The 144,179-nt window shown below is 40.7% G+C and overlaps 1 protein-coding gene across 1 annotated transcript; it reads right to left on the minus strand.

Annotated features, from left to right (window-relative positions):
- Positions 1-4,534: 4,534 nt before the first annotated feature.
- Positions 4,535-86,492, minus strand: ADRA1A (adrenoceptor alpha 1A; the record flags this gene model as incomplete). Its single annotated transcript, XM_082842716.1, has 2 exons — positions 4,535-5,052; positions 85,610-86,492. The coding sequence occupies 2 exons, from the start codon at positions 86,490-86,492 to the stop codon at positions 4,535-4,537; spliced, it is 1,401 nt and encodes a 466-aa protein (XP_082698842.1).
- Positions 86,493-144,179: the final 57,687 nt, after the last annotated feature.

Genomic DNA, 144,179 nt, shown 5'->3' on the forward strand with positions numbered 1-144,179 from the left:
TCTGCTCAAATCCCAGCTGGCTTTCGCCAGCCCAAACCCACAACACTCATCTTGCAGGAACTTCGGAGGACCAGAGGCCATTGCTGCCATTGCGTTTTGAAGACGGCGGACCCCACAGCAGCCTGGGCTCAGCCCTGCTCCACAGCAGTTTGTAGACAAGGAGCATGGGGCCAACAGTGTTCCAACCGGGCTCGACCGGAGCTGTGTGCAGGTAGTTTCATGGTTAAAAGTCCTAGTAGTGTAAAAAGAAATCAGAGTAACAAGTGAGCATACCTCGGATGCCTCCATATTTACCACCGCTGTCTTCTTTTTAGTCTCCCTGGTTTTGCTTGAAGAATTTACTTTCCATGTGCTTGGGCTCCCTTCTCCCTTTGCTGACAAGCAGAGCTCTTAATTAAGTCAACAAGTACTCAGACACAGAGGCAGCGTCTCTTTTGGCAAGAGGATCTGAGCAGAAGCAGCCCCAGAAGCAAGTGAGAATGTTTGTCAAGCTGTGATTAAGCAGCTTTGATTAAAGAGAGAATAATTCCCTGCCCAAGCAGATAGTTCCTAACAAGTTATCACTCCCAGGCCATAACTGTGAAACTTATTGGGCCAGAAGGTCTGTGTGATGGTTCACTTTGAGGGATGGGAGTAGCTGAGACATTCAGGACTTAAAGCTTTCCTTTGTGAAATCCAGGAACAAGAGGATGTCATCTAAGAAGCAGACATAGCTGCCAACTGATTCTTCATTTTCAAAGATTGCCAAGGTCTCTGGCTACTTGAAGACCAGCATTCTGAACCATTTCCTCATGGTGACAGATACGAAATTCACATATTTGACACATTCTCTGGGCTTTGTGTAATTCCTGGTGAAATAGCTATAATTCCTTCTCTCTCTCCAACTCAGAAATACCCTTTTTTTTGGAGTACAGGTGAATGTAAGTGATACTGCATTTGCTTTTTATTTATTTTAAATAGGGATATGCTTCCTGAAAGTGTGCTGATGAACGGTGGCTGCGCGCCAATAACTTCAACACGCTGCACAATGCGTTTTGCATCCACGACTGTGTTGGCTGTTCTACGCCAAGCCAGCCTCTTCTGCATTCTCTTACATGTCCATCTTCACCCAGTTTGATATCATTTGTCCTTCATGCAAAGCCTGAAGAACATTCCAGGCCATTCTCCCCTCATGCAGGCTCTAGGGTTTGGAAGACCTCGGGTCGAATCATGGTTCCTCCTTGGCCTTGGGTGAGTCCTTAGTCACATTTAACTATCGCATTTTTTATCTGTCAAAGAAGAAGAATGGAATTGCTATGACATTTAGAGGCAGTGGGTGCCAAGGGCTCTGCCAATGCCTGGCATACAGTAGCACCTAACCAGAAAGCCTTAAGAAAATATTTATTTACCCAAACATCACTGTCTACTACGGATGGACCAATCCAAGTAGGTGGCTTAGAGCGTTAGGAACGTTAATATCTTGGGGAGTGTTAGCAGATCCCAAGTGATAACAGGCAGAAGCGGTCTTTAAATGAGACAAAAGGGAGGTAAAAGGAAGAAAACCTGACGCGTAAAGTGCTTTTCTGAAATCCCTGCAAAGGTCTGGGGAGATTCTTGAGTAGAGAGATTCAAGGTCTCTCTTAAGGCGTGCAATTTGAATTGCAGGAGAAACTCAAATTTCACCTATCCCACAATGTCAAGTTGATTTTTGGTGATGTTTAGACAATCCCAAAGCAACTGCTTTTTATAACACATTAGAGAAGATATTTTGACCACTGTTACTCTGGGTATGTTCTTCAAACTCCAAATAGAAGCAGTAAACATGTGAGTATAAATATGACGATCATTTATTTAACTGTGACAATTTTAGAGAGCTTTTGGCATGCTCAAAGGTACAGAGATTTTTGTGGATGAGTAAAAATATAACTCATACATTGTTTATCCCGCTTTGGACTAAGTCTTGGGTGACATTATCAATTTCTTGTAAAATTGGCATGTTTATACCTAATATCATGTCATGGGAAAGGAAAAAAATGTTAAAGTTTGCCTCCCTGGAGGGAGTGGGTATAGAGAAGGGTGTAGCAGACAATTATTTATGGATAGTTTTACGTGAATACAATTGTCATGGCTTTTATCTGATGACCGAAAGATTTTCGAGTTGTTTATTTTTTTTGTTTTGTTTTGCGGTACGCAGGCCTCTCACTGTTGTGGCCTCTCCCGTTGCGGAGCACAGGCTCCGGACGCGCAGGCTCAGCGGCCATGGCTCACGGGCGCAGCCGCTCCGCGGCATGTGGGATCTTCCCTCACCGGGGCACGAACCCGCGTCCCCTGCATCGGCAGGCGGACTCTCAACCACTGCGCCACCAGGGAAGGCCTCGAGTTGTTTATTTTGATTAGAAGTGGCATTAAAGCTAGCTTTCCGGCGATCCTAAGCTTTCTAGTATCTAAAATTTAAATTTGTCTGTAGACGTGTTTAAAGAACATCTCAAATATGGGGCCATGTTCTGCTGAAGAAAAGCTATTACGCTTCTTTTCATGGGGACACACTTCCTGTAAGGGGGAGCCTGGTAAGATTTAAAAATTCAGATCCTAAAAGAAGTTCTTCTCAACACTGAAACTGAAGTGAGGCTTGCACAGTCAAGTCCTTCCCTGATGCCTACAGGCATAATAGGACACCTACATCTGGAAGAGCTGTCAGGAGACATACAAACAGACCAGAAGAGTCTAAAAATCCAGCCAACATCTACTGCCAGAATCCAAGTTACGAGCACAAGGCACAGTGTCTATCTGGTCAACCATGAGACACTTTCCAGAAAGGGCTGAGAAAGCAGTAACATTCTAGGTCAATACACGACCAACAACCAAACTCAAATCCACACGCGAGCATACCTTCCAGGGCACTATGCAGAGAAATTAGCCTTTTAGAGAGATTTCAGGAAATTATCATTTTGCTGCAAGAAAAGAAGGAAAGGATGATGGGGACACTACCTTTGCTGTGAAGGTTAAATAATGGCTACAATCTGCCTTGAAATTCTTAGAGGGAATTACCCCCAATAGGGGAAGAAGGCCACAGAAATGGTCAGGAGTTAAAGACCAGTGATTCTAGTCAAGAATTATTTCAAAAACATAAATCTTCTTTTAAATTCTTATTGTGGAATGTGAAAATATTTTAATTTTTACATATAGTCACCATCTGTATCTTTGTAATATACAGAATTATTAAGGTTGACCGAAATTTGGTATACATAAAGCAAAAAACAGTGTGTTCCCCAAGTTCTTGTAAAGAGTAGGGATAGATTAAATAAACGGACGATTGGATCTTTTATCAGCATAAACAGGCTTCTGTCCAAAACCGTTTGCAAACTTCTGTTTCTGATGGGTTTTTGGTGACCAGAAAGCATCCTCCCAAGCTAAGCGTGTGTATCTTTCAAAGTTCTGGATCATCAGACTCATTCCAACATGTCCCATGTGCCCCGGGGACTGTGGACTTCACTCATTATGCAGTAGTGAAGCAGCTGAGAAAAAATGGGAGTCGTGATGTGCCTTTCAAAGTATTAGAAGCTCTGGTTTTTCATAACGGAGTTCTGGAAAAGGTAAGTGATTTGCCAAGAAAAGCCTTTCCCTAGGCCACGTTGAAAAGGCTGTGGAGTAATTTTGCAGCCTCTATCTTAGCATGAAATTAGCATACCCCAACCCAACCTCTTGATCTTTAAATACGTTACACAAGAAGCCTTCTTCCACCCGATCTTTGAGCCACTTAATGGAATTCTGTCCCTAGAAGTTAAGTTGAAACATTGACCCTCATCTTTACTGTGTTCCATTAGGAAAAGCCATCTTTCCCTGACTCTTTCTAGACCCAAGTGGAGATGATATACCTCCATTATATCAGAGACATAATGAGTGCCCCTCACTCTCATCCTTAGGGAATCAGAAGCAGTCACATTGTAGCCAAAGGTAACTCTCACTGTCAAGTTTCACCCAAGCCGAGAAGCTGGATGTGTCAGGAATGGTGGAGTTTAAAACTTGCTCTAAAAATAACGTGTCTGGATACCGGCCACCATCTTAAGTCTCTTCCTCTCCAGGCCCTCTCCCCGTAAAAACCCAAAGTGGTTCTCAGTAAGTTTAGCCTGGAAATAAAATCCCCTCACTCCATCAAGAAATAGCTCCAAACTTAGAGTGCATGCTCAAAATATTCATGATGAAATCATAATCCTATATTTATAGTCTTTTGGATTGTGTATGAAATTCTGTTTCCCATGGTGTTTTTCGTTGAAAGGGCCAGACATGGAAAGCGGGCTCAGAGGATGACCCAGAGAGCATCAGCCTCAAGGAGATGCTGTTTATCATCATTGTGAACGGGATGGTTGTGTGACACCCTCCCTCTTCCCTAAGCCCTACCCACTGCCCAAGAGTCGGGTCTCCTCCCCAGCCCACTCCCAGATGGTCCCTGGTTTAATGGTCCTGTCTCATCACCCACAAAATGTGAACTGGCCTTCCCAGTAGGAAGTGGAGTGGGTGCCTAAGATCATGCCCCTGTCCTGATCCTTCCTGTCCTCTAGACTTCCTCCCCATTTTCACTGAGGGAGATGGTATGGATCTTAATGGTTGGAATTTGATGATTCTCTCCATGGCTGGGTGTCGAGAGCCCCATGCAGCAGCAGACCTGCAAAAAGCTTTTACTTCTCACCCGGGCAGTGGTGCAGGCTGATTGGTCTTTGGGCACTGTAATCCTGGCAGATCCACGGGGCAGGGAAGAGAAAAATTTCCATTCACAGACCCCATCCGTCTTGGAGATCTTATAGAACGTCTCTCCGGATCCCACTGGAATGCGCACCAGGTCCTTGTGCTGCCCCTCCAGGGCGTGGCTGGGTGCGTGCAGAGTATAGCCCAGGGCATGTTTGGAAGACTGCCTTCGGTGCAGACACTGGATTCTCAAGACATTCTGAAAGGCCTTTTTAAACTCTTGACTGGAGCATGGGTATATAATGGGGTTGATGCAGCTGTTTAGGTATCCGAGCCAAAATGCTATTTTAAAAACTGTTTCTGAGGGCCTGAAATCAGGAAAGAAAGACCCTGGAAGAAAACACACAGATTCATACATGTTATTTGCAAGCCAATGGGCCAACTGGCTAGGAAAGTAAAGCAAACCAACAAATAAACACCTTATTATATCTTTAAAAAGTTTCAAATGATTCCCAATGCATTTGAGTTTTCACGTTTGACTGACTGTCCCCTAGGAACCCCTTGGTAATATCCTCAAAGGCCATTCTCACTTGGTCCACATGTGCAATATTATTTAAGGGAAAAGACCCAAAGGGTTAGGGCTGTGCTGGTTCTTAGTGATAAAACATTACTTGGTGTCCACTATAAAGCTTTAAAAAATGAAAACGTGAAATTTAGGCTGAGTCTACATAAGCAAATTATTTTTCCTGAATTTAAAAATACGTTGAAATCCATTCAAAAATTCATAATAAAATAGGGTTACCTGAATGTTCCCTTTGTTCTTTGATGCAGTATCATACAGGCACAGCCTAAATAATTATGAATTCTTTCTCTCCTGAATATTGGAGTCGTATATTTTAATGAGAATCCCAAATTTATAAAATACTGACTTGGCCAACTTTGGCCAGTGATTTTTGATTATTTTCCTTTGATGATGCCTTGGAACAATTTTCCTTTGATGATGCCTTTTGACATTACAGTATACCTGTCTGCTCAAAATACTCCAGTAGCAACAAAATGCTTGTCAATAGCTTGACATGCAGGCTCCTCCACAGTGCTAAACCTACTCTAGATTTCTAACATTAATACTTCCACTCTAAGAAGACTCACTACAACGTTTTCCCCAGATCATTGCTCATTTTTTTTGTTCTCTTAAGTTGGGTCCAGATGTCTAAAATGCTCTTTCCTGTCCTCTTCCCCTATTTTAGGTGATTTAGGTGAAATCTGCTAATTTACGCGGCAGGGATCAAGTTTCAGGCGTCTTTACATCTTATGTGGTCACCATCTCATAGCTCTTGGAAGCAGAATGGCAAAAGCATGGAACCCTAAAGCAGGAACTGTCTTAGAGGTTATTTTATTCAATTATTCAATTTCCAAGTTAAAAAAATGATGATTAAAGGGGCTGTCACAAACTTAATAGCTACAGTACTAACATAGTGATGGATAAAGAGATATAGAACTCCAAACCCAGTGTTCTGTATTCTCTGCACAACTTTTTTCTTTTGCTTCAGCCGAATAAAGGTCTTGATTTTATGTCTTTCTTTTTGTCTCTGCTCTAGAGACCCATCAGAGTCATGAAAAACTGATGGGTAGGCTTAAAAATCTACTCTGGCAAGCAATGCCCTGAAATTTTGCAGAGACTCTCATAAATATAAACAAAGAGTAAAGTTAAATATTGCAGAGCCAGAGAAGGCAAAATGGTACAGTGATTAATGAGAGCATTTTTTTTCTCTCTGAAACACACTCCCTGATAAATTCAGTGTGTCTCAAAGAAATTAAAACACACACACACACACGCAGATGATGATGATGTTAAGTGAGAAAGTATTATTCTTTAGCTCCAAAGCTTTTAACATTTTCCTATAATTATAAGTTACTCATATGGAATGTCTGGTTTGGAACAGGCTAAATACTTTACATACAATTTGATCATCATTAGTAACATCAAGAGGTACATGATTCCTACTGTATAGCACAGGGAACTCTACTCAATACTCTGTAATGACCTATATGGGAAGAGAATCTAAAAAAAAGAGTGGATAGATGTATATGTATAACGGATGCACTTTGCTGTACAGCAGAAACGAACAACACTGTAAATCAACGAGACTCCAATAAAATTTTTTAAAAGTTATATGATTCGTATCAACATCCCCATTTTACAGATGAAGAAACTGGTTTAATGAGATTGAATAATTCAACCAAAGTCACTCAGCAGATGGTAACTGGGAGGGCTGGGATTTGTAATTGGGAAGTCTGACTTTGGGGCCTTTGTTCCTTTATCGAGTCTCAAAATACATTAGAATAATACATCTCTAGGGAATGAGGATGGTGTGTAGAGAATGAGGAGGTGTACAGGTGGGGGTGTTAAATTGGAAAGATGGTTTTTCAAACTCAAGCAGAGAGGTGAAGAAAGCAACCAATACCAACATGAATGGTGGTTTTGTGTGAATGTCGTCAGTTCCAGAAAAAGTTCATCTTCATTCTGATGCCTGTATGTTGTCCAGTATTTCTTCCTGATAGGAACAGTGACAGGATTAAGGGAACCTGCTTCACAAGGCAGACCTGGCTCAGGCTTAACAAAAATATATGAGCAGGGCATGCCCCAAGTTACCTTGTCTTGGAATTTCTCTATTCTGTAAATCAGCTAGAGAGGGAAGTGTATTTCCCTTACTTGAAGAGCTTAAATTAAAAGAAAAAGAAAAAAAAACCACATGAATTCTGAATGTGAATGCTAGTGAGGTGATTAGGGATCCTTGGAATTTCCCATAATTCCTTCAGGGACACTCTCTGTGCTCACAGAGCCCCGTTCTGCATTCAGACATCTCAACATTTCCTTTCAGTCCCTTTCCTCCCATTTCTCTTCTCTGCTTCGAGGCCCCCTTAATGCCAGGTCTGGCCGACGCAGCGCCAGGTCACTCTGGCCTTCCTGTTGTTGTGCCCTGCTCAAGACACCCATTTCCTCACTGCAGCTGAGGTAGAGGGTGAGAAAGGAGATGGTTAAAATGAATTTACACTAAGATTTGAAAGTCAGATAGTCCAGCTTTAACCCTGCAGGAGTACTGTGTTGCTAATGCAAGCAAATCTCTAGATTTTTGCCTTTTCAGATAGTGAATGGGAGAGTCTTCTGGCCAGAGGCTTTCCCATAAATGAAACCACTTGGTTTATCCCACCAGGTGTGTGACAGCACCTAGACGTGTTTAAACCTAGCATGATCTGCCCACTCCCAATCTGATGAGGCCACAGGGGCGGATCATGGGACCTATTTCTCCTGCCCACTGTGTCCATCCTCCCTTGGGGGTGATTCTCTCTTGGCAGCTCCCAGCTGGGGTTAAGAGAGAGACTCATAACTGTGCTTCTTCCAGAGGCTTTCCAAAAGTTAAGAAAAGACAGCACAAGGCTGTTTCCATCCTTATTTATATTATTCACATCTTTAAATATCTTCCTTCCCTTCATTTTTCCTCTCCTAGGAAGAGAAGATTGAGCTGGGATCAGGCTTGGAAAAGAGTTGTTGCTTCCTGGTCTCGATCAGGGTGTGCTCATCTCGGTATCCACTTCCCTGCCCAAATCTTTCCACTCAGGCACCATCTTCTCTGAACTCCTCACAACTTCTATTCCCAACCTCACTTTCTTCTCAGATCCCTCTCTTCTTGATGACGATGGTGTTTTTTAGACTAGGAAAGCAGCCGGACCATGCTTCTCTCTGTCGTCCACCCATCGTGGCGTGGAGCGCCAGGGTTGAACCTGCCTGGCTTAGGGATGGGCACCTCAGACCCAGTCACTAGGTTGTAAACTCCCTCTGAGCCGGTACCATGTCAGTTTTGCTTGCTCATGGAGCTCCAGGACCCAGCACACTGCTGGCATCTCAAAGGCATCCTTCTAATTTTTGCTGAATGAATAGCCAATTCTTTGAATGACCTACCGAATGAATGAATGGTCCTCCGCACGACTCTGCTTCACAGTGTGGCCTGGTTTCTGCTCTGCCTGGGTCATAGCTCTTATTTCTCTTCCTGCCCCTGCCTTCCTCCTGTTGTCTTTCTTTTTTCTTCGGCCCAGTTTCTGCTCAAACCGCTGCTTTTCTCTGGGCTGTTATTACACTATTTTATTTTTCCGTACTGCATCACCTGGTGTCTAACACTCTAGTTTTTCTCCCCATGCTTCACAGGAAGAGCCAGACTTTTGAATTATCCACAGAAGCATAAGGTCTCCTATTGTTCTTGTCACCGTAGGTATGTTGTGCTCTTCAACAACTTCTGTCCAGACTCTGCTTCAAGAGGAGCAAATAGCTTCTGGCTTAATTCCCGGGAACCCCTCGCCCTGCAGGCCCGGTCATCCTTTGCATATGAAATTTGCCTCATTTAATTCTTGAGCTTTGGAAAATCCCCAAGGCCCTGGGGACTCTTCCCTTCACTGAGTTTTCCTCCACGATTTGATCCTGCTGCAGAATTTCTGACTCTTCTTTTCAGGACCCTCCAAACTCCCTGATCGACTAAAACTTGGCCAGACTGAGATGGGCAGAGCATGAATGTATCCATGAACACCATCAACATCTTCACCCTTGGAGAGTCAAAATCTTGGCTTCCGTTGTCAGGGTCCCTAGATTCCAATGAGAAATTGAAACTGATGTGTTTGAGGGATGCCACTTAAGTCTCATCACTTGATGTCCCCTCCATTGGAAGCATTTGACTTTTTGTTTCTGATCTAGGGCTTATCTGTAGGCTTATGATGGTGGACACTGGGGACCATCTTAGTGAAGGCTGTGCCACTAGAGTCACATTTTAGCTACAAAGTTATAGCAAAATTTGCTCTCAACGCCCCCAATACAAAGAAAACCATTTTCCGGCCAATGTTGGTCTCCTAAGTGAGTTTTCTCCACCAGTGTTCCAGTTCACTCTAAGACACAGTGAGAATAAAAATGGAGTTGTCAAATTCCAACCCAGCACTGGTAATAGAAGGTTCCTCTTCAGTTCAGCTCTTGCAGAATCGGGGACTCAGTATAGAAGCAGAGTCAGTCTTCTGGGTTCTAACCTCCCAGCTTCTAAGCTTCGTTTCACCTACCTGAAAACTTGACATCTTAATGACAACCTTGAGAGACATTGGGTTATGACAAACCCTAATTAGCTGGAGTCACAGAATGCTAGGGTGTGAAGAGTGGCAGAAACCTAGCAGGCACTGTCAACCTGTCCTATGCAGATGAAGGTAGTACAGATGGGAAGGGAAAGTGGTTCCCACAAAATCATCTGCTCATCTGTGGTCCAGTCAGAATGAGACCCAGACTCTGCTCTGCTTCCCCCATTTCTGCTCCTGACCTTGTGCACCATGTGGCAACCCCAGAATGGCTGGGAAGTGTTAATGGCAATATGTCTAGCTGTTGTCACAGGATGACAACAGGTTCTGCAGAGATGATGAGAAAGAAGGGGGAGGAGAGTAGTATCATCAATAACTACATCATTTTAAAAAGTTGTACTGTTCAAACACTGGGGAAAAAGAGCAGTGGGTGATGATCCTGGAAGGGCTTATCTGAAGGGTATCACATTCTGAAGACTGGAGTTTAAATGACTACAATTTAAAAAAAAATACGGACTCCAAAGCAGAAGCTAATGCTATGTGACCATAGGAGACAATAACCCTTAATCGTTTCTCTTTGTCCAACCAGTAGTCTCTTCACATGTCTGGTACCAGTCCAATGTGGCCGGTATACCTCTAATGAACAGGGGAGACACACAAGCTGTTACACAAATAGGTGGCCAGTTCCCCAGGCCAAGGAGCTCCAGTGCCAAGCAGTATTCAGGCCAGATCAGTTGGCATCTTCTGGCCAGGAAAAAAGTTCTGTCCCATTGATGTAATTCCAGAGAAAAGCTGTTGGAATCAGAGTACGAGCACAGACAGACCCAAGTTTATTGTCATCCTGGAGTCTACCAGACGCCTCCATGTTTCGCTGCTGGTATTCCTGTGTCACAGTGACTTGCCTGAGCCCTCCTGAGGTTTATCCAGGGGCCACCCTTGGGCAATTTTCAGCCAGACAAGAATATTTAGGTTAGCTCCCTGGAATGGTGGTCAGAAATCTCTAAGAATGCTGACCGGATTAACTGCAGACTAGAACCCTAGGCTCTCAACCCAAGATTCATGGATAGACTTCCCATGAAATGAAATACAGTCTGTGTATAAACAGAGATTTTCCTGGGAACAGGAATTCAGCTTTTGTCAGCTGCACACAGTGGTCTTGGAGACGCAAAAGATGGCGGAGCCTGCCTCCCAGCTACTGAGCAAAAGCTGAACCTCTGGCTGGGGCACGTCACTTAGCCCATATGTCCTGATAAGAGCATCCAGCTTACGAACATGGTAAGAGGATGCCAGTTTACACCTCTTTAGAAGGACCTGCTCTTTTCTTCTCCTAGTTAACTGGGACTTGAAATAGCACAGCTCTCATCTTGTGCCTCTGAGGGCAGTCATCTGATTGCTCCCTGGAGAGAGTTAATATGTTGGGTCTTTTCTGAACTTTCTGGAGGGAAACTTGAATAGTAATCAAGGTGAGGAAGGATGGTGTGGGAGGGTGTAGTGAGCAGGGGAAGAGAGGCACATTGTTTGCTGGGTATATAGCATTGAACAGAACAAATCTGGAGCACTGTGGGGCCCCAGTGGAGGATGGGAGCACTGCCCCTTTTCTCTTTTTCTGGGGACTGAGGTATATCAGCCTATGGTTACTGTTGTCAAAAACCACTGCTTCTTCCAACCATGGTGGGGAAAAAGGTTGGTTGGGGAGACATTTTCTCATACCTCATACTTCTGCAAGTGGGAGACATTCTTCATGGGACCTTTCTGGCTGGTCAAGTGTCATTCTGCAGAATCAGGGATTTTATCCTGGAGGAGTCCAAGCTGCTCGAAGTAAAGCTCTTCAAAGAGTTCCTCTCTCCAGTTACCGAAGCCCCAAACAGTATTTCTCCTTTTAGCAAAGAGGACTGTGTCTCCCAGAACGTGCATGTGAGGCCCCCAAACCCACGATGACTCGGGAAAGAATGACTCTGACCCAGGTGCACTCGACCCACCATGTACATTTCCCTAGAAGAGCTCTTTGTGTTGCCTGTTTCCTTTTGAAATGAATACATAATTCAAACGATTTCAACAGATTGCAAGATTTTTTTCTCCTTTACTTAACAGAATATATTTTGATTCAGGAAAACGATAGTAATTAAGTCACGTGTTCTTTTGTAGGTTGTTTCCTCAAAAGCAATCTCCTTTCATAAACCAACTTATTTTCCCAACTTTGCCTTTTTTCATTAAGGTCACCATTGTTTCATGAGTCTCACATTAGAAGCATCTTCTTATCATCTCTACAAAAGCTTTCTCCTACCACCCAGTGTAAAGAAGAGCTATCCTCAAGCCTACACCTGTGAGTGTACGATTTCTTTCAAAAAATTTTTCTTTTTCCTTTTTCTTGTGATGAGGATGTTTAAGATCTACCCTCTTAGCAAATTGCAAATATGCTACTGTATTATTAACTATAGTTACCATGCTGCACGTTCTATTCCCAGGACTGATTTGTTTTATAACTGGAAGTTTGTTATCTTTTGATCCATTCACCCATTTCATACCCTGTAAGTCGTCTTGTTTACTTGTTTTCTTTGACAGTCTCATTCTCCAGAGTGTCTAATAAGCACTCCAATGGTTTTCTTTTGGAAAACCAAAACTGTCAAAAACGATACCCAAGTCTGTGCCAGGAGGGATGATTAAAGAAACTTGTGGGGAGATGGCCAGAAGGGAAGAGGGCAGATTGAAAGGGGGGAACCCGAGGTCCTAGGTTAGGTTTTAGGGAAAACATCCTGATATCCATCCTGGAGATCTGTGTCTTCTGGAGGGAAAGAAGGGCTGGGAGGAGAAATCCCAGGGCTGTTGTCATGAGACACACCTGTGTAGAGGCATGTGTGACACTCTGAGGCCCAATGACAGTGAGTCACACCGAGTGGGAATGGCATTTGCTCTTCTGTGGTCCAGGCTGCTGGTGGCTCCAGGGTACCCATGCTCCTTGGCAACGTGGGGGCTTCACACACACACATCTAGGGCCTAAGGTGCTATGGAAGACGTCATCTGGTCACATCCAAGGGGATGGGACAGAAAGCAGTGGAAGCCATGAGGGAAAATTCCCAGAAACAACCAAAGGCAGGGGAGGTTTTTCAAGGGGATGAGGGAACCTCGTAATAGTGAGATCGGCCAAGATATGTGTTGTACATGATCTTTTTGTTGCTGATAAGATCAAGTTCAAGCTCATCACCTTGTCATTCAAGGCCCTTCATCATTTGGTTTCACCAGCCTTAACACGACATTCTCTCCCGTTATTCATTCACTTAACAAGTAATTTGCTTAATGCCTTCTACGAGACAGGCACTGTTGTAGACATTGGAGATAGAATGATCAGGAAAATGCGCAAGGTTCCTGCCCCTGGAGTTTACATTTTATAAGTATTTCCAATAAATACCTGTTGAACTGAATTGTGAATTTCCAACAGCAAGGCTATCTTCTTGCCATGGTTGACTTTTCACTGTAACTCTGTTAATCCACCAAGGTGACTATGGCCTCTGCTCACACGGTTGTCACCTTCATCCTCCTGCTCCTCTCTCAGTGACCTGTCCCTCTCCCCTAGTCAAACTTGGATTCCTTCAAAATCTCTCTGTCTTCAAAATTGTGCTTAAAATCCAGCTCATCCGTGAACCTTTCCTTCTTGATAGTGTAACTTGTTTTCTCACCTCCCCTGAGCATTCGACCTTAATTCCTTTTCTCTATATAGCACTCATCACCATCTTCTATGCTTATTTCTTCTTTGACCCTTTCCTTGAATACGAACTCCTTGAAGACAGAGGGTTTTGTCTTTTCATTTCACTGCTATGTCCGCAATGCCAACAACAGTTTATAACATAGAGTAGGCTCACAACAAATACTGTTGAACAAATACCACAATCCTTACTTGTAATGTCTCTCTAAAGACACATACGACTCCTTATCCTTCCTTTAAATTTCCTTCAGTGACGAACAAAATTCTCAATAAATGTGTATCAGATCAATGGATGACATTTGTTGATGGAAGAAAAGGACATTTTGTATAAAACTCCTGCTTCAACCACTTAAAGGTGGAAATACACTCTTAAATGGAGGAGAGCCTGTCTTAACTCCCATTCCAACACTTTATCTTCCCGATCTTCAAGACACTCATATTTACACAAAAATAAAACCATTCTACAAATAATTTTATACAGCTAAGTTGTAGACACTTCATCAAATGACTACTTCCAGTACTTATAAAGACATTTTATAGGGCCCTGTAGGAAGGGTCAGAGCCTGTCATTAAGATGCGATAGTCATCAACAGTCTCGCATATTTGTGGGATGTGAATCCAAGGCCAAACACCACAAATCCGAAACAGTGACAGAAACAACCAAAATCGGTCGCCCAGGGAGGAAGCATGGGAGTTCCTCACGATGGTGTGCCTTCATGTTCAGCTTAAAGGCTACTACTGCAGGCTCTGTTCCAGAGTCTGGCCACCAGGGACATGGGGGAGTTGGCCATGTAAGAGGTGAGAGGTCAGAGGTGACCAGGGGAGCCAGCAGGGACTGTTGACTCTGGACTGATGATAAAGATATGGAATCTGAGTTCTCTGGACAAGTCCCTACTTGGAAATGCCATCCCAGGTCCTCTCACTAGCCACTGGGTCACCCAGAGGCATGTCCCCTGATGCTGTAGGCATCCTCCAGGGATATCATCTAGTTCAGTTCAAGGTAGAATACGAAAAACACTTTGCTCTCCACCGGGAGCTCCTGCACAACCCCTTCCCCTGCCTGGGTTACACCAGGGATGGAGATTGCCTTTGGCCCCTGCTACTTCTCCCCAGCCCTAGACTCAAGCTGGACCAGACCAGCAGAATGCCTGACCTCCATCAAAAGCAGATGGTATTCAAACTGACATAACACACATGCATAGGCATTTTACTAGCTTATTTTTCAAAATAAAAGGTGCTTTTGGGGAAGCTGTAATCTGACTTCTAAATATAGCTGGGCAAACTAATTTTAAAATGCAGAAAAGGGTTGGGAAAATTTACTTTTTAATTTTAAAAGTCAATAGAGTATGGCCCTGTTTTGATTATAGACACCTTTGAAAAAAAGAAATGACTATGCCTCCATCTTTCATAATAAATGCAATGCCGAGACATCTCAGTTTTGCTTGCAGGAGACATTCTCATTCTTTTCCAACTTAACCAAGCCTTTTGCAGTCTCAACTGAGAACTGTCTGACATTCTAAGGGGGGAGATGGAGGTCAGGGAAGCTCATCCATTGCCATGGTTTTGATTTCTTTTTTTGCCTTGATGAATTCTCCAATCTCTATCCTGAGGCCCTAAGCTGGCTCCTAAGCTCCGGTTCTGTACACACAGCTATTACCAGACATTTTTCCTGGTGTTCCCGAACCATCTCATCCTTTAACGTAACCAAACTGAGTTCACTGTGTCTCACAAAACCTACTCTTCCTTCTCTTCCAGTAGATGGTACCCCTTCCCTAAGTTGTCCCAGCCAGAAACCCACTGTCATCCTCAACCCTTCACTCTCCCAACTCTTCCACTCCATCCAGCCCCCCAGTGCAGACCACAGAACCTTCATTCTTCTTGTCACCGTCCATCCTAGTTCCGGCCGCCATCATTTCTAGCTAGGATCCCGCATCAGCTTACCAACTAAGCTTCCTGAGTCTCATCTCACTGCCTTCCAACCTACTTTCACATTGTAGCCGGAGAGAGTCTGAGAAAACAAGGCTGATTTTATCTTCCTTGATTAACTCATTTCAGTGACTCCTCACTGAATTCAAGATCTGCACAAATCCTGTACTAGGACTTATTAGGTTCATGGGTCTGGGAGAGTGAAAATCCACTTCGCTAGATAAGTAGTTAGTAGACTACGGTGATCCCAGTGCCATTCAAAGACTCTAGTTAGTATTATAGAAAAGTAGAAAATTATAACCAACAGGAATAACGGTGTGTGACTGTTACCTCAAGTGAGTGATAGAGCATTTTTGTTCGCTAGGATAGGGTTTGGGGTTACAGAGGTATCATTAAGGAGTCCTTAATCCTAAGGAACAAATATTTGGCTTCCAGGCAGAATCATGCCCACTAAAAAGTCTTCTCAAGGTCAAGGAATAGAAAGCACTTATGAATTTCCAGCCGTTCCAGTGGTAGTGATGACAATGGTTCAGAGAGTTTTGCGACATCTGGAAGGTCTGAGTTGGGAATAAAGATGCCTGGAGGATAAACATGGAAAATGGTGAAGAAAAAGCAAAGGCACAGACAAATGCCTTCGAGGCTTCCTGAAAAGAACTAATCCCTGCTGCATGGTGTGATTTTCTGTTACCAAAAACAGTCATGTTTCTAAGGAAAGCTTGTTCCCCACTGTGGTGGTTCCCCTCTGAAATGCCCACCCAATATCTGCTCGTCAGGTGATTAATTCAGAACTCACTAGATAATCACAAACAATAGTTTTTGGATGCACTGTTAGAAAAAGTAGTTTCCCTCAGCAACTCCAACCCAGCTGGGTTCAGTCCCCAGGCAAGTGTGGAAGCAGCAGAACTTTTACCTGGACTAGATGTCAACTTGTCTCTCTCATTCACAGAAAAATTTCCATGGGAAGAGAAGAAAGCTACAGTGTGTCAACATGAAAATAATGATACTTATTGTTGTCTCTTATCCCAATTGGATTCTGGTGAGTTAGAAGTTAGCTCCACTGTACGTCTCGAGATGGTATCAGTGTTAGCAAGTGGCTGGCTTAGGAACATGCTAGAACCTGGGGCTCTGGCAGGTTTCCATTTTCCTAGTAGTTTGGTTTTTTTCAGAAAGCTTACATATCTAAGAATAACTAAAGAGGGATGCTATTAGCAGCAGGGAGACCAACTAGGAGACTAGTACATTAATCTGTCTTAGATTTCTGACCAATGGCTAAAAGCTGTAGGAAATCAGCTTTTTGGGCTGCCCTGAAAATAAGTCTTAGCATCAGTGAAAGTATCCTAAGATAGGATGTATAACCACTCACTGAAGCATCATACTGGGGACCCAAGCATCATAAAGCATCCTATTAAAACACTCTTAAGGGACCCTTCTAACCCGGAAGTTTTAGAACTCCCTAGGAAAGCAAACAGTAGTACTGGGGGACAAAGCATTGGTTGTTGTGAATGTCTTGCTTCCTTTTTAATACTGCAATAAAGAAATTGTGCATTGGAAGGATTTTAAGAGGCACATACACATAAGAATATGGACATGTTATTGGATCTGACAATTTACTCAGCTGATTTAACTTTTTCTGGGAATGGCATGTATTTCAATAATCTGTAAATTTTCTTCGTAGTCTATTTGGGATCCAGCATACATATTTTGATCTAACTTGTTGTTGAAATTATTTATAACCACTTCCCATAAACTCTTGAGGCACCTAGAGCCAAGCGGACATCTGGGCTACAAATAGAGAAGGATGTGAATATGCAGAAAGAGTAAGGCACGTGCTCAGGGTTACACAGCTGGTGAGCAGAAGGGCTATAGATTAAAAATTCCTGTCTTCAGACTCCCGGTTCATAAACCTTTCTATTCATTAATACACTGAATTTTTCAATTGCAAGAGTAGAAATATCTCTGATTATTTGGGAGTGCTCAGAGAATCTGCTCTAAGAAATATGGATGCCATCAAGATTATTATCTGTAGCTAGCATTTAGATATTAAGTATATAGCTTGAGCCCTTGCTTATTTTTTGAGGTCGTGACCCATACATGCATCTCCACTTAGATGTCTCACAGGAACCTCAATATTAAACTGTCCAAAATGACACCCTAATCTGTTTGCCTTCCAGTATTCCCCATCTCTATAAATGATATTTAACATTCACTCATTTGTTTGTGACAAAAGCATGGCAGTCAATCCTGATACCTTCTTGATATCTCCAGTAGACTGTACCTCCTAACAATGCCCAAGTCTTTGCACATCCCTCTGTCTCACTGTCATGGCCCAATCCAAGCCACCACCATCTATCATCTGCAAGAGAGTCTTCTCATTGGTCTCCTGCATGCATGTGTCATCCTCCTTTTTCTCTAGGATGATCTTTATGAAATGCAACTAACTCCAATTCCGTGACATCTCTGCCTATATGTCTCAAGCGCTTTCCAGTGCTCTCAGATGAAATCCACAATCACTAACACGGCTCATCAGGCCATACGATCTGGTCTTGCCTCTCTCTCCTAATCTGCCTTGCATACCTTCCATGACGCCTCCAATCATCCTCACCTTCTCTCAATTCTCTGCCCCAGGACCTTCAAACCTGCTGTTCCCTTTACATGTAATGTTCTCTCCATCTCCATCCCCTTTGTGGTGCTTACTCTTCCTCATCCTTTAGGTCTAAGATTAAATTCCAGCTCTTCAGGAAAACTATCTCTGATCTCTCTCTACCCACCTACACACTCCGGATTCCACCTAGGAATTCTCTTGTTAAATGCAACCAAAACATCCTATACTCTTCATTCCTAACACTTGTCACAATTGTTCTTATATGATGACGTGTATGATGATTTGCTTAATGTCTTTCCCTATATAAATTTCATCAAGATAGGAATTGTGCCTGGCACAGCATAGGCATTTAGTAAATATTCATGAAAAATACTCACATTCACTGAGCACTCATATGCCAGACATCGTGCAATATATTTTGCAAACATTATCCCATTTAACTCCTCCCTACAGCCCTATGTGGATATATTCTCACTCCCATTTTACAGATGAAGAAACTGAGGCTTAAGGAGTTTAATTCACAACTAAAGAAACAGCTGAGCTCAGCTTCAAACCCAGTCCTGTTTGACACCAAAGCTTATGCTTTTAACCTCCAGATTACGCTAAGAGTAGGTCTCTGCTTTGGGGGCTTTCTAATGAAAATAGTGTTCACTGTTACAATGCTCAAAGTTCAAAACAAAAACAATCATCCGAGTGGCCAAGAAAATTAATCACACATCTTATGTACTGTTTTTCAGAAAGCAGAGAAATGTATAATTCAAATCATTGAAACAACAATAAATTCCTCCAAGTTAATAATTTTGTTTGTTCGGGTTAGACATGATTGGCCACGTGAAAAACTGTGAACATTATATTCTGTCAGAAAACCTTTGACAAAACTCTATTAATAAAGTAGGCTTAGAAAACAATCAGGTTAGACTAGGTCAGAAGGTATGATTTGTCATTTATTAAAAAAAATTAGAGTTCAGGCCTAAAAGGAGAACTGAAATCTGCAGTTCTTGAACATGGAGAGTAGGAAAAAGTGAAGGAGAGCAAAATGAAAATAGTTACCATCTATTGTGGTGCATAAAAATACCAATTCCTGGGCTTCCCTGGTGGCGCAGTGGTTGAGAGTCCGCCTGCCGATGCAGGGGACACGGGTTCGTGCCCCGGTCCGGGAAGATCCCACATGCCGCAGAGCGGCTGGGCCCGTGAGCCATGGCCGCTGAGCCTGCGCGTCCGGAGCCTGTGCTCCGCAATGGGAGGGGCCACAACAGTGAAAGGCCCACGTACCGCAAGGGAAAAAAAAACAAAAAACAATTCCTGCTACAGACTCTTTAGAGCTGCTCCTTGTTCCTGGGAAGGAAATCCTGATTGCTCACTTACTGGTCTACTGTTAAGGGCAGGTTTCCTACCTTCTCTGTGCCTCAGTTTCCTCCTACAGGTAAGCACAGTGCCTGGCTGTAAGCACACATTACATCTGAGCGATTTCTTCTTGCATATATATGTCAGTTCTGCGTCTAGTTTCAGGGTATCTCCCTCATTCATTAGTGCTGATCTTGTCTATTTTTAACCTTCAGGGATACTTTCCAAGGTCAGAAACCAGATCTGGTTATCCATGAGTATATCTTCCTATCGAGATGCATCTGGGATTCTTGTTCTGACAGTAGGGCTCTGGTCTCCTGTGAGCCCTCCCTGACAACATTTCTACTTGATTATCTCCTTAAACAGTGATCAGCCAGGTACCTCACCTGTCATTTTCTCAAAGCAGCTGCTCTGAGAATTCCCAGGTATTTGGAGAGAACTTTGACTCTTATTCACTGTATTGGGGGGAAAGTTCATTCACACTGACGTGGGTTCCCATTTCTTGGATAGCCTGCTGCCTGATAAAACCTAACTTTGGCAACAAAAAGGAAAGGTATAATGTTGTCCGTTTGAGAATTTTCTTGGACTGGGTTGAGTCTAGTTACGTAAATAGTAGGTGCTTTTCCAAGTTGTGCTATGTCCAGACTAGGGCTAGAGCCACACGCTCATTCCATTGCATGTCTCTCTTGAATCCCCTCCTCACGAAGGGGCACCTGGCCTTTCTACCACCTGGCACTTTGTTTCTTATTTTTGTCTGTTTTAGATGAAAAGGCTCTTAGGAGTGAGGCATAGTTTTCTTGGTTTTGTCTTCAAAGTTTTTAAAGTTTCACGGTCCCATAAAACCTGCAAGAATTCTTCAGAGACCATGGGAGTGACAATGGCGGTTCTCGTAATAATAACAATAAAAATAGATGTTAATTATTGAGCACTTTCAAGTGTCCAGTATTGTGTTAAGTGCTTTTCATGAATCACCTCATTAACTCATCACAACCCTATAAGGTTATACTGTTTATCCCCATTTTGCAGATGAGGAAAATGGGACTTGGGGAGTTCAATAACTTGCCACAGAACAATCAGCTAGTAAGAGTGAAGCTGTGTTCAGATCCACCTCTGTTTGACTCCAGATCCTGCACTGCACCCCGTAACACTGAACTTGTCAAACAAACCAATCAAAAAATGAGAAAACCTAAATAGACGTTTCTCCAAAGAAGACATACAGGTGGCCAACAGGCATATGAAAAGATGCTCAACATCGCTAATTATTAGAGAAATGCAAATCAAAACTACAATGAGGTATCACCTTACGCCGGTCAGAATGGCCAACGTCAAAAAGTCTACAAATAATAAATGCTGGAGGGGATGTGGAGAAAAGGGAACCCTCTTGCACTGTTGGTGGGAATGTAAACTAGTAGAGCCACTATGGAGAACAGTATGGAGATTCCTTAAGAAACTAAAAATAGAGTCATAATATGATCCAGCAATCTCATTCTTGGGCATGGGTCCCCAAAAGATGAAAACTGTAATTTGAAAAGATACATGCACTCCAATATTCATAACAGCACTATTTACAAGGGCCAAGACATGGAAACAACCCACGTGCCCATCAACAGGTGATTTATTTAAGAAGATGTGGTATAATATATTAAACACACACAATGCAATATTACTCAGCCATTAAAAAACTAATGAAATATTGCCATTTGCAGCAACATGGATGGACCTAGAGAGTATCATACTAAGTGAAGTAAGTCACATAGAGGAAGACATATAACATAAGGAATTAACAGATGCAAACTACTTTACATAAAGTAGATAAGCAATAAGGATTTACTGCACAGCACAGGGAACTATATTCAATATCTTGAATAACTATATTCAATATCTTGTTTATATATATATATATATATATATATATATATATATATAACTGAATCACTTTGCTGTACACTTGAAACTAACACAGGGTTGTAAATCAACTACATTTCAATAATAAAACAAAAACAATGACTACACACCTATTAGAATGGCCAAAATCTAAAACACTGACAACACCAAATGCTAGTGAGGAGGTGGAGCAACAGGAATTCTCATTCATTACTAGTGGGAATGTGAAAATAGTACACCACTTTGGAAAATAGTTTGGTGGTTTGTTTTTTTTACAAAACTAAACATACTCTTACCATGCAATCCAGTAACTTACGCTTCTTGATATTTACCCAAAGGAGTTGAAAACTTATCTCCACAGAAAAACCTGCACATGGATGTTTAGAGCAGCTTGATTCATAATTGCCAAAACTTGGAAGCAACCAAGGTGTCTTTCAGTAGGTGAATGGATAAATAAACTGTGATACATCCGGACAATGGAATGTTATTCAGTGATAAAAAAGAAATGAGCTATCAAGTTGTGAAACGACACGGAGGAACCTGAAATGCATATTACTAAGTGAAAGAAGCCAATGTGAAAAGGTAAATACTGTATGATTCCAACTATATATGATATTCTGGAAAAGACAAAACTATGCACATAGTAAAAAGATCCATGGTTGCCAGAGGTTAGAGGGGAGGGAGGGAGGGATGAATAGGTGGAGCATGGAGAATTTTTAAGGCAGTGAAACATTTGTATGTTACTATAATGGTGGATACATGTCATTGTACGTTTGTTCAAACCCATGGAATGTACAACGCTAAGAGTGAACCCTAAAGTAAACTATGGACTGTGGGTGATTATGACATGTCAATGTAGGTTCATCAATTGTAATGAATGTAGGATGCTGGTCGGGGATGTTGATAATGAGGGAGGCTGTGTGTGGGGGGGGAGTATATGGGGAATCTCTGTACTTTCCTCTCAATTTTGCTGTAAATCAAAAACTGTTTAAAACTGTTATATGAAAAAGACAAAGCCTTTCAGAGTTAAAAAAATTAAATATGTACTGTTCGTGAAAGAACCAAAATAAAAAACAAAATATCATTATATGGCTAAAAGAAAAATGTAGTTTGGAATTACACACACACACACACACACAAACCAACATGGGGTAGCACTATTAGTATCAAACAAAACAGAATTCAAAGTGCAAGGCATTTCATGGTAAAGATGCTTATTTTATGTTGATAAAAGGCATACTTCCCAATAGAGCTATATTTGTTAAATTTTATGTATCAAATGATATCAAATATATATGTATGTGTGTATATGTATAGATATTAAAATGCTCTTAGAAAAAAATTGATAAAGCTGTACTCATAGCAGAATGACTAAAATATAAACTCAGCAAAATATCTATTGATAACTTTTCAGTTGAAGAGTAAATCAAAACTGCAATGACAGACAACTTAGAAAATACTGAAATCTGAATTTCATATAATTTTTATGTGTTATAAAATATATTCTTCTTTTGATTTTTTTCAATCATTTAAAAAATGTAAAAATCATTCTTAATTCACAGGCCTTCAAAAAAAGGAAGCAGCTTGTATTTGGCCCATGGGCCACAGCTTGCTAATACCTAAAGAAGGATTTATCCCTCACTTTAAGGGGAATTTGTTTGAGAGTAGAAATATTTTTTTCTGTTCTTTCCTTGATTATTAAAAATGTTTTTTATGAACAAAGGTGTCTAAAATTATAATTAATGAACAATGTTCTAGAAGGCACAGTCAATGCAATGGCAGAAGAAAAGAAACAGGGGATATAATGGAAAAGACAACTTATTATTATTTGTATACTGCATACTAATGATTTGTTGCCTGGAAAACAAATGGTGTATTTTATCCTAAAAAATCATATTTCTTAGCTTTGACTACTAAAAAGACCTAGAAGCAATGAACAATGCAGTGTAATAAGTCTCCTACTAGACTGTGACCTCAAATACTGTTTCCCACTAAAAAGAACCAAGGATTCTTGGAGAAATCGGGTCTGGGCAGGAAACAGACAAAAACAGACACGAATATGGTAGTCATGAGAAACCATGGGATCATGTCAAAAGGACTCAGGAACTAACCTGAAGAAGTTGCCACTGGCCAAAGCTGGCACAGTTTGAGGCTTGATAAGGATTTTTAAAAAGTATTAATCATCACAGTAAGGATTAATAATGTGTTTCAATCTACAAATTTGAATCAAGCATTTATCCTGCCTCTCTTGTAAAATCTATACCTCAACTACTCAAATAGTTGATGAGTGGAAGTTGCTCCTTTTAGATGTTTTCCAGCTAATAATAAATGAAGGTAGAATGACAGAGAATAGATAGAATGTAACCATTTTGTGATCCTAATAAGTAAAGCAAATTGATGAATCGAGGCAGAGGTCATCATTATCGATAGAGAGAACCAATAAACATTATGTACCTCCTGATGGAAGTACACCATCAGGGCATTAATTTTTAAATGAAATCAAACATCTGATAAAGGCTTTTGGTTCTAATGACCAATTTCCAGGAAATACAAGGAGAAAAGGAACATGACAACACACGGATGAAGTCAGCGGAATCTAGACTATGGAAAACTGTGCATTCAAATAAAATAAAAATAAAATTTTTAAGGAAAAGGAAAAAAAAGAGATGAAGGGGGAACTTGTAGGGTGAAAAAGACTTGAGACACATAAAACCAACCATAATATATGAACCTTATTTGGATCTCAATTTAAACAAAAAGATTATAATAGTATTATAAAAAAATTGGAGAAATGTAAACACTGACTGGATATTTCATAATAAGTAATAATTGTTGACTTTCCTCTTAGAAATGATAATGATATTATGGTTATGCTTTTCAAAAATGAGTATTGTATAGAGGTACATAGTGAAAAATTTGCAGATGAATCAATGTGCTGTCTAGAATTTGCTTCGAAAGCATCTGCATGGAGTAGGGAATTTGAATAAAACGAACGGTCTACATCTCTATTTATAATTGTTAAAACTGGGTGATAGGGCAGCCTCATTACCCTGTTCTCTCTACTTTTGTATTTGTATTTGATAATTTGATAATAAAAATTTAAAAAATTAAAAAAGAATGAAAGCATATAACTATCAAAACAGTTCACTTCTTACCTGATTAACTTCTAATATGGTAACATCAACAGATGTAATCCACATAAACAAAAGCTCTTTGAGGGTCTCAATAATTTTTAAAATTGTAAAGGAGGCCTGAGACCAAAAGTCTGAGAACTGCTGTACTCAAGTGTTTATTAAGGATACAGAGAAAAAAAAGGAAAAATGTCAAGGGAAAAGTGGTCAAGATGTAGTAATTACTTCAGTAAATAATCATTAAACACTATGTCCAAAGTACTGAAATGAAGCTGGAGGGATAAAAGTTATCCTCAGGCTGTCAAGCTGGCTGTCTGATTCCAAGTCAGACACCAATCGTTATCTGCATTGACAAGGAAGTTAGCTTTCAATAATTCCTAGTGATGATCCAAATTATCTGCTCTTTTAGCTGAGTGGATGGGCAAAGCTTTGAACATCTCTCACTAAGAAAAGCGTAGCTTTACTAACCCATGGAGAAAGAACGTGTTCTAAAAAGGACTCCTAATATATTCAGCAGATCCAAATACACTTATCCCTTTGCTTATACAAGTCATCAACACTAACAGTTCTCACCTACCTCCTGCTTATTCTCATTTACTTTTGTTCCAAGGACATTTTTCAGAGATACTAGTTCATTTTTCTTGACATATCATTTAATGCATGGGTAGGGAAAGCCAACTTCTTTGATTATCTGGAGTCTAATGAAAAATAGGGCTAGAAAGGTATATGCCTGCAAAAAAGACACAAAACTGTAAAATATTCTAAACTTTACAAGAAGAGTATATTTTAGGAATTACGTAGGTTACCATTCTTCAAAACCCAAATGGAGGGTTACTTCTTTAAGAAACTTTTCCAAAACACTTCTCACCCACCACCAACCCCATGTCAAAATTAAATACTCCCTTGTGCTCCTCTGAGCACTTTGATTTTCATCTTATGTCCTTTATTAATTTCTTGTATATGACAATTTATTACACTACTTTCTTCTTTGCTTCCCTGCCTAGGGAGGTCTTTTTGAGCAGGTACTTTGCCTTATTCATATTTGATTCTCAACAATGTGGTACATGGTGCCAATTTTCAGTAATGGACGTTAAATTTAATTCGCTAAAAAATCCTAAGAGTTACTTACCTATGTTGCATTTGTTTATTTAATGTGTGTAGTTCTGAATGTTACCAACTGCCTTGATCTATTGTCATTTACATAAAACATTACTTTCAAGGAGCGTGGGGTACATATTCTTTTTCAGTTCACATAGTACACTCACCAAGATAGACCATAAGCTGCTTCATGAAACAAGTCTCATTTCATTTAAAAGTACTGAAATCATACAAAGTCTGACCACATAAGAAATTAATAATGATAACATATGTAAGAAAACCCACACTATCTTATAATTATGCAATATATTTCTAAATAATTCATGAATTAAAGATGAAATCAGGAGGGATGTTAGAAAGTATTTTGAACCAATAGGTAACGAAAATAAAACACACTAAAATGAATGGGATGCCGCTAAGGCACGCAAAGACACAGCTAAAGCTTAGAGGGAAACTTAGAGCTTTAAATGATTACATTAGAAAAGAAGAAAGATCTAAAATCGGTGACCTAAGCTTAGACCGTTAGTAACTAAGGAAAACTAAAACCAGAATAGTAAATTAAAAATAAGTAGAAGGAAAAAATAATAAAAAGGAGAAATCAATGGAATAGAAAACTGACATATGGTAGAGAAAATTAACAAGTCAAAAGCAGGTTCTTTGAAAAGATCAATAAAGTGGACAAATCTCTAGCTAGACTGATTCTCCTCCTCCTCTGCCAAAAAAAAAAAAAAAAAAGAGAGAGAGAGAAAATAGGAGTCACCAATGCCATGAATAAGAATGATGCTACCACTACATATTATATAGACATTAAATGGATAATAAGAGAATATTAAGAGCCACTCTGTGTCAACCAATTTGACAACTTAGATGAACTGGACAAATTTCCAACAATATATGAAAAGGATATGACCTTTCATGTTATGACCTATTATGACCAATTATAGATTATTCCAGTAATACAAGCCTGATTTAACCTTCAAAAAATCAAATGATAGGGCTTCCCTGGTGGTGCAGTGGTTGGGAGTCCGCCTGCCAATGCAGGGGACACGGGTTCGTGCCCCGGTCCAGGAAGATCCCACATGCCGTGGAGCAGCTAGGCCCGTGAGCCATGGCCGCTGAGCCTGCGTGTCCGGAGCCTGTGCTCCGCAACGGTAGAGGCCACAACGGTGAGAGGCCTACGTACCGCAAAAAAAAAAAAATTTAAAAAATCAAATGATAAACTTCACCATATTAACAGAATTAAAGAGAAAAACTAAATGATCCTTTCAATAGATACAGAAAAATCATCTGATGAAAGTAAATAATCATGATAAAAACTCTCAGTAAACTCAGAATGGTAACTGATAAATGACACCTATGAAAAACCTACAGCTAATGGTGAAATATTGAATTGTTTTCCCCTGATATCTGCTCAGGACATTAGGAACTAAAAGGCATAGAAGTGGAAAAGGTGAAGGAAAACTATCCTTATTTGCAGATGATAAGATTATGTATATAGAAAATCACAAAGGCTGAGTCTACAAAATAACTACAGAAACTAGGAAATGCATTTAGCAAACTCATAGAATACATGGTTAATATGTAAAAATCAACTGTATTCTTATATGCTAGCAGGAAACGTTTGTAACATATAAAGGTAATCCCATTTATACTAGCACCTAAAACATAAAATACTTAGGAGTACATCTAAAACTTTGTCAAAGACTTCTATACAGTTTTGTGTGTGATAACTGTACTTGAAATCACTCTCTTAGCAAATTTCCAGTGTTTAACACAGTATTATTAAGTATAGTAATCATGTCTATACATTCGATCTCTAGACTTATTCACCCTACATAATTGCAGCTTGGTATCCGTTAACCAGCATCTCCTCACCCTCTCCCGCCCCATCCTTGCCCAGCCCCTGGACCACTCTTTTACCCTCTGCTTCTATGAATTGTTTTTTTTTTTTTTTTTTTTTTTGTAGATTTCACATATAAGTGAGATCACACTGTATTTATCTCTCTCTGTCTGGCTTGTTTTACTTAGCATAATGTTCTCCAGGTTCATCCATGCAGTCACAACAGGCAGGATTTCCTTCTTTCTCATGAAAGAATAATATTCCATGGTGTATATATACCACATCTTTATCCACTCATCTGTTAATGGACTTGGGTTTGCTTCTGTAACTTGGCTACTGTGAATCATGCTGAGATGAACATGGGCGTGTAGTTATCTCTTCATGATCTTGCTCTTATTTCCTTTGGTTAGATACCAAGTGAGATTACTGGGTCATACAGTAGTTCTATTTTTAATTTTTTGAGGAATCTCCATACTGTTTTCCATAGTAGCTGTATCAATTTACATTCCAACCCATAGTGCACAAGGGTTCCCTTTTCTCTACATCTTTGCCAACACTGATCTTTTTTCTTTTTGATAATAGCCCGTTCTAACAGATGATATCTTATTATGGTTTTGATTGGTATTCCCTCATGATTAATGATATTGAGCACCCTTCCATATATCTGTTGGCCATTTGTATGTCTTCTTTTGAAAAATGACTATTCACATCCTTTACCCATTTTAAAATCAGGTTATTTGTTTTCTTGCTATTGAGTTGAGTTTCTTACATATTTTGGATATTACCTGCTTATCATAAATGGTTTGCAAATATTTTCTCCCATTCTGTAGGTTATCACTTCACTCTCTTGATTGTTTCCTTTGCCATGCATAAACTTCTTAGCTTGATACAATTCCATTTGTCTATTTTTGCTTTTGTTGCCTGTGCTTTTGGGGTCATATCCAAAAAATCGTCGCCTAGATCAATGTCAAGACACTTTTCCTGTTTTCTTCTAATAGTTTTATGGTTTCAGGTCTTACATTTAAGTCCTTAATCTATTTTAGTTGATTTTTCTATATGGAGTGAGATAAGGGACAAGATTCATTCTTCTGCATGAGGAAAACCAGTTTTACCAACACCACTTATTGAGGAGACTATCCTTTCCTCTCTGTGTATTCTTGGTACTTTTGTCAAAGATCAATTGACTATAAATACTTGGATTTATGTCTGGGGTCTCTATTCCATTCCATTAGTTTATATGTATATTTTTATGCCAGTACCATGTTGTTTTAATTACCATAGTTTTGTAATATATTTTGAAATCAGGTAGTGTGTTTCCTCCAACTTATTTTTTTTCTATTTCTGTGAAAAATGTCATTGAAATTTTGATATGTGTTGCACTGAATCTGTAGATTGTAGTATGAACATTTAAAAATATTAATTCTTCCAATCCAGAAACACAGGATATCTTTCCATTTACTTGTGTCCACTTCAATTTCTTTAATCAATGTTTTACAGTTTTCCATGTACAGGTATTTCATGTCATTAGTTAAATTTATTCTCAAGTATTTTATTGTTTTTGATGCTACTGTAAAGGGGATTGTTTTCTTAATTCCTTTTTTGGATAATTTGCTGTTAGTGTATAGAAATACCATTGATTTTTGTATGCTGATTTTGTGTCCTGTTACTCTAGTGAACTCATTTATTAGTTCTAGCAGGTTTTTGTTAAGTCTTTAGGGTTTTCTACATATAAAATCATGTCATCAGCAAACAGAAAATTTTACTTCTTCCTTTCCAATCTGGGTGCCTTTCTTTCTTTCTTGTTTCTTTCTTTTCTTTTCTTTTCTTTTCTTTCTTTCTTTCTTTCTTCCTCTCTTCTTCCTTCCTTCCTTCCTTCTTTTCTTTTCTGTCCTTCTTTTTTTTTCTTCCTAATTGTTCTGGCTTAGACTTTCAGTACTATATTGAATAGAAGTGGTGAGAATGGGCATCCTTGTTTTGCTCCTGTTCTTAGAAAAAAAGCTTTTCACCATTGACTGTGATGTTAGCTGTGTGCTTGTTATAAATAGCCTTTATTGTGTTGAGGTACATTCCTTCCATATCTAATTTGTAAAGAGATTTTATCATGAAAGGGTGCTGAATTTTGTCAAATGCTTTTCTACATCTATTGAGATGATCATACAATTTTTATCCTTCATTCTGTTAACGTGGAGCATCACAATTATTGATTTACATATGTTGAACAATTATTGTATCCAAGGATAAATCTCACTTGATCATGGTGTAGGATCCTTTTAACATGCTTTTGAATTCAGTTTTCTAGTATTCTGTTGAGGATTTTTGCATCTATGTTCACCAAGGATATTGGTCCCTAATTTTTTTTCTTGTAGTATACTTGTCTGACTATGAGAATAATTTGTTATGAGAATAATTTTGGCCTTGAGATGAATGGATAAGTTCCTAGAAACATGCAACCTACCAAGAGTGAATCATGAAGAAATAGAAAATCTGAACAAATAATGAGTAAGGAGATTGAATCAGGAATCAAAAATCTCCCAAAATATAAAAGCCAGGAACTGATGGCTTCACTGGTGAATTCTACCACACATTTAAAGAAGCATAAATACCAATCTTTCTTAATTTTTTCAAAATATTGAAGAAGAATAAACATTTCCAAACTCATGCTAAAAGGCTTTTTTGTTTGTTGAAATTAACAAGTGAACCTGTAAAATTTATATGGAAATGCAAAACATCTAGAATAAACAGAGCAATTTTTAAAAGAGCAAAGTTTGAAAACTCATATTACCTGATTTCAACACTGTAGAAAGCTAGAGAACTAAGACAGTTTGGTATTTGCAAGACATTAGGTATGTAGATCAACTACACATTATAGTCCGAACAAGAGCCTACATAAATATTGTCATTTGATTTTTGACAAGGATGCCAGGGTAACATGTAGTAGGCAGAATAACAACCCTCTACAGATTTCCATGTCCTACTCCCAGGAATCTGTGGAATATGTTACTTCACATGGCAAAAGAAACTTTCCAGACATGATTAAGTTAAGGATGTTGAGATGGGAAGATTATCCTGAATTATCTAGGTGGACGCAATGTAATCATGAAGATCCTTGTAAGCAAAAGTGGAGGCAGGAGGGCTGGAGTTAGAGTGGAAGTAGAGGTCAGAGTGATGTGAGTGCTGACTTTGTAGATGGAGAGGGCCATGAGGCAAGGCACACAGTCTATCGAATTCTCCAAAAGGTAAGGAACAGTTTCACCTTTAGAACCTTAAGGAACACAGTCTTGCTGACTTTGATTTGATTTTTGTGCTGTAAGATCTGTTTCTGACCTCAAGAACTGTAAGACCACAAATCTGTATTGTTTCAAGCCACTAAGTTTGCAGTAATTTGTTACAGCAGCAATAGTAAACTAATACATATCTAATGGTTAAAAAAAAGTGTTTTTCAACAATGTTTCTGAATCATCTAGTTATCCATATGGAAAAAAAAAAGAACACTAACCCTTATTTCATACCATACATAAAAATTAATTCAAAATGGATCATAGGCCTAAGTGTAAAACCTACACCTAGGAAATTTCTAGAAGAAAACATAGGAGAACAGCTTTGTGACCTTGGAGTAGGCAAAGGTTATTCAGATAGAATACCAGAAGTATGAAGTATAATGAAAAATATTGATAAATTGGACCTTATCAAATTTTTGTTTTTGGAAGACACTATTAAAAAAACAAAAAGACAGGAAGAAACTAATCTGCAACATATATATCAGATAAAGGATATGTGTCCAGAATATACAAAGAACTCTTACAACTCAATAATAAGACAATATATGTCACATAACAACAAAAAATGTGTAAAAGATTTGAAGATATCCTTCACCAAAAAAGAAACAAATGGCCAGTAATCACATGAAAAGATAATACACGTTGTTAGTCATCAGTAAAATACAAAGTAAAGTCACCATGAGATACCACTGTATACCCATTACAATAGACAAGAAAACCTGACAATAGCACATGCTGGTGAAAAGCAATTGGAAACTTCATACACTGTTGGCGGGAATGTAAAATAGTCGAATCGTTTTGCAAAAGATTTTGGGAGTTAAAAAGTTAAAACACACACTGAGCACATGACCCAGTCATTTCTATTTACTCAGGAGAAATGAAAACATATATCCACACAAAGGCTTAGATAGAAATGTTCAAAGCAGCTTTGTTTGTAATAGCCCCAAACTTCAAAGAGTCCAAATGTTCAGCAATAGTTGAAAGTATACTCAGCAACAAAAAGGAACTAACTTGATACAACATAGACACATCTCAAAATCATGGTGAATTAAAGAGGCAAAAAAAGAGTACATACTACATGATTCCATTCACACAAGAGTCTAGAAATTCCAAGCTAATATATAGTGACAGAAAACAGATTAGTGTTTGCCTGGGGGCACAAGTCCATGACTCCAGAGTTGTGTTCTGAATTACTCAAACATATGTCACTGTTTGTTTAATGAACAAATGCTCATATAAAGTGGAGAATCTCTAAACTAAAAGTTTGGGGGCTAATTCCAGAATGACCACTGACAAGTCAGGTAACCTCTGTGCAACCCATCGGAAGAATATCTAACACCTTAGAGGTTGGTTGTATTAGAGATCAGATGAGATGACTTATGAAAAATAATAGCAATGATAAGGTCTGACAGAAATTTAATTTATTCTTATTGTTTTGTTATTAACAGCTAGAGAGAAGTCATGAAATTGGGATTTCATAGCTCATCAGTGAGCGTCAACTATGGGTGTATATTAAAATCAACTTTGGAGTCATAGACACACACACTTGGATTCCACAGATGTTGATTCTGGGGATCTGGGGCATAGCTCTGAATTTTTTTCTAATGCCACCGGTGATTTGGATGTTCATTTTAGGCTAGGATTCAAATCCTAAAAGATCAGTTAGATGGAGCTTCATTGTGACCACTGAAATTGGGGTCACATATGTCTACCTATCTCTTTTACTTAAAGTCACCTTCCGAGTTTGCCCAGGGCAGAAGCAGTTCATGCCAGTTGTCTTGGCATAATTATTCCTAGCCTCTCTTTCATTCTCTAAAGTGTCACGGGCTGGACAGCAGATTAACATGAATTGGTATTTGCTGGTTAGGATCAACAAGGTGGATATATCATTTCCACCTTAAAGATGAGGCAAATGATTTGCTGTAATGAAGGGAGCCCAAGACCAGGTCAACCAAGACCCAACATTTATTTCATGTTCACTATGTGCCCAGAACTTTATAAATGTGTTCCATATATTATCTCACTTAATTTTCCAAAAATGCTATGAAGTAAAGTATTATTACAGACGAGGAAACAGGCATGAGAGGCTAAGGAACCTGCCTGACACCACTCAAGAAGGAAATAGAGGAAGAGGATTTGAACTCACGCAACCCAGTGATCTGGAACCTATGCTCTCAGCCTGTACCCCTTGGCCTTACCACATGCAACCACATTCTTTTTGTTTGAAGAATGAGCTGGCATGTTGATCGAACAGTTTTCTTCCTCGGAAGGAAGAAGGAAAACCTCTATCTGTCAGGCCGTCACTTCTGCCCCACCTCTGCTCTCCCCCCAACCCCAGCATGACCCACTGTGGGGAATTATTACTGTTCTATTTTTAACTGGCTGCAATTCATTCAGCCTCATAACTGTGTTTGTATCAAAATAATTTCCACCACAGCTTTCCTTTGGATACGGTGAAACCAGCCCCAGAAGTTGAGTGTTTACGCATAAGAGTTTATTTTTTAAATTGAAACCAGGCTTCTGTTTTGCTCATCCTTTGAAGGATAATAGCGAAGAGGGTGTAAAAAGCTCTTTATCAGTTAATACAGTGGCCCTAGGTGGAAAAAAGCAGCACTATTCAAGTTTTCTGCGGCTTCTGACTCAGTTTTAACGGAATGTAAGTACAATGCCAGAGCCTGATAAAAATAGAAATTCTCTGGTGTCCAGGCTCTTCTCCAGATGGTGCATGGGAATCCAGATAGTAACTCATCACTGAGAGGGTCACTATTAATTAGTGGGAAGATGTCAAGCTTTACACAGGGCAGTAAGTGAAAATAGCTTAGAGTTTAGAGTAGAGCTGTTGCTATTGCCAGAGAATCGGGGGTGCTCCCTAAGCGTCTTTGGGAGCAAGTCTCTGGATTAACTGAGAGCTCAGTCACTATATAAAGCAGCCACATGCCTTGAAGGATGCAACAGGAAGAGACAGTGTGGTTGGCCCTGGTTAGATATGGCCTGAGGGCAAGTCCTAGAAAAGGAGAAAGAACCCGCCAGGTATCCACAGAACGGAAAGTGACGTTCTAGACCCCACTTAAAAGAAGTGAAAGGAGAACAGGGCAGAGCCTTCCGCTTCAGGTCACCAGAGTGGATGGGAGTAGGGGAAGCAGACCTTGCGAGCACTGAGAGAGGATGGGTCAGTGGGAGGAGAGCCGGGGCTCGGATACGTATGGACCATCTCCTTCTCTACTGAGGGCCTGCAGAGCTTGACTTTGGCCTTGTTCATAATGTGAAACTTATGTAGGGGAAACACTACAAAAGAAAATGTGTTCAATGAATGAGCTTAAAATTCCCAAAACCCGTGGCTCAACAACGTCCTATAACCAGGTGCAATCGATATAAGAAGAGAGAGCCTTATAATAGTTTTCACAACAATAATTATTTTCCTTCCTAAAGATTACAAGCTTACCTGCCTCCCATTAAGCACAGCCTCCTAAGAGGAATTAGCTTCCAGCCTTGGGCAAGCCACTTACCTCTGCAAGTCTTCCTTCTTTATCTATCTAATGAGGATGATCATAGCTATTTTCACAGGATTTCTTTTAGCAATGAAATAACAGTGTACGTGCAAGAATCAGGGAGGGTGATTAAAATATTAATTTAAGTCATGAAAGAAATACAAATGATTGGTACCATTAAGTTAGAATCAGAGCGAAACGACTCTTTCTTTCTGATTTGACTGCAGAGTATCTCTCCCCTAGTCAATTCTTACTAATTTTCACTATCAAGAGTAAGTGTCATTTACAAGCAGCTCATGCAGCTCAATATCAAAAGAACAAACAACCCAATCCAAAAATGGGCGGAAGACCTAAATAGACATTTCTCCAAAGAAGATATACAAACTGCCAACACACACATGAAAGGATGCTCAACATCACTAATCATTAGAGAAATGCAAATCAAAACTACAATGAGATGTCACCTCACACCGGTCAGAATGGCCATCATCAAAAAATCTACAAACAATAAATGCTGGAGAGGGTGTGGAGAAAAGGGAACCCTCTTGCACTGCTGGTGGGAATGTAAATTGATACAGCCACTGTGGAGAACAGTATGGAGGTTCCTTAAAAAAACTACAAATAGAACTACCATATGACCCAGCAATCCCACTACTGGGCATATACCCTGAGCAAACCATAATTCAAAGAGTCATGTACCACAATGTTCATTGTAGCACTATTTACAGTAGCCAGGACATGGAAGCAACCTAAGCGACCATCAATAGATGAACTGATAAAGAAGATGTGGTACATATATACAATGGAATATTACTCAGCCATAAAAAGAAATGAAATTGAGTTATCTGTAGTGAGGTGGATAGACCTAGAGTCTGTCATACAGAGTGAAATAAGTCAAAAAGAGAAAAACAAATACCACATGCTAACACATATATATGGAATCTAAAAAAAAAAAAGTGGTTCTGAAGAACTTAGGGGCAGGACAGGAATAAAGACGCAGACGTAGAGAATGGACTTGAGGACACGGGGAGTGGGAAGGGTAAACTGGGACGAAGTGAGAGAGTGGCATGGACTTATAATACTACCAAATGTAAAATCGATAGCTAGTGGGAAGCAGCCGCATAGCACAGGGAGATCAGCTCGGTGCTTTGTGACCACCTAGAGGGGTGGGATAGGGAGGGTGGGAGGGAGATGCAAGAGGGAGGGGATATGGGGATATATGTATAGCTGATTCACTTTGTTATAAAGCAGAAACTAACACACCATTGTAAAGCAATTATACTCCAATAAAGATGTTAGGAAAAAAAAAGAGTCAATGTCCCGTATCTGAGAAGCTGCTCTGGAATGCTATGCTACAGCATTAATCTCAGTGTCTGTTCTTCTTAATAGGCAGTGAATCCCTTCAAGAGAGGGACTGTGCCTCATTCAGGTGTGTGGTCTGCCAGCATGCCTAGTGAATGGAGGTGCTTGGATATTCACTGAATAAAGGAATGAATGAAAATTAGTGTTGGTGAGAAACATTGGGAAGAGTACTCCCTTTGGTGGGAATGTGGCATGAACAAAAGAAGGAGCATACTTACAACATTCAGGAAGAGGTAGGGGACGGTGGCCTGGCTGGAGGACAGGGGTTGGGGATACTGAGAAATAGATCCGCCAGAGATGCCAGGACCCACCTGCTTTTGCTCCTGGAAATTCTGTTCCCTTCTTCCTTTTCACTGCCTCACAAGATGGCTAATTCTCTCCATCATCACACCTCCTTCTCCTCTCTGGACACAGACCCAGTTCCCAAGCCCCTTATGCTATGTCCTCTGCAATTCCTTATTTTTTTAAGTTCACAGTTGAATGGCTAATACATTTACTTGGTTCAAAAATTAGAACAATATAACGAGGTATGCACAGAGATGTCATACCCCTAGGCAATTCTGATCAGCCCGGTTTGGAAACCATTGCTGGAGAACTTGGTAAAGATGCAGAGCTCCAGTCCTTTCGTATGGAAATGATCCTGGCTTTTGGAGGCTCCAGTAGCTCTCCAGCTGATTCTGACACACAACAGACTTTGAAAACCACTGTTCTAAGACAGATGTGAGGCCAAATATGGGAGCCTTCCGTGGTTGTTTGTTTTTAATGCCAACTGTTAATTTTTTTTTTTTTTTTTTTTTTTTTTTTTTTTTTTTTTGCGGTACGCGGGCCTCTCACTGCTGTGGCCTCTCCCGTTGCAGAGCACAGGCTCCGGACGCGCAGGCTCAGCGGTCGTGGCTCACGGGTCCAGCAGCTCCGCAGCATGTGGGATCTTCCTGGGTGAGGACACGAACCCGTGTCCCCTGCATCGGCAGGCGGACTCTCAACCACTGCGCCACCAGGGAAGCCCCAATTGTTAAAATTTTGCACAATCTTTTGAGACCTTAAAGTTCTCTTCTGTATTAGCCTTTTCAGGTAGAGTTCTTATTACAATGATTCTGAAAATAATAGCAGAGTAACAAGTTCTCTGTAAAAATTGGTTTTTATTCACTGGTTTGAACCCCTGTAAAATCGCAAATCCCACAAAAATGGAAAATAAGTTACCAAAAAAAAGACAAGACTCCATCTATGCTAGTCCCCCTCAGCCCTACAGGAAACCGTTTTTATTACTTTCTTGTTTACTATTCCAAAGCTTTATTTTCTGCAAACATAAGAAAGTGTGTCTATATAGCCTTATTTGCTTACATTTCCTCCACAAAATGTAGCATACTATATATACTTTTACTCCTTTCTTTTTCTCACTTAATGCATCTTGGTACTCATTTCTTTATCAACGTGTAAAGATCTTTTCATCCTTTGTCCTAGCTGGATAGTATTCCACTGTGTGTATTTAGCATAGCTTATTAACCCAGTCCCCTATTGCTGAATTCATGGCTTGACCCCTCCCTATTTTTCTTACTATACACACTGTGGAAATGGATGACCTAGTAATTTTGAAGAGTTTTTGAATTTGGTCTTTTACTTGTTATTGCCTTTGTCCCTTGGTGATCTCAGCCATTCTTAGAACTCCACAGGTGACTTCCACACTGGTGACAAAGCCCTTTTGCGCATGTATGCCCTCTCCCCGGTTCGAGCTGCTTGCAGAATATTACAAGGTTGTTATCTCAGAAATATCTCAACTGCAACTCTAAAACTGCCCTCATTTCTCCTCCGCCCTCCTCTGCTTAGCAGGTTTTCCTACTAAAAAGGTATATTCACTGAGATGTCATGCTCGCTCTGCTACTCACTAAGATTTAAAACTTCTGTTGCCTGGTACTTCTTCCCTCCCTTTACCGCTACATCCAGTGGGGCAAAGAAACCTCATTTTTTTCCCCCCTTGTACAACATGTTGGACATACGTCCTTTCTTTTGGTTCTGATCGCTGCTGTCTCGTTCGGGTTCTTGTTAACTCATACCTGGAGACATTTTAAAAACCAATATATAATTAGTTTTTCCACCATAACCATGCAGAAGGCTTTGTGGGGGGCAGATCACCACAACTTTGATGGGATTACTTCCTGTCATCACGCATATCCCCCTGCTGGTGAAGAAAGTTTATATCGCTGCTTGTAATCACACTTAGATGTGAGCTCTGTAAGAGTGGGAACCTGTCTGCCTGTTTACCATCCTACCCCTCTCATGTCTCATGAGGCAGGGCATATGGAATGTGCTAAGCATACAACTGTTGAATTTGTCTTTACAAAATAATTTCAGTGGGAGTTTCCAATCTTACCTCCCACTAATCCTCTGACTGAACTTTAAACCAAAGCCACCTTGAACACTGTGAAAGATGCCTTTTGGCCTTCCATGTCTTGGGCTATGCCATTCTCTCTGCCTGGAACAGTCTTCGCTCTTCCTCATACGCCCCTCTGGCCACATACTGAAAACCCATTATCCCCCAAGGTCCAGCCTCTCTGAGAAGTACTTTCTGATTATCCTAAAAATATTGAGGCCCCAAAGGAAGCATGCTATTTAGTAGAGAAAACCGAACCATAATTCTGGTATCTCAGCTTCCATGAGCCAAGAAACAGTAAGAGACTCTGCTGTTGGAAGCTACTCATTTCTATTTCAGTGTCATCTGGTCCTAGACCGATACTTGCCTTACAATTTTTATTGAAAAATAGGGAGAATCTCATTAAATAATAGATAGTAACCATTTGTAAAAACACAAAATCTGGGCTTCCCTGGTGGCGCAGTGGTTGAGAGTCCACCTGCCGATGCAGGGGACTTGGGTTCGTGCCCTGGTCCGGGAAGATCCCACACGCCGCGGAGCGGCTGGGCCCGTGAGCCATGGCCGCTGAGCCTGTGCATCTGGAGCCTGTGCTCCGCAACAGGAGAGGCCACAGCATTGAGAGGCCCGTGTACCGCAAAAAAAAAAAAAAAACCCCCACAAAATCTTATCTACTTTAGTGATGCACAAAGGACACTTAAACTCAAATAAGTAAACAAACGTATTCAACTTTTACCTCTACTATATGCTGGGCACTGTGCTATACATGGAATGCAGGGATGACCTGTTCCCTCAGAGAGCTGAGGGACAGTCATGGCCACTGAGTTAGCCTCATAAAATGCAAAGTGATGTCACCTACTCAAAGGAAGATGAAAGAGTGACAATCCTGAACATGGCTTATCTCTGTAAAAGACTTGCTGTATAATTTTGGCAAAGTCTCTCCAGCAATTTGGTCCTCAGATTTCCTAGATGGTTAATAGAATTTCTTCCTTAGATTATTAAACTCTTTCCTGTGTCTCAGCTTGCAAATTTTATCACAGCCGTCGAACTCTCCAAGAAGGAGACCTTCCCTTGGAAACTGGCCGCCCTTCTCTTAACTATGCTCCATTGGCTTGTACACGTCTTTTTTTGTTAACCATTAACGCTTTAAACTGAGAGGTCAAGTCAATAAAAGCCAACATCTTGTAATGTGTCTGTCTCAACTACCAAAGTAACTTTTTTTTTTTCAAACAAAAGAGCAGTCATGTAGTTCTAGTAATTCAGGTAATTTGCACTGTGGGTTAATTTCACATTGAATTTCTGAATTCCCTCTGTAGTTTCTACTGAATGTAATTGTGATTGCAGATTTTTCTGCTTGCTCCATCCTAGGAGCTGGTGACAGGCAACAAGCTTAAACCAGCTGCTCCATTTCAACAGGGAGAGAGGCTGCACATGTACTCTGAATGAAACCATATGTTAGAATCTTCTAACAGTGTGTTAAGGAAGGAAATGGTGGAGAATATTCAAGAAGCTCAGTTAAAGGTAACTGAGTATTTATGGGATGATCTGAAGCAACTTAAATAAGAAGGCAAGCCCTTATTAACATCTCACTCCTAAGTCACCCTGGCAAGGCAGACCTGGCATATTCCAGCCTAAAGGATGCCCAGTGATTTTTCCTTGCAGAAAACCAACTAGTTCATGAGAGAGACAGCATGGAGACTTTAGCAGAGACCAGAACTTATATTTCATTTCTACCTTCCAAATCCCACATACCCACTCCTGTGAATCATATATGGACAACACATCTTTGTTCCTTGGATGGCAGGTTTTGCAATTGTTTTTAATACGTGTGCTTCCTACTTGACTGACCCCAAAGAGTTTGAAAGTGAAAAAAAAAAACAACAGAAAAAAAGAGAGTTGCGTTAATTTAAACTATGATTAACCAATTATTTGACAAGTTCCCTGAAAATTAAAAAAATCAAGATTCACCTGGCATGGCATTTTATTCTTTCACGATTTCCTCCAAATGTGTTTCTGTGCTCAGTTAGGTTTTGGAGTTAACGTGAGTTAACGTGAGCTAACTCCAGTGCATAAGAGTATATAAGTGGGGCTCTAACTTCAAATTTCTTGCATTAGAAAAACATTGAGATTTAACTTAAAATTTGTAAAGTGCCCAGATCTTCAGTATCCAGCTCAATGGTCTTATATGGATGTGAACACACAGGAAATTGCTAACCAGACCCAAATACAGAACATCTCCATCACCTCAGAAGGCCCCCTCATGCCTGCTTCCAGTCAACGCTCCCCATAAAGGTAGTGCCTCTTCAAACCTCTAACACTATAGCTTATGTTACCTGTTTCTGAACTTCATATAAACATGCAGTTTGTTCTCTTTTATGTCTGACTTTGTGCACTCAACGTTCTCTGTGTGATTCACTTATACTGTTATATATATATCAGTAGTTTGGGTTTTTAATTGCTGTATAGTATTCCACTATATGAATACAACACAATGCATTTTCCTATTTAATAGGTGATGGGTACTTGTGTTGTTTCTTGTTGTTGGGCTACTCCAAATAAAACAGCTATGAACATACTTATAAATGTATTTGGGAGACAAAAGCCCTTTTAAAAAAAATGTCTGATTTGATAAATTAGATATATTTAATGTACTTTCTCTTGGAAGAAAAAGGCAACGTGACCTGCTGCAATAGGAAGCTGAGAAAACAGGACTCTGATCAGATGAATCCAGAGGTAACCTCTGCAAAATTGTGTCTTTTCTGCCTTAGATATGCCTACTCCTGCCTCTTCCTCCCCTTCTGCATCCACTCCTAAGGATGGCAACTCTTACTCACCCATTCTTGTTCTGGGGCATTCTCCATACCTTCTCCACATGCCTTCAACTTACATCTACTCAGAAAAAAATATAATCAAGTGACTAATACTTAGGCTTAAATAATCATGACACCACTGTCCTGATGCTACATGCATATTAACAGGAAACATAGTGTAACTACAATTTTTAAGCATTAATTACAACCATATACTTCTAGAAATTGTGAGCCGAAGGACAGGTAATGAAAGATTATACTCGCTTTAATAGTTAAACATAGTAGAGGAAGGTTTTTCAGTGAAAGCTGTTCAGTTGCTCTGAAAAAGCAGAAACTGATAAATATTGGCTTCCTCCTATTATATCCACGGCAGGCAACCTACTCCAAGCCACCAAAAGATCAGGTAAAATGATTTTCAGTAACATACCTAGTGCGAAGCTTTTAAAGGCAAGATTAGAAAGAAGGCATAATAAATATTTGGCACTTTTTTGTCTTGCCCTTCTCAGCCCTACCCCTCCCAAACGTTCTGCCCCACGGATTAACGAAGACTTAGTGAATGAATGAAGACTCTCCCTGTAAGGGAACGTGTGGCTGAAAGGGATCTTAACTACCCTTGAATCCATCCATCTATCTGTGCATGCATGCAGTCATCCACCCATCTATCCATCTGATGCTTAGATCCCAGACCAGTACTCCACAATGTGGACCTTCGGTCTGTGTTTCATCCTTTCCGGTGATATAGGACGCACACAAACCAAGCAGCCAGCGTATTCCTGACAAAGTAACAAGGTCAACAAGTAGCTCTGGTAAGTTAGCATTCTTGTGTTCTGTTTATTTTATTGTCCATGGCTATAACCATCGTTTCGGCCACCGTGCCATAGGACATTAAAAACAAAAGGCAATTTCGTATGTAAAGGTCTTTGAAGACTGGGATCTAAAACCTAGACAAAATGAAGGGCAAGTCTTAGAGCTAAAGTTTTTCTATAAGCTTTGGAGCAGGAGAACGATTTCTCTACAAGTGACAAGGTCCTGATTCTCAGCTTTGCCGTGTGGGGCTCACACATTGGCTTTGTTTTGGCCAGCACCATATTTCTAAAATAATGAATACATTGTTAAATTTTAACATTAGACTATTTCACATAAAAAACTTGAGTCTGGCTTATCCTAACAGAAAGAGGACGCTTCATGATTTTCATGATCCTTTTTCATAACTTGAAAAGAATATCTTTAGTGATTACTATCTGATATAGTGAAGAAACACTCCCTGGAATGAAATGGTTCCTTTAATTTGGCTTTAATGTATTTTCTTCCTGCCAAATAAATTTAATTTAATACCTTAAAATTTAAAAAGCATATATGTCACCATTTTATGTTTCTTTCCATCCATCTATCCAACCATCCATCCATCCAACAATTTTTCCATTTTCAGACTGTGTTGGCCAAGTGATAATGGCTGTTATTTATGGATGGTAGAATTTTAGGTGGCCTTTAACTTTCTTTTTGTATTTTTCTGAGTTGCTGTCATTTTTAGTATTCAACACATATTTTTATATAATAATAGTCTTGTCACTTAACACATTTCTTTAAAATTCAAATATATTTCTTTTCTTTTATCTCTTGAACTGAACTTTTAATGGATATGATTAGTGAAATCTAAATTAATAATAAACATCATTTTTCAGATTATAAGAAAAACTTAAAACCCAGAGCTTCTCTATTGGGTAGCTATTACCTCTAATACCAACCCTTATTATTTAACTCATTTTAATAATTTAGAAAAACATGTATTTTATTCCTTTTATTGGTCAATATCATTTAGACATATGGGCCAAAATGTCAAAAATTTTCACTACCAAATTCTCATCAAGACATACTGGATTAACTTCTATGATACAAGATGGTAAAATAAGACTCTTAAAGAGACTTAAAGATAACATGTAGACTTCCATTTCTGGAAATAGGATAGATGAGATATATTGAAAACTTCCTGTAACAGAATACCTAGACATAATGGGTAAAATTTAATAAGACCCCCTGTACGTACATAGCTAAGTTATAAGATAACAAAAAGTTCTCCAAGGCCCAACAACAAGAGGTTGTTGAAAACAGAGTATCAACATAACACTGACCTAATGTTGCCTTATGGGCACTTACTGTTCTTGATTATCAAGAGATGTGAGTTTCAGGAACCACATGGGGACAGAACATGAAGCTCTGGGTCTGCATAAGAGTGGGGGGAATATAAACTAAGATCCTTGCATGAAACCTGGAATCCTCAAAGGGCTAGGCCTTCAATGAAAAGGTAGATGACTAGGAACCTTACCAGTCTCAGCCTGGATCCTGATTGTGGGAGAGAAAAGTCTTTGTTGAGAACTGAACCATAACAAAAATTAAATATATCCAAACTTGGAGAAATAGTCAAACTTTTTCAGTGTGTGCATCATTTTACATTGCCACCGGCAATTTATGACTGATCCAACTCATCTGCATCATTGTCAGCACTTGATGTTGTCACTATTTTTTATTTTAGCCATCCTGATAGTTGTGTAATGATATCTAACTATTGTTTTCATTTGCATTTCCCTAATGGCTAGTGATGCTTCTCATTATCATTCAAAAGTACATCTTTTCGTGTACTTATTGAGATGTCTGTTCATGTCTTTTGCCCATGTTCTACTTGGATTGGCTTTATTACTTTTGTTTTGAGAGTTCCTCAGATATTCTAGACAGCAGTCTTAGGATTGCTGAATACAGGATTTGAAAATATTTCCTCCCAGTATGTAACTCATCTTTTCATCTGCTCAACAGGGTCTTTTGCAGAGCGAAATTTTAAAATTTTTATAAAGTCCAGTGTATTAATTTTTCCTTTTATGAATAATGCTTTTAGTGCCAAGTCTTGTCTAAACCTAGATGTCAACGATTTTCTCCTTTGTTTTTCTAAAAGTTTTATAGCTTTGTGTTTTTTACACTTACATCCATGATACATTTTGAGTTAATTTTTGTTTAGTGTGTAAGGTTTAGGTTGAGGTTCAATTTTTGCCTCTGGGTGTCCGGTTGCTCTAGCGTTATCTGTTGAACAAGCTATCTTTGCTCCATTGAATTGTTTTTGCATCTTTGTCAGGAATCAATTGGGCATATTTGTGTGGGTCTATGTTTGGGTTTTCCATTTTGTTCCATTGATCTGCGTGTCTGTCCCTCTGCTTGGTTACTGTCACTATATAATCAATTTTGAAATCTGATAGAGTGATTCCTCTCACTTTAAATTTGTTTCCAAGTGGTTTTAGCTATTCTAGTTCCTTTGCCTTTCACATAAATTTTAGAAGAGTCTTATGTATAACTATTGATACAAAAAAAATCTTGCTAGAATTTTGATAGTGATTGTGTTAAACCTCTGTATTAATTTGGGGAGAATTGATATATTTGCTATATTGAGTCCATGAACACAATATGTCTCTCCATTTATTTACATCTTCTTTGATTTCTTTCATCAGCATTTTATTGTTTTCAGCATGCAGATACTGTATAATGCACTATTAGATTTAAACCTAAGTCTTTGTATAGTATTGATATATTTAATTTTGATATCCATGTGCTCATTACCGGTACATAAATATATATATATGTTTTGTTTTGTTTAACTTGTATTCTGAGACCTTGCTGAACTCTCTTGCTAGTTCTAGAAGGTTTTTAAAAAAATAGATTCCTTTGAATTTTCAATGTATATATCATATCATCTACAAATAACGACAGTTTCATGTCTTTTCTTTCCTTTTCTTGCCTTACTGAATGGACTAGAACTTTCAGCAATATGCTGAATAAGAGTAGTGAGAGTGAAGGGCTTCCCTGGTGGCGCAGTGGTTGAGAGTCCGCCTGCCCATGCAGGGGACACAGGTTCGTGCCCCAGTCCAGGAAGATCCCACATGCCGCGGAGCGGCTGGGCCCGTGAGCCGTGGGCGCTGAGCCTGCACGTCCGGAGCCTGTGCTCTGCAACGGGAGAGGCCACAACAGTGAGAGGCCCGCATACCGCAAAAAAAAAAAAAAAAAAAAGAGTAGTGAGAGTGAAGATCACTGCCTTGTTCCTGATTTAAGGGGGAAAGCATTTACTCTTTTACGATTACGTTGAATGTAATCTGTAGGTTTGTTGTAGATAATCTTTATCAAGGTGAGAAAGTTTCACCATCTACTCCTAGTTTTCTGAGGGTTTTCATAATATCTGCATATTAGCTTTTGTCAAATGCTTTTTCTACATCAATTGATATGATTATGTGACTTTAGTGTGTTAATATGATAAATTACACTGACTGATTTTTCAAATATTAAATTAGCCTTGCATCCTTGGAATAAATTCCACTTGGCAATGATATACAATTATTTTTATATATTGCTAAATTCTATTTGTTATTATTTTGTTAAGAATTTCTGCATACATTCATGAAAGATACTAGACTGTAGTTTTCTTTTTCTCCTTTTCCCCTTCCTTCCTCCCTCTCTCCCTCTCTTTCTCTCTCTCCCTTCTTTCTTCCTTTCTCCCTTTCTTTCTTTCTTTTTCTTTTTTTTCCTTCCTTCCTTCCTTCTATCTTCCTTTCTTTCCCTCCCTCCCTCCCTCTTTTCCTTCCTTTCTTCCTTCCTTTCTGGTACTAGCTCCAAAATGAGTTGCTAAGTATTCCATCCCCTTCTATTTTCTTTGGATATTATTCTTCATGGAAACCATCTGGGTCTGGAGATTTCTTTTCTGACAGTTTTTTGTTTGTTTGTTTTTTGTTTGTTTGTTTTTTTTGCGGTACGCGGGCCTCTGTTGTGGCCTCTCCCGTTGCGGAGCACAGGCTCCGGACGTGCAGGCTCAGCGGCCATGGCTCACGGGCCCCGCCGCTCCGCGGCATGTGGGATCCTCCCGGACCGGGGCACGAACCCGTGTCCCCTGCATCGGCAGGCAGACTCTCAACCACTGCGCCACCAGGGAAGCCCTTTTCTGACAGTTTTAAGGTAACAAATTCAATTTCCTTAATAGTTATAGGGTTATTTAAATTATCTATTTATATTGTGTGAGTTGTGATAGTTTCACTTTTCATGAAATTAGTCCATTTCATCTGAGCTGTCATATTGATGTGTGTAGAGTTGTTTGTAGTACTACCTCATCCTTCTGATGTCTGCAGGATCTGCAGTGATATCCTGCTTCACTCCTGATATTGGCAATTTATGTCTTCTCTCTTTTTCTCCTGGTCAGTCTTACTAAATGTCTGTCAATTTAATTGATTTTTTTCAAAGAACTAGCTCTTTGTGTTACTGATTTTCCCTATTGTTTTTCTGTTTTCAATTTCATTGATTTTTTACTCTTATCTTTTTATTTCCTTTCTTCTTCTTGCTTTGGGTTTATTCTGATTTCCTTTTTCTAGTTTCTTGAAATAGAAATTTAGATTATTTGAGACTTTTCATTAGGATGTAAGTATTTCCATCTAGCACTATGTTAGCTGTGTCCCACACATTTTGATATGTTTGCTTTTCATTTTCACTCAGCTCAATGTATTTCTGTTGAGACTTCCTCTTTGGCCCATGGATTATTTAGAAGTATGTTTTTTAGTTTCCAAGTGTCTGGGTTTTTCCCCGTTGTCTTTCTGTTATTGACTCCGTGTTTGATTCCACTGTGGTCAGAGATCACCTGTACACGTATGCTTTTAATTTTACATTTGTTGAAGTGAGTTTTCTGGTTTAGAAAATGATAAATAGTCTAGGAGTCCTTGAAAAGTGTGTTTTCTGCTGTTGTTGGGTGACATCTTCTATAAATGTCAATTAGACACTCTTGATTGATAGTGTGTTGAGTTCTAAATGCTTGCTGATTTTCTGTCTGGTTGTTTCATCAATTGTTGAGAGAGGGGTGTTGAAATCTCCACGTATACTGTGGATTTCTCTGTTTCTCCTTTCAGTTCTCTCAGTTGCTCCACATCTTTTGCAGCTATGTTGTTTGGTGCATACACATTTAGGATTGCTAAATGTCCTCTTGGTGGGCTGACCTATTTATCAGTAATTTGCATGCTCTGAAGACTACGTTATCTGATATTAATATAGACATTCTTGCTTTCTTTTGGTTAATGTTTGCATAGTCTGTTTTTTCCATTGTTTCACTTTCAAACTCATATATATCACTATATTTGAAGTGAGTTACTTGTAGACAGCATATAGATGGGTCATGTTTTTAAAATCTACTCTGCCAAGTCTGTGATTTATGAGGCAAAAAACGACAACACAGGAAACTTATCACTGTGTTGTTCCTCAGGTCTGAAGGTCTCTAGCTGGTCTACCTTTTCTCCATCTTTCAGAATCTTCTTATGTTTACTTTATACATAACGTCCAGGATTTTTAGCTGAAATTAGTGGAAGGGATAGGCAAAAGTACATATACTCCATCTTTCTGGAAGAAGTCACTAGTCACATTTTGTAAGAATTTTTTGTTGCTATTTATCCATCAGAAATAAAATACACTGTGGTGGGTTAGAGAGGAGATTTTGGAGTCAGACTAGCCAATATGCACCATGCTTCCACCATATATGACCTTGGCAAGTGAACAAATATCTCCAAGACTTACATTCTTCATCTGTAAGATTGTACTTACCTCATACATTGTTTTAAGGGGAGATTACACATACAAGTTATTAGCATGTGGCTACTGAGAACTTGAAATATGGCTAGTATGATTGAGGAAGTGAAACTTTTCATTTCAAGTCATTTAAATAGCCACATGTGGCTAGTAGCTACAATATTAGACAACACAGACTTAACTGTTATAAATGAGGATAACAATAATCCTCACAGCATTAAGGTAGAGTAAATAGAAATACAGAAAATAAAACTGCTTTGAAGACATTCTAGTATGTAACCTAAAATGATATTTGTAGTCAATATAATAAGTCAAGGACTTTTTGGGTACAGAATGAGAAAGTTTTTTCTGCCTTCCAACTGAGAACTGACTTGTTGTATTATAGGCATGAATAGAAAAATAAATACTTGGACCTAGAGATTATCATACTAAGCGAAGTAAGTCAGAAAGAGAAGGACAAATACCATATGATATCACTTACATGTGGAATCTAAAATACGACACAAATGAACATATATACGAAACAGAAACAGACATAGAGAACAGACTTGTGGTTGCCAAGGGGTGGAGAGGGATAGATTGGAATTTGGGATTAGCAGATGCAAACTAGTATATATAGGATGGATAAACAACAAGATCCTACTGTATATAGCACAGGGAACTGTATTCAATATCCTATGATAAACCTTAATGGAAAAGAATATGAAAAAGAATAGATGTATGTATAACTATCATTCTGCTGTACAGCAGAAATTAACACAACACTGTAAATCAACTATACTTCAATAAAATTTAAAAAAAGAAAAATAAATACCAGCAAGAAATGGACAAAGTGAAGGAGGATGGCGACAGGAAGCAAAATGTGTGGCTAGTCTTCTCCAAAGTGTGTCCCTCTCTGTGACACACTCAGACACCTGCACAGCACGGCAGCTTCCTTCCACAATGTCACCTGATGAGCTCCACCCTACATGGTGGCTCTCTGCTGGGGGCTGGGCACGGGTAGCAATTTTCTTCTGCTTCCTCACAAAGCATCATCTCACAGAATTCATTATGGAGATAGGTCCCCCACAGGGATGTGCTCTGGCATGAAAAACTTGTCCCTGATTAGCCCCAGCTCTGATTCCCCCCTCTCAAAAATGTGTACAAGGAAAGTAGATGAGGTTCATTGACAGATAGTTCATTATTTCCCTGTGACAGGTATAAATTCCTGAAGAAAAAGAACTTTTCTTCCATCTTGGAAATGAGGACAAGTGGGCTGGCTCCAGAAGCACTGGGAATGCTGTGAGGCTGCCCGGGTTCTCGACATATTTGTGCCACCAACTATGTATGTGGCACCAGGAAATTCAGCTCCTTTTCTTCCTGTGTAAAATGAAGGATCAGAACTCAATAGCTCAAGATCCCCACCAGGACCACAATTCCATTATTTACACCTGACGTGTACATTTTTGTGACTACAAGGAAAACGAAACATCACTCCCTGATGTATATCACAATTACAGCTGTATAGATGAGGAACCAGAGGTACAGTAGGACCACGGTTTGGTCAAAGCCTCACAAGAAGGTGGCAAAACTGGAAACGAAAACCTCAAACTCCAAGCCCTCGGGTCTTTGCCATATACTATGGTGCTCTGAGCTCATTTACTAGTTTTTTTTTTTTTTTTTTTTTTGGCCTCACTGTGTTTCACATGTGATCTTAGGTCCCCGACCAGGGATCGAACCTGTGCCCCTTGCAGTGGAAGCACAGAGTCTTAACCACTGGACCGCCAGGGAAGTCCGCTGAGCTCAGTTAGAAGACAGTACTGTTCAGGGCTGGAAAACGGAATGCCTAGTGAATATACCTGCTTCTCTCTCCTTCCCCTGCCTTCGTAGCTCAACCCCTACTTCTGTTAACACCAGCCCTGGTTCAGATATGTAGAAAGGAGGATAAAAGCAGAACAAAAGAAATAGGGAGCCAAAAAAAGTACAAAAAGGTGCTGAATAGTTTCCATTGGTTCAGAAAGAAAGGCACTTAGAGTTTCCATGAGAGCCAGCATCTTCATAGAATCATGAACAGTTAAAAGGGAAGACAGGAAGGTGGAGTGACTTGTTTCAGGCGACAGAGGTTTATTTAGTAAGTGGACACTAATAATGGACAGCAGAGCCTGGGAATTAAGGCCAATTCTAGTTCCAGTCTCAGCTCTGCCACACTCCAGCTGGGAAACCTCGGTCAGGGCAGCTTCTCTGAAATTTTATTTTTCTCATCTCTGTAAAGGGGGTTGTGAAACCGCTTCATAAGTTTATTGTGATGATTAAACGAGATAATGTATGTAACACAGCTGTCCAAGATAAGAACATAATAGAAGAGAAGATTTATTGGTTTGGACTAGAGCCCAGATATTGTTTCAATCAAGTGATCTTCCTATTATAATATGCTGCCCCCCTTCTTCCCTCCCTCCTACCCCAATGCCAGCTCATTCCCTTAAGCCATCTAATTAGCTAAATAAAGAGTGCAGACAGGGTCTATGTAAAAATGCTCTAGGAGCCAAGTGAAATCCCCAGGGATGCGAAGAAACCTACATGGCCAATTACCGCAGCATCATTTCATTTCCTGGGAGTGACTAATACCCAGAGATGGTCACTTAAACACTAATTGCAGAACAACAGGTAGAAATCCTGTTAAATGAGCCCAACACTATTTCTGGGGAAAAAGACAGCAAGCCTCTCTGATCCACGAGTATACTTGCTTCTTAATCTACAGAAAGACGGCGGCTTCCGTTTCCAACTGGACATAAGATTTCGATTGCATTGGTAATTGTTCTTAAGCTAGTGGGCAGATTTACAGCGTGGAACTGAATTATCATCACAAAAATGTGCCCGCTCCATTCTGTGAGCATTTGATTTTTCTGAATTCAAGCAGTGCATGAAACAACGATGCTTCAGAGAAGCCATCCACACCCACACCTCTTACCCTGAGGCCCTTCCAGGGCCTTGTTGCCCACTTCTGTGCTGAGAGCAGGGGAGGAGAGAGCCTCTTCTTTTTTTTTTTTTTTTTTAACATCTTTATTGGGGTATAATTGCTTTACAATGGTGTGTTAGTTTCTGCTTTATAACAAAGTGAATCAGTCATACATAAACATATGTTCCCATATGTCTTCCCTGTTGCGTCTCCCTCCCTCCCACCCTCCCTATCCCACCCCTCAAGAAGAGGGTTTTAGGGCAACTGTGAATCATCCCTCCCCAACCCCTAGCTGGCTTTCCACCTTCCAACAGTACCTTTGTTTCCTTTCTTCTCTCTTCCTGCTTTTAACCCTATATCCATCCAACACCAAAGACAGACAGTTGGGCTGCATTACAAAAGGCGTCAGGCAAGCAAGGAGGAGGATGGATTTCCTTCACTTCCTAAGTCAGCCCCACTTCCTTACCTGCAAGGAGATCGAAAGCCCTTCTCACTGGTCAGCCTTGGGTCTCTCATCCCCCAAAGGCTGTGTTTACCCCACCTGCAAGCTGTCAACCATTCTTGTCAAAATGTCCTAATCCCTCCTACTTCAGTCTTATTTATTCTCTAAGTCCAGGTCAAGTACCACCTCCTTAAAATTTCTTCCTTAGCTGCTTCAGCCCGCATACAACTCCTGTTGCTTCTTTAGAAAAACACAAAGCATACTTCATAATTATATACAAATTGTATTGTTGTGTAACGTAGACTCCTTGTCCTGATTTAATGATCCTGAAGGAAGGAGACCAAATCTCGCATCACTCTTGTATCCCACATGGGTGTCCTGGCTCAATGCTAGGCACAGACCTGGTTGCCTATTTGATACCTGCTTAAAACAGAAAACCCACTTCCAACTTCCACACGCTGGTGTTTGCATGAGGGCACGAACTTGGTAAGCCACAGAGACAGCTTTCCACGGAGCTAGGGTTCAATTCAACACAGAACATATTTTTTTGAATTCCCCCAGTGTTCCAGGTACTGAGCTGGCCACTGGTCGTATCAGAAACACACTCTGTGCAATGCAGTCTTCACCACTTCTTTCTCAGGAGATGGCCAACCCTACAAACTGACCTTATTCTCATCACGAAGATAATGGAAACAGGATGCCTTACAGCTGAGCCAATACTTCATGTCTGTCAAGGCTCAGCTCAAGCTGGACTTCCTTCTGTGACTTTCCTCAGACTGCATAACTGTAAGTACCTTCACTTTCCCCAAGGAAATGAAATGAGGAATGTTAGAATAATTGACTAAGACGATTGTCTCACGAGATGATTTTTTTTTTTTTTTTTATGCGGTACGCAGGCCTCTCACTGTTGTGGCCTCTCCCGTCGCGGAGCACAGACTCCGGACGTGCAGCCTCAGCGGCCATGGCTCATGGGCCCAGCCGCTCCGCGGCATGTGGGATCTTCCCAGACCGGGGCACGAACCCGTGGCCCCTGCATCGGCAGGCGGACTCTGAACCACTGTGCCACCAGGGAAGCCCCACGAGATGATCTTTTGAATCTATTTCCAATTGGTGGCTGGGTGTTCTGACTGGCAGGCAGCTCTTCAGTAGACTCCTTCCACCTGTGCTCTGCCACCCCCAAAGGCCATGGTGTCACCTGCGATCAGGAGGCGGCAGTAGGGCTACATTACAACTTTCATGGCTCTTCTTCCATACAAAATATTAAAAATTATATTTTATGACTTGGTATAAAGATGAATATATTATGTATGAATACCTTTTCTTTGACCTAAAAGTTTATTTTTTGATTCTGATCTTAAAGAAATTAAAGCCTTCCATGAGGCCTTAAGAGCATCCTGGTTCCTAGGTACTGTTCTTATCCAGTCTGTGGTCATCTCTCCCTGGTCTGAAGCTCCATGGTGCTGGTCTGCCCATGCCCTTGGCAACCAGCTCGTGGGGACTTGCTCTGCCCACGTGATATGGACACATCGGACAGACAGTAGGGTCTTAGGCCTCTTGCTAGCTCTCCAGCATATTGCACAGTGCTTGGTCCAGAGCTAGGGCTCTGTGTGTTATTGATGACACAGCTGTGCACGACTGGACAATTTCCTGGACTCAGTAAACTTCTGTTTCCTCATCTGTAAAATGGAGCTCAAGATCTGAATCTTTCTCATGGTATTGCTGTGAGGATGAAATGAGACGGTTCGTGCTTAACACAGAATCTGGGACATGGTAAGCACTGCATAAATGTTAACTTCGTTATCAGTATGATTTAATACGACGATAACTCGTAGTATAGAATGCTAGGGTTTTCAAAGAACTACCACAGGATGATACTGTGTGGCCACAGTTTTCATGTCTCACTGCAGCCAAAGCTGGTTTATGGAAAATGTTGAGATTTAACCAAAAGGTTTTAGAATAAGACAGATGTAGATGTGAATTCCACTCTGCCACGCACCAGCTGGGTGACACGTGACATATTTAATCTCTCCGAGACTTCATTTTCTCATCTATAAAATCAAATCATAATACCAGTTGCTTTGCAAGTACTAAAAAAAAACCGTCCCAGAGTTTGGGATTGACGTGTACACACTGCTGTATTTAAAATGGACAACCAGCAAGGACCTACTGTATAGCACAGGGAACTCTGCTCAATATTATGTAACAACCTAAACGGGGAAAAAATTTGAAAAAGAATAGATACATGTATACGTATAACTGAATCACTTTGCTGTACACCTGAAACGAACACAACGTTGTTAATCAACTATACTCCAGTATAAAATAAAAATTAAAAAAATAAACCCACTTAGTTCATTTTGCTGTTCAGTTTAAAAAACAAAAACAAAACAAAACCATCCGGGGTCTCCCTGCCACCAGGTTGCCTTACTTTTTTGTTGAGGAAGAAGATTAGTCTAACAAAAGCCCTCCTACTTGCCTGTGGTTACGGAAGCCTCTAAGTCCTCATGGGACACCAGGAGATTTGGTACAAAGGTCAAGAATACTAGGTCCTCTTCCCTGTCCCATCCCTGTTAAAATAAAAACACTGTACTCCTGGAAGGGGTGAACACCCAAGTTCTTCATCGCTTGTTAACACCTTAACATAAACGTGCTTCTCGTCTCCAGAGAGCAGCTCCAGCAGCTGGTGGAGGGAGGGAGGATTTCAGAACGCAGGGCTGGGGGCTAAAGCCTGAGATGCTGAGGACTGACTGTGTTCCTTTCTTTAGGCATCTGTTGTTTCTGGGATAATGGCATGACCACAATATGATGAAATCCTCTTGGTTTTAGAGTGACTATTCTCCCTGTAGACCTCTTCTCTAATAAATGAAGTCGTGGGGTGTACATTTCAATTCTTTCAAGTCTTTGTGGTCAGTGGCCAAGAGTCAGTTGACCTAAACATTGGAAACGCCTGTAGCCTAGTGAGCATTAATATTTGCTAGGGACACATCATAACGACACGCAGGGTATCCTTGGTTAGAACCCAGGGCCTGATGCCAGTCCTGCCTTTGCCACATACAAGCCACATCACTGAATCATGGGATCCCTCCATTTCTGTTTCTTCCTTTAAATTTGAATCATAGCAGTACCTGCAGGGCTGTACACATGAGGTAGTTCAGGTCAAGCTTACGGTGTCTGGCACATAATTTTGCCAGAAGCATTGTATCTCAGTACAGCAGAGCCACGGTACACAAACAATTGCTGGAAGCTGGGAAACACACCAGGAACCATGGTGCCTTCCAGCTTCCACCTGAGCCGGGGATCAAACCATCACTCACCCCTACCTGTAGAGCCGCAGGTAACCTGCCTGCCTCACTTGCTGGCAAAGCCAGGGTCTGGATGAACCCTGCTACATTCAAGACCAGGTGACAAGAGCGGAAATATAGGGCTGACAAGAAAATGACCACAAAACAAGGCAAATTCTAATGGCTACCAGTAGTATCCATTAAAAGGAAGCAACAGAAAAAAAAAAAAAAAGGAAGGAACAGGAAGACAAGACAGTTCCAGAACATTCCAAAAAATTGAGAAAATGAAGAGCTATGCATGTCTCTTAAAGCAAAGAGCAATATTGCAAAGATTCCAATTCACCCCTTATTTTTTTTTTTTTTTGGCGGTACGCGGGCCTCTCACTGTTGTGGCGTCTCCCGCTGCGGAGCACAGGCTCCGTACGCGCAGGCTCAGCAGCCATGGCTCACAGGCCCAGCCGCTCCGCGGCATGTGGGATCTTCCCGGAACGGGGCACGAACCCACGTCCCCTGCATTGGCAGGCGGACTCTCAACCACTGCGCCACCAGGGAAGCCCCACCCCTTATTTTTAATAAATTTACTTTTAATGGAATTTTCATCGGCACTTAAAATTATGTTATAAATTTCACCCATAAGAAAATATGGCAAGGAAAAGATGACAATTCAATAAATGGAGAAAGAAAACAACAACAGAAGAACACTAGGCAAAAGGATAAAAGGCTCAATCACATAGCAAAGAAATGCAGCTACGTAATCTTTGATCCCACTTCTGAACGTACAGAGCCTGCATTTGGAGTTTATTGTGAACGTGGGCAAACAGCTCATGTCGGGGCTCAGAAGACTACCTTACAGAACATGGAAACCTAGAAAACGATAAGTAATTCCATAACACGTACTCCTGGTAAGGGTCTTCAGAGGAGATACTGAAAACCCTCACCTAAGATGCAGGCAAGCTGAGTTGAGGCAGATTCAGTAGGGAAATAGTGGCTGTACATTCCAAAATGCAGACGAAGGTGGACTGGGTATCACAGGGAGAAGAAATGTCAAAAGCTTGAGGAGAACATGGTGTGTGGGAACAAACGTCTAATAGACTCAATTCAACTATTTGTGTCAGAACCGCGAGGACCCGGCCCAGCCCTCGTGAGGCACAGTATCTGGGAGTGGGGCTGGGAATCCGTACATTTACTAAGCTTTCTAGGTCATGCTTATGCTCACCAAAGCTTGAGAACAACCACTTTAGCACCTGCTACCCAGACACCAACGGCTGCTTTTGGGCAGGGCCCAGTGGTCCCATGGAGTGGGGAGCAGAGGCTGGGTCAAAGCCCAAGACCACTGTTAGCAGAAGATGCTTCATGGCCTGTTCCATCTGCACCTGCACTTGATCCTTGGGGGCAGCCATGGAGACCCTGCCTTTTTTTTTTTTTTTTTTTTTTGCGGTACGCGGGCCTCTCACTGTTGTGGCCTCTCCCACTGCGGAGCACAGGCTCCGGACGCGCAGGCTCAGCAGCCATGGCTCACGGGCCCAGCCGCTCCGCGGCATGTGGGATCTTCCCGGACCGGGGCACGAACCTGCATACCCTGCATCGGCAGGCGGACTCTCAACCACTGCGCCACCAGGGAAGCCCGATACCCTGCATTTAAAGAAGGGGGAGGACCTGCAGGAACATGGCTATGAAATGAGGATGCCCTTTACGATCTGACTATTGTCGACCCGGTTCCAAGCCCTGCTTGCTTTTGCTGTCTCCAGAACCTCCAACTTAGTTATCGGGACCCACATCTGGACCACAGGGAAATGGCCATGAAAGGATGAAGCTCTGGACGGTATTCTTTCAACTCAAAAAGGGGAAGAGTTAACAGAAGGTAAAAACCAAAGATGGTTTGGCTGGAGGGACAGCGGAGTCGGACCTTCCTCAGAGTGGCTACAGCGAGAGTTGGCAGAGACGATGCTTTACTTAAGGAATTAACTGAGAAATAGCTGTTCTGCCCAAGGTCATCTCAGCTGCCAAAACCTCAATTATTTTCCTACCCTGAAATGATCTTAGGAAAAGAATCGCTCAAGCTCTGCCACAGTGTCAGCTACTCCCTCTGGACTCCGTGTTAACCCTTTCAGAAGATTAAAATGTGATTCTGCATAATGAGACTAAAAGGACCTTGACTGCATGGGACAAGCTCACAGATGTCTAAAATACCACGCCTTGTGTGATTCCATTTATATGAAGGCCAAAGGCTGGCAAAACGAATCTATGGGTTAGAAGTTGAGAGAGCAGTTACTTGGGCTGAGAGGAAGGGGGCCACTGGGGCCTCTGGGTTCTGGTGATGTTGGTTCTTAAGCTGGGTGCTGGATACCCAGGTGTGCTCACTTTGTAAAGATTTATCAAGCTGGACACTTAGGTGCACTTTTCTATGGGTATATTGTGCTTCTATAAAGTTTTTTAAGTTAAATATATATATATATATACACACACACACACACACACATATGTGTATATATATATATTTTTTTGATTCTGCAGCTGCGTAGCCTCCCAGATGGAGCTGGTTGGGGTCTTTCCCTCTCTCTCTCTCTCTCTCTCTCTCTCACACACACACACATACACACACACACACACACTTTTTCCTCTTTACTTATTTTCACAGGATTAAATTATTTGAATGAAGCCCAAGATATTGGTCTTCATAAGGTCTTTGTTCTCACTGATGCATCCTTACTTCCCAGACTTCGGGAGACGGAGGTCTTTTATAAAGAAATATGCTGGGAAGATCAATCGTAGGCCAGGAGGCGGGCGGGCGGGGTCGCTGGAGCTGTAACCTAATCATGTATCCTTGGCAGCTAAGGCAAGATCCCCTGCTGACTTGTCAAACTCTCACATGGACGTTAAGAAGATTAAGATAACAGCATGCCTAACATAGCTAATAAAAGAGACTTAAAACAATTGGCAAAAATAGACTGAGTTATGAAATGCTTATTAGGGGTAATGATCCTGTGTTACAATAATTGCATATAGGGTCAGCTCAGTTTCACACACCAGAAAGAGGAGAGGAGGTGCCAAAGAACAGCCAGGGGATATGCTTTGTGCCCAGTGCCCGACCAGGTAGAGACACACCCACCTGGCAACAAGCCCCCCACCACACTCCATCACTGATCATGGCCAGTTTGGAAAGGGTGTAGAGGTCATGGAGGCGCCAGGTCACATCCAGCATCTTAGACATGGGAGGAGGTGCATCTGTGCCCAAATATCCTAAATGGATTTTTCTCAGTTTAAGAATACTCAGTCTTCCCCTGTCCAGCCTGGGTACATCAGCGACACGCCAGCTTTTTTCCTGTTTGTTTTTAGGGACAAGAAGAACATAATTCCACTCACAGGTACTAGCTAAGGACCCTTTTGGGCCCACTGTGTCTTCCATCCATTTAGAGGAAGGAGTCACCTGGAGGCCTCGGGACTCTCTCAAGCCCGTCAGCCTTGTCTCTCCCTCACCAAACTCTCCTTCTTTCCAACAGGGAAGAGACAAGGTTGGGTCTGCAGTGAGAAATGACAAAGGCCTGAACAAAGCCCTGATGGAAGATGAGCCCTTTGATCTTCAGGGGGGAGCAGAAGCAGCTGGGAAGTCTCCTCCGTTGCTGGTGAAATGATGTTCCCGAGTCTTAAGAAGGTTATCCAGCAACGTCTTTTAAAATTGAAAGCACACATACCCTTTAAACCAGCAATCCTCCCCTTAGGGATCTATCTCCTAGAAGCCAAAGCACCTGTGTACATAAGGGAGGAGTTGGCCAAAAAAAAAAAAAAGAGCAAAAGAATGACACTAAAAATTCAAGCAGATTGTGTAGGTCAGGGAAATGGACTGAGGTATAGACTCTGGGCAGTAGACTCCAGTCCTCGGGAAGCTGACTCTGAGATGGAGGTTTGCATACAGGAGGTTTATGGGATGTGCCCTCGGGGTCACACCTGTAGGGCAGTGAAGCCGATCCCAAAGGAGCTGGGAGAGCTCTGGACAGTTGCCCTGAATTAGGACGAAGACTGTCATTGGACGTGGGCTGCTCCCACCAGCAGAGGTGAGACTGAACTGTGAACTGTGGGCCATCAGCACTTCCAGCACCGAGAGGATGACTGCGTCGGTCCCGGAGGCAAGGGACCCGATGGCCCAGGACAGCATCCACTGCATGGGATATGATCACGTGTATGTGTATTTGAGAAACTACAGATATAGTGTCTATGCAGATATATAAAGGAAAAGCGTAAGCAGAAGGAAAGAGCAGCCTCTTTGACTTTCAGATTTATCTTGTACTTCGAACGTTGACAATTCTGAAGCCTAACCAGACTCCGTATCGAGGGGAAACAGAGGAGATGCCCAGCCTGGGCAGTTCTAGTGATCTCCTCTGACCTTGTCAGAGTGGAAACCAGGCACCCAGTCTCCCAGCTGAACCAACTTCCACTCCTGAGAACTCTGCCTGCCTTCTATTTTTGAATGGGTTGGAAATAGAACCAAGGGATAAATTTTATCTTCCTTTTGCTTGTCAGGGGTGGGTACCTTGCATAAGGGTTTGAATTGAAGTCAAGTAGGAAATGCAAAGTAAAGACCTCAGAAGGACCCCCACTGTCTCCCTAAAGGGCAGAGCTATATAGGGTGCTGTCAAGTGGAGCAATTGCTCTGACCCAGCCCGCGCCAGGGAGCCCCACGGTGACTCAGGTAAGCATCCTCTTGAGACTAATTAAGATGCTCTAAAATGTAGGAACCTCATAATTAAACTAGAATCAGTCCTTCAATCCCACCTTCTCCTTCTTGCCCCGTTATTATTAAGGCAAAGCCAAGAGAAACACTCAACTTGCATAGTTCTTGCAAGACTGCCTTTCACAGTCATCTGAATGAGATTCTACTTCTGTCAGCCAAGTGTTTGAGAAACAATGGAGAGGAAGAGGAGGCTGACACAGAGCTTTGAAGTTCCATGTTTCTGCTGGTAAGAAAGAAAGCCTATCGTCCCAACAGGATATCTTCATTTATTTAACGTTGTTCTAGAAATAACAGCTAATGCAATTAGCCAAGAAAAGGGTGAATTATGTATATTGGAAAAGAGGACCACAGTTAGTAAGTGCAAATGATTTTTGTATACCTGGATAGCCCCAAAGAATTAGCTAAAAAATTACTAGAACCGTAATAAGAGAGCAGGAAGGTGACTGGTTAAACCTAAAGAATATTAAAATCTATAGCTTTCTTATCTACCAGCGATCATTAGAATTAGAATGCAATGAGGTCAAGATTCCATTCACAGTAACCATAAAAATCTCAAATACCTAGGGATGTATTTAACAGGAAATGTATAGAATAAACAAAGGGAAAGCTACAAAAATTAACTGACTTGAATGAAATGATACATGCTTGGATGGGGAGTCTTTATATTGTGAAAATGTCACTTTCACATATTTTAATATACAAGTGAACAGAATTCCAAATTAGAGTTTATTTAGAACTAGGCAATTCTAAATTTCATCTAGCAGAATAAATACGGATGAAAAGCCAAAATCAGATGAGGACTGTCCCATTGGATATTAAAATATATTTCAAAGTTACAGTTGACTGTCAAACAACATGGAGGTTAGGGGCGTCAGTGCCCACGCAGTGGAAAAATCCGTGAATAACTCTGCAGTTGGCTCTCTGCACGCGGTTGGCATCTGCAGATTTAATCAGCTTCTGATTGTGTAGTACGTAGGAGGTACTTATTTTAAAAAAAATCTGCATATAAGTGGACCTGTGCAGCTCAGACCCCTGTTGTTCAAGGGTCAACTGTGTATCATTTTATAAATATCAATACCAGAATGGAAAGCAGGCTGTCTGCTGATCATTTAGCCACTTCTGATGGTCCGGATACGGAAATTAGCATCCTCTCCTTCCTCAGCTGACCGTGGCCTCCTGTGGATGGGATTTCTTCTCCTGGCCACCTCCACCCACGTCCCATTGGCCCTGTGGTCCTCAACACCACCTTAGGAAAAGCGCCTGTAGCCCTACACTCTGGGCCTTTATTCCTTTTGACGATACTGGGTCAGACTCCGAGGCTGGGACATTAGGGCATGTCCTCTGGTTGTGTTTACAAGACACCAGCCATCTTCGAGAGAAGTGACCCATCCAGCTGGAACAAACTCTTACATTTTCCACTTCCTGTCAGCCTCTTAAGGGATAGGTAAAACATGCAACCCTTCTCTTAATTTTTCACTTGTTTTCTGGATTTTTGACGCCCCACATACTACAGTTTCTCAAATCTGTGTGAAGGGCCAGTTTTTTCCAAACACAACATGTACCAGTCCTTTTTTTAAATGTAAGAAAAATAAATTTTAAAAAGGGAGAAAAATACCTTAAAGACTGAGCAAAAAAAAAAAAAAAAAAAGACTGAGCAAATACAAGCTCCTATTTTTATGATATTCAACAGACATAAAATTTCTGTCATCTTGCTATAAATGTCTCTAAATACTCTCTTCACAGACCAGTGACAACTGTCCCTGGCCAGGCACCCGGTCCACAGACTGCACGTTCTAAACCTCGTCACCACCAAACTGGCTACCACTTTAGACAAGGATTATTCACGCCCTGCGGTCTATGTAACAAGACAGTCTTACATTTGTATAACACAACTTTTTATAGCACTCAAATCTTCTCCCTCAGATGACTCTCCAGAAATATTATTCTGAGGTAATTGAGGCAGCTTTTAAACAAACCCCATTTGTCAGGCGAGAAATTCAGATCCTGGCAGAGATATTTAGTGACGCGGCCAAAGTGGTTAGTGAGGAAGCTATATTCACTCACCTGAAGTGTTCTGATTCATGATCCCAAGATCTTCCCACGCCCTACAGGAGCCAGACACGTGGCAGTGACCTGGTTACTGGTCTACGCAACGAGTCTAATCTCATGGCCCTGGTCCACAGAGCATGTTTATACTCACACTACAGAAGTCCCTCTCTACCTTTCTTGACCCCATATCCTCGAAGAGAAAGCCCACCAAATTGTCCAGAGCCCTAGGGCTAATGATACTGTTCTTATACTGCAACACTGTGTTAGGAAACAAATTTCAAACATCCATAGTTCTCAAAAACAATAGCAAAATCAAACTGCAGTAATGGCACTAACAACTCTCATTAAACTCTTTGAGAAGCACAGCAAATTATTTAGGCTCCGTGGCCATAACTAAGGTGGCTATGCTCACCTGCTAGTTGTTTTTCCTACCTGCAGGGACTTTATGTAACAGCAAGGTAAGTAGCCTCTTGTATGCCAAATTTGCAAATTAAACTACAAAGAAATATCAGAAATTTCAAACAAAATCTCTGCTCATTATTCAAAAGGGGATGCCTTTCTCTGTCTTCTGCGGGAGGTGCTAGCAATGGTGTTTGGTGTGGGTGATAGCAAAGGTGAATGCTCACGTCACCTCAGCCTTCGGGGCGGTTAAACGCAGCCCAAAAGAGCTGCAGGGAAGCACATGACCAGCTCTGGAAGGCAGTGCAGTGCAGGGGCAAGGCCTTGGTTCCAGAGTCAGAGGGTCCTGGTTTGAATCCCAACCCTGCCACTCCTTATTGGGTAATGGGCCTAATAGAACAACAATTATTAAACAAAGGTACATGGAAATGGCTTAGCACATAAGTGCTGGAAGATACTTGTCTTTGTAAATAGAAAGAAAAAAGCAGGTAGAGTTCACTTCCTCTACCAGGCGTCTGCCTGCATCTTTTCCAAAAGACCCTTCTGAAAGATTTTTGACTTATTTTGGTCCCACACAGATTCTATAGTATTAAAATAGCTTCAGGTGGAGTGTGGAATCTACAGGAAACTACACAGTCAAAAGGAGAAGCAGTAAGGGTTGCATCGAAGGCTGCACTAGCCATTGGTACTCAAATGGATAGCTGGAGGGCTGATCAAAGTCCACAGTGGGGATGCTGTATTTGCAGTGGCTATTCTGACACCCACCCCAAGGATCTAACACACAAGGAGAAGATATATCATCTATGGCTCAGTGTTTCCACCTTTTCTGGCTTTGATTCCTGTCCTAACACTTTGTTCTCGAACAAGGCAACTCAGGACAGGGAAATAGAATTGTCTTTCAATTACTGGAAGCGCTACAACAGACAATTAGGAAAATGCCGATTTTTTCTTCTTTTTTTTGCTTCAGTTTTTCCAGTTGGCTGTAGACACTGATCACAAGACTCCTGTTTCTCAGGGCCATGTAGCTAAGCCAAGTAACCGAGTACGAACCAGAACAGGCCTCGGATCGTACAGATGTTTCACACCGTTTACTTTTTTTTTAACTGGTGTTTTACTTTTCTGGCACCAAAAGAAAACTTAGAGACTTTCTTAGTTTACAAGATCACATATAAGTGTTTTGGATAATTGAATTTTTTTTTCTTTTAAATTTAAATATTTAACAACACGAGGCTCGGGCCAGTCTTTGCCTGAATCTACATCTGAAGATTAAAGTTGGACCAGGTCATCACCAAGTCTCTGTGACAGGGAGAAAACCCAAACTCTTGGTTCTGTTTATATACAATATGCCCCAGGATCTCTGAACTCTACATTAAGACCTGTTTTATCATCTCATGTAGAACTGACTTTGAGTCTCTTTAATTTAATTCAACAAATATTTATTCAGTACTTACTACTGTGCGTTGGACATGAGGAGTCAAAGCTGATTAAGACAGATTTAGGTGAGACCTGTAGAATATAATACAGAGCTTAAGAGACATCACCTAAACCAGGCCCATCATTCTTTTGGTGAAGAATTGAGGTCTACAGACATAGAAGACAAACTTATGGTTACCAGAGGGGAAAGGCAGGTAGGGAGGGATAAATTAGGAGTTTGGGATTAACAGATACACACTACCATATATAAAATAGATAACCAACAAGGACCTACTGTATAGCACAGGGAAATGCACTGGGTATTTTGTAATAACCTATAAGGGAAAAGAATCTGAAAAAAAAAAGATATATATGTATGTATAACTGAATCACTTTGCTGTACATCTGAAACTAATGCAACATTGTAAATCAACTATACTTCAATAAAAATAAATTAATTAATTTTAAAAAATGATGGGCTTCCCTGGTTGTCCAGCACAGGTTAAGACTCTGTGCTCCCAATGCAGGGGGCATGGGTTCGATCCCTGGTCGGGGAGCTAAGATCCCGCAGGCTACACAGTGCGGCTAAAACATAAAAAAAAATAAATAACTATATTAAAAAAAAAAATAAGAATTGAGGCCAGGGGAGAAGGAACCTTCCCAGAGCCACATAGTAGCGAGTGTGAACCTTTAAAAGTCATGCTTCTGAACCAAGGTAATTCAAAAGTTCAAAATCATGGTTAAAATGTAGGTGCCATTACTTTTAAAGAAATGGTAGAAAATAAAAAGAAGCAGTAGAAAATAAGAGTAGTGTATGCATGTCCCGTATTCTGTAGATCTTGGGGCTTAGTTGTCAATCCATTTCCCAGCTGGATGCTACACACGCAGCTGTCCAGCCGGCCACCCCTTCACATAAACTGCCCGCAGATTCTCCAATCCGTCCCCTCAGTTCTGAAGGCAGAGTCAAGGCCACAATGACTCTCACTACGTCCTCAGCTCTATTCTAGGTACGTCAGTTATTTAACCCATAGTAATAAAAACCAGGTTTTCATGCTGAAGATTTTTGTCATCTAAGGAGATATCGAGACAGACTTGCATGAAGATGTGTGTATTTAAAATCTACATTTTAATTATGAAATGTGCATGCTAATTACATTAAAAAGATCCTACTCATCAAGTCACTTGTCTTAGGAAGCCTTTTTGACACGCTGCCCCCAAATTGGAAAAGGAACCTCTTCCAACGGTACCTGTGTAATAATCACAGCCCTTTATTGGGCTCAGTGACTTAGGTCTCCACCTTGAAGTCAGGGTCTGCTTGCATCTGCCACCCAGGAGGCTCTCAATACGTTTCTTGCATAAAGTAAATAAAAGATATTTTGAGACCCTAGTCCACTCTGGGGTGGCTTCCCAGAAGAGGAATGCTGGGATTTATTTTAAGAAATGGAAAAGGTTTGGTGGAAGGAGGCACATTTCTTTGTTGGTTCCTTCGCTCTGCCTAGAAAATAGGAGCAGGGCGTGGGATGAGGGTGGTGAGAAGGGCGTGAGGAAGAGGAAAGGCATTCGCTGTTCCTATGATTCTCCCACGATTGGAGGGGAGTTCTCAGAGGCAGGCTCTTCTGCCAGGTTCAAGGGTGGGAACAGGAAAGGCATTCCTGACTCTCTGTACAATTTCTTTTGCACTGTCATGCCATATGTTCTCCATACGAGACACCTTTGTACCGAGCTTTGTAGTGACCTTGGGAAATCACTTCCCTCTGGAAGCTGGGGTGAGTCACAGGAGGGCAGGATGCAATTTCTCCAGTTTGCAATTGGCCTGGACTATCGAATCCACGTTCTAACCCTTATGAGACACGATTGCCCGAGAGTACTGACAGATGCAACATTGGTAAATCTAAGCGTGTGGCTCTAACTCCCATCCAATGAACACAGTTAGATAGAGAGAGAAGTCACAGTTGGACGCAGCTGACCGTTTGACTTTGAGAGGACGGCTGACCCTGGGGAGCTCTGGGCACTTGGTCAGCACAGCAGCAAGGTACAAGGGTGTGGGGAGGCAGCGGTTGGGTGGAGAAGGTGTGCGTGCAATATTCTTCTCGCTGGTGTTTGTCCCAGGAGACCTGTCTGATATTGACACCTGAACCTTGTGACAGCTGGGTTCTGCTCCACTGACGTCTATACAAAAAACATGATGCAAACCAGCTGGGGTAAAAGCAGTTCCCATGGAAACCCCCGACTTTACTTCGGAAGGTAAAAGTGATATTTAGGATGACCACAGCTATGGTTTGTATCAGCGCACTTCCTGGGAAGTTTCTTTTTATCCTGAACTTAAGCCTTCCTTTTCTTCCCCTTGCCCTGCGGAATTTGGCAACAGAAAAATTTTAAATCGTATTGAAAATATTACCTTCCCAGTTAAATAGCTAAAACAGGAGGTCTTATTTATTCAAACCATACTTGTTAAAACAAATTTAACTCTAAATGGAGAAACTGTGTAAAGGTCAAGTTTTGTCTTGGATACTTGGAAAAGAGTTGCTAAGCATTTTGTCCCCCATGGAGGCTGGGTTGACACCAGGAGGTGTTATTTGTGTTATTTCCCCATAGCCATTTTTCCACCTCTCAGTAACAAGAGGAGAATTACGGCTCTAGAGAGCAGACACATCCTTATGTGGGCATGATCACAGCTGTGGTCAACATGGTCATGATAGCAGGAATAGACTGGTCGCTTTAGCACACTAGCCTGAGAACACAGAGGACATTAAGGGCACGAGGGTTGGGCGCCAGAGAGAATCATGTTCCAATACCTACTCTGCCACGTGCCCTTGCTGCATGAACCTGGGAAAGTTACTTAACCAGCCTCTGCCACAACTTCCTCATCTCTGAAATGAGAATCAGAGTATCTGTTACTCCAAACGTTTGCAAGGATTCAATGAAATAATGCACACAAAGCATTTACTGTCGGCCCACAATAAACTAAAATCCAAAATTAAATCAGTCTCTAACAACTGTTCACCCTAATGGCAATGAGGATAAATGATCTTTGTCTGGCCAATAGAGTTGCCAACACATATGTGCACACGCATGCACATGTATTCAACTGTATACGTCTATTTTTTTTTAATGTTGAGCCTTCTTTTAATTAATTTATTTTTTTAGTTTTGGCTGTGTTGGGTCTTCGTTTCTGTGCGAGGACTTTCTCTAGTTGTGGCAAGCGGGGGCCACTCTTCATTGCGGTGCGCGGGCCTCTCACTGTCACGGCCTCTTTCGTTGCAGAGCACAGGCTCCAGACGTGCAGGCTCAGTAGTTGTGGCTCACGGGCCTAGTTGCTCCGCGGCATGTGGGATCTTCCCAGACCAGGGCTCGAACCCGTGTCCCCTGCATCGGCAGGCGGAGTCTCAACCACTGCGCCACCAGGGAAGCCCCTGTATACATCTATTTTTAAAAGCAGCTCTTCAAACACAAGTGTAATTACTGATTTTTATAATTAAATAGTATTGAATTAATTGCCCCTATGTTCATAGTAGTGTGATGAGCCCTGTGCAGCTCAAGTTAAACTGAGCCCATCCTTGTCATTACAATCTAAAACAGATGACACGGGCTGCCCTGGTGGCGCAGTGGTTTAGAATCCGCCTGCCAGTGCAGGGGACACGGGTTCAAACACTGATCTAGGAAGATCCCACATGCCGCGAAGCGACTAAGCCCGTGCACCACAACTACTGAGCCTGTGCTCTAGAGCCCACGAGCCACAACTACTGAGCCCGTGCCTAGAGCCTGTGCTCCGCAAAAAGAGAAGCCACCGCAATGAGAAGCCCGCGCACCGCAACGAAGAGTAGCCCCTGCTTGCCGCAACTAGAGAAAGCCTGCACGCAGCAACAAAGACCCAACTCAGCCAAAAATAAATAAATAAATAAAGTTTATAAAACAGATGACACTGACGTGGACAAATAATAAGTGTACATGTAGAATTGCAAGCGTTTTAGAGAAATCTAGAAAGCTAGGGAGTAATACTATGCATAAATGTTAAGGTCTAATGCATTAGGAAAAAAAGTCAGAATTAAATCGATATGAAGGAAGAATCCAGTGGAAGGGAAGTGGGGAAGACAGGAGAGCGAGACCAAACTGAGCAATTCCCCGGCTTCATGCAACTCTTCTGATCTCAGAGGACAACGGCCACAAGCCCACCCACGGCTCCCCTGCTCCCCCATCCCCTGGGCCCCCCAAAGTCTAAACCCTCTCCTCATGCCCCTTTCTCATTCCATCCCAACAGTAAAGGTGTCTCGTTTTCACAGGTACCTTCTTCTTCTAATCCTCTCAACCAATCCCTGAAGAGTCTCTCTTTTGTATCCATCTTCCTTTTCTTGGGGAAAGAAAGAATACTTGACTGTGACGCCCTTGGTGGTGACAGTTCCATCTGCTTCCTTCCTTTCCCTTCTCCCGGCTGCTGGCTCTGCACCCCACATTTATTTTCTTCCTCCATCTCCTCCTTACCAAGCCCTGGTCCCACCACTCTCCTGAAACTGTTCCTAGTTCCCGAAATCCTACCCCGGTCTCAGAGAGAGAGGGTAACCTTCCTATTTAATCACATCTCTCACTCCCTCCGCCATCGAGTGTGATAGGTCACCAACGACCTCAGATTACTAAACACGATTTCTTTTCTGGTTCTCTCTCTCCGTGACGTCTCTGCAGCATTTGACATTGGTACCACTCCCTCCTAACTGACGTTTTCTCCTTGTTTTGCTGCCAGGAGGTTATGCTATGCTGAGTCTCCCACTTTCCTAAAACTTAGGGCAATTTTCGTTTGTTCTTCTTATGCCTCATTCTCTCAACTTCATGTATGTCCTAAGATTCATCCCTAGGCCCTCCTCCTTGAGAGATGACCCATTGAATTAGCGTCACCATTTACCCTTCCCATCCCAGGAGCTACCCCATCACCAAAATGCCGATATTTGCTACTGATGTCTAGATCAGTCCAGTTAACTGAACATCCCGAGATGACAGAAATTGTTCTATACCTGCAACTGTCCAATATGGTAGCCATTAGCCATATGTCACTAATGAGCCTTTGAAATGTGTGAGCCTGAATGAGGAACTAAGTTTTTATTTTTATTTTATTTTTATGGAACTGTGTTTGCAGCTGACATGGCATTTATATCTAGTATGGGGTATTTCCAAAGCACTGAGAAATTTAGGGGAGAGGGGATGTATGAAATGGGATTTAGAGTGGAACCACATGGGAAAAATGTTACATGTGTTTTTATAAGAACTAAGTTTTTAACGTTATCTAAAGTCAATGAATTCTAATTTAACTTCAATGTACCACATGTGGCTAGAGTTTACTGTATTGAACAGCACAGCTCTTGATAGTTTCACTTAAAGACCATCATTTCAGGCTGAACGTGGTCAAAACTGAAGGCCTTGCAGAAGATATTCGTCCTCCCAGTGTCACTGTCCTTGGCACTACAACCCCACTCCACACTCAAAGCACAAATGCTACGTTTTGTTTATCCCACTCCGATTCTTCACATGCAGCCTCTGATTCCCATAGATTCCACCTTGAAATATCCCTATTCTCTGTGCCTCATGGCCTCACCCCTGTTCAGGTTCTCATTCAAACGTAGACAGTCAGCCTGGGTCTTGCCCCAACTGTTGATCTCATCTTATTCTAACACTTGTCCACCGTGTCACCTCCCTGCTCTCTACCCACAGTGGCTCCCCAGTGTTTCTTAATTCAAGGCCAAAATCCGTGTCTGGTTTTCAATAAGACACGCAGGAGAATGGCGTCCGCCAAGCCTGGTCAATGTTGTCTTCGATGGCTGTCCCTTGCATGCACACTTACACCCTCTCCTAGAGTTTCCTTAAAAAAAAAAATCCATTTCTGAGATTGTCCTTTAGTTATCTCTTGATGACAGCAAAATCATTTTACAAAGCAAATGATTGCAGATGGCAGGTAACCTTCAAAAACATTTCTCATCATATGGGATCAAACTACATGACCAATTTGTAAACAGCAGGTTTCTCACTGGCAACTAAACGCCCCAGCGATAAGCTAAATGCGGAGAGTACACAAAATAATAAAGTGTGCAATGTTCCCTTTTCAAACCCTTTTTGGGCAAAGACTACGGCTCTGCCAGCATTCCAGAACAATGACAGCCGATGTGCCCTTTGTCAACTTTCCCTCCTTCTCCTTTGAAAATGCAAACTGAACTTCCTCTGATACCCTTTACTGAGTGAGTCTGGAATCAAGATACTATTACAGAGAGCAACCTGTGCTCCAGACGCCCCCAGCGGCCACTGCCAGTGGGAAGGCGAGGACTCAGTGTCCAGGACTCAGGGTTCCCTGGCCGCTTCCATAGGTGCAGCATCACTTTCATCCATTTCATATCTTGGGCTTCTGAGTAGGATATCATTGGAACAAGGAATTGTGAAGCTGGGAAGCTGGAAATCTACTGGTCCCATGCAAGCCCCTTTTTCTACAGATGAGTAGCTGGAACCCAGGGCTTTTCGCAACTGCTCCGTGGCACGTGGGATCTTCCCGGACCGGGGCACGAACCCGTGTCCCCAGCATTGGCAGACGGACTCTCAACCACTGCGCCACCAGGGAAGCCCCCCAGGGCTTTTAACTCATGGCCAGAGTACTATCCTCTGTTCCAGGGAGAGCAGCCAGGTAGCTCCAACAAGATGTCATTTCCTCCTTGTTGTGCCTTGGTTTCCACTTCTCTACATGAGCCTGGCGATTTCTATCTTACAGGCTTTTTCTAGGAATTAACTTAGATGCAAAAAGTGGCCTGCAAGCACCACTGCTATGGACTGAATGCTTGTGTCCCCCACCCCAAATTCATCTGTTGGAGCCTTACCCCTCACTGTGATGGTATTTGGGGGCAGAGCCTCCAATTTGGGAGGTAATTAGGTTTGGATGAGGTCACAAGGGTGGAGTCCCCATGGTGGGATCCGTGTTCTTATAAGGAGATAAAGGGACCGGAGCTGGTTCGCTCTCTACGGTGTGAGGACAGAGCGAGAAACCAGCCGTCTGTAAACCAGGAAGAGGGTCCTCACGAGAACCTGACCACGCTGCACCCTGACCTCGAAACTTCCCAGCTCCGAAACTGTAAGAAATAAATATCCATTGTTTAAGACATCCTGTCTGTGGTGTTCTGTTACAGCAGCTTAAACTGACTAGGGCAACCACCCCTCACGTCCCATACGTAAACTCCTTCATTTCTTTATCCTAGAAGAAGACCTGTTAAGTTCTTCACATGATTTCATCTCATCCACTTGTGATCAAGAGAAAGTTCAGCCTGCTTACCTACACAGACCCTGCCCCATCTGACTCCACAGGTATCTCCCTCTGATTGCTTTGTCTTGAACCACAAGCTTCCATGAAACCAAAGGAAATGATCACATGTCAGGCTCTTCTCATTTCTGCTTCACATTTTTTTTTTTTTTTTTTTCTGCTTCACATTTTGATGTCAACCTGAAAAGCCGCCAGGGCTGAGGCAGTGATGTGTAGAGCTGCACTTCCCCATCCCTTTTCTAAATTCTTAATGAATCTAAAAGAATACACATATAGGTGAAATTTTACATCACTACTAAAAAACACTAGGGAAGGGCCATATCCATAAGCTAGAACGTCTCAGAGACGTCTGGAAACTATAATGCCATCACCACCAGCCTGAATGAAGGACTAATGAGTCCTCAGTTTACCTCAAGAAAAGGGGTGAAGGGAAGATGGCTCCCAACTGCTGCCAGGTGACACCCCCAGGGGCTTGGAACAGCAGATGCTAGAGATACAGGCAGACTCAGGGGTAGCTTTTCAAAGACAAATCGTAACTGCACTCGAGCGTCTGAGGAGAGTACTGATGCTGAGGTCCACACAGGGTGGGAAATCCCTCGGTTTTCCCATCAAGACCAGCAAACAAGTAAAGGGAGGCTCTTCGGGACATGGATCCCAGGGGGCCGGTCATCCCACCTGGAGGAGAGATCACTGCACCCACTGTGTCAACCAAACAGGACAAGGACTCTTCTGCTGTGCCACAGTGAAATCTTTGTCCTTCTACCTCCTGTCTGCTCACTCTGGGTGAACAGATCGGTATACTCTGGCAAATATAAACTACAACAAAGACAATTCTTTCCTTCGCCCCTTAATATGGGTCTGAAAGATTTGGACCAGGACCCAACCAGCTCCAAACAGAACCCATTTCAAATTTTATCCCTATGTCACCCTCGGTGAGGTTGAACAAAAAGAGAAGAATTACTGTTCCCGTGAAAAGATTCAGCTGTTCAGGAGATGAGATCGATCTGAGGAATCTGAGATCCTCAAATATAAAACTCCACTTTTGGGATTTCCCTGGTGGCACAGTGGATAAGACTCCATGCTCCCAATGCAGGGGGCCCGGGTTCGATCCCTGGTTAGGGAACTGGATCCCACATGCATGCCGCAACTAAGAGTTTGCATGCCACAACCAAAGAGCTGGTGAGCTGCAACTAAGGAGCCCACATGCTGCAACTAAGACCCGGTGCAACTAAATAAATATTTTAAATAAATAAAAAATAAAACTCCATTTTTAAGACAGTGATATGGAAGAAAATCTCTATGTTGTATTGAAATGTGATTTAAGGAGCTATTGGGTTTACAAATTCAGTGTAGGCGATAATGAAAATGGAACAATATGCCAATAAAATGGAGTGGACTGGAGCAAAGGTGGTGGAGGGAGCTACTAAGGCTAATAGGTAAAATAGAACACACACTGGAGAAACGTGAGAAACTTGGAAGTCAGAGGAAAATAGCGAGAAGATGACTAATGTGAGTAAAAGAGCAAGAGAAAAAGGGGGCAGGTACAGGAGATCCAAAATAGAGCTAATATGAAATCCAAGAGAAAGAGTGAAGCAGATGAAGTGATCACCAAAGGATGCTATCTTTAGCTTCAGGACAAAAAAAAAAAAAAAATGTGCACGGGGTTCCAGGCAATCACAATGAAAAAGTTACCCCACAACCAGAAATGTCCAGGGGACATTTTTTAATTTGATTGGGAAAAAATTCTATAAACATCTTGGTGAGAAAATAAACACATAAATAAAGAGAATACATGAGAAAAGGAAAACAATAATCAAGTTGGCCTCAAGTCATTTATAAAGCACTAAATACCAAGAGACAGAGGAGTAACAACAAGAGTATTTTGAAATTTTAAAAATATATAACTCGAGTTCTATACTCAGAGAAGTTGTCTTTCGTGTATTTAGACTCAGGCATATACGCGCTTAAAAAACGCGTTTGGCTTATGTTGCTATTGGTCAAAATTTATTTGGCATTATACTCTAATATAATAGCAAATATTTTAAACCTTGTGGGCCATGCAGTCTCTGCAGCAACTACTCAACTCGGCCACTGTAGCATGGAAGCAGCATGGATGATTTGTAAGCAAATGTAGATGGCTGTGTTCCAATAAAACTTTATTTACAAAAACAGGCCATAGTGTGCTGGTCCCTATTTCACATGGTAGATAAAGCAAAATCCAGAGCTCAGGAGTGAGTAAATCATAGTATATAATCAGAAGGCTATTTGTATTACTAAACTAAATTACAGAAAGATACAAAAGACAGGATAGGAAATATAAACATTTAATAGCAGTAACCGACATTTAAAACACAAAATTTTATTAACCAAAAGATGTAGGTTTCTGGAGGAAGGGAAAATAAGAGTGTGATAAACTTCCTCCCTTATGTGGGCAAAGGTGGGTGATAGGGATGGTTGTTTAAGAGAGAAACGAAGGTTTAAAAAAATGCTTTTGAAAAGCTCAAAGATAATCTCTAGTAGAATTAAAAATAGGAAACCACCTTTCCCAAATACTGCAGAATTTAACAAGCAAAGAATAAAATGGTCCAGTTTGCAAGAGAAAACAAAGAAAAGGAAGGAAACATAAAACCAGGAGACAAAAATCAACCCAAATATATCTGTTACAATCAGTGGAAATTAGTTATATTTTTACTAAGAGACAAATACCCAGATAAGACACGTAGACACTGAAAAATCCATTTGATGCAAGTTACACAAGCTGATGTATAAAAAGACGGGCAGGGGCTTCCTGGGTGGTGCAGTGGTTGAGAATCCGCCTGCCAATACAGGGGACACGGGTTCGAGCCTCGGTCTGGGAAGATCCCACATGCCGCGGAGCAGCTAAGCTCATGTGCCACAACTACTAAGCCTGTGCTCTAGAGCCTATGAGCCACAACTACTGAGCCCGTGTGCTGTAACTACTGAAGCCCGCGTGCCTAGAGCCCATGCTCCACAACAAGAGAAGCCACCACAATGAGAAGCCCACACACCACAACGAAGAGTAGCCCCCGCTCACGGCAATTAGAGAAGGCCCATGCGCAGCAACGAAGATCCAACACAGCCAAAATAAATAAATTAAATAAATAAAATTAAAAACAAAAAGACGGGCAAAAGTATGTTGGTAAATGCAAACAAAAATATATTAGAGATTGCAATATTAATTTTCAAAAATGTACATATCAAGGAAAAATAAATAGGACAAAAAGTCTATTAATTAAATAAATAAATCTAAATAATACTTTAAATGAAGGTATTATTGACTTAATCTCTTAAGTAAAATGCATCCGCATCAACATATATAAAGTAAAACCTGTTAAAAATATAAGAAATAATTGGAAGAATTATTCCCAGTAGGAAGGTTTACCATACCTCTCTCAATATGTAACAAATAAAGTAGATCAGGGATAAAAGTAAAGATAATGAATACTGGATAAAGATGATCTTAAAAACACCCCTGGGCTTCCCTGGTGGCGCGGTGGTTGAGAGTCCGCCTGCCGATGCAGGGGGCACGAGTTCGTGCCCCGGTCCGGGAAGATCCCACATGCCGCGGAGCGCCTAGGCCCGTGAGCCATGGCCGCTGAGCCTGCGCGTCCGGAGCCTGTGCTCCGCAACAGGGGAGGCCACAACAGTGAGAGGCCCGCGTACCGCCAAAAAAAAAAAAAAAACAAAACACACCCCTGTTAACGTTTAATTAATATATATCTTTCAAACATTAAATCTATTAAATGTGCTAATTATTGGTCATATATCAAGTCATTAAAAAAGCCTCAATTCATTTCATAAGCTAGAAATTATTGGATTCACATTCTCTGACCACTATACAGTAAATTCAAAATTAATTTTTAAAAATGGGGGGATAAAAACACCAATTATTTTTTAAATTAACGAACAACAATAATACAATGAATCCTCTTCTGTCCACATAGGACTAAGGAGCTACTAAAAGAGGAAAAACAAAAACTGGATGAGAGTCCTGCCTAGCAAAACATAAATAAAGAATTCAAGTCTGCTTGGAGGAAAATGTACAACTTTGGTTGTTTTCAATCTTAGACAGGAATAAATTAAAGTATGTGAACCAAACATTTTCCTCAAGTTAATATAAAAGAACAAAATATAACCAGAAAAATAAATTTCTAGAGACTAAATTAGTGCACTGGAAAACAGAGCACAGTGATTAATAACTCTAGGACATGGGTTCTTTGAGAAAACTAATGAAATAGACAATCTTTCAAGATATCTCAGTGAAGACAAAAAGCAGCAAAACACAAGTGTATGATGTGGGAAATGAGAAAGATAGAAAAGAAATGAAAAATAACAGAGTTTCATGTAGAATTCTGTGCTAAAATGTTAAACCTCAATGAGAAGGAAAATAGAAAATAAGAAAACAAAGATTATCAAATCTGACAATCAGAATAGACTGCTATCCATGGAAGAAATAGAAACCAGTCTCTGAGAGCCGCATCCATAAAAGGAGCTGTGCCCAAATGTTTTATGGGCAAGTTCTTTCAAACCTTCAAGGAACACATAATTCTTACGCTATTTAAATTGTTACAGATGGTAGAAAAAAAAACGGAGAGTGTCACAATGCGTTTTATAAAGTTAATATAAACTCAAAACCAAGATGCAACAAAAACACACTGTAAAATAAAACGATATACTCCTTTCACATAGAAATATAGATGCAAAGCAGAAATAAAATACTTAGTATAATGCAGTAACATACAAAAGAATAATGTCACTGATCAGATAGAATTTATTCCAAGAATATATGGATAGGTTAATATTAGGAAATAAAATTTATCAAATCAGTATCAATGAAAAATATTATATGGATGCATATTTAAAAAGCAGCATTTGATAAAATTAAAAATTCATTTTTGATCAAATTGTTCTATAAACTATAGAAAGATATGTCCTTGACATGATGAAGGGTACTGATCTAAAAACCAACGTGTTGTATCTAACGTTGAAATACCAAAGCAGCATTTCCTGACTTCACTGTAACAATCATTTTTCTAGGACATGATAGTAAGTGTGATTAAAAGTAAAGTTTAAACAATAGTCTGAAAGTAGCTTGGGAAGTAAATGGAGAAACATGTCATATATTTTTTATTGAAGTAGAGTTGATTTACATATGTCATATTTCTTAACAGGAGGTCTCAATGTGATAAAGATGTCTCCTTTCAAATTAATCTATACATACTAAAAATTATGATTAACATGTGACAGGATTTGTGTGTGTGTGTGTGTGTGTGTGCATGTGTGTGTGTGTGTTGGTGTTGGTGGGGGTAAGAGATGTAACTTGACAAAATGAGTCCAGACTTTTCCTGGAAGAACGTGCAAAGACAGACAAAATCATTTTGAAAAAAAAGTTCATCCAGAGCTTCCCCGGTGGCGCAGTGGTTAAGAATCCGCCTGCCAATGCAAGGGACATGGGTTGGAGCCCTGGTCCGGGAGGATCCCACATGCCACGGAGCAACTAAGCCCGTGCACCCCAACTACTGAGCCTGTGCTCTAGAGCCCGTGAGCCACAACTACTGAAGCCCGCACACCTAGAGCCCGTGCTCCGCAACAAGAGAAGCCACCGCAATGAGAAGCCCACACACCGCAACGAAGAGTAGCCCCCGCTCACCACAACTAGAGAATGCCCGCGCACAGCAACGAAGAACTAACACAGCCAAAAATAAATAAATTCAGTTTTTAAAAAAGAATATTCATCCAAGGGTCTTAACCTAGAAAATATTAAAATGTATTATGAAACCACAGTAATTAAAATAATGTAGCACCAATATTAGAGAGATAGATAAATGTAACAGAAGTGGGAGTTCCAAACTAGATTCAGGATTCTCTCTAATACAACAAAGGTAGTTTTCCAGAGAAGATGGGAAAGGATACATTATTCAATAAATCTTTTAAGAATATCTGGTTAACCATTTCTACATAAATACAGTTAGACATCGCCTACCAAAATACAAAAGTAAATTCCAGGTAGATGACAAATGATGTTTTAAAAGAACGAGGAGAAAATAGAGGTTATCTGACTTACGTGGGGGAAGATCTCTCCAAGCATCCCTGAGAAGGCACGATCCATGAAGAGACAGATTAAAATATGTGACTACATAAACATTTTAAATGTCTATGTATTTGTAAAAGCCACAAAAAGGATAAAATGCAAAAAAAAAACCAATGGGAAAAATAGTTGCTGAATATGTATAAAGATTATAACATTGTTAAATACTCCTGGTCTTTATTCCCTTTTTAGTGAACCTATCTCTCTCTCTCTGCCTGCATCCATTTGCCATTACTGTTCCATAGAAGATGGATGCCCCCCAGGAAGGAAGAAGACATGGTTCTGAGGAGGGTCCCATTTAGCCAGAAAAAGGAAGGGAAAGCCTGCCACATCCGTCCTCCACAGGTGGACTGTGGGGAAAAGTGGGGAAGGAGGTAGTGAAAAGAGGCAGCCTGGTGTTTGTTCTGAGCTCCCCTCTCAACAAGGACCACAGAGGCATTTAAGAAGATAAAGGTGGTAGTGAAGGTGCTTTTCCCCACTCTCCATTCTGGGCATCTGGGAGAGGACCCAGGAGGGCTCTAGCACCCATTAAAGTGACAGCCAATGTGGGTGGGCAGAGAGTAAGTCTGGGTTGGCACACCTGTTTGGTGTGGTGCGCTTGGGTGTGGAATGAGATGGTGTGGCATGGAGAGGTGTGGAAGGAACCCACAGGGCTCTCCGTACCTTGAGACAGGGATGAAACATTGCTGAGGGTTTAGCTCAGAAGCTTGTGAAAGGTGATCACGGGGGCTGTTATGGCTAAAGTGACTCCTTGGCTAATGCCCACAGAGCAATTGTCACCCCAGCCAGGAACCAAATGGAGACACACATAAACGTTTGAGTGTCTGTAGTCGCAGCAAGGATTGAGTGGGGCTGAGTCATCAGGTGGGTCAATGGTCCATGGGGGAGCACCCTCAGACTTATTGGAAGACAGCTGCGTGATGGCTGGGGACTAGCGCCTGGGGACCGGTCACTAGACTAAGCCAACATCCCCAGTGCAGGAAACTAAAAATCACCATGAAAGGTCAGCTGAGGGCCCGACAATTTCCTCTCTCCCCGACCCCAATAACCACGAGGTTACGTGTGCCCCTGATTAACAATTTAGCAGGCAAACCTGAAAGGCTGAGTTATCCAAGGGGGGCTGAGTATATAGAGACACTGCTTAAGTGACTGGATTTAACTGAACTTATTGGATTCAACTAAAAGTGTGTGTGTGTGTGTGTGTGTGTGTGTGTGTGTGTGTGTCCGCTGGAGTTCATGAAAAAGATCATATCAGTTTTTGAAAAAGAAAGAAAGTACATTTTCTCAGCATGTCTGAATACAGCATGAGAAAGCTGGCAACCCAGCATATGAAGTGATAAATGTTCAATGTATTCAATAATCTTACAAAAAGAAAATCCATGACTTAATAAAATGTGGCCCAAGAGCACCGATGAGCAATTTCACATCACAAAATCGAAATATAAACATGGGGGGGGGATTTTCAAACAGTAAAGAAACATGCAGTTTCAAAATGAGAAGCCACTATGTAAGTGTCCAGTTGGAAAACCAAGTAAAAGGGCTCAAAGACAGTGAAACTACCAAAGAAAATGCCTCAGGAAAACATCCCAGCATCTGAACCTGAAACTATGAAGTAACAAAACACAGCAATGCTTAGGTCACTAAGTATCGTCTCCTTCAAAGTAATGACTTGCCAGTGTGCAGCTGGTCTGAAAGAGGTGGCTATGGCTCAAAGCTTTGTTAGAACTTACAGGAGACGTTTTCTGAGCCTGCAGCACATTCTTTTGAATATGACGGTAAATCTCTGTTGACACACGCGTCTTGAGGAAAAGAGCCACAATTAACTTAAAGCCAAGTCTGGTCAGACTATTTGTGATCAGGGAAAGCTTTTCTCGTAAATCTGCTCTGGAGGCAACGACAGAAGAGGCATTCAAGAGCTATGTGGCAGCTCACAGAAATAAATATTTTCAATCGCGAGTGAGAAGAATCCTGCTTGGCAGGATACCTCTCAACTGTCCTGTGTAAATGTCTCCCAACTGGTCTATACACAGTCCTCTTTTCACTAAGCCTTTGATAGTTTAAAATATAGACTTGATCATGTCATCTCTGCTCCTGGCTCTCTTCAGATAAAATCACACACTCATAATATGACTTTAAAGGCTTATTTGGTCAGATCTCTTTCTGTCCAGCTTCATTCGATACTAGTTTTCTATCAGCCTTTCATCTCTGGCCACACTGGCCTCCTGGAAAATCCTCATGAAGCATCAGGCCAGTCCTATCAGAGTTTTTACCCATCCCATTCCTTCCCTCCTCCTTTTAGCCAATGAAGAGTTCCTCATTCTACAGATCTCAGCTCAAAGGTCAAGCTCTGCTTCCTAGCAAGACTCTTCTGCCCTCGTGCCCAGGGTCACCCTTACCCACAGCGTAGGTTTCCAAGGTACAACCCCATCATCTTCATTGCACTTTTTATGTGGGTATCTGATTAATGTCTATTTCCCTGTGGAGATTAGAAGCCTGCAGGAAGGCACGCACCCAGACTGGTGTTTACATGGTGCATGTGTAAAGCCCAGCGTATGGGGAGTTCTCCATAAATAACTGGAGGATGAAAGAGAAATGCTATTTGATATGCTTGTGAGGAAGAGGTGCTGCAGGATGGCCACAAAAATCCCCTCATCCCGTTGTGGATCTGCTCCCCCATCAGGAGGTGTGTCTATTTCTCTCCCCCCCTTGAACGTATACTGGCCTCATGACTTGCTTTTCCCACAGAATGAGGCAGCAGTGACACTGGGCCCGGTCTGGGCCGCTCTCTTCAGTAGCCCGGCAGCTCCTGCCCTCTTGGAGAGAGAACTGCCACACTGCAGGAGAGCGAGTCTCAACCCCTGGAGGAAGAGCGGCCACCGATTCTGACATCCAGCCGGACAGCCCAGTGAACTGGACCTGGACTCATCCCTGCCCCACAGAGTCACAGCCATAACGTGACTGCTGCTTCAAGTTACTATGTTTTGAGATGACTGGTGGTACAGCAAGAGTAACTGAAAAACTGGTCTCATGTTAAAATCACAGTGGCTCTTAGATTCTCTCCACCCCGTTATCTCTCAGAAGTCAACCTTTTCCATAGATATCAGGGGCCTGATCTTTTGTACCTGCAGCGAAGCAACAGTCTCACGTTGTCTTGGGCGTGCACAAGAGTCAGAGTCATTATGTCATTATATGTACTCGCCCCTTTTCCCGGCTTTTTTTCACGTCAGCATCTGAGACTTTGCTATGTATTTAATTGTGCAGATTTTCAGCTCCACTAGGGCAGGGATTTTTTTTTTTTTAATGTTTACAGTAATCATATTGCTGGTTGTGCCGTTATTTTTATTCTGAGAGTGTTGTATGTATGCTGTGGGATAAAGCAGATGAGTATTTATTTATTTATTTGGTCACGCCAAGGAGCGGCATGCAGGGTCCTAGTTCCCTGACCAGGGATCAAGCCAGCGTCCCCTGCGTTGGGAGCGCAGCGTCTTAACCACTGGCCCTCCAGGGAAGTCCCGGCAGGGATTTGTTTGTCTTTATCTCCAGGGGTTCTCTAGTTGCCTGCCACATACTACACACTCAATGAAATTTTGCAGATTCAGTGAAGGAATCATTCTCTGCCTCACTGCTTCCACCTGATAATCTCCTTCCCAGTATTGCCTTTCCCCGAACACTCCATCTTAAAACTTATTCTCCTTCCTCACCATGTGCTGTCTGCTGCCTTTTTTATTTTAAACTAATTCTCAAATAGTTGATTTTCACCTGAACCACAGCTCAGCCCAACGCTGTCTCCTTTCATTCAGAGATAATAACAATGGCTCCGTCTGACGATAATGCCTGTTTTGTATTTAAATCAGATAATGTGCCCAGAGTTCCGACACATAACCATACGTTCGGTAGATGTTGTCCCCCTTCATCCCTTTTCTTTCTGATGCTTTCTTTTTCTCAGACCTCCAAGGGCATCCACTCCTCATGGCAACATCCTGCATCAACATATGTCAGTGGGGACTTCCCTGGTGGCGCAGTGGTTAAGAATCCGCCTGCCAATGCAGGCAACACAGGTTAGAGCCCTGGTCCAGGAACATCCCACATGCCACGGAGCAACTAAGCCCGTGCGCCACAACTACTGAGTCTGCGCTCTAAAGCCTGAGAGCCACAACTACTGAGCCTGTGCCTAGAGCCTGTGCTCCGCAACAAGAGAAGCCACCGCAATGAGAAGTCCGCACACTGGAACAAAGAGTAGCCCCCGATCGCCACAACTAGAGAAAGCCTGTGCGCAGCAACGAAGACCCAACACAGCCAAAAATAAATAAACAAATTTATAAAAAAAAAAACATATGTCAGTGATGGTCTGTGAATCATATGAATTCAGATAAGATTAGCATTTATTGCCATTTGCTCTGTGTTAGGTGCTATGCTAGGCATATTTTATGAAAAAGAATGCCTGGGTTGAAATCTCAGGTCAACACTTTTTCCACCCAGCACACTGCCTTTGGTACTGTTGGGCTCTAGACAAAAGGATGAAATAAGCAAAGATGATGCACGCACTTCAGGTGCCCAAGCTTCCTTGAGGCACAGGTATACCCTTCCTTCTTTCATCTGTTGAAGGCTAACACCTTCAAATTATCTTTATTTAACTTCATGATCAAAACTTGTTTTTTAAAAACATTCACTCTAAGGTATAAATGACTGATAACGACGTGAAGCATGATTCCCGCCCCCTCCGCCGAAGGGGTTCTCAATTTCAAACAAACATTTAGGATGCAGAAAGAAAACACGACTAGCAAGACTTAGACTTGAGAGCAGACAAGTTAGATTCCTACCTGAAATCACACTATTAAATCCAGCAACCAACCCAGCCCTGGTTGGGAGCAGCTGGGGAGAGAGTGAAGTGTAGAGTCCAGGAGGAGACAGAACCTTCTCATAAATCCAGAGGCACCTTCAGCAATGAAATGGAAAGTCCTCACTCACCTGATTATCCTGGTCTGGTTCTTACACAGGTGGGTGCTTCACCTCTCAGCTTTGGACACTGCAGTCACTCATCCCTGCTCTGGTTTTAGTTTCCAATCCCGCTGTTCTCTGGCAGCCTAGCACAAACTGATAAGCTATTCTTCCCAAGAGACTACTTGTTATACTTAAGAGCTCGTGTCCCTTGTGTATAATAACGGCATGTTTATCCTTCTATTCACATTTTGCATGAACTATGTACTTCAGATAGTTACTAAAAACAAATAACATCTCACTGATGGCCCAGCAGACGTCGTGCTGTCTTCAAGTCCCTGCTTAGTCAACTGCAATACTTCTAGAAGCTTCTGTAGTGATCTCCAGACACAGTTCATTGTTCTATTCCTCAGCACTTGTAATACCACTTTAGGGACCAATCTCACCGATCTGTGATAATCTTTTTCAATTTGTCTCCTTAACTAGATTGTGAGGCCCTTGAGGGCAGGGAATGTGCTTTAGTCATTTTTTTGTTCTGTCTAACGCAGTGCCTGGAATTTATTATACAGCCATAACTCCTGGAAGAAATAGTGTCTTACTAGTGTAGTGTCAGGAAGAAAACGTGGACCATAGATGTGGTAGGTTCGGTGATCTTGTGCCCATCTTCACTTCAACATTACCAGGTCTCCAAGACAGCAGATCCGAGAGGGAGGCTATGATTAGACCAGAGTCTCCCTTCCCCTGGAGGACCTCGAGACCCATTCTATCATGCTCATCTCCTTGGAGAGCTAAGCCACCATCAGCAGTCCCAAACTCCCCATCACCTATCTTTTCCCAATCACCTAAACTTTTTCCACCATCTAACTCTGTATGACCCCTAATCTGATCTAGCTTATGTCCCTTCACACACTCCTCTTTTTTTTTCCTAACATCTTTATTGGAGGATAATTTCTTTACAATGTTGTGTTAGCTTCTGCTGTATAACAAAGTGAATCAGCTGTAGCACACTCCCCTTCTTTACCAGGGTCCCTAGATACAGTCAGCCGTCAGCAACACTCCCTATCAGCCTCTTAGCTGTGAGAAAGCAGCATACAGCCTTCCTGATTGGCCCTCCTTTAAATTTAGACCCTACGTCTCAAGCACATCCTCAGGATGACCTAAATGTCCATGATCTATGTACTCCGTCATCTCAAAGATTAATCTTTCACATCTTCTTTTGCTCCTCAAACCTCCCTCGTTTCCTATTCCTTCCCCACTCTTAGGTGATGATCTTGATTCTTGCTTTTTTCTTTTCAACTCAGCTCCATTTACTGAAGATAGGGAATATAGATACCACAGGATAGTTTCATAGACATTTAGATACTTGGTTCATTTCTTGTTAAGAATGAGCAGAACGATACAGAAGGGAACCTGAAGAAAGAGGAATTAAGCTGATGTCTAGTTTGATCTGTCTGACTCCAATTTGCTCCTGAGGTGCAAAGCACAAGTAATTGCCATTACCCACATCTAAAATTTAACTCTCACAACAATGTTTTTGGCTTGGTAGTGAGGAACACCTGCTTTTTAAAAACTCGCATGTTTTCTATTCTCTTGGTCATTATGAACTTTAAAAATAACTTAGTTTTAAAAATACATAAAATTCATCAAATTTCGACATAATCTTGATTCTTATCTCATTGAGGATATACATATATTTGGAAGAGAGCTTTACCTTTCTCCCTCCATACCTACTGCCTCTGTGCTCATACACCCTGGTTTCCCTGTCACTTCTAAACCCTCTGGTCTCCTTCCTTGCCTACACCATCAGGATCTCTCTATTCCACCATTTCCAACAGAATATAAATATGATATCCTGTCTCCCACCTTTGAAAATTCTCTCTAGATCCTTCTAGCTACACTGCATTTCCCTGCTCCACTGTCTAGCAAAACCCTTCCAAAGAGTTGCCTGTTTTCACTGTCCCCACTTCATCTTTCATTCTCTCAAGAAAGCACACCGTCAGGCTTTTGTCTCCATCACTCCACGGAAACTACTATCCTCAAAGCACCTCCTCATATCACCAAGGACCTCCACATGGCCAAGTCCAATGTTGATTCCCCGTCCTCCTCTGACTTGGCCTAGCAGCTGCATGTGACACAGCTGATGACTCTTGCCTTGGTGAAACATTTCCATTCAGCTTCGGGGACATCAGGCTCTCCTACCTCCCTGGCCACTCCTTCCCAATTTCTTTTGCTGGTTGGTTCTCCTTTTCCCGACCTTCAAATATCAGGACGCCCCAAGCCTCGGTCCTTATCTCTCTTTTCTCTCCAGACTTTCTCTCTTGCAGATCCTTCCATTTCTGTGGCTTTAAGTATGGTGATGTATCCCAAGTTTATATCTTAAGCCCAGCTTAGCACCAAATTCATGTATCTAACTGCCTACTTGACATCTCTACTTAGACATCTAGTAGACACTTCTCAACATGGCTGTACAAAATAGGCACTTGTACTTCACACTCCCACCAGCCCCTTACGACCTTTAGTTTTCCCAATCTCAGTAAAACGCACTACTATCTGCCCGGTTGTTAGGTCCCCAAACCCGGGACTTATCTCTAGTCCTCTCCTTTTCTCATATCCCATGTCCAAACTTGTCAGCTCTACCTTTGAAATAAGTGCCGAATGTGATCACTTCACATCACCCCCACCTGTCTCACCTGAGTGCAGGGCATCCTCACCTTTCTCTCCTTGACGTCTCCAACAGCCTCCTAACTGGTCTCCCTGTTTCCACTCTCACCCCAAAATAGCCCTCACTCCTCCCAGAAGCCAGAATGATCCTTTAAAAATATAAGACCAGCCACTCACCCGCTAAAGCCCCTTTGATTGGATGGCTTCCCATCACAATTAGAAGAATATGCAAATTCTACTTTGGCTTAAAAGATAGGTCAGGTTCCTTCCCACCTCTGCACTTGCCGTTCCCTCTGCCCAGAAAGCTCTTCCTTCCAGACTTTGCAAGGCTTGCTCCTCAATTCAGTCAGGTCTCTGCTCAAATATCACCTCTTCAGACAGGACTTTTCTGACCCCTCGCCACATCGATAGATGGAGCACCACTCTATCCTCTTATTCTGTTCATTTTTAAAATACTGCTTATTAGTCATTGACTTCTTAAGATATATTTATTTGTTTTTGTCTATTTCCCCCCAAAGATTGCAAACATCTTACTGCAAGGATTCTTCTGCCTTGTTCATCCTAAGTGTCTAGAGCAAGTGCTTAATAAATACTCGACAAGTGAACAGATAGATGCAGGAATAAATGTGCAAACTTCAGGAGGAAGGGATGGTATGCAGACAGGCAGGTAAGCAGCCAGTGGCTCAAGTAAAGAGTGTTATTTAAATAAATTCAAAACTCTGATATAATTCTAGGAGCAGAGAAAGCAATAACGAGGAAAGGCCAGGGAATGGGCTTGGAAGGGCCTCTCCAGCAGCCATGCTGGGTAGAAATTTCTGCAGTGATGGAAATGTTCTGTATCTCTGCTGTTCAGAACAGTAGCCACTGGCCACATGTGGCTATTGAACACTTGAAATGTGGCTGGTGGGACTGAATATTAATTTTCTTTAATTTTAACTTACATTAAATAGCCACGTGGGGCTGGTGGCTATGGCGTTAGACAGCAAAGCTCTAGAACCCGAAGAATCCCTTCCCCCCTCACTGAGTTATTGACAGGACTAATGATGTAAAATTGTCAATATCCGAAACATAGTTAGCCCTCAAAAAACAATAGCTGCTCTTACTACACAGCGTTGCAAATTACTTTCAGTACGTGCCATGTAAATTGGCTCTAAAGTACAGAAACAGACTTCTCTTCATTTTTTATTGTAATTTTTTGTTTGCCAGAGTTAGCGGATAACCAATGTGTGGGTCTATATTTGAGCTCACAAACTAAAAATAGCGAACAACCATTTTGGGATCTCAGGAAGACCTTCCAGAGATAGACGACGATTCCAAGTGGATTAGCTTAGTACGACGATTCCAAGTGGATTAGCTTAGTTTATACTGAACTAATTAGTTTGACAACAGCTAATTTAGCATTTGCGAAAATTGGATTTGTAACATTACTGTATTACTTTCAAACAGTGTCATCTGAAGCTTCCTGAATGAATTTGGATAAGAGTAGTGTTTGCTTTAATACTTGGTATTAAAATAAAGCGGAATGTATTTACTTATTGGAAACATTATGTTGAATTCTTTAAAGGTTAAATTGGTTTGGACATAATATTATTTTTTTTTTCTTGTCAGTGACTCACCGTGCTTTCTTCCACACTGAATCCAGAAAACAAAATGAACACAGATACAGAACATAAGCAGACCTTTATAACTAACCCTTAATAATCTAATCTAATAATAAAATTACACGTTTGTTCAGAATAAGCATGGTGCTTACTTTTAGGACACAAGAATCTGCAGTCCACAGCAGCAGAGGTGATAGTGGCATTCCATGGCCCCTGCCTAAGTGCCTGGTGGAGACTGAGACTTGAAATCCGAGGATGGATGTATTTAAATTAAACACATGCTTTAAGGCATTAAGAAAACTTGACGTTCTTATTAAGGAGACCAATTAATCTGCTTCAGTAGGATGCCACTTTGCAGTAGTTGAAAAAGTGCCCTAGGACGTTATATAAATGAAACCAGAGCAGAAAGGGAATGAAAATGTACTTTTCTACATAGGAGCCTTTCCTTAAAACTGCCCTCCCTAGCTTTGCTGTTTGAAATGCAGATCCTTTTTCTTCCACCCCTGACTGTGAGTCTGGGGTAGCATAATGGGAAGAGGGTGAAGACTCCTAAATGCTAAAATGAGGTGCTGTAAAGACTTACCAATGGGCATCACTAAGAAAAAAGGCAGCCAGCAGAGGACGAAGCAGCCGACCACGATACCCAGTGTTTTGGCCGCTTTCTTCTCCCGGGAAAACTTGAGGAGTCTCACGGAGAAGTGTGTCTTGTTCTTGGCGCTGGACACCCCGCTGCCTCCTACCGGGACATTTTTGCGATGGATGCGGAGCGTCACCTGCTCCGAGTCCGACTTGTCGGTCTTGAGGCCGGACTTGAGGCCCCGGCTCTCCCTCTTGGCCACCACGTAGACCCGGCAGTACATGACCAGGATGATGGTCAGCGGCACGTAGAAGGAGCCGAGCGCGGAGAACAGCACGTAGCCCGGCTCCTCATTGATCTGGCAGATGGTCTCGTCCTCCGGGGCCGGCTGCCTCCAGCCGAACAGAGGCCCGATGGAGATGACCAGGGAGAGCGCCCAGACGCAGAGCAGAGCCATGAGACCCCTCTTCTGCGTGACGATGGTGGGGTAGCGCAGCGGGTAGCTCACGCCGATGTAGCGGTCGATGGAGATGATGCAGAGTCCCATGATGGACGCAGTGCAGCACAGGACGTCCACCGCCGCCCAGATATTGCAGAAGACCCTGCCAAAGGCCCAGTAGCCCAAGATCTCGAAGATTGCGGAGAAGGGCAGCACCGTGGAAGTGAGTAGAAGATCGGCCACCGCCAGGTTGACGATGTAGTAGTGAGTGACCGAGTGCAGATGCCGGTGGCAGGCCACGGAAAGGATCACAAGGATGTTCCCCAGTACCCCGAAAAGGATGAGGCCCCCCAAGATCACCCCGAGCAGAATGGCCTTGGAAATGTTCACCGGTAGCGGCGGGTGGGTGCAGTTGGAGCTGTCCGAGGCATTTCCAGAGAGAAACACCATGGTCCCAGCCGGGGCCGGGCGAGGTCCGGCTCTTGAGGGCCACTCCGGGCCTGGGCGGAGGTGGGAGCGAGGGAGCGGGAAGTCAAAAGGTCTCCGCTCCGGGGAGCCTTGCCTGCTGGGGTTGTCTGGGGGTAAGAGAGAGCTTACGGGTGGGAAGCAACCCGGGCCAGCCCTGGAAACCCTCAGAAGGCCACGCAAAGGGGCAGGGCATTAAAGGCAACATGGCCATGGGCGCGCGGGGCCGACCCTCTGCACCAGCAACGCTGGCCCGGGGCCCCAACTCCCTCCCTACGCGAGACTCAGCACGGAGCTCGAGGAGACGCGATGCAAAATGCAGTCCCAGAATTACGCGAGTCCCCTTTCCTGTACTGTCGGATCCGTCCGGGTGTGAAGACTGAGCATTCTGCACATAATTTGGAACTCAAAAATCCAGCGCCTGTCTCTCCCACAAACCACAAGCACGTACGGGTCTGCCGTCGACTCTCAAAGGCGGGGACCGTTGGCATCTGGGCACTTCTCTCCACCCGCAGTTACCGTCAGTGTGGCTGGACTCATGGTAGATCCAGCTTCTAGCCGCGCAGGCCGGGGAACGTGGATGTGAAATGTTTGCCGAGACCGAGGCGGCTGCGGAGCGTCGTTTGCCAGCGTCCTCCTGAAAGAGCGCAAAAAGAAATGCGGAGTGTAAGCCAGGCGCCCCGGGGAGCGAGGCTGTGCCCTGCCTCGACTCGCGGTCGGACCCGGCGGGGAGTCCCGCCGACTCTGCGATCCCGAAGCGGTTCGCCCAGCAGCAGGCGAGCGCGCGGGAGGGGACCGCGAGCCGTGCCCCGCCGCTGGGAATCTGCCCTGGCGCGCTCCGCCGCGCAGCCTCTCGCGGGGTTCGAGATCCGAAACACACACACCCCAAGCTGCGGCGCCCGGCGGTCGGACTGCTAGCAGCCGTGCAGTGAAATTAAAATCCCAGAGCCCGAGAAACGCGATTGCGGCTGACGGGCATGCAGCGCCGAGCCAAGCCGGTGGAAACCCGGAGGATCTACCCGGTTGCCACTTGAACAGGTTGCTTCGCAGTCACCTGGAGGAGGCGGCCTGGGAGAGGGAGCCGCTGCGACCCGGAGACCGCAGGACCAGTGCCACGCGCACGCTCACGCTCGAGGAATTCACACTTGAGTGTGCGGAGAGCGTCGGTCTGTCGACCAGCCAAGCCGGCCTGAGAGCCGCGTCCAGAGCAAAGCCCTCGCGACCCAACGAGGGCTGAATACGACCTAGATCGGTCCAGGATTCTTTTCCTAGCCAGAGGATCAGCGGTCCCAGAAGACTCGAGCCTCAAGCCACACCCAGGCGGGCTCCGGGGGGTCCAAGAAGAAGAGTGGGAGCGGGGAGCGTCATTCTGTCTAAGGGGCTGTGCAGGCGGTAATCACTGCGGATTTTGTACAGTAGGTGTAAAAATTAAGTCCGCGCGCCGGCGGACAGGGGACGCCTCGTATTTTCCGAGCTGGGGACCATGGTCTGCGTACGAAAGCTAGGTTTCCACAGCTGCGGGCCGACCGCAGGGACTCAGGCAGGAATGCAGGGAGTGGGGACACACCTTGCCTTGTAAGGACTCTGCGGCTGGGCCTTGAGGCGGGATTCCCGGGCAAAGGCTGCTGTGAACATCACAAGTTCTAGAGCTCACAGGCGGTACAAAAAGCAAGCAACTGCAGAAACCCGTTTCCCCCTACCTCGGAGCGGTAAATACGGGGTTAAAAAACACACTTGTTAACGAGGAGACAACTTCCCAGAATATATAAGGGAAACGAGGTGGGGTAAGGGTGCAGGTGAAAGAAGCGGGAGGAGCTTGGGGGAAAAAGTGGGAGTTGGGTCTCACCCTGAGGCCCAGGGAGGTTTTCCCTAATCCACCCGGCCCTGCTGGACGCCGGCGCCCGGCGCTGCAGCGCACTCACCTGGAGCGCGGATGCAGAGCCACTCGCGCGCGCGTGGCGGGGACTGGACGGGATTTCGGTCCCAGGAGCAGCCCTGCCGCCTCCTCCCTCGGGGCAGAGGGAACGGTTTCCGACGAACCGATTTCTAGTCCTTTTGCACCCGCTGACTCACCCCTTTCTCTACCACAGACGTCTTTAAGCGCCTGTCTCACAGACGCTTTACCTGGAGATTTTAAAAATAGAGAAAATAGAGAAAAAACCAAATACAGCCAGGCAATAACTCCACCTTCACCCTTTTAATATTCAGCTCCCCGACATCAGCAAAGAATGGCAGGGAACTTTGCAGCTCTCGCTGACGTAACACAGTCAGTAGCCCCAGCTAGTACCGTAATCTCCTGCTGTTACCGTATTACTCTGAGGTAACAGGAACAGTGCGCACAGCAGTATTTTTTTTCTCTTGCCTTGGGTGAATTGGGTTCTCGCTTCACTTTAAGAAAGTGTGTGTGTGTGTGTGTGTGTGTGTGGCGTGGGGGTGGGGGGAGCGGGGACAAGGGATTTTTTATTTGTAGCAAATAACTCTTTTAAATGATCTGATTTTAAAAGTAAAGAAAAATAGACACTTGCCAGACACATATTACTGTGTGTATGATGTGTTCAAAGAAATGCCCAGTAAAGTTACTTTTGAACACCTTGATTCAACGAACACTTAGGTTCTGTTAAAATCAAAAGGAAGCATATTGTTATGCCAAATATGCAGGTAAATTATATTATTTGCAGATGTTTTAAGATGAATGTAAAATCAGATAAAATTCAATAAATCTGATTATAATAAAATTATTGTTCTAGGAAAATAAAGTAAGCATATCTAAACCTTCTGAAATACGATCCATCTCTCATTTCTTCAGACAAATGGACTTAGAAAGTAAGATGGTCGCACTGCAATTTCTTACGTGGCTGTGTTATTAAAGTGCTATTAATTATTTTCCAGTTTACGTAAGAAAATGTACCCTTTAAAAGAGTGTTACTTCTCTTTAATGCATGAATAGTTGGAGTATGAAAAGGTGACATCACCAGTCTTATTTACTTTTTTTTTTCTGGTAAATTCCATGTTCTGTCTAGCTTAAAATTGAAGAAAACCACCTGTGTTTTAGAATATTGGGAAAATACCAGAATTTCCTCCACTCTGATTCCTACCTCTAAGTCCCCTCCTTTCATCTTTATTGATTCAGACAAAACACACTGTTCATAAAGTAGTTAGTAGGTTCTCTTAAACCTAGTAATAAAGAGATAACTTTCAGTACAGGTAAGTATGTACTTGAATTCCCTCACCTGAACAAAAGTTTATTAACACTGTTACCTTTTCCAAGGGAGATGTTTGGGAGACTTTTTTATAGCAGTATACCTCCAAACGCCTCAGAGGAATGCCCTCTGGAGGATCAGGGAGCCCTGCTTCATCAAAGACCTAATATTTAGATGACTTCTTTCCTGTAAACAATGCCATCCCACCCGCCACATCTGTGGGGGGGTGAATTTTATGTTGTAGGAAAAGCATATGGGGTGAGGAGACAGGAGAGCTGGGTTCCCTCTATTTACTAAGTCACTTGCTCTCTGAGATGCCGTCCCCTCCGTGGAAGAGGCTTTACTACAGCTCCCTGAGACTCCTACATCTTATCATCAAATATGTGTACAAAGTCTGTGCTTCAGAAATCCCATCCGCCAGAGGATGATATTATTGCTTAGTTTCGTATTCATTAACCTTACACCGTGAATGCAAGCTTTCTAGTAAGACCTGTTCCGTGGCAAATAAGGGAAGTAGTGTTATCAAGAAGAGCGACTGAAAATTGCTCAACTCTGCAGGGTCAAAATGTACAAACGCTTTTGGACCCACCAGGACCCCACCTCCAACAAACAAGCAGACTCACAATCCCACACCCTCAACCAATTAGCTAGTGCCCAGATGGAGAAAAGCAGCTCTTTATTTCCACCTTGGCCTCTGTATGCTACCAGGTAGGTTTTCAAATCCACTTCCAAGCCGGTAAACATCAGTCTTGGCTAAACTAGCTCTCAGAACCAATTTTTCCATGGCTGATCACAGACCTGCGAACAGGACACTATTCATCTTCATAAAGAATGGTTGATGCCGGTGTCCTAGAAGATGTTGACATAGACCCATGAGAAGGTGGAGTGAAGAAAGAGGAGGCTGTGGGGTGGTAAAGATCCGCTCCTGCCCTCCTATGAAACCAGGGTGAAACTCAGCTTTTCTGAGCCTTGGTTTCCTAATTTTTAAAGGGAGACAATAACCCCCAACCCCAGGGTTATTTGGACTGAGTGAGATTATATCTCATGAAGCTTATCAACTCTCCTGTTATTAATCTTATTAACCCTTTTCCTTTCTGCTTGTTTTGTGTGCTACTTTAAAGTGAAACATACTTCTAACCCAGAGTGGTCCAAATTCCACATTTAACAAGAGCACAAAGTATTCAGCTGGAGAGGTGTTTGAAATGCCCTGCGAACTATGCCCCGGTCCACTGATGTAACCAGAGTGACCCTACACGGGTCACCATGCAGATACGTGTGAACGTCTGTACACCCAAACTGCTGCCTCTTGGCCTTGGGCCTCAGGGTGCACACACCTGTGATATGATCTTCCCTTGAGAGGGTAGACCCAGAAAACAGGCCTGAAGTCCTTGAAAGTGGTTGTGTGGCCATTTGGGGCAGGAGATGCTAGATCCCAGAGCATGATCTAGAAGAGAGGGCACAGGCTCCAGGCTGGGATATTACCTTACTCCTGTGGACTTTTTGCTCCATGGGAAGGGCCACAGCCAGAGGGAGTCCGAGCTGGGCTTTCTAAAGCACGAAACCCAAGGTACGGGTCCTATTACCTGGACCTAAGGGTGCTACTCTGTAGACTTCAGATGTGCTGGAACTTGAGAAATCTCCTGCAGGGGAGGTTCTGGGAAGCCTCATGAGATGATGTTGCTTGATTTAGTGCTTGCAGGATAAGCAGGATTGGTAGAAAAAGGTAAGGTAAGCAGACGAACAACAGCTGTACAGTAGAGTGGGGTGTGTGTGTGTGTGTGTGTGTGTGTGTGTGTGTGTGTGTTCACAGACACTGGGGGAACCAACCTAACTGGAGAAGAAGGGCTTGCAATCGACATACACTGATGCCTTAGACTGGCAGGACTCTGTTAGTGACTAGTGAGAAAGTCAGCTAGTGTGGGAAGCTTTGAAGAAAAAAAAGAATCTGTCAATCATTATCTTACAAGACAATACACAATGAAATTAGGAACTGCTTTCTGGAATTTATAATTCCACTGACAGGGTAGAGGGTTTAATGTTAGTATCCACCAAGAAGACCTGGCTTTTCAAGGAATTCTCCTAAGGCTGAAAAAAAAGTGTGAGGGAAATGAAAAACTTTGCTCAGAATGATACTGATGCAGTATCCAAGTCATGATTCTCCAAACAAACATTGTGTTCTAATCCTTTAATGAACCAAGAAGACTCACAGTGCACAGACACTGCTGAAGGAAGCCGAGGATGAGATAATGATTCTGTCTTTGGCATCATTCATCCCGATTGTTCTCGTCGCCCTGAGAAAATTACTTGCTTCAAGTTATGGGAGTCACAGCGTCCCATCCCTACAGTGTATGTTATGGTGGGAATGTGGAGTCAAGCCAGCCTGTAGCCAATTATACTTTTAAAAGAATAAAACTCTGCTCTTTGCATAGCAAATATTAGTTGAGGCATATCAATCAAATTCTTTCAATACCTTTCTCCAATAACAACAGAAAGGGAATTGAAACACCTAAATCAATATCTGTAACAAATTTAGAAATTCTTTACCTCATTTCTCCATCTGCTGACCTGCTCTTACAGGCACATTAAAATGGTTATTGACCTGAATTTCATTATAAAATATATGCTCAGACTAGCACATTTTAAAAAGTTAGAAATATATAAAAATAAAACTAATCTGTAATTCTGTCATTGGAGAAATAGACACTGTTAAATATTTGCAATATTTTCCCTTTTTCTAAACCCACGTGTATAAATGACATACATAGATATATATATGAAATATATTATATACATGTATTTACAATGTTATGTGTGTAAATATACATTATATACAATACTACGATCATACTGTATCTACAGTTATATATCTTGTTTTTTCATTTAATATTATTAACCCTATATTATTAAATTTCTGCCCAAACATGACTTATAATGGCTGCCCAGCAATTTCATTGTGTGTATATGTCATGATAAATTTAAATATTTGGATAATTAATACTTGGATATTTATGTTTTTAACAGATGTCTGATTTATAACTTGTACTGTGATAAATACCCATATATAACATTGTACTCTAAGTTTTTCTTAAGAATAACTTCTATAAGTGAAATTAAAGAATCGAAAATTATGAACACTTAAAAGGTTATAATACATATTGCCTTCTAAGAAGGTTTTACAAATGCAAATGGAAAGTGTAAACTCCTAAGAGTAGTGTATGGCAGAACCTCCTTTTTTTTCCTCTTGTTAACCTTGAGTATTTATAATAAAATCGATAAGTACATAAATAAATATAAATGAAATAAACCTTAGCCAATTTAACAAGTAAAAAAAATCTCATTAAAATTTTTATTCTGTAGTTATAAGTGTATTTTTATGCACTGATTTGACATTTTCATTTATACTTTTCTGATTTGCTTGTCCATGTTTCTATCAGTCAGGATTTAGTCAGAAACTGCTGTAGGTGTTTCAAGCAGGGAGTGATTTAATACAAGGAATTAGAGGCTCATAAGACAGTTAAGAAAGACTGGAAAACAGATCAGGGAGAGCTGCTATTTTCTTTCAGGAAATCTGTAAGTACAGGAATATCAGGAAATCATAATGGTGAGTTCAGGTGCCTGAAGCATCAATAACGTGCAGGACACCCAGAAAGAATCTTCTGGCAAATCCTCACATGTGCTGTGGGCTGAAGCCTTCATTCCTACACGACAGTGTTACATGGTGCACAATGGCTTCTGCTTCTCTTTTACAGGAATTCCTCTTATTAGTACATTGTAACCCCAAATCTGGTTGACAGAGATTCTTCCAGCCGTTGCAATGCAGAGAGGAGCATAGAAGGGGGAAAATAGTTCTAAGTGGCTGATGGGTAATTTGGTATAATGTCCACTGGCCATTTTTATATTGGTGTTTCTCCCTTTTGTCTTGTTGCTTTGTAAGTACTCTTTATATATTATGGCAACCATGCAAATGTGCCATCAGATCTCACACTTCCTCTAGGCTGCTCCCTACCGATGGCTAAGCATAGCAGAAGTTCTAAAGCAGGCCTGTTACTACCAGACCTGGGATTTCTTTTTAATTAATTTATTTTATTTTATTTATCTTATTCTTTTTTGGCTGCATTGGGTCTTAGTTGCTGGGCGCAGGCTTTTCTCTAGTTGCGGCAAGCAGGGGCTACTCTTTCGTTGCGGTGGGCGGGTTTCTCATTGTGGTGGCTTCTCTTGTGGAGCACAGGCTCTAGGCGCATGGGCTTCAGTAGTTGTGGCACACGGGCTCAGTAGCTGTGGCACATGGGCCTTGTTGCTCCGCGGCATGTGGGATCTTCCCAGACCAGGGCTCGAACCCGTGTCCCCTGCACTGGTAGGTGGATTCTTAACCACTGCGCCACGAGGGAAGCCCAAGACCTGGGATTTCTTGAACGGGGGATTTTGTCTCAAGTGCTCCCCATCAGCTGGCCAAAACTTTCTTCCAACTGTGCGACTGTCTGACACTTTTCTTTCCTAGTATTCCTTTCGTCCTCTCTGCTTCATAGGATTCTGACTTGGATCATGGCCTGAAGGCTCTCCTTCTCCAGCTCTTCCTTTCGCCTTCACAGGAATTTCCCCCTTATGTATTTTGTATGATGAATTATGTCTTGGTGTCTGCTTACTGGAGGACAAAATTAACACATACATTAAGGATGTTAGCCCTTTGTGATATATGTTGTCATTCCTTCCATTCACAGATATTTAAAGGAAAACATCTCATGAATTTTTAAATAAAACATAAAGAATAGAATTTTTTAGAAAAACTGACAAATTTACATCAATATTCAATACTTTTCAGTATGATAAAAGGGACAAAAGGGCAAGGCTAAATTATAACTTTAATTGGGAGCAAGTATTATAAAATGTATAACACACCAAAATTATTTTCCAGAGTATGTATGTTCTACTGTCTAACCTTCATTGTTTCTGAGAAGTCAGACAAATTTATATCATCCTGTCACTGTAGATAATATACAGTTTTTTCTAGCTGATTCACGTTGATCAGCTGGTGAAGATGTGACCAGAGGCTTGCAAGAACCTAACCTTGTATTTCCCATTGGAGCAATGGTACCATATTCACTAATTCAGTGTTTGCAGTGACTGTATGGAATATAACTACCACCAGTGTGAATAAACTGTGTGTGTCTGTCTGGGTATGTCTGTATCACACACACAGACATCACACACACAGACATATGCACACACATACATATAGATAATCCAGGATTTGTAATTGTTATGTGTGGGATAACTATGACAAAAATACTCCACCATTTCCAGAAGGTAGAAATGTCATTTGAATTTTAATGAGTTCATTGGTTTTCAACAAAAATATTATTGGAATTTTAATTGTAATTGCAAGAGTTAGACTGTGGAGAATGAGCAAATTTATGATAGTCCTATCAGCTACATTGGTATATTTCTCCTTTTACTCAAAATATATTCTTTAATAATTTTTAAACAATTTTTCGTAAGCATCTGGCCTGATTTTGGTTAGTAATTTTTAGATATCTTATGTTTCTTGTTCCTATTATAAACAGTGTCTTTTCCCTATTAGATTTTGCTGACATATGGGAATGGCATTAATTTTTGTACACTGATCTTATTTGCTGAATTTCTTCTATTTCTTTTCCTTTTCAAAAAATTATTATTGATTTTTAAAATTTCTGGATCATCTTGGATTTCCTACAAAGACAATTATCTATATTTAGTAACAATTTTATGCCTTTCTTTCAAATGTTTATACCTATTCTTAGTCCTTTTATATTTAATTATAGCCCCAGTATAATGTTGAATTTTAGGGATAATTATAGACATTCTTGCCTTAATCCTTACTTTAATGGGAATGCTTCTAGACTGCAATGTTTAGTATGATGTGTATATATCTTTTGCTAATAATTTGTTAAATTGGTTCCCATATATTTCTAATTTGTTAAGAGACTTTTAAAAATTCTTCTCGCTCTTAAGATGATCATATGATTTTTCACTTATAATTTATTAGTATGGTGAATTATATGGATTGATTTTTTTATATTGAATACTTTATTTCTGCTCTTGATAAAAACGCTACTTGGTCTTAATATAGTATTTTCTTTTATATACTTTTTGTTTCATTTTCTGTAATTTATTTATACTTTTTTCTAGGGATATTTACCAGTAAGATTGGACTATGATTTCCTTTTCTTATGTTTTCTTTGTTCTGCTTTGAAATTATAATTGTACTAGCCCAGAAAATGATACCTGGTTCTCCCTCTTTTTCTGTTCTCTTAGACAGTATAAACAAATTAGAACTTCTGTTATTTGAAGGTTGTGCTAATTCAGGTACAAAACACTTGACTTAATATCTTTTTAGAGGGGAAAGTTTGTCTATTTCTATTTCTTTACTAGTTTATAGTTTACTCTGGTTTTAACTTTTTTTAGTTATATTTTAATTTAACTTTTTATGAAAATATGCATTTTCATGATATTGTCATACAACTTTTAAAATATTTATTCTATTTTATTTCTATTTATGTCTTTTTATTCCTAATATTGTTTAAATACTCTTTCTGTCCTATTTCATAATCAGTCTTTCAGGAAAGCTTTTTTTTTTTTACATCTTTATTAGAGTATAATTGTTTTACAATGGTGTTAGTTTGTGCCTTATAACAAAGTGAATCAGCTATACATATACATATATCCTCACATCTCCTCCCTCTTGCATCTCCCTCCCACCCCTCTAGGTGGTCACAAAGCACAGAGCTGATCTCCCTGTGCTATGTGGCTGCTTCCCACTAGCTATCAATTTTACATTTGGTAGTGTATATATGTCCATGCCACTTTCTCACTTCATCCCAGCTTACCCTTCCCCCTCCCTGTGTCCTCAAGTCCACTCTCTATGTCTGCGTCTTTATTACTGTCCTGTCCCTAGGTTCTTCAGAACCATTTGTTTTGGTTTTTTTTAGATTCCATATATATGCATTAGTGTACGGTATTTATTTTTCTCTTTCTGACTTACTTCACTATGTATGACAGACTCTAAGTCCATCCACCTCACTACAAATAGCTCAATTTCATTTCTTTGTATGGCTGAGTAATATTCCATTGTATATATGTGCCACAACTTCTTTATCCATTCATCTGTCAATGGACACTTAGGTTGCTTCCATGCCCTGGCTATTGTAAATAGAGCTGCAATGAACATTGTGGTACATGACTTTTTTTGAATTATGGTTTTCTCAGGGTATATGCCCAGTAGTGGGATTGCTGGGTTGTATGGTAGTTCTATTTTTAGTGGTTTTTTTTTTTTTTTTTTTTTTTGTGGCATGCGGGCCTCTCACTGTTGTGGCCTCTCCCGTTGCGGAGTACAGGCTCCGGACACGCAGGCTCAGCGGCCATGGCTCACGGGCCCAGCCACTCCGCGGCATGTGGGATCTTCCCAGACTGGGGCACGAACCCGTGTCCCCTGCATTGGCCGGTGGACTCTCAGCCACTGCGCCACCAGGGAAGCCTATTTTTAGTGTTTTTTAGTTTGGTTTTTGATTTTGTTGTTCATCTCTTTTGTTGTTTTGCTTATTTGTAGTCTATTAATTTCTGCCATTATCTTCATTCTTTCCTTCCTTCTTTCTACCACCTTTGGTTTTACACTGCAATTAATACCTTAGTTTTTTGGTGTTGAATAACTAATTTTAATCTTTATATTTTGACATGTATTTAAGAATATAAATTTATTTCTAAATGTCACTTTAGCTATATTCTAGAGGTTTGATGTCCTTACTTTTTTATTAAGTTCTAGATATACTTTAATATCATCAGGAATTTTCTTTAATTAGTTTTTTCATTTAAACTTTTTACTTTTAGATAGTTGTAGATCACATGCCATTGTAAGAAATAATACAGAGAGATCTCATGCAGTCTTCACCCAGTTTCCACGTTGATAAAGTCTTACAAAGTCATAGCACAATATTACAATCAGGATGTTGACCCTGACAGAGTCAAGATACAGAATAGCCTCACCCCACAAAGATCCCTCATGTTGCCCTTTTATAGCTGCTCAGATTCCCTTTCCCACCTCACCTGTCCCATTCCCCTGACAATAACTAATCTCTAAAATATGTCATTTCAAAATATTATCATGCAGTTTGTGACCTTTTTGGGTTGATTATTATGTCTCAGCATAATACCCTAAATATTCATCTAAGTGGTTGCATGTAACAATAGTTCATTCCTCTTTATTGCTGAACAGTATTTCAAGGTACAGATGTACCACCATTAGTTTAACTATTCACCTTTTGAAGGACATATGCATTGTTTTCAGTTCTGGGCTATTACACATAAAGGTGCTATCAACATTTGTGTACAGGTTTTTATGTGAACACGAGTTTGCACGTTTCCGAGATAAATGTCAAAGAGTGCAATTGCTGGATTGTATGGTAAGGATATGTTTAGTTTTATAAAAAACCACCAAGCTATTTTTCCAGGGTGGCAGTACCATTTTACATTACCGACAGCAATGTATGAGTGATCCAGTTTTTCTGCCTCCTTACTAGTATTGTCACTCTCTTTTATTTTAGCCATCCTGGTAGGTGTGTTAGTGATATATCACTGTGGTTTTAATTGACATTTCCCTGGTGATTAGTGATGTTGAGCATCTTTTCATGCACCTATTGTCCATTTGGATGTTTCCTTTGGGAAAAAAATGCCTGTATAGTTCTTCTGCCGATTTTACAATCAGATTTTTTTGTTGTTGTTATTAAGTTGTATGAATTCTTTATAAATTTTGATTATTAACCCTTTATTCAATACATGATTTGCAATTTTTTTCTCCTATTTCATAGGATGCCTTTTAATTTTGTCGACTGTTTCTTTTGCAGTACAGAAGCATTTAAATTTGGTACAATCCACCCCCCCAAAAAAAGAAATTTGGTATAATCCCACTTTTTGATTTTTGTGGTTTGTGCTTTTGGTGTCATATCCAAAATATCATTGCCAAGACCAATGTCCAGGAACTTCTTCCTTATGTTTTCTTCTAGGAGTTTTATGGTTTCAGGTCTTAAATCTTTGATCCATTCTGAATTTCCTCAGTCTTTAGCTTTACTTTTTAACAAAAGCAAAAGTTCTTCTTAATGATAAAATCCGCTATGTCAATTTTCCCTTTCATAGCTTGTGATTTTGTCATCAAGTCTGAGAACTCTGCCTAGCCCAGAGATGCTTTCCTATGGTTTTTTTTTTTTTCTAAAAGTTTCATAGTTTTAACTCAGTTTTTAAACATCACACTTTTAGTTTCCATTAGTATTGGTTTTGTCTCTTTAAAGAAACTTATCTTTATATTGTTGATTTCAAATTTAATTGCTTTGGAATCATAATACATGTTACTGTGCTTACTGTTCCAATAATTTCTGCTCTTTCCTTTCCTTTTTCTACTTCATTTGGTTTTATTCTGATGTTATTTTTTCTGTCACATTGGACATACACAAATTGGGCATTTTGTTAGTTTCTTTTCAAACCAAACACCATTACAGTAAGAAATTTACCTCTCAATTCCACTTGACACTCCCACAAGGTTTGACTTGTTTTATAGTGATTTCATAGTCATCTAGTTTGAAACATTTCACACTTTCCAATACATTTTTTTTTTCTTATCCCGTGAATTAATTAGGAGTGTGATTTTTCTTTGTATCAAAATTTTAAGCTACTGTTTTAATGTTGATACATAATTTGATTACATGATACCTATGAAAATAAATATATATGTTACTGAATCTTTGAAATTCCTCAGACTAACTTTGTAACTTAGCATATAATCAGTTTTGAAAGGTTGCATATGTGCTTGAAAAGCATGTATATTCTCTATTTCTTGGGCACAGGAATCCCAAACACATTAATTTTTTTATGAAAATTCTACTGACCCTTACTAATTTTAGGTCTACTTGGTCTAAAAGTTTCTGATGTAAGTGACTTAATGTCTTCCACTATGATTATGGATATAACATTGTCTCATAATTCTGACAGTTGTTACACTGTGTATGTTAATATTGTAGCCAGGTTCATCCAATTCATGATTATTCATTCCATAATATTCATAGTATTGAGGGGTAGAGCAAGAAAAATTCCCTGCCACATCATAATGGAATGCCCCTTTATTTCTCCTATTAAGGATCTTTACCTGAAATTTTATTTGGTCTGATATTAATATTATAACACAGCGTTTGTTTTAAGCAGCTTATTTCTGGTTTATGTTTTTCAAGACCTTTATTTTCAGCTTTTTGAGTCATTTTGTTATTGGACTATTCTGTACAGGTACTTCTGTGCAGATGCTATAATTCTTTACTTTTTTTCTAAATATAATTTGACAGTTCTGTATTTTAATAGGTAAGTTTCATCTGTTCACATGCATTATGATTATAGATTGTTTGGATTATTTTATCTGTTTTCAAAATTGGATTTATTTCCATCATATCATTTTGCTCTCTGATTATCATCACTTCTATTTCCTCCCCAGTTTTCCCTCTTTCTACTGCATTAATAAAGTTATTCTTTATTCTTTCCTTCATTTAATTTTTTTTGAATATTTTTGGTATATTTTTTCCTATTCTGTTAGTAGTTACTATCAAATTTTTGTTATCTGTAATTAAATATATGTTTTTCAAGCGAAAGCTAGAGTTATGCTGTGTTCCTCTTCCTCCACTAAAACTAACCACTTTCCGTGCTTTAATTACCCATTGAACTACACTTCCCAATTCTGCGTTCTTGCCAATTAGAATTTAATTCCACATTTTACAAATAAAAATTAACAATATTATAATTGAACTTACCAGCGTATTTCCTAATTTTTCCTCACTTTGTTTATCGCTATCTATTTTTTTTCCTGTTCATTTTTCTTCCTCATTCAGTAAATATTTATTGAGAATTTCCTCTGTACCATGCATTATTTTAGGCAGTTGAAAAATATCAATGATCAAAGGAGACAAAAATCTCTTCTATAGATTTAAAAACTTTTATTTTATTTATTTATTTTTGGCTGCATTGTGGTCTTCATTGCAGTGAGCGGGCTTCTCATTGTGGTGGCTTCTCTTGTTGCAGAGCATGGGCTCTAGGCACGCAGGCTTCAGTAGTTGGGGCACGTGGGCTCAGTAGTTGTGGCTCACAGGCTTTGTTGCTCTGTGGCATGTAAGACCTTCCCAGACCTGGGCTTGAACCCGTGTCCCCTGCATTGGCAGACAGATTCTTAACCACTGTGCCACCAGGGAAGTCCCTCTTCTATAGATTTTTAAATTCTTGTTAAAATATTATCTCTAATAGTTCTTTCACAGAAGTTTTGTAGTGACATAAAACTTTCTTCATGTGTGTATATAAAACTATATATTTTTATTTCATATTTACTCTTGAAAGATAGTTTCATTGGTGATAAAATTCTAAGTCAACATTTATTTTCTCTTTAGTATTTTGAAGATTAATACTTTTTATGCTGTTATTCATTTTTGCTGCTGATAATTTTGCTATCAGTCTAATTGGCATTTGTATGTAATCTTTTATCTCTCTAGTAGTTTTTATTTTTAGCTTTTATATTCTGCAGTTTCATAAAAATGTGAATTTGTTTCTATTCTCTTGGGTACTATTTTGTCTTTTCAAAATGAAGATTCATGTAATCATTTCTGGACAATTCTTATCTATTATTCTTTGTTTAAACTTTTAAAATTGAAATAAAACACATATGCAGAAAAATGCACCAATTGTAAATGTGCAACTTGACGGATTATCACAGCGACCCGGGTTGTAAACAAAAACAGTGCCAATTCCCTAGAAGCCTCTTTCATAGGCAATTATCTTCTTCCCTAAAGGTAACCACTATCTTGATGTCTAACTTTATACTTATGTCTATTTTTGAATTTTATGTAGAGCATACAGTACATATGCAATCATATCTAGCTTCTTTAGTTCAAAATTACGTTTGTGGGATTCAATCATGCTTTTCGTATAAATCACGTAGATCATTCATTGATGCTGTTTTATAGTATGTCAGTATATAAATAAGCTAATATTTATTTATCCTTTCTTTGTCCACTGTTTAGCTATTATGGATAATGTTGTTATGAACTTTGTGTAAAGATTCTTGGTGCACATGGGCCAGAATTTCCATTGGGTATATTTCCTAGAAATAGAATCGGTGGCTCATAGGGCAAAGTGTAATTTCTAGATGTTCTACTTTAGTAGATATTGACACATACTTTTCCATCGTAGTTGTACCAGTTACACTCCTAACATAGGTACAAGAGTCTCTGTTGTCAGTCTTCTTAATTTTAACCATCTTGGTGTGTATGTAGAAATAGCTTATTGCGGCTTTAGTTTGCATCTCCCTGATTACTAATGAATTTGAGAAACTTTTCATATGTTTATTGGTCGACTCTCTTTTTTGTGCAGTGTTTGTTCAGGTCTCTTTCTGAAATTTCTATTGAGTTATCTAATTTTCTTTTCTTATGACGTTTTATTTTTTAAATAAAATTTTTATTGAGGGATAACCTGTGAAAAAAACCCAGTAGAATCGTTAGTGTACAGCTAGCTAGATATTCACAAAGTAAACATCCTGATTAAGAAATACTTTCTTACTAGAATCCCAGTAGGATCTTTCATGCTCACTCCCAATTATTATTATCTCTGTCCTTCCCAAAGTTAACAACTATACTAACTTCTAAGACCATAGGTTACTTTCCCTATTTTTTAAAAATATTTATATGATTGGAGTCCCACGCATATATATATATAATATATGGATATATTGTATATATTTTGCTTTCCAATAAGCCTCTGTAATGATAGAAATTTTTTTATATTCTGTGCTGTCCAATTCGGAAGCCACTAGCCACATATAGCTACTGAACACTTGAAATGTGGTTAGTGTGACTGAGTAGTTGAATTTTAAAATTTTATTTAATTTTAAATAATTAAATTTAAATAGCCACATGTGGCTAGTGGCTACCATATCTAGCACATCTCTAAAATAATCCCTTGTATGAATATGCTACAAATTATTTATCAGTCTACTGTTTATGGATGTAAGGATTACTTTAACGAAAAAGTTGCCGGCAACATTTTTGCATAAGTCTCTTGGCACACCTATGTACACATTTTGTTGAGTATATACCTAGGAGTGAAATTGCTGAATCTTAGCATACATGTATATTAAGCTTTAATGGATAAATGTCAAATGGTTTTCAAAAGTAGCTCATACTAATTTATTCTCATAGGTCAGAATATGAGAATTCTAGTTCCTTCACCTCCTCAAATATCTCTATCATTTTAGTCGTTCTAGTGGATGTGTATTGTCTCTCACAGCAACTTTAATTTGCATTTAATTAGTGCATAATGAGGTTGAACATCTTTAAAAATGCTTTTTAATTATTTGGAATATCCTAATTTTGGAAATCTCTTATCCATTTTTCTAATGGGTTGTATTTTTCTTATTGATTTGTGGGAGTTCTTTATATATTCTGAATATCTGTGTTTCAGCAGTTATATGTATTGCAGATCGCTTCTCCTGAGGTATGGCTTGTCTTTTTACTTTCTTAATGGTGCCATTTGATGGACAGAGGTTTCTTTTTTAACGTTAACATATGTATCTGTCTTTTCCTTTATGTTTCATATATTTTATACCCCAAAGCTGTGGAAATATTATCTCATCTTATCTTTTGAAGCTATATTACCTGCCTTTCAAATTTGGGTCTTTAATCCACCTGAAATAGGTTTTGTGTTTGGTGTGAGGTATGGATCAAGGTGAATTATTTTTCATGTGAGCCAAATGATTTTTTTATTTTTCAGTGTCCCAGAAGCATTTATTGAAAAGATCATCCTTTCTCTACTACTCTGTAGTGTCATTTTGGTCTTAAATAAATTGAGTATGTAAGGCTAGCATCTGGTCTTGTTCTGTTTTACTGGTCTATTTGTTTATCATTGCACCATATCAAACTGGTTAATTCCTGCATCTTTCCAGTAACTTTGATAGTGAAAGTTCTATGATCTTGTCTTTCATTATTGTGTTAACTACATTTGGCCTCTTCACACTTCCATATAGACTTTGGAATCCCTTGCTAATTTCTGGGGAAAAAACGTAAAAAACACACACACACAAACAACAAAACAAAACAAAAAAACTCAAGTGGTAAACTTGGCTCTGGTGCATTTTGTTCCTTATTCTTTAGAGTAATAAAATCTTTGCCTTTCTCTGTCTCTAAAATCTGGGTTCAACAAACCTGTTTAAAGCTTACTTACTACTTTGACCATATCTGTTTTTTAGATCCATAAAGGTATTCCTCTTAGAGTATGGCTTTTTATTTTTAGCCTTTTAAAATGTTTAATGTTTTGTATATTGTTGCTGTTTATACCAGTGGGGAAGAGGAAGGGCAAATAAAAGCTGAAACTCACAGTGCCAGTCTGACTAGAAATCTACAACATGTTTTCCCTGCCCTAATGCTCACTCTTGCCCTTTTCTCATCAGCTGTGTTGAATTACTTGCCAATTACAAAGTTTTGTTCTCAGTGTTCATTCAGCCTTATTTGCTGCCATATCTACATGGGCAAATCAGCTCTGTATTTCAAAACTCAAGTATTACATCTTCTATGACCCTTCCCCTAATAAACCCAGCCAAAATTAATCTTGCTCTTAAACTTCCAGAATTTTGGTAGTTATCACTTTGTACTTAATTTCAGAGTTACTTGTGTTTATCTGCTGTAATAAGGCTTATAGTCTGTGAGGCGGGAACTATTTGTATTGTATACACCTTTGTATTATGTATGATTTCTAGTATAGTTCTTCGTCCATAGCTAAGGTGATCACATGCTTCATTTTCTCAGGACAGCCCATGTTTTTGCTGTCGTCCTGATGGTCCAACTAGTTAGCACTCCTTTCTACTCTCAACATTGTCCTAGTGTATATGTGGCACTATTTGGTCTCTCTACCCATATTAGAAGCTCCCCCCCTTCAAAAGACAGAATTGACAATAACTTAGAAATTAAATTGCTGTTTGATAAAAGGAAATACCTCTAAGTGACTGAGAAAATAGCTGGTGACATTTATGAAGGAAGTCAGGAGGAGAAGATTTAGGAGGTGGCCGATAAGTGTGATAAGTGTGCCTTGAATATGATGAGTTTGAGGTTGCTAGTGAGCTATGGGGCAGAATACAGTTCTACAGAGAATGCTGGGTAACAGTGGTGATTAAAACACTGGGTGTTGTTACTGTGAGCCCCCTTCCATGTCTCTTACATAGGGATTTAGCAGGAAGGAAAACAAAGTTCCTGTTCTCATGGAGCTTAAAATCTAACGGGGGGCTTCCCTGGTGGCGCAGTGGTTGAGAGTCCACCTGCCGATGCAGGGGACACGGGTTCGTGCCCCGGTCCGGGAAGATCCCACATGCCGCGGAGCGGTTGGGCCCGTGAGCCATGGCCGCTGAGCCTGCGCGTCCGGAGCCTGTGCTCCGCAATGGGAGAGGCCACAACAGTGAGAGGCCCACGTACCGCAAAAAAAAAAAAAAAAAAAAAAAAATCTAACGGGAATAGGTGCATTAGACAACTATTTATAAGTATGAGTGATTTTGTTTTCTGGAGGACGCAGCTGAGGAGACAATTGGGTCAATCAAAAAATGTTGGCAAATACTCAAGTTTTCAGGGTGCGGTAAGGAAGAGGAGCCAGGGAAAAATAAAAAGCTGGGAGAATAAAATATCAAAAATTTCAGGCTTTTTAAAAAAAGCATGATCTGATGTCAAATGCTAAGGCTCAAAAGGAAAGACTGAGGCATTAGAGATAATTTATTATACACATTTTGGAAATGGACACACTATTTGCTATCACCATTTACCACAATTTGTTAACTTTTGAGGAGGCAGAAATACCTTAAGAGGCTCATGGGTGGAATATAATTTCACTGTTTTGTTTGTTTGTTGCCAAGTTTGGTGACATTTAAAAGCTCTTCAATTCCTGAATGTATTAGACAAGGTAGCATTGTGGTCACAAGCAGCCAGCAGCATTTACTTGAATGTGCTTTTTCTCCTTACCAAACGTATCATATTAATTTGCAGCAAAATTTTGAATTTCTCTTTTTCTAAAGAAATGAGTCTTCACTCATTTTAACTTCAGGAGGATAGAAGCTTTGGCATTTGAAAACAAATCTCTACAAATAGTTTTCGGAAAAATATATTTTTTTCTTTTGTGGTTTTTCTACTTCGAGTGTGAAAGGTTAAAAAACCACAATTTCTTTTCCATGCAAGTAATTTCCCACATAAACCAAATAATAGCTTCTAAGAAAAGTTTGAAGCTTTTGAATAATTTATGATTCAAACCAAATATTTCTTTGGGCTTTTTCCCACACTCTATCATTGGAACTATATATATACAAACTAAACCATAATGTCATCAGAGTGATTCTACTTCCTAAGAGTTCAATAACATTAAGAGTAATAATAGCTAAAATTTAAATGAAGTTTATAGTTTACAAAGAACTTTGACGTATGGTTTGTCACTGGGTTTGTCACGTATGGTTTGAACGGCCCTATATGGTACTCATTCATTACTCATATCTTTAAGATGAGGTTACTGAAGCTTAAGAAGTCATATGAGCTGGTCCAATCACACAGTGTCTTAGAGATAGAAACCTAGGTTTTCAGAACCTAAATCCTTAACACGTTTAAATAACAAAAGGTCCAAAAGAAAATGAACTTATTGTCGGTTTGGAGGTATCAACAAAGTGAAAGAATAGTGCTAACATCGAGCACATCCATTTGGCGTTTTGCAGGGTTGGTGAACTATGACCCATGAGCCACGTCTGGCTCCTTATTTTTTGTAGATGTCCTCCAGCTAAGAATGGTTTTATATTTTTAAGGTTTGTGAAAACAAGCATACAGAGAAGAATATGCAATTGATATGTATGTGACCTGCAAAGCCTAAAATACTTAAAATTTGATCCTTTGCAGAGAAATTTTGCTGATCCCTGCTTTATGGCATGGTTGGTATTAGGATTGCCTGGAGCCACCTGCTTCTCTGGCAAATGCTCCTCTAGCCTGAAGAGTTTGGGAGGAGGATAGTCTTAGGGGTTTTCAGGGCACCTCTGGCCTGTACTTCGCAGAAAGTCTCTAGGAACTGAGCTGTGTGACTTCTGAAGATAAGGAACTGGTCCCCAGTGGAAAAGGGCCTGGCTTTTCCCTAGGCTTTCGCCTCAAGGGCAGGCTGGCTGTCCACCTTTGGTGAGGATAGGAGCAATTTTCGAGTCATTCTATATTTCAAACTCTCCAATGATATCCTGGAACGTCTGGCTTAGAACCCTACCTGAAGGTGGTAGCCTAAGGAGTATTTTCCAATAATGAGCACAAAAACAGGGTAGTTTTCCCATTCTCACACTAGGGGGGCGATAAAGAGGTTGAAAAGGTTTCCTTCTATTTGAATTTTTTTTTATTTTAAAATTTTTATTGGAGCATAGTTGATTTACAATGTTGTTTTAGTGTCTGCTGTACAGCAAAGTGAATCAGTTATACATATACATATATCCACTCTTTTTTAGATACTTTTCCCATATAGGTCATTACAGAGTACTGAGTAGAGTTCCCTGTGCTATACAGTACATCCTTATTTGTTATCTATCTTATATGTATAGTAGTGTGTATATGTCAATCCCAATCTCCCAATTTATCCCTCCCCCTTTTTTAATTTTAATTTTTTTAAAAATTTATTTATTTATCTATTTATGGCTGTGTTGGGTCTTCATTTCTGTGCGAGGGCTTTCTCCAGCTGTGGCGAGCGGGGGCCACTCTTCATCGCGGTGCGCGGGCCCCTCACTATCGCGGCCTCTCTTGTTGCGGAGCACAGGCTCCAGACGCGCAGGCTCAGTAATTGTGGCTCACAGGCCCAGCCGCTCCGCGGCATGTGGGATCCTCCCAGACCAGGGCTCGAACCCGTGTCCCCTGCACCAGCAGGCAGACCCTCAACCACTGTGCCACCAGGGAAGCCCCCTCCCCCTTTTATATATCATTTAAAATATTTAACATGGGACTCATAATTGAGAAATGTAGTTTCTAAAGATGGCTTTTCCACAGACTTTTATTGAATACCTAGTATGGAAGGGCACTGTGCCCAAAGCTAGGAGTATGAAGATGAATAACAGCTATATCTGCCCTCGGGACTTCATGGACAGGAGAAGGAGTTAGACATGTAAATAACTGCATTAACACATTATAATAAGTATTAAAGAGAAATTCAATGAAACAGATAAATGCATTATTAATATCCAATATGCCTGGATCTTGACAATACCCATAGCTTTTTACTGCTAAAATGAATTTTAGAGATAGCCTTATATCAATGACTAGGAAGTGGAGGTCCAGGAAATTTTGCAAACATTTACTAGGAACATACTGTATACCAGGAAGGCTTTTTGTCCTTCCACCTAAGAAAGTTCTACAAATAAAATGGCAAGTAGCACCAACACCAAAAACCACTTAAGCCTCCAGGTAAGTATGGAACCAGGAATCCCACCACTGCCGAATGGCAACTCAGATAGGCGCTGGCAGCAACAAAATCTGTTTGCTGTGTCAACCTGAGAAAGTTCTAAGGAAACCAGTGGTAATTCACATCTAGCAATCAAAGCGAGTTTGGGAAAGTGAGAGGGTTTGGCAGAGGGAATGGCTGAGGCATTGACCCATGGATACATGTGCTACATGACAGCTCCTTGGGCAGGCTCTGTTCTCAGTGTTTTGAATCCCATGCACATATAAGCTTTATCTGCTGCCATTGCAGACTGGCTCTGCTTTTTCACTTCCCAGTTTTGCTTACTCCCTTTCAGATGTCACGGCTTCTACTTTACACTGGAGCAAAAGAATCACCAAAACGAAACCTACCCATGGCAATTTTTTTCCCCTCTGTACTCAGAGATTCCAAAAGGAGCATTGCTTCAATCTAAACTGGCCTCAAGTCCCTAGATGTTGTTGACTGGTGCTCACAGAATTACTCTCTCACGCTCTGGAGTTTCTTTGGCTATCAAGGCATTTTGAGTTGTCCCAGGCTTCCAGATGAACTATGAGAAATTGGCAGAGGGAGCAGTGGTATCAAAACCAGAGAAGCCGAAAGTATTGATGCCAGGCCAAGTTCAAATGGAAATAGTCATTCTCCTTTTAGGCCAATGAAAACTTAGGTTTATGTGAAGCATTTAGAAGAAGGTTTCCTTCACTGTATCACCCAACAAATATTTACTGGGTGCAAACCCTGGGTGCAGCATGTACCCACTGAGAATGTCCTCCACTGCAAGGAAGACCACATGGAACTAAGTGAGCTGGAGAAGTAAGTGGACTCTATTTCAAAAGTAAAAGCAAAACTAATCAAAGACAGTTTGGAATTTTCATATTTGTAGGGAGAAACGCAAATAGGTTCCAATCCCAGTTCGTGAGAAAGCTTATCCCCATGCTGTGCTGCAAACAGCTTGTACTTGTGGGGAGACACAGTGATGGCTGTTGACAGAGGAACCGTGATTTCAGGTGTAGGGTTATTGAAGAGGAAAAAATTCACAGGTACAAGTGAAAAATACCCTTTGCTTTTTTATTATGTCCAACTCAAGTCAATTTAACCCAACTCATTTTTTGTTTGTTTGTTTGTTTGTGTTTTGTTTTGTTTTTGCGGTAGGCGGGCCTCTCACTGTTGCGGCCTATCCCGTTGCAGAGCACAGGCTCAGCGGCCATGGCTCACGGGCCCAGCCGCTCCGCGGCATGTGGGATCTTCCCGGACCGGGGCACGAACCCGTGTCCCCTGCATCGGCAGGCGGACTCCCAACCACAGCGCCACCGGGGAAGCCCTATCCCAACTCATTTTTATGGCAGGCTGTCAATGTAAGGCGAGGCTTGTCTATTACATACTTTCAGGATGAATATGGGAAAGGGATAAATCAAAATCCATTGAGGAAAGTGGGCTGTCTTCTGAGGACTTTCTTTGAGCTAATCTTTGTGGAGTTCAGTCGGAACCATAGACGCCTTTCCTGGGATTTTCAACCTCTCTGCTCCCTGAAACATACCACAGTTATCCAATAGCAGAGGGATTTGCAGCTCAGTCCAAAGAAGGAAACACCCCAGAGTCAACTTGCAAACTAGAGCAAGTCACTTCATAACTCTTTGCCTTTACAGGAACAGATGTAGTCATATTTCTTTATTTTTCTGGTTAACACTTGCTCAAAGCCCCACCTGCCATACTGGAAAGAAATCAGATAAATCTGTCTACATTCCCCACTACAAATTTTCCAAAACCCGAAGGACTTACACGGTCTTAAGGGAGGACACTTGTGTCCACTCAGTGTGCTCATACCGACGTCCACTCAGTGGAATGAATGGATGAAATGATGGGCTCTGTGACCAGACTTCCTGGGTTTGAATGCCAACTCTGCCATTTACTAGCTTTATGATCTTGGACAAGTTGTTTAGCCTCTCTGTACCTCTTTTTCCTCCATGGTGCAATGTATAGAAATAACACATTTTCACTGAGTCACTGTGAGGATTAAATGAGTTAATCGATGCATCTTAGTGCGCTTGGGCTTCTATAACAAAATACCCTGGACAGTGTGGCTTAAACAGACATGTATTTCTCACAGTTCTGGAGGCTGGGAAGTCCAAGATCGAGGTGCTAGCAGATTCAGTTTCTGGGGAGACCCCTCTTCTTGGTTTGCACACAGCCTCCTAGTTCCTATGTCATCATGTGGTGGAGAGATGGAGAGCTCTGGTCCCTCTTCCTCTTCTTAAAAGGACACTAATCCCATCAAGGGGGCTCTGCCCTCATGACCTCAGCTAAATCTAATTACCTCTCAAACGCCCTACCTCCTAATTCCATCAGAGATACCAAGAGATAATAAATGTTCGTTGTTTTCAGACACTAATTTGGGGAGTCATTTGTTAACCAGCAATAAGTAATTAATACGTAGGTTGTTAAAGTCCTCTGAGGGCAGATGAGTGCCAGGTTCATACCAGGATGTTCCTATTTGGCCTTTTGTCTAGTTGATGCTCAGCTATTTTTCCAAGGTTAGAAGCACTATGACAATGTGTTTGGTTTGAAGGAGCTCCCAGGGTCAGCCCCACTGAAGAAACCAATCCTTTCATATGGAACCTTCAGTTCTTATCCTGAATCCTCCTTTTGAGCTCGCACTCCACTTTTCTCAATGAAATTGTATTTCAGGGACCCCACTGTCCTTCCCTGTAACTGGGACTTGGTTGAGGTCACGTTGGTTTAACACATTAGAACTCCTTAAGTTCAAGTGTTGAGAAACCTGGGTGGATTTTGTTCTTTCTCTTCCATAATCGCAGGTGATGACAACCAAAAATGAGTCATAAAAACTTATACTGAGGGCTTCCTTGGTGGCGCAGTGGTTGAGAGTCTGCCTGCTGATGCGGGGGACACGGGTTCGTGCCCCGGTCCGGGAAGATGCCACATGCCGCGGAGCGGCTGGGCCCGTGAGCCATGGCCGCTGAGCCTGCGCGTCCAGAGCCTGTGCTCCGCAACGGGAGAGGCCACAACAGTGAGGGGCCCACGTACCGCAAAAACAAACAAACAAACAAACAAGAAAAACAACTTATACTGATATCCCAGAGTTTAAACGACACACTCAGGTTGGTAATCCTTCAAAAGACCTTAGTGTGTACTTTCCATTTGCCCTACTGGTTGTATGTTTCTTTTTCTTGATTTTTGGCTTCTTTTGGATTTACTATATTATTCCATTTATTTCTTCTCTTAGTTTGGAATTTATGCACTTGTTAACTCTTATTTTAGTACTTACCCTAGAAATTCAAGTATGTACACTTGAACTATCAAAGTCTAATTTTAATCGATCATTTTACCCTTCTCTGAAACAATAAAGGACCTAAGAACACTTGGCTTCCTTTTAATCCTCTCTTGACTTTTATGTTATTGTTCCCATTTAATTCACTCATAGATATAATATCCAAATAAGACGTTATCACTGTTGTGATAACATCAGTGCTCATTTTGGTTTACCTTTACGTTTATCAGTTTTGTTGTTCTTCCTTGTTTTTCTGCATCTTGAGCCTTCCATGTGGGATTACTTTTTTTCTGCCTTAAGACCTTTAGGATATCATTTACTATAATCTTTTGGGGGCACATTACCTCATTTTTGTTTACCTGAAAATATCTTTAGTTCAACTTGGTTCTTGGAGATATTGAAGTTGAATTCTAGATTGGCAGTTATTTTCTTTCAGTATTTTGAAGGTTTTTTTGTTCTACTGTGTTCTGATTCCTGTGAGGTAGACTATATCCTGTCATTCTTTTGAAGGTAGTCTGTTGTTTTAACTCTGACTGCTTTTAAGATTTTCTCTTTATCTTTAGTTTTCTGCAATTTTACTATGATGCATCTAAGTTTCAGTTTCTTTTTTATTTATTCCACTTGGAACTTACTGGGCTTCTTTTTTTCAAAAGTTATTTATTTTCTTTCTTTATTTTTGGCTGCATTGGGTCTTTGTTGCTGTGCGCGGGCTTTCTCTAGTTACGGCGAGCATGGGCTACTCTTTGTTGTGGTGCACAAGCTTCTCATTGCAGTGGCTTCTCTTGTTGCGAGCACGGGCTCTAGGCAGGCGAGCTCCAGTAGTTGTGGCAGGGGGGCTCAGTAGTTGTGGCTCACGGGCTCTAGAGCACAGGCTCAGTAGTTGTGGTGCACGGGTTTAGTTGCTCCGTGGCATGTGGGATCTTCCTGTACCAGGGCTCGAACCTGTGTCCCTTGCATTGGCAGGTGGATTCTTAACCACTGCACCACCAGGGAAGCCCCTTATTGGGCTTCTTAAATCTGTAGATTGATCTCTATCATTGGTTTGGAAAAATTCTTAGTCACCTTTCAATTTTTCTTTTTCTCCTTCTGGGACTTTAATCAACTATATATTAGAATTTGTTACTGAATTTCCCACATCACTTATCTGCTCTTTTTAAAATTTCATCGTTTTATCACTCTGTGCTTTTCTCTTGATATAATTTTTGACCTATATGTTATTTACTAATTCTCTTTTTTCAATTGTGTGTAACTTGTTGTAAAAGATATTTAGTTAAATTAGTCAATTTCTAGAGTAACTACTAAAATAATAGCAAAACAGTGCCTAAATTCCAAAATAATTAAATTCTTACTTTTGATTATTATACTTTTCAGTTCTAGAATTTTGGGGGTTTGTTTTCAATCACGAGATATTACTGTTATGTTCTAGTACAAGAAGCAATAGGACAGAGTTGTTCAGGAGGGTTTAGGACCAGGAAAACTTCAGGAGAGATGGGAGGAAGTTTGGACGCTTGTGCAAGTTCTGACATTGGAGGAGGGAAGTCCTAAGAGGCCAGTTAAAGCAGGAAAGCGCAGGAAGATGAGGTTCAGAACCACCGTCTCAGAGAACCATCTACAGCAGGACTACTGAGCATTGTCAATGGATGCTGAGCCTAGGAGTGATTTACTCTTTCCTATATTGCTGCCTGTTGGGTGTCACAGGCCTGTGGACAGGCACTAAATGAACTAGAAAGTAGGAAAAATCCCATTGCTGAAACTAATCCCTAATTGAAATAAGGAAACTAAGCTTCCTTACCAAAAGAATACATAGGCTGATGAAAGTTTTGTGGTAAAGAAAAGTCATAATAAAAGTGATGTTTTAGTATTTCTCTTTCTCTCTGAGTGCAGTATTTTGCATTTTTCAACAATTTCACCTTCGGTAAGTTTCATTATAAAAATGAATGCATTAAAAAAGGAAGGAAGAGGGGGGCTTCCCTGGTGGCGCGGTGGTTGGGAGTCTGCCTGCCGATGCAGGGGACACAGGTTCGTGCCCCGGTCTGGGAGGATCCCACATGCTGCGGAGCGGCTGGGCCCATGGGCCGTGGCCGCTGGGCCTGCGCGTCCGGAGCCTGTGCTGCAATGGGAGAAGCCACAGCAGTGGGAGGCCCACATACGGCAAAAAAAAAAAAAAAGGAAGGAAGGAAGGAGAGATGGATATTCATACTGTGAATCTAGAATGAGAAATGAGAATTGAATTTACAACTTTCAACTCTATAAATATGAACTGTGCAACCAATTTTGTTTGATAAGTTTAGGCATTTTGTAATTTTATAACCTGCCTGAATGCTTGCAGGGCCTTCCTGCTAAAATAAAGAACACACATCTAATTCATGTCATTTCTTCTATTCATTGTTAACATACCTCAGAGATTTATAAATTAAAAGAAAAAGCAGAATTACTACGTTAGAGAAATGCCAGTATAGCTCAATTAATGTATCTCTTGGGAGTAAAGCATTTTTGGAGGAAATCCGCTTTGTTAAAAATGACAATGAAACTTCACTTCATTCTGGTAGAATCTAAGCAATGAGAAGTAGAAGAAATTTGAGTGCCGTTAGGAAGAAGGGGCTGTGCTAATGTCTCATTGCTGCATTGTTGGTGGGGGCAGCATCTCAGCTGGGATGGGGCACAGGGATGGTGTGATTTACTGAAACTCCTGTGATTCTATAGCAGCAGCAGGGACAACTGTGGGGATTGTGCTTGAGGTCACAGCAGTTTCCCCAGAAGAAGTGGAGTTGGTGGCTCTGGAGTGGCAGCCATGTTGGCTTAGTTACATGTCATGTGTGGGCAGGACAGAACCTAGGAATCAGGATGTACTTGTAAAATGGTGCTTGGGAGTGAGAAACCAAAAGTTTCTTCTTTGGCTTCTGTCACCAACCAGTTATGGAGCCTTGGGTAACTTGCCAACCATTTGAGGCAGGAATTTCCATATCTCTAAGTGAGGGTGTTGGAATAAATGTTCCCTAATACCTTTCACGGTTCTAAAATTCTCTGATATTATCGATGTATTCTCAAGCCTTATATTGTTGCTACTGCTGCAAAGCTTAAACTTCTTGTAGTAAAAAAAACTTAAACATAATGAGAAGTAGAAAAAAATGCTATAATAATCCTCTAAAAATTCCTCACTTACATTCAATAATTATTAACATTTTTGCTTTATCTATTTTTGCTTAATTTTTTAAAATTTGGATACCTTGACATTCACCCCTAAACAATAAAGACATTTGCTTACATAGTCACAATACCATCATCACAACTAATAAAATTAATAACAATTCTTTGACATTGCTTAATATTCAACCTTTAGTCGGATTTCCCCAGATGTGCCCAAAATACTTTCTACCTTTGGTTTGTTTGAACCAGTTAGGGTCCACATATTTCATTGGGTTGTTATGCTTTAAAATTCTCTTTTAATACCAAGCAACCTCCTCCACCTTTTTTGTGTGACATTAACTTGTTGAAGAAAACAAAATGTTTAAAGGCAAATAAGCTATTAGCCTGCATCCTCTCCAATAGTAGAGGTGCAATATTATGCTGCCTTGGGTTGTATTGTAAGCACCATTTAACTCAAAGTCCCCTCTCCGATAACCCGGTTCTCAGTAAGAAACAAAACAGAACAAAACTGACATCTTTGGCTCAGACAGCTGTGACTCAAAGTAACCAGCTCCTGTCCCCAGGCCCTGGGGTCACAATTCTTCAGGGAGTCAGACTGGGGTGCAAGGTCAATGGCTGATAACTGCAAAAGGAGACAGAAAGAAAATGTTTTCCTTGCTGAATGGGGAGAAATTTAATGAAGGACATTAAATCTGCAGTATCATTTAAATTAGTTTCTACTTTATTAGATACAAGCTTAGAGTTTCTTTAATCCTAGGGGAATTTTAAAAACAGCCAGCTACTTTTTTCCATTATAAAAGCCATAATTTTTAATATGCTTCTTAAGGTTATTTTAACCAAGGGCTATAATGTTTTTGATTTTATTGAACATGATGAAGACGAGATTTTGGGAAGACTTTAAACTTTGATGAAACAATTTGGACTGAGGTTAGGTTGTTCATTAGACAAGAGTCTCATTAGTAGCATCTTATAACAATGCTACTTGCAATACAGACTGTTACTTCCATATTTTGATATTTGCTATCAATTGAACATTTAAATCTTTTATTTTTGCTTATATATCCATTTATTGGAGAAATTTTCACTTAGGTTAATACATCTGTATTTGAAAGAAATGGAACACCAGAAATTGTCTTCCCATTTCTCAAAGTTCCTGATAAGACCCAGTGGACCCATTGCTAATCCTGCCTGCCACTCAGTTCTCTGGAGTTATTAATTTTGTCATATGTAGAATAAATAGAAGAGTTTTTCTTTCTTCTTCTTTATTTTTTTTGTCAATTCAAAATGAACATTTAAATCTTTAATGCTAGCTATACATGTCTGCTTACCTTTTCCTTTGTTTTTCTGCCTACAATTTGTATATCCTTTCTTTTTCCCACTAGGTGTACCCTGGTTATGATTTCATCATCCAAACAGCTGACCTCCCAGAGTGTGGTTAACAGAAACAGAGGGAAGAACAATTTTAAAATTCAATTATGCCTTAAAAAACTTGATGAAAATAGCTAAGTATAAACAGTAATTAATGTTAGTCATGGTCGTTTATCTTCATTTAAAAAGTAACATAGACACATTATATAAAATTAGTAACAAGTATAGAAGCGAAAAAGGACCATCAATAATCTGATCATCTAAAATCTTTGCTGTTAAAATGGTAATATATTTTGTTCCATTTTGAGTTTATTTTGGTATATGATGTGAGAAAGTAATCCAGTTTTATTCTTTTACATGTAGCTGTCTAATTTTCCCAACACTATTTATTACTGATGAAGTTGTCTTTTCCTGATATATTTTTGCCCCTTTTGCCAAGAATAATAAGTGTGGGTTCATTTCTGTGTTCTCTGTTGTGTTCTATTGATCTGTGCATCTGGTTTTGTTCCAGTAACATACTGTTTTGATGACTGCAGATTTGTATTATAGTTTGAAATCGGGAGCATGATACCTCCAGGTTTGTTCTTCTTTCTCAAGATTGTTTTGGCTATTTGGGGTCATTTGTGGTTCCATGCAAATTTTAGAATTACTTGTGGTTTTGTGAAAAATGCCATTGGTGTTTTGATAGGAATTGCATTGACTCTGTAGATTGCCTTAGGGTTTATGGTTATTTTAACAATATTAATTCTTCCAACCTATGAGCATGGTATATATTTCCATTTATTTGTGTCATCTTCAATTTCTTTTATCAATGTCTTACAGTTTTTAGAGTACAGTCTTTCATCTCTTTGGTTAAATTTATTCCTACATATTTTATTCTTTTTGATTCAGTTGTAAATGAGATTGCTTTCTTCATTTCTGTTCTGATAGTTTGTTACTAGTGTATAGAAATGCAACAGATTTCTCCTTTTTTTTTTTTTTTCAAATTCACCACAGGCTAAGACTTTAGAACTTTAAAAACTTCACCTGTATCTTCATCTTTAGCTCCTTGACCAGTGAAATAAAAACTTGGATCACTATTACTCAGTTGGTAAGCATCTGTGACCCTATCAGATGAGGAATAATGTTCCATGTTTTTTAAGAAACTATGGTTACAGAAGGTTTACATTCACAGTAAAACTAGACATGTGTTTTCAAACACATTTAAGCGAATTATACAAGCATCTAACTAGATCTCATGGCTGATTAACTAATTCAGCTTCTGTATAATGAAGAAATTTAAGTAGAAGGGAGCTGCTTTGGAGAGGAGCCCTCTGTGCTCTGAAGGAAGGCTCTATCTGCCCTTCTGTGCAGATCAGGATCTTCAATTTCCACCTCTTCTATTCTTTATTAACTACTCAACATTCCTGAAACCTGCCCCCTGTGTCTGAGCTCATCTTGGGTGCTAACCTGTTAGAGTCTTATTTCATTTTCTCCCATTATTTCTATGGTGTCTTTCTTGTACTCATCCATTTTTTAAAAAATAAGAGATTTAATGTTTTTAGAGCAGCTTTATGTTTACAGAAAAATGGAGAGAGTCCCCATACACCCCCCTCCTCATCCACTACCCTGTCTCCCCTATTATTAACATTCTGCATTAGTCTATTTGTCACAACTAAGGACCAACTTGGGTGTAGTTTACATTAGGGTTCACTCCTGGTGTTGTGCATCCTATGGGCTTTGAGAAGTGTATAACGACGTGTATCTTTTCTGTTACAGTATAATACAGAATAGTTTCACTGCCCTAAGAATTCCCTGTGTTTCATGTATTCATACTTCCCTCCCCCCACAACCCCTGGCAACTACTGATCTTTTTCCTGTCTCCATAGTTTTGCCTTTTCCGTGTAGGGAGAATCCTACAGCATGCAGGCTTACACATCCATCATTTGTTACTAGTCTCACACTTACTGCCTACTCACCCCCAGCCAACTCCACCCATTCTCTCTTCTTCTAGCCCCTTGCCAGTTCTGGTCTTTTATGTTCTTCAGATGTATTGCATGCCCATCAGAAATGTGGTCCGTCTTGACATAGCCCTCAACTGACTCTGCACAGGGAGTGGATGTACAATTATTAATGTTTATCAGCCACCGATTGCAGATTGCCTAGGGAGTATTGGCTTAAAGATGACCTTGAAGGTGATCTAATTGTTTGGTGATTCCAGTGATTTTAAGTATCTGACTTGGTTTGTTATTTCAGTTATCTATTCTGTCACTGGGTTTTAGACATTATGCCAGCTGCAAGGGGCGGAGTTGATCTTCAACTAACTCAGATTCGTTTGAAGTCTCATATGCTTCATTGTTCATCTCCAACAATAATATTTAATTGTTTTTCATAATGAGAATAATCAGCGGTTAAGGTGGGAATCCATTCTATTTGCAATCATTGTTGAAAAGGAGTCTTATGGCATATACTCCTTTGGAATCGGATAAGCACACCAGTAGGTGCATATTCATGATGATCTATTTTGAGGAAATGTTTCGGTTAAAGGTTTCTATTGTTTTGACGTGAACAAAAAGAGTTACTACTACTACTATGAGCTGAGCCACTGTGGAATGGCTCCTGGGAAATCAGTGAAAGATGAACACATGGATTACTGAGAGAGGGCAAACATGCAAGAGGAATCACCTCTGATGGTGGTGGAGGGCATTAAGTGCCAAAGTTGGACACACAGGACAAACGTGAAATATAAGAAACTGAGAACAAAGATTACACAGTTTCTTTTAAATGCCCCTGTTTCTGATAATAACTGTGGATTTCAGAAGATGGCATTTGTTCCTTTTGTTAGGAAATATTTGATGGCTTAAATAGTTTTCTGTTTATTGTCCGTTTAGGAGGAAGGTCCATGTTTGCTCAAGATTAGCTTGTATAGTTAGAATTTCATGATTTTGTGTGTGTGCTTTGTCTAAGATTGGATGACTCTACCCCTTCCTCAATCTTTCAGTCTAATGGAAGGGAGACAGGAGTGCTCAGCTTTTCTCTGGGTTACTTCATAGAAGTTCCCTTCTGGCATACCTCCATCCCCTCTTCAACATCCAGTCACTGTACAGCCTGACCCAGGCTGGGAAGGCATCTCAGCAGGGACCTTCCCTGTGTTGAATCCCTAGAGGATCAGTCCCCCTGATGCTTGCCGTGATGTGTACCTTCTACATGGCTACAGCTCACGAGAATGTCCAAATATGCTGGAAGAATGAAAAGGTTTCATCCAGCTCTTCAATATTACAATGGATATTGGAAGTAATACATCATCATCTCCCTCCACATTACCCCACAGCCTGTCAGTACTAATCCTCACTACTTTGCATCGTAGGATTTTAATGCAGTTTTGCTAGATTCTCTTCCCTTACTTTCTGGGCAGACAGCATGGTAGAAGATGATTCTTTCTTTTAATCCAATCCTATCTCACTATATCTAAATGATTTCTTCAATGTTTATGGCATCTATCTATCTATCATCTACATGTATATATGTATATACAATCTTTTCTTGAACTGCAGCACTGGAGGTCCTTCCATAATCTTTTTTTTTTTTTCTTGCAGTACACAGGCCTCTCACTGCTGTGGCCTCTTCCTTTGCGGGGCACAGGCTCCAGACGCGCAGGCTCAGCGGCCATGGCTCACGGGCCTAGCCGCTCCGCGGCATGTGGATCTTCCCAGACCGGGGCACGAACCCGCAGCCCCTGCATCGGCAGGCAGACTCTCAACCACTGCGCCACTAGGGAAGCCCCCTTCCATAATCTTTATCATCATTTCAGTAGGAATTGGGGAAAAGCGATTTGATGTTTGTACACATGTCATCATCTTGCCTGGTCTCCACATTGCTTCTGAATGCTTTCTGTTGAGTCCTGAATGTATCTCTAACTAGACCGCAGAGCAAGCCGTAGGTTTTCTTGCATTTTCAACACCATAACCAGAGCTTTTCATATCATTTACATTTTATAAACTGTGGGTGAATTGGATTGAATTGTAACGCAGTCTCCCCCACTTTCTTACCTCCAACTCAGGATTTAAATATCAATAATTTTGCTGGCAGGGATTCTTCTAAAATAAGCCTTGAGTCTCCAGTTTTCTTTTTCGGTTTTAGGAATAAGAAGGTAATTCAAACACCAGATAAGAGAAATTTTCTGTAAGTAATTTAATAAAATAATTGGGTTAATATGCCTGAGTCTATATCATTATAAGTGAAATCCATGCTTCATTGCTTTCACACTGGGTGAATTACCCAGGGAAGCTGAGAGACTGAATTGGAAAACAGCAGCTTGTCTTCCCTGACTGTTCCTGCCTCCACCTTCATATTCAGCTTGTGCTCAGAGAACAAGACAACAGGAGAAGATGGTTGGAATCTCTTCTGAAATGTTCACATAGATATGGTTCTGATGGCTGTTATAAACGTCAAGTTGAAGCCACTGAATTGGTCGAGTGAATCACCTGTGAAGGCTATGTCTGAGAATGTGAGCCGACTAAAGATATTAATTATAACCCACTTCCCAGTTTATTCCTTATTCCTCTCTAAGTGACTGACACAACCACCTGGTGATGTAGATTAGCAGCTTGACTCCTGTTGTACAAGCGACAGTAACTGAGGAGGGAGGGCAGTGTCTTAGTCAGCTCACCACTATAACAAAATACTCTAGGCTGGGCAGCTTGAATGAAGAAATCTATTTTCTCACAGTCCTGGAGGCTGGAGGCTGGGAAGTTTATGATCAAGGTGCTGGCAGGGTTTGGTTCCTGGTGCGGGCTCTCCTCCTGGCTTACAGATGGCCACCTTCTCACTGTGTCCACACAAGGCCTTTCCCCGGTGTGTACGGGGAAGAGAGCAAGAGAGTAAGCTCTCTGCTGTTTCTTCTTAAAAGGGCACTAATTCTGTCAGAGCAGCCTATGACCTCATTTAACCTGAATTACTTCTTTATGGGTCCTATCTCCAATTAAAGTCACATTGAGGGTTAGGGCTTCAACATATGAATTTGGGGAGACACAATTTAGTCCATAGCAGGTAGGCTGGGGGATATGGGTATATGTGGAGAGATTTGGACCAGGAATCAGAGAGCACGTTGTCTTAGTTTCAGTTGTACAACAAAGTGATTCAGTTATACATATACATGTATCTATTCTTTTTCAGATTCTTTTCCCAATTAGGTCATTACTCCAATATAAAATAAAAAGTTAAAAAAAAGGATTAAATAAAGATTTAAAAGAAAAAAAAATAAAGCTATTTTTATTTATTAAAAAATAGCTTTATTTAAAAATTTTAAAAATTAAAAAAAAGAGCCCATTATCTCCCCTGTTGCTATGTGAATTCAGCAAGTCATTTCACATTTCAACTCTTAATTATCTCATCTGAGGGAATTGCATTAGAAAAATCACAAGGCTTCTGTGGACTTGACCCTCCAAGGTTTTATGGGTCACACTAACATCAGACATGTCCAGCCTGTCCAGTCGGGTCAGTGCACCAGCCATTGTTCCTTTGTCCACGGACATCACTATGTGCAGAAGGACTTTGTGTTATCAGACTGTCAAATGAGATCCCTCCAGTCCTTCAGAATATCTCAGATTCATCCATCCATTCAATTACTCTATACTGCTTTTTGTGTTGTTTTGTTTTGTTTACTGCTTTGTTCCAGGCACCATTGTAGGTCCTGGAGTTGTCCCTCCTCTGATGAAGCTTACATTCTACTGGGTGTGCTCGGATAAAACGGACAATAAACAAACAAGCAAATATATGGTGTGTCAGATGGTGACAGGTGTTATGAGGCAGAATAAGGCAGGGCAAGCGAGTAGGCTGTCCCAGCAGGGTGGAGGACCAGAAGGTTGTTATTTTCTATTAGAGGGTCAGGAGAGGGCTTTGTGCAGGTGTGCGGAGAATGTGAGCCAGCTAAGCATGTGTGAGGGAAGAGGGCTCCAGGTGGGCAGCACAGTAAGTGCCTGGAAAAGAAGGAGCAAGGGGGAGAGAGGAAAAGAAAAGATATCAGAAAAGTGGTGGGACCCAGGTTACACAGGGCCCTGAATCTCCCCCTTTTGTTGAGTTTCCACAAACCTCAAGTAGTTGCTTTTTCTTGGTTCACAGAGTTTACACTATTATATGTGGGAGATTGGTTTGTCAGGAGCTCATTCCTCTCCACCGAAAACAGAACTCTTAAATGTAAATGTAAATAATGTAAATGTAAATCGAACCATGTTAGTCAGTTGGCTTAAATGTAAATCGAACCATGTTAGTCAGTTGGCTAAAACACTTAAAAATTTTTTTTTCCATTTTATTATTTAAAAAATCGAAACTTCTCACCATATCCCTTTCTTACCATCCTAACCTCATTTTGGCTACTTCCCTCCCCCATGCCTTCCTAAGCTCCAGTCACACTGGCCTCCTTTCAATTCCATGAATCCTTCAAGTTATCTTCCTTCGGGGCTATTGATGCAAAATGTTTCCCCGGCAGGTCCTCACTTTTTACCCTGCAAGTCTCAGCTCAAATGTTCCCTTCTCAGGTAGACTGAAAGTGACACTTTCATAGTACTCATAACAATTTGTAATTATTTAATAGATTGCTTTTTCCCTTCTTTTTTTTTTTTTTTTTTTTGCGGTACGCGGGCCTCTCACTGTTGTGGCCTCTCCCGTTGCGGAGCACAGGCTCCGGAAGCGCAGGCTCAGCGGCCATGGCTCAAGGGCCCAGCCGCTCCGCGGCATGTGGGATCTTCCCGGACCGGGGCAGGAACCCGTGTCCCCTGCATCAGCAGGCGGACTCTCAACCACTGCGCCACCAGGGAAGCCCCCTTTAGTTTTTTTTTTTTTTTTTTTTTCTTTTATACTCTAAACTTCATGAGAGCAGAGACCACTTGCTAGCATTGTATCTAAGGGTCTGGAACATGATAGGTACTCAAAATATTTGCTGAATGAGTAACTGAGGACTATATGAGTTCAGTATTTGATAGCATTGCTTAAAGAAAACTCTGATTTTCTGTGGGTTTGGGGAAAAACTGGATGAGTGAAGGCGTTCTCAGTCATCTTTCTTTACTTATCAGCAGTATGTGACTCAATTGATCTTGCCTCTTCTAGATTTAAAAAAATTCAATTAAAATATAATTTTAATTTTAATAATAGTCCTATTATAGACAAAATCTGCCTTTTCTCGTTATCAATGATCTGTACTATTTGACTTTATATTAACTATGTAAAAAGCAAAATTTGTTGCAAGTATAATTTGTTGACAAATTAGGAGTGACTAACTTGTTTTGGTGTGGTAATGAAATGTGTATTAATATGCATATTAAAATATAAATATTAATCACTTCATTAAAAGTGGGCAAAAAGCTGTCTTCTTGCTCATGAATTAAAGAAACAACTTTTTCATTTCTATGTTTCTACATGATGAGACGAGAAGATTTTAGGCTGCTGTGTCCAATCTATTTCTTTCCATCCCCCCTCCCTCCCTCCCTTCCTCCATCCCTCCCTCCCTCCCTCCCTCCCTTCCTTCCTTCCTCTTCCCTTTTTAAATTAAAATATAGTTGACTCAGAGTATTATGTTACTTTTGGGTGTACTGCATAGTGATTTGACATTTGCATAGATTAGGAAATGATCATGAGGATAAATCTAGTAACCATCTGTTCCCATACAAATTTATTACAATATATCAACCACATTCTTTATGTTGTATGCTACATCCCTGTGACTTATTTATTATTTATTATATAACCAGGGATTCGAAGGGATGAAATCAAGAGATTTTTAGGAGGTAATTAACTTGGAGGAGAGCAGGAGGAGAGGTCAGAAGCCTAAGGTGATGAAATGCACAGTGGAAGGTGTCTTAGACAAGAAATGCAGATGGGGAGCAGGTTGGAAGGAGGGAAAATGAGTTTTCCCAGGAAACATGGAATTTCAGGTGCCCGTGGGATTTACACATGGACTGATTCACAGCACAGGCAGTTAGAAATTTGGGTGAGGGCTTTAGGGCACAGATTGTCCCGGCTGAAAACATATATTTGGGGATTTGGGAATCAGTGTTTTAAAAGCATAATTTGAAACTAAATGGGGGCATTTGGGGTTTTCAAAATGACTACATTTAAATTCAAGAGGAGGAAGAAGGATGCTGAACTATCCTATAAAGAAAAAGATGAGGAATTGACCTTCTAAATATCAGTTAGCACCCTCTTAACAAACAGTGGATGCAGTGGTGGAAATCATAAGCCTGTGTAGAGGGTATAGGATTTTAGCTATTATCTACCTGTCTATCTATCTATCTATCTATCTATCTATCTATCTATCATCTATCTATTATCTATCTATCATCGATCAATCAATCAACTATCTCTCTATCGATCATCTATGTATCCTCTACTTATCACCTATCTATTGATGTTTTAAGCAAGGAAAACTGCCATTCAAAATTATGCAACTGCACCTGAATCTAGAAGTAACAATAGCAGGTCATCTGGGGCATATTCTTTAGTGTAGCAAATGTCAATAGATTTGTCTTTGTAGGTTTATAAATACAAAGGAAGGGTGTTTTACTCTCTGAGGAAAGGTGTTAGAAGACCCTCTACTTTTACCTTGCTCTCTCTGACTTGGTAAATTTTGTTCCCTCCAAAACTACTTGAGATGCAGAAGTCTGGGTGATGGTGAGGGTATCATCAAAGATTTTGCACGAGGAACTCAAAGGGAGAAAAGGGAATGAGACTCTCAATCTCTTCTTCTCAAGTTCAAAGTTAGATCAGTCTGCTTAGGAAAACCTGGGTGACCCCGCTCAAAGCTCTGGGGCAGCAAAGGGCAATAAAACTTCCAAAGAAAATTACTTTGGATCTGGAAATAGTTGTTACCAGTAAATTGGTCCTTGCTCTAAAGGCAAAAGAGGACAGTTCTAGGACTCTAAGGTGGTAGATATCTTAATGCAGTACTTCTATGCCTGGCACACTAAAAAAAATATGAGTGGAGGTAGCCAGCAGATTAAGTAAATCTGCATCTCTAAAAGTACGTCCAGGCATTAACATTATTAAAAACTTTCCAACCCACAAAACGGGAGAAACTATTTGCAAATCATATATCTGATAAGGGACTCATATCTAGAATATACAAAGATTTTTTAAATGATTTATGAAATTTTATAATTTTTATAATTCAGTAATAAAAAGACAAATAACTCAATTGGAAATGGGCAAAGAACCCGAATAGACATTTATCCAAATAAGATAAACAAATTACCCACAAGCACAGGAGAAGTAGCTCATCATCATTAGACAAAAGGTTGCAAATAAAAGTCAAATTGAGAAACTTCACATCTACAAGCACAGCCAGAATTAAAAAGTCAAATAATAACAAGTGTTGGTGAGAATATGGAGAAAATTAGAAGTCATACTGTTGGTAGGAATATAAAAATGTGCAGTCATTTTGGAAAACAGTCTGGAAGTTTCTCAAATGTTAAAATAGAGTTATCATTTGAATACAGCAGTTGTACTCTTAGATATATATGCAAGAAAATTGAAAATTATGTCCACATAAAAACTTGTACATGAATGTTCATAGCAACATTATTCAGGATGGATAAAAGATCATAATGGCTAAAAAGTAGAAACAACCCAAATGTCCATCAACTGATGGATGAATAAACAAAACGTGATATATCTATACAATGGAATATTACTTGGCCATAAAAATTTACTCATTAGTACTATATGAAGTACTAATATATGCTGTAACATGGATGAAGTTTGAAAACGTTATGCTAAGTGAAAGAAGCCAGTCACAGAAGACTACATATCATATGATCTCAATTTTATGACATATCCAGGAGAGGTGAATCTGTAGAGACAAAGTAGACTAGTGGTTGCTTAGGGCTGAGAGTATGGGGGTGGGAGTTAGAGGAGAGATAGCTAAAAAGTATAGAGCTTCTTTCTGAGATTAAGAACATGTTCTAAACTAACTGTTACTCTACTTTGTGAATATACTAAAGCCATTGAATTCACACATCTTTATACATCTATACGAATCATATCTCAATAAAGCTGCTACCACGCCCTCCCCCGCCAAAAAAAACCTCCCAGTGATTCTAATGTTCAGCTAGAATTGAGAACCTCTGTCCTAACCTATTCTAACCCATCCCTGGAGGACAGAGAGTAAGACGAGGTGCACTGGAGGTATTTGTGAGTGGTAACTTTGAGAGACCAGGTCAGTTTGGGCATGGGATATTCTTGATTGAATTTCACAGGAAGTAGAAGCTGTAGTTCTCCCTCCCTGAAAAAATCATGGTAGCCTTGGCGGGTTGCTATACCAGCAGGTGCAACAGGCTCAGTCTGCTCAGTGGCACCTCAGACTTGGGGAGAAAACAGGGCAAAGCAGTATTGGTTCCTCACACACTGGTGAATCACATAAGGGGTATGGATTGAGGTAGGAATAGTCTGGATTACTTGCTAATAGTCTATAGTAGGGCATAATTCACACCTCAGCTGAAATGGTGACATGCCATTTATACATGGTCAATGTCACTCAGGGAAGTACACGATAAGAAGAAAGGGGATTATAACCAACTTGTTTGTTTAATTAAATTTAATGATGCCAACATGGTGCTAAATCAATGAGCAAAAGTCCATCTTTTGGGGCTTCCCTGGTGGCACAGTTGTTGAGGGTCCGCCTGCCGATGCAGGGGACGCGGGTTCATGCCCCGGTCCGGGAAGATCCCACATGCTGTGGAGCGGCGGGGCCCGTGAGCCATGGCCGCTGAGCCTGCGCGTCCGGAGCCTGTGCTCCACAACAGGAGAGGCCACAACAGTGAGGAGCCTGCATACCGCAAAAAAAAAAGTCCATCTGTTGAATACAAAGAAAATCAGTTGCAGAATTTTGAAAATGGATTATTCCCCAAGGAGCAGTAAACCTAACATATTTTCTGATGAGTAAGCAGGGGCACCAAAAAGTCAACTGATCTTGGCAGCACAACACAAACATTCAAAAAACCTGCTAACGGGAACCCTTCCATCTTGAAACAGTAACTGTAGCATTGTCTGGACAAGAGCTACATTGCCCTTTGGTTCCCATGGACCCTGCCCTTACACAGGAAGTACAATGTCAGTGGTGTGTACTCTAGGATTTGGCATCTCAACTTTGGACATCAGTATGCATTCCGCTCGGTACCTGAGAGCAAGGGCCCTGTGCTAGAAATTTCTTAATGCAGGTGGAACAGGAGAATCTGCTGCTGGTGTATCATGGAGGCTTAGAAAGATGGCAAGATCAGTGTGGCCCGAAGCAGCTGGAAGGGGTTTCACAGAAGTGACGTGAATTGAGCGATGCCTTGGAGAAAGACTGTTTTCCTGAATGTAGAGGAGAGAGAAGGCAATCCAGCTGAGAAAGCAGCGGGAACACAGCCACAGGTCTGGGCATTAGCATGAGGAAGTGGGAGGGGTGACAGAAAACAGTCTGACTGGGACAAAGTGCATGCTGGGAAACCGGAAGAAACAAGATGGATAGAGACGGCACCTTAGAAATTAGACGAAAGTATTTAGGTTTCATTTAATAGTAACAGGAATCCATGTTCTTGAGCTGGGCATGCATCTGATGAAAATGGCATTCTAGAAAGTGTTGTCTGCCATTTCAGTATAAGACTCAGAGATAAATAAATGGACAGAGCATGAGTCTTCAACAGCTCCCTTATAATGTCACCTAAGCAATCATAATTAAGTGTATTTCACTTAAAATGCAGTAATGGAAACTAATTCGGTAACAACGACAACAAAAAATTATTTCATTCTGCTCTTTATGCGCTGAGAAAACTAAGTAGGAAACTCTCCGGGCTTTGTGTGAATTTAAAAACTATTTTCCCCATTTTTACATAGAGCAAAACTGAAGCAAAGATTTCAGAATATAATGTAACAATGCAACATTATATTCCTAAGACTTGATATCATTCCAAGGTATAAGGATCATCATTTTTAATTCAATTTTTATACTCTTCTTTCAATAATATTGCTATCCATCTTGGAATATACTTGCACTCTGGGAATATTTATTTTTTATTTGTTCTTCATTCGTAGCCCAACTTTGCAAGAAAAATGCTCTCTTAATAACTGAAGAACTGCAGTGTGCTGCTAGTTTACATTTTACCAACATTGCCTCCCCCCAGTGCATGCTTAGGGGCAGAGCCATTTCATCATCACAGCAGAATAACTCCCATTTTCCAGTTCAGTCTCAGAGCTTAGTGGAGAAATGTAAAAATTATTTTACAACCAACAGTTCTCAGACCTTGCATATGTTAGGATGTGTTAAGATACTTAGGCTCTTTCTCAAATCATTCTAATGTCATCCCCAGCTGTTAAAAAGAAACAAGTAAGCCATATTATCAGAGCCACATTTGTAATTCCTTTAGAAAGAATCAGAAGATGGCGACATTCATAAGATATTTAAATGTACATTTGAATATGAATATCCATATGCTGTGTGAAAACCTATGAGACAGGTCCGAACGTTTTGACACTTTCCCACAAATCACACTGTATACATTTTGACTTCCTTTATCTTCCAATCAATACAGATGCAGAAACATCCATTAGCGTGGGAGAAAATTATATATCTAAAGGGGCTTATAGTGTTTTTAATTCCTTTTTTTCCCTTATAAATGGCTGATATCTGTGTTATAAGAAACTTGGTCCCAAGAGGGTCATCTTCTCCTTTAAACTGCAGTAAAAATCCCTTTGGAGGTAAGAGTAGAAGGAGTTGAATTGGAGAGACAGCACGCCTCCAAAAAGGACAGGTAATCTACTGTTTCTCAAATTTAGCTGCACACTAAAACTACCTGGAGAGTTTTCAAAAATACTAATACCTTGAGTCATATACACACTGGGAGCCTCATTCTTCCTGTTTATGAAAATTAGATAAATACCAGTATCTTACAGGGTGGTTGTAAGGATGAAATAAAATAATGGATATGAAATTTCCTTGAAAGCTATAAAGGGCTATACAAATGTACACTATTAGAATATATTTAGACCCTCTTGCTGCAAAGAAATAATTTAACAGTCTAATTTGCACAAAAAGTCATGCTTCCATCACCTCTGCAGGAAACAAAAGTCCTGACAACTTTTAAAGATAATTTTTCATTATTCTGGTAGATTTTAGAACCCAATGACCATTTTGTTTGATACATAGAATTTATACTACAGAGGGATGTTTTAATTCTATTGCTGAAACAGATATATGCATAATTCAGCAGTGCTCCAAGATTTAAAAAAAATCAGTCCCCCAAGTGGAAAACTGCAGTAGGTAGATTGACCATAGGATTTTATTTCTGCATAAATTGGATATAGCAAAACAAAACAAAGCAAAACAAAAAAATGAAGTCACTGATACAATAAAGAAAATAAAATGTGCAGAAATCTGCAAAGAACAGGGAAGTTGTTCAAATAAATTTAAGGAAGCTAAGGATACAGAGAGAATCAATGAAATTGACAACATGAAAGTGTTTGAGATGTGAACATGGATAGAATCCATCGAGTAATGGGAAATGAAATCCAAGGAAAATGAGTTGTAAAATGAAAAGGAATTGCTGAAAAAGAGAGTGGAGAAAAAGACTGCCAAATAGATGAGGGCTTTCAGGCCAAGGAAGAGCTTATTCATAATGTATTGGAGCTGCTAGAACATGCTTGGATACTAGCAGGATTGATAGATGGAAGTAGGAATGATCCATGGAGGGAGAGCTGCTGATAGAAAGAAGAGCTCATTGCAGGAGTGAGGTCCTTCAGAAGGGGTTATGAGAAGCTATCCAAAAGAAGTAGTGTGTGATAGGAAAAAATTATAACAAGAGGAAAGACAAAGATAGACAGAGATTATGGATATACATGCCAGCTGATTACAGATTTGAGAATGGGAATACTGTTTCAATTTTACCAATACACTGAGAAGCACGATTATTGGCTAAGAGTGTTGGGGGATAAACTCTTGATGATAGAGGAGAAGGTATGAAATAGCTGTTCTGGGAGATGGGAAGTATACTTATTAGGAAAACAAGGTAGGATTGCTGATCAGTGTTTAATGTCCATTTGTTGGTGGTGGTCATGAATTTAATACGAGGCAGGTGAGTACTTCGGTCAATAATTGGGAATAAGAGTGGGAAGGTAGATGTTGGGTTTAAGCAAGATGGTAACATTGACTGGGGAGGATAATGAAGGGAGTTATATTAGTTATAGTGGTAGATGTAGTTTCACGAAACTAGGTTTATTGAACACTCACCAGTGGCGTTCTGGTGGAGGAACGTACAGAATGCCATTGTAAGAATTCTTTCAAATGTCTGTTTCTTAAATCAGTGCACAACTTCTGCCCTCCCCTCCCTAGCCAAGAGCCAGATGTGAGATAGGGCCAGCTGGGAAGCTTCAAAAGGCAGTGGGGGAATTCTCTGGTGGGCCAGTGGTTAGGACTCTGTGCTTTCACTGCTGAGGGCCCGGGTTCAATCCCTGGTCAGGGAAATAAGATCCCACAAGCCGTGTGACACAGCAAAAAAAAATTTTTAAACTAAAAAAAAAAAAAAAAAGGCAATGTGTTCTCTAAGGGGCTTGAAATCATTAAAATACATCAGAAATACAGGACCAGCTAACTCAGGTTCCAACATCCTCTTCTTACATAGCTGGCATAGTGGGTTGAATGGTGGCCCATCAAAAGATATGTCCACATGGAACCTGTTAGTGTGACCTTATTTGGAAAAAGGGTTTCTGCAGATGTAATTAAGGATCTCAAGATGAGATCATCCTGGGTAAAGGTGGGCCCTAAATCCAATGACAAAAGACTTGATAGAACAATAGGAAGGAAGAACACACAGAGGAGAAGCCCATGTGGAAACAGAGGCAGAGGTTGGAATTATGGAGACATAAACCAAGGAAGCCTGGAGCTACTAAGAGTTGGAAGAGACAAGAAAGGATTCTTCCCTAGAGACTTCGCAGTGAGCATGGCCCTGTGGACACCTTGATTTTGAACTTCTGGTCTCCAGAACTGTGAGAGAATAAATGTTGGCTGTTTTAAGCCCCCAAGTTTGTGCTAATTTCTTATGGCAGCCCTAGGAAACTAATAGAACTGGCCAGATATAATTTTAGAACTGGTAAAATTAATCATGAGGATTCTGCCCGGTGCCCTGGATCGAGCAAACTCTGATCATATTATGCCATGAGAGCACGAGCCCCGGTTAATCAGGACGTTTTCTCTCTGGCTTCCAATACGTAGAGAAGAAACACAAGATGGCAAAAGGGGGTGGGATTGGGGGGGCTTCAAAGCACCAATTTTGCTGTTGCCAGCCCTGGACTGGAGATGCTGGCTTGAACCTGAGAGCAAATGGGGATTTGACTCCTGCCTCTGAAGTTAACTGGCCCCCACTGAAGAACTGACCTGAATTATACACCCAGAGGCCAGAAGCAAAGGATCAAGAGACCTGGCTGGGCAGTCCCAGCAGTGAGAGCTGGGTCTACACACCCCAGGAGTTGGGTGGGCGTGGATGGTTAATCACTGAACGTGAATTAAGCAGAGAAGGGGAGCCCGGGTGGCTTTTTTTAACCACGACTCACACCTGCTCCCTGCTCCACCTCCAGCCCTACTCACTGAACCGGTGATGGAGGAGGGGGGTAGATACATGTGGGAAAAAATTATTTTATTTTGAAGTTTCCAATAACTGCTGCTTCTCTGATTCAATACATTATAGAAAGACTGCTAACAGGAATTCTGTTTAGAAATTTTACTATAGTGTATACATAATCTACATAATACAGTATAAAATTATATTTTATAATTTTTATAAAATGACTAAACTACTGTATTTATAATCATTTATGTCAAATGAGCGCCTGAATTCTCTGTGGGAACTTGCCGGTTGAAAATATTTCTAATATGAAAGTGAACACATCAGAAAATAAAAACACTTTTTTTTTTTCCAGCATGAAAGCAAAAACAAATAAAACAAAAAACTCCAAAACAAAAACCAATAAAACAGATTTATTTTATCCTTAGTTGAGTGACTGATGTTATATAGTTATGTGACAAACTGTAAAATGATAAGCTATTCCAAATGAGCTACAGTGTTAAACTCTGTGCAAGTAATAAATCCCTTATTCTGAACTCAATGAAAGAGACACATAATTCCATTCATCACTGAAATCGCTTTCTGGACACCACATGTCTTGGCCTGGCCATGACTGTTTTGATGTGAGGTTAGGCCATATCAGGGTCTGCAACCTAAGGAAATATTCAGAAAGGAAAGGAGAGGTGAAAATCGTGGTTTCGTGTTTATTATTCTGTGATACTGTGCAGTTAAAACATGCCACCTCTCTGGTTACTCCTGCGTTTTGGGGACCAAAATGGTAATGAAAAATTCATTATGATTGGGCATATGAGGTAACACTTCTCCCCCACTCACTCGCTCACTTACACTATGTGACACATTTATCAGTTCTTTTTGAAAAATATTCATATCCAGCGATATTATTAAAATCTGTCCATGTCAAAGGACTTGGTTTTTATAACCTTCGACTTAATAATTTACTGAATTTAATAAACTTACTCCCTTAAACTGGAAAACATGAAAGGTTATTCTGCTTGTGTTAAAAATATACCACAGCTTATATGTGGAATCTAAAAAAATGGTACAAATTAACCTATTTACAAAACAGAAATAGAGTCAAAGATGTAGAAAACGAACTTATAGTTACCAAGGGGGAAAGGGGTGGGAGAGGGATAAATTGGGAGATTAGGTTTGACATATACACACGATTAAATATAAAATGGATAACTAATAAGACATGTACATGTATAACTGATTCACTTTGCTGTACAACCAAAACTAACACAACATTGTAAATCAACTATATTCCAATAAAAATTAATTAAAAAAATAAAAATATACCACAGGCAACAGATTTGCAAGAAGAACATGAAATTAGACCTGAGAGAGAGTTGCTTTTGGTTGTATTGCCGGTAAGCTGATGTTTCGACTTCATTTCTTTACTGTTCCTATTAGCTCATTATGGAGTACACCCTGACAGCGTTCCTTCCTAGTTTCTTCAAGAGAGTATGAAAAAGACATCTTCTCTGTTATCCTCACTGAAATAATGGCATCCCTTTTGTATAAGGACCATTGCTTATTACTTATCACTACCAAGATCCAGACTCTGGTCTAAGTGCTTTACATTCGTTAATTTGTGTAGCCCTCACAATAAACCATATAAAGAAGGTTTCAGTTGTTGTCTTGTTTGACAGATGGTAAAGTAAGGAGCAAAGTGATTGACACCCAGACAGTCTGACTCAAACATGCTCTTAACCATTAGTCTGCCCTTCCCTTCCCTTTCCCCTTCAATGGCCATCTTCCTCATGAGGATTTCTGAAATGTCTCTTCCCTTGAGTCTTCCTCTCATAAAGCTTTCTGATTTCTCAAAGAGATCAAATGACTTGCTAAAATTTGCACAGTGAGCGAGGGAGCTGAACTTAAATCCAGGACTTCTGATTCCAAACCCTATTATCTTTAATGACATCACACTACCGCTTATAGCTGAAATTTTCAATTTAGGAAAAATTGGCTCTAAATAAAATAGCTGGCACTATTTCATTGCTTTTGGAAATAAATTCCAGATGGATTTAAGAATTAAACCTTGCAAATGAAATCATAAAAGTACTGGAAGAAAATTTTGGTGAATATTTATGTAATCTTGGGATGGCAAAGGCCATTTGAAAAACGGTCTTAAAGTAAGAAAGATGGAACTATTCGATTTCATAAAAATAAGAAAGTCAGTATGTGAAAACACTATAAATAATGAGGAAAGGCAAACAACTCAGTGTGAGAAAGCAATTTCCTCTTGTTTTTGATTCATTCATGTATTCATTCCAAAAATATTGGCCCTGGAGTAAAATGGAGATTAAAAACAGATGGGGCCCCTGCCTTCATGAAGTTTACAATCCAAAGAAGTCAGACACTGACCGATGGACATGTAATTACATGAAGCAAAGGGAGCATGGTTCTACGAGAGCAGATATCAGATGAGTCCCACATATATTGAGATATCAGGAAAAACTTCCTGCAGAGCAAGGCTGAGTGGAGATCTGAAAGATGAGTCCAAGTTTAGAAGAGGACAGCAAGGGGAGTATTCAAGACAGAGAGAACAACATGCCTTTTGGGGACAAGATCATGGGCCATACGAAGAGCGAATACGATCCAAAGCCAGAGAATAAGGTGAAGTATGGTATGAGATGAAGCGGAGGGCTGGTGTCATTCTAATACAGGAATCCTGGAAGATAAACAGGTTTGGACAGGATGGAAGATCAAGAATTCGATCTTGGACTTGTTAAGTCTGAGATATCCTTGAGAAGTCCATGTGGAGATTTCAAGTAGATAGTTGTACGTAAGGATCCAATGTATAAAAGGTAGAACTAGTCAGAAGATAGACGTTGAGAATCATTGGTGTATAGATATGAGCACTGCCAAATGAAGCCATGAGTAAGGGTGAGAACATGCAGGGAGGGGGACAGAGAGAGAAGAGAAGGATGCCTAGGGCTGAGCCTTGAGCATTGTGAGAATGGAACGGCCAAGTAGGGGATGAGCCTACAAAGGCCGTGAGAAGGTCGAACCAGTAGGAAAGACCGGGAGAGTAGGTTGTCATGGAAGCAAGGAAAGTGGGTGTTTCAAAAAGGAGAGAAAAGCAGTGTCAAACGCTGATTAAAGGTTAAATAAGATGAGAGCTGAAAAATGTCCAGTGCATTTTGAACCCTACAAGTCACTCAGGACTTTAGTAAATGCTTTTCTTATAGAAAAACAGGGACAAAGGCCATATTGGAGCTGGTGGAGGGGTGAGTGAATGGGGAGGAAGGAAACAGATAGTGAGTGTAGAACGTGACTAGGAAATTGGTCTGTGAACAGGAGAAGCAGATGAATGGAAGCAGAGAGAGATGTGGGATTAAGGGGAGGCTTAAAAAGTTATTAATTTATTTTAAATAGGAGATATATATATATCCCCTTCATGTATGCATGTAATTAAATTTGATTTTTTTTCTGTTAATCTGTCTCATGTCAATGTCATTCTTAGACCAGCCAGAAATGCCTAGAAGGGTACAGGAAAGTTTTTTCCTCCTCTACAGTATTTAGACCTTATTTCCTTCCCTGCCAGAAAGTGACCTCAAGGCCAAAGGGAAGGAAACAAGGAGTAGTAGGTAGACACCAGTTACCAGCAGGGAGAGGATTTCTTTGCAATAACCGTGCCCAGGACTGTAATAAGGAAGAGCCAATTCTGACTGATGCTGGATATATTTCTTTTACTTTAACCTTTGCTTTTAGTTGCTTTTGTTATTATACATAATGGCCTGCCTGAGGGAACCCTGATCCTCTGCCTGAAGGTTAAACTAAAGTGCCTTTGTTCAGCTCACAGGGAAACAATCTGACCCTGCCCACCTGTGAATGGCTGCAGAACAGATGAAATTAACACATTCCCTTCCTCTCTGCGGGCCAAGCAGGAGGTATTTTGCAAGGTAAGTGGCCTTCTTACTTCACTTCCTCACCTCCTCCCCCTCTCTGTTCTATAAAAGAAACTGACGTTCAGACCCTGATAAGATGTTTTTCTGAGACACTAGTCTGCCATCTTCTCAGTCTGCTGGCTTTCCCAATAAAGTCGCTATTCCTTGCCTCAGCACCTGGTCTCCTGATTTCTTGATCTGTCGTGTGGTCAGCAGAGCAAGCTTGGACTCTTTTACAGGACAACTTGGCCATAAGAAACACTAAATTGTCAGGGCTTCAGCAGAGAGGAAAGGACCCTTGCCTGGGAAGAGCACATGGCTGGTGAGCCTCTCCAAGTCATCTCTGCTAACTCCTCTAAGAGAACGGGTTTTACAGAATTGGCAGAAGAAGGGCTTGGAATCTTATTTCATTCTTTTCCTGCTTCCAACATGCTTAGCGTCAGGCAAGCTCTTTAACCTTTGATTAAAGTAAAACACAGCCTAAACAGTGGTCCTCAATGGAGAGTGGCTGTGCTCCACTCGGAACTTCTGGCAATGTCTGGAGACATTTTTGTCTCCAGACAAAATGACTGTGTGGGGAGTGGTGCTACTGGCATCCAGTGGGTAGAGGCCAGGGATACTGCTAAACATCCCATGATGCACAGGGCAGCCCACCACAAGGAATCATCTTGTCCAAATGTCAGCAGTGCCAAGGTTAAGAAAGTTTGATCTAGAGATGTAAATATTCCTTCAAACAATCCCTCAGAGCAAAATCAAACCAAAACAGAAAGGCCATGGCCATTTTTTTTGTGAAATGTAGAGTAGAAAGGATTTAATTTTATTTCTTCTATATTTTACATATAATTTTTATATATTTTACAAATAAAAGGGGATTAATAGACATTACATGGTGTGGAGTCAAGCTTTCACCTTGACAGGTGAGCAGGAATACTTACTAGACTCTCTCTTTTTCATAATCCTTACTTCAAAACCAAATTCAAAATCTCTTTCAACATCCTTGAAAAAAGACATATTCACAGTAGTACACTGGATACTTCCTCTCTTAACTCAAAATACTATGTATTTTCCTACTGCTTTTTAACTTTATACCTAATTTTAATGGGCAGTTTATATACATTTCTTCTTCTAAAGTTTTTGTGAGGCTTTGTCCAAAAGTAAACATACCTTGACTTAATGTAATAGTATTTTTTACTATCATCTTTAAATTATTTCAACTTATGTGTTTATTTTCATGGTCAACTAATTTAACTTGTTTCTGAAAATAAGCTTATATGGCTTAATTTCACAGAACTGCTTATAAAGATTCCTTTTCTTGCTGTAAAATTTGTTTTGAAATATGAGCACGTGTTTATAGATGGTCACAACTTCTTTATTAAGAACACCCAGGGCTTCCCTGGTGGCGCAGTGGTTGAGAGTCCGCCTGCCGATGTGGGGGACGTGGGTTCGTGCCCCGGTCCGGGAGGATCCCACATGTCGTGGAGCGGCTGGGCCCGTGAGCCATGGCCACTGAGCCTGCGCGTCCAGAGCCTGTGCTCCGCAACGGGAGAGGCCACAACAGTGAAAGGCCCGCGTACCGCAAAAAAAAAAAACCAAAAAACAAAAAAAAGAACACCCAGGTGGTTGGGAAGTTATTCAAACTGGTATTCCGAAAAGAACAGTGGATAAATGTTTAACTTCTTTAGAACTGACTCCTCAAAGGCAATTCTTAGGACCTCTGATTTTTAATATGTTAAATGTGGTTGATCACTAGGAATTGCATTTGGTGGTAACTGACAGAAATTAATACTGGCTTGAGCAGGACAGAATTTTATGCTTCACTCTTAAAATAGGTCTGGAAATAGGCAGTCTGGGACCTGCTATAGTATGACGGCTCCGTACTAACATCCGCAACTGAAGTTCTTCACTTTGAGTTGCGTCATCCTCAATGCATGGTTTCTGTCTCCAGTGTCCCCTAGAGCTCAAGGTGAGCCTTGGAACTCTAGGCATCACCTGCACATTCCAAGCCAGAGCAGGGGAAGCAAGGGAGAACCAAAGGGTGGCCCTACCTTTCAAGGAGTCTTCCCAGAAGTCTCATGTAATAGTTCTGCTGACGTCTCATTGGCTAGAACTTCATCTCTGTGACGGAGCGTGGGAAATGTAGTCTTCTGAGCCGGGTACCTTGTCATCTCAAGTATGATTAGAATTTTGTTACTAGTGAGTACTAACGAGAAAAGACTTCTTTAAGCTAAGCAACATTTTTCTCTTCTTTCCCTCCCCCCAAAAAATCTTTGGTGGCCCGCTTACTTTCCTCTGACACTCCTTGCCCCCCTGGTCCCTCCCAAGGTCCTGGAGGACTTCTTCCATAGAATCCTAAGGGTTCCATGGGTTTGAAAATCATTAGCTAAGATAATTTCTAAGGGTGTATAAAATATTAAAAATTCTGATTCTTTGATGTTGTTAATTTCTAAGTTGGTAATGTTTAAAGATCACATTTCTCAGTGATTTTAATGTGCTTTAAAAAATTATGGTTGCTGAAATATAGGTGTAAACCATCAATGTTCTAATTAACTTTCCTCTAACTGAGCATTCCATATTCATGGACCAATACCCTCTCTTTCCCTCCAAGCAGCACCAAGTTCTAAAAATGGACAAGGATGAATTAGATTGGGGCTGAATGCATTTTTGAAGAAATCTGATTTTTTCCCTCTGTTTTCCTCTTAGCATGTATGAACAAAGTGTTGCTGGAAAAGTTCTGCTGAATTGGTTAGGTTGTGTTTGATTGACTCTTGTGTTTTGGGGGTTATTTGTATGGCATATATTGTTCCCCCTACAGCTCAAAAAGAATTCTACATTTTAGCACTAACATGAGAATTTGTAGGAAGAACAAGTGTGTTGGGAGCCACACTCTTATACTCAAAAATTGTTTCTGTCAGTTAAGAGCTGTGAGATCATAAACAAATTAGGTTTCCTAAAAGTTTATGAAATTAACGATAGTATCATCTTGATCTTTAGAGTTGGATGAAGTGTTGATGCTCTATTGATGTTAGCTTCCTTTTAGAGAGTAGAAGTTATGTACATCATAAGTAAGCTTTAGGCGCTTCTTTGAAAGTGAAAAACTGGAGGGGATGGGTGTATAGATGAAATCAAAACTATTAAGGTGGCTTCATCTGGGAGCTCACGTCAAAGAATCAAGGAGGCAGCTGCTGCAGGACACAGGCTAGTGTATTTAGTCTCACTCTTACATATACAGACACACACACAATGTGAATATGAAACACGAAGCATCAACAGAAATAGGACAGCAAAAGAGAATTTGTATTTTCTAGAATTATGCTCTGGTAGTGATTCTAAAATTTCTTGGCTTCAGAAAGTGGCATTTGTCTGATTTAGGTTTATTCTTGGCTCACACATGAAAACAGCAGTCCTGGCCAAAGGCTAAATTATGAATCTTTCAAATTTGACTTTGACAAGTCTACTCCTTTCAGCACCTTCCTGAACTCCAGAACAGGGTGCGCAAAAAGAATGGGGAGGGCTTCCCTGGTGGCGCAGTGGTTGAGAGTCCGCCTGCCGATGCAGGGGACACGGGTTCGTGACCCTGTCCGGGATGATCCCACATGCCGCGGAGCGGCTGGGCCCGTGAACCATGGCCACTGAGCCTGCGCATCCGGAGCCTGTGCCCTGCAACGGGAGAGGCCACAACAGTGAGAGGCCCGCGTACCGCAAAAAAAAAAGAAGAATGGGGCGGTAGTGACCAAAAAAAGAGGAGGCGGGGTATGGGCATCGTGATCAGCTTCAGGGATATGAAGAAATGGTACGTGACACATCATCCAGGGGTACAGGGTTCCTACTTTGAGAAACCCCACCCTAACAGAAATCAGCTAAACATGTTCACTTTCCTTATGAGACTACAGCTGATCAATTTCTCACCCAGACCGCGCTCAGAGTGAGTTACAAAAATAGTGATGTTATGAACACATCTGCTGAAGAAATCACAAGGTACACACTCAGTAGCTTTTTATCTCTCTACATATATCCCCTTCTTTTGTTTATCAACCTTTATTTATTCAACCCATTTCAAGGTATTGTTTACATAATACCTGCAATCTCCAACGTTGCCAGCTACGGGCATTTAATCCTCAAAAAGGCTCAGCCGGCCCCAGGCTCTACCAATCTGAGACCGGAAGTAGTTCCGCTGCCTCATTCCTGGTATTCAGTGCCTCAGTTGACTTACTCTATATGCGTAGGCATCTGCCTTGATTTCTTTTTTTTTTTTAAGAATTTTTTTTTTTTTAAGAAGATGTTGGGGGTAGGAGTTTATTAATTAATTTATTTATTTTTGCTGCGTTGCGTCTTCGTTTCTTTGTGAGGGCTTTCTCTAGTTGTGGCAAGCGGGGGCCACTCTTCATTTGCGGCGCGCGGGCCTCTCACTATCGTGGCCTCTCTTGTTGCGGAGCACAGGCTCCAGACGCGCAGGCTCAGCAGTTGTGGCTCACGGGCCTAGTTGCTCCGTGGCATGTGGGATCCTCCCAGACCAGGGCTCGAACCCGTGTCCCCTGCATTAGCAGGCAGAATCTCAACCACTGCGCCACGAGGGAAGCCCTGCCTTGATTTCTTGATCTGCCGCCCAGCTCCTCTTAAGTTTGGTTTTGAACTTCAGCAAACTGTGCTAAAGCTTTGCTGCAGCTGACCAAGACTAGATCATTTTCACCAGGGATAGTCTCATGCTTTCCGCACTCCAGGCTTTCTAGCTGAAGTTTATCACAAATGCTTCCTCTCACTAGAGGCTTGTGAACTTATATTGCCTGAATTATCAGTTGCATCAAGTTCTCTTCCCTATTACAGTTACTCTAACCAGAAACAGGTTTGCTCAGCCTCTTTGGGCAGTGATAGGGATAGTTGGTCACCACCTTTGGGGACCAATTATACAAAGGAGTTAGGCATTCATACATCAGCCAAACCAGTCTGTGTGGCCAAGGCCAGCATAGCCCATGAACAGACCCCTGAAGAACAGTGCTTTTTATAGCAATGACTTCATTTGAACAAGATATGATGGAAGATTGGTGTGGGAGAATAGACCCTGAAAGAATATCAGAAGAGGCTGATTTCAAATGCCACCTTCATATTAAGTTAAATTCTGATATATTTTTAGATTAGTTTCTGTACTCTGTGTTTTATTCTATTGAGCTTTTAGTCTATTCATATATCTTTACTACACAATTATAATTATTATAATTTAAAAAATATGTTTTAGTGTACCATAGAAAAACTTCTTACTATTATTTCTTTCAAAATTTTCTTTGTTATGGGGATTTACTTGAGCTTAATTATTTTGGGTAATGCTTTCTTTTCTGATCATTGTCATGTTTTTGACATTTGCCTCAGCAAACTGAGAAAAGTTTTCAAGTTTTTATCATTTATTCTATTTGATACTGTGTTGATTCCGTTATTCGCTGCATCTAAAGTATTTAAAAAGTTATTCAGGGGATCCAAGATGGAATGATGAATGTGACAAGATAATCTAGTTGTACTACAAACATATAACCAACCTCGATGAAGGGAGGTGGGGAAAAGGCTGTAACCTAACTACCTGTGGAAATAATTGGAGTCTATAAGACTATAAGCAAAAGGAACTGCACATAAGCAGTGATAAATTTGTTTCCCTTGAGGTACTAGTTAACAATTCCCATGCACTATACATGTATACTGGAGCTGAACAATTAAGTAAATGAATGGTGTATGGTGGGAGCCAGATTTCTCACTGATGGAGCAGGAGGTTATAGATAAACAAAGGAAGGATGCTAGAATGGTCCCTTTGGTAATGGATTAGAATTACAGGTATCAGTATGAACTCATACTTAGCTTAATACAGATACAGATGTGGAAATATTTACAGAAATGTGTATATACCCGGGTCAGTATACATGCATATATTTTCTTGCTCTGTCAACTTGAGAGGGCCTAGAAGACATGACTTCCCAGTGGCAATGAGCATACCTCATGCCCAGATCTTGGTTTCTGATACCTTTCTCCAATAAAAGAAACCAGGGCTCTTTGAAGAAGTAGTTGATTCGTGGACAGGGGTAGGAAATATGCAAGATGTGTCTGGAGCAACTTGTAGTGCCAGAAAGTAAGTCCTAAAATCTGCAATGATGGGGGTATGCCAAAGGAAGAGAGGAGCCAACTTAAAGAAGTTCCAATGACCAAAGCCAGAACATTTGAGCAATAAAATAAAAAATAAAGCAGTACTGGATTATAACCCAAGTATAAAATAAATATCTATGAGTTCACACTGATCTCAGTAAATGACTTAAAAAATAAGTAAATGTGGAAAAATAGACAAATCACCTATGCAGAAGAATTCCAAATAATTTATCTAGATACTCTGCCCTCAAGAGGTGGACCATAAATCCCCATTCCCTGAGTGTGGGCTGTGCATAGTGACTTCCTTCCAGAGAGTGTAGTATGGATAGGGGCGTGGGGGGGCACAAAAAGAACTTTGCAGTGGAGAAGTCTGATGAGCGCTACCTCAGTCAGGTGAACAAAGTCAATATCAACAGTCAAAAATTGTGGTGATATGGGCTTCCCTGGTGGCGCAATGGTTGAGAGTCCGCCTGCCGATGCAGGGGACACGGGTTCGTGCCCCGGTCCGGGAAGATCCCACATGCCGCGGAGCGGCTGGGCCCGTGAGCCATGGCCGCTGAGCCTGCGCGTCCGGAGCCTGTGCTCCGCAGTGGGAAAGGTCACAACTGTGAGAGGCCCGCGTACTGCAAAAAAAAAAAAAAAAAAAAAAAAAAAATTGTGGTGATAGTATCTTTTCTTGATGTGATGAAAAAGGCACTTTATCTTTGTGGTCTTCCTCTCCAAAACACATAACCTTTGTCTAATCGTGAGGAAAAATATCAACTAAATTCCAACCGATTCTATAAAATATCTGGCCAGTACTCCTCAAAACTGTCAGAGTCATCAAAACAAGGAAAGTCTTAGAAGTTGTCTCAGCCAAGAGGAGCTGAGTGAGACATGACAACTAAAATTATTGTGGGGTCCTGGAACACAAAATGGACAATAGGTAAAGCCTAAAGAAATCCAAATAAATTAGGAGCTTTACTTAATACTAATGTATTGATACTGGTGCATTAATTGTGACAAATGTACTGTATAATGTTGTGTTAATAATAGGGAACACTGGGTGTGGTATATATGGGAACTCCTTGTACCGTCTTTGCAATCTTTCTGTAAACCTAATATTGTTCTTAAAAACAATGTTTATTTTAAAAAAGTTATCGTGGCTTTTTTTTTTTCTGAATTTTTAACACTGTCAGCTCTTTTATCATCTCAATCTCATCTTCTCTTTTTACATAGAATTTTGTTTTGTTTAATTTCCTTGTGACAGATGCCAGATGATATTTAAGATTTCATTCCATTTCCTGTAAGTTTTAAAAGTATGTTCTCCAGACTTCCACTTCTAACCAAAATGAAATAACAGGGACTAGATTTATTCTCTGCTTGAAACAACCAAAAGACAAAAAGAGACTATATATGAAGCAATAGTTTTTAAGACACTGGACATCAGCAATGAGAAATAGTGATTCCCAAGAGATGGGAAACAAATGAAATGAACCTTGTAAATGCCCAAGCTTAGAGCCTTGAGAGAGCATCCACCACTTAAAATAAGGAGAGGAAATCAGGTAAAACATAGTAGGCTCCTTGAATTGAGAACACAGAACTGAAAGTCCAGGTAACAGATAGAGTCCTGGAGAAGAGAAAATTGCTTAGAAACCTTCTGGTTTCAACCAGGTCTGGGGTCTACCTGCTTATGGGCAGTATACCTGTTAATTTCTCCCACCTGGTGGGGGTTTCAGTATCTGCAAAACAGCTCAAAAATATTGTTATGTGTATCCCTTGAGGGGGAACCAGTATCCTGCCCCAAGGCTGCACTATTGTTTCTTTTGACTGTTCCTCCCTTGTCTCCACATCCTCTCCCTTCCCTAATTAGCAACTGTTTGAACCTGCCCTTTGGAACTCAGGGAAGGGCATGGAGGCTGAATGAAGCCTATTTCCTGTAATCAAGAAATAGGGGACACAGGAAGGCTTTTGTGCCCTGGAGCCCCACAGGGTACTGCTTGGTAACAGTATGATAATCAAAACCACAATGAGATATCACTTCACATCCACCACTATGGCTATAACAAAAAAGACAGACAGTACAAATGTTGGTAAGTATGTGAAAAGATCAGAATTCTTTCACGCTGGTGGTGGGAATGTAAAATGGTGCAGTCACATTGGGAGCACAGAGTTACCATATGACCCAGCAGTTTTACTCCTAGAAATATCCCCAAGAGAAATGAAAACATTTTCTACAAAAAAAACTTGTACATGAATATTCATATCAATGTTATTTATAATAGAATATGGAAACAATCCAAATGTTTATCAACTGATGGATAAATAAATGTGGTATAGCCATACGATGGGATATTTTTCAGCAATAAAAAGAATGAAGTAATGATACCTGCTACACCATGGATGAAAACATCCATTCACAAAAGACTATGTGTCTTGTGGGAAACAGTTAATTACCTCCAGGTTGCCAGGCATGTATGTGAGCACTTTCAACGTCAGCCATTTAATCTCTAAAACAACTCTGATACTGTCCTAGAGTACAACGCGAGAAAAGGGACACAAGCAAACTCAAGCCATAGTGTGTTATTCCAAAT

Source organism: Leucopleurus acutus (genome assembly GCF_964270905.1).
Source record: "Leucopleurus acutus genome assembly, chromosome: 7".
Taxonomy (NCBI): domain Eukaryota; kingdom Metazoa; phylum Chordata; class Mammalia; order Artiodactyla; family Delphinidae; genus Leucopleurus; species Leucopleurus acutus.